Source organism: Mesoplodon densirostris, chromosome 11 (assembly GCF_025265405.1).
Source record: "Mesoplodon densirostris isolate mMesDen1 chromosome 11, mMesDen1 primary haplotype, whole genome shotgun sequence".
NCBI lineage: Eukaryota > Metazoa > Chordata > Mammalia > Artiodactyla > Ziphiidae > Mesoplodon > Mesoplodon densirostris.
Window position 1 is genome coordinate 59,166,003 of NC_082671.1, and position 114,448 is coordinate 59,280,450.

The window sequence follows — 114,448 nt, forward strand, 5'->3', positions numbered from 1 at the left end:
TAGTATAGTCATTTTCACAATGTTGATTATTCCAATCCGAGAACATGGTATATCTCTCCATCTGTTTGTATCATCTTTAATTTCTTTCATCAGTGTCTTATAGTTTTCTGCATATAGGTCTTTTGTCTCCTTAGGTAGGTTTATTCCTAGGTATGTTATTGTTTTTGTTGCAATGGTAAACTGGAGTGTTTCATTAATTTCTCCTTCAGATTTTTCATCATTAGTGTATAGGAATGCAAGCGATTTCTGTGCATTAATTTTGTGTCCTGCTATTTTACTAAATTCATTGATTAGCTCTAGTAGTTTTCTGGTGGCATCTTTAGGATTCTCTATGTATAGTATCATGTCATCTGCAAACAGTGAGCTTTACTTTTTCTTTTCTTATTTGGATTCCTTTTTTTTTTTTTTTTTTTGCAGTACACAGGCCTCTCACTGTTATGGCCTCTCCCGTTGTGGAGCACAGACTCCGGACATGCAGGCTCAGCAGCCATGGCTCACAGGCCCAGCCACTCTGCAGCATGTGGGATTTTCCTGGACCGGGGCATGAACCCGTGTCCCCTGCATCAGCAGGTGGACTCTGAACAACTGCACCACCAGGGAAGCCCTGGATTACTTTTATTTCTTTTTGTTCTCTGATTGCTGTGGCTAAAACTTCCAAAACAATGTTGAATAATAGTGGTGAGGGTGGGCAAACTTGTCTTGTTCCTGATGTTGGTGGAAATGGTTTCAGTTTTTCACCATTGAGGATGATGTGGGCTGTGGCTTTGTCATATATGTTCTTTATTATGTTGAGGTAAGTTCCCTCTATGCCCTTTCTGGAGGGTTGTTATCATAAATGGGTGATGAATTTTGTCAAAAGCTTTTTCTGCATCTATTGAGATGATCATATGGTTTTTATTCTTCAGTTTGCTAATATGGTGTATCACATTGATTAATTTGCATACACTGAAGAATCCTTGTATTCCTGGGATAAACCCTTTTATGGTTTGATTATGATTATGATGTATGATCCTTCTAATGTGCTGTTGGATTCTGTTTGCTAGTATTTTGTTGAGGATTTTTGCATCTATGTTCATCAGTGAAATTAGCCTGTAGTTTTCTTTCTTTGTGACATCTTTGCCTGGTTTTGGTGTCAGGGTGATGGTGACCTCGTAGAATGAGTTTGGGAGTGTTCCTCCCTCTTCTATATTTTGGAAGAGTTTGAGAAGGATAGGTGTTATCTCTTCTCTAAATGTTTGATAGAATTCACCTGTGAATCCATCTGGTCCTGAGCTTTTGTTTGTTGGAAGATTTTTAATCACAGTTTCAATTTCAGTGCTTGTGATTGTTCTCTTTATATTTTCTATTTCTTCATGGTTCAGTCTTGGAAGGTTGTGCTTTTCTAAAAATTTGTCCATTTCTTCCAGGTTGTCCATTTTATTGGCATGTAGTTGCTTGCAGTAATCTCTCTTTATCCTTTTTATTTCTGCAGTGTCAGTTGTTACTTCTCTGTTTCATTTCCAATTCTGTTGATTTGAGTCTTATCCCTTATTTTCTTGATAAGTCTGGCTAATGGTTTATCAATTTTTTTATCTTCTCAAAGAACCAGCTTTTAGTTTTATTGATCCTTGCTATCATTTCCTTCATTTGCTCTTCATTTACTTCTGATTTGATTATTATGATTTCTTTGCTTCTGCTAACTTGGGTTTTTGTTGTTGTTGTTGTTGTTCTTTTTCTGTAATTGCTTTAGGTGTAATGTTAGGTTGTTCAGTTGAGACGTTTCTTGTGTCTTGAGGTAGGATTGTATTGCTATAAACTTTTGTCTTATAACTGCTTTTGTTGCATCCCATAGGTTTTGGGCCATCATGTTTTCATTGTCATTTGTTTCTAGGTATGTTTTGATTTCCTCTTTGATTTCTTCAATGATCTCTTGGTTATTAAGTATTGTACTGTGTAGCCTCCATGTGTTTATATTTTTTACAGATTTTTTCCTGTAATTGATATCTAGCCTCATAGAGTTGTGGTTGGAAAAGATACTTGATATGATTTCAATTTTCGTAAATTTACCAAGGCTTGGTTTTTGACCAAGATATGTTCTATCCTGGATACTGTTCCATGAGCACTTGAGAAGAAAGGGTAATCTGCTGTTTTTGTATGGAATGTCTTATAAATATCAATTAAGTCCATCTTGTTTAATGTATCACATAAAGCTTGTGATTCCTTATTTATTTTTATTTTGGATGATCTGTCCATTGGTGAAAGTGGGGTGTTAAAGTCCCCTACTATGATTGTGTTACTGTCGATTTCCCTTTTACGGCTCTTAGCATTTGCCTTATGTATTGAGGTGCTCCTATGTTGGGTGCGTAAATATTTACAATTGTTATAACTTCTTCTTGGCTTGATCCCTTGATCATTATGTAATGTCCTTCTTTGTCTCTTGTAATAGTCTTTATTTTAAAGTCTATTTTGTCTGTTATGAGAATTGCTACTCCAGCTTTCTTTTGATTTCCATTTGCATGGAGTATCTTTTTCCATCCCCTCACTTTCAATCTGTATGTGTCCCTAGGTCTGAAGTGGGTCTCTTGTAGACAACATATATACAAGTCTTGTTTTTGTATCCATTCAGGCAGTTTATGTCTTTGCTTGGAGCATTTAATCCATTTACATTTAAGGTAGTTACTGATATATATGTTCCTATTACCATTTTCTTAATTGTTTTGAGTTTGTTATTTTAAGTCTTTACCTTCTCTTGTGTTTCCTGCCTAGAGAAGTTCCTTTAGGTTTTGTTGTAGAGCTGGTTTTGTGGTGCTGAATTCTCTTAGCTTTTGTTTATCTGTAAATGTTTTAATTTCTCCATCAAATCTGAATGAGATCCTTGCTGGTTAGAGTAATCTTGGTTGTAGGTTTTTCCCTTTCATCACTTTAAATATGTCCTGCCATTCCTTTCTTGCTTGCAGAATTTCTGCTGAAAGTTCACCTGTTAACCTTATGGGGATTCCCTTGTATGTTATTTGTTGCTTTTCCTTGCTGCTTCTTAATATTTTTTCTTTGTATTTAATTTTTAATAGTTTGATTAATATGTTTCTTGGAGTGTTTCTCCTTGGATTTATCCTGCATGGGACTCAGTGCTTTTTCCTGGACTTGATTATTTCCTTACCCATATTAGGGAAGTTTTCAAGTATAATCTCTTCAAATATTTTCTCAGTTACATTTTTTTTTTCTCTCCTTTTCTGGGACCCCTATAATTTGAATGTTGGTGTGTTTAATGTGGTCCCAGAGGTCTCTGAAATTGTCCTCAATTCTTTTCATTCTTTTGTCTTTATTCTGCTCTGCAGTAGTTATTTCCACTATTTTATCTTCCAGGTCACTTATCTTTTCTTCTGCCTCAGTTATTCTGCTATTGATTCCTTCTAGAGAATTTTTTATTTCATTTATTGTGTTGTTCGTCATTGCTTGCTTGCTCTTTAGTTCTTCTAGGTGCTTGTTAAACATTTCTTGTATTTTCTTCATTGTATTTCCAAAATTTGTAGCATCTTTTCTATCATTACTCTAAATTCTTTTCCAGGTAGACTGCCTATTTCCTCTCCATTTGTTAGGTCTGGTGGGTTTTTACCTTGCTCCTTCATCTGCTGCATATTTCTCTGTCTTATGTTGCTTAACTTACTGTGTTTGGGGTCTCCATTTTGGTGGCTGCAGGTTTGTAATTCCCACTGTTTTTGGTGTCTTCTCCAGTGGATAAGTTTGGTTCCATGGGTTGTGTAGGCTTCCTGGTGGAAGGGACTAGTGCCTGTGTTCTGGTGGATGAGGCTGTATCTTGTCTTTCTGGTGGGCCAGACCACGTCTGGTGGTGAGTTTTGGGGTGTCTGTGAACTTAGTATGATTTTAGGCAGCCTCTCTGCTAATGGGTGGGTTTGTGTTCCTGTCTTGCTAGTTGTTTGCCATAGGGTGTCCAGCACTGTAGCTTGTGGTCATTGAGTGGAGCTGGGTCTTAGTGTTGAGATGGAGATCACTGGGATAGCTTTTGCTGTTTGATATTACATGGGGCCGGGAGGTCTCCAGTGGACCAATGTGCTGAACTCGGCTCTCCTATCTCAGCAACTCAGGCCTGACACCTGGTCAGAGCACCAAGATCCTGTCAGCCAAACAGCTCAGAAGAAAAGGGAGAAAAAGAAAGAAAAAAATATATAAAATGAAATTATTAAAATTGAAAAAAATTACTAAAACTAAAAAAGTATTTAAAAAATGAAAGAACGAAAGAAGAGAGCAACCAAACCAAGAAACAAATCCTCCAATGATAGGAAGCACTAAAAACTATACTAAAAAACAAAAACAAAAAATTGACAGTCAAAACCCTAGGACAAATGGGAAAGGAAAAGCTATATAGACAAAATCACACAAAGAAGCATACACATACACCCTCACAAAAAGAGAAAAATGGGAAAACAGAAAAAAATATATATATATAAAATTAAAAAAGGAAGAGAGCAACCAGATCAATAAACAAATCTACCAATGATAATAAGCTCTAAATACTAAAGTATGATAAACATACCAGAAACAAATTAGATGCAGAAAGCAAACCCCAAGTCTACAGTTGTTCCCAAAGTCCACTGCCTCAATTTTGGGATGATTCATTGTCTATTCAGGTATTTCAGTGATTCAAGTTGATTGTGGAGATTTAATCCACTGCTCCTGAGGCTGCTGGGAGAAATTTCCCTTTCTTTTCTTTTTTTCACACAGCTCCTGGTGTTCAGCTTTGGATTTGGCCCTGCTCCTGCATGTATGTTGCCTGAGGGCATCTGTTCCACGCCAGACAGGATGGGGTTAGTGTAGCAGCTTATTAAGGGTCTCTGGGTCACTCAAGCTGGGGGGAGGGATGGCTACGGAATGCAGGGTGAGGCTACAGGTGGCAGAAGCCGGTGTGATGTTGAAACAACCTGAGGTGCACTGTGTGTTCTCCTGGGGAAGTTATCCCTGGATCACGGGATCCTGGCAGTGGTGGGATACACAGGCTCCTGGGAGGGGAGGTGTGGATAATGACCTGTGCTTGTACGCAGGCTTTTTCATGGCTGCAATAGCAGTCTTAGTGTTTCATGCCCGTCTCTGGTGTCCGCGCTGATAGCCACAGCTTGCGCCCGTCTCTGGAGCTCATTTAGGCAGTGCTCTGAATCCCCTCTCCTTGCACACCCCGAATTATGATCCGTTGCCTCTTAGGCAGGTCCAGACTTTTTCCTGGACTCCCTCCCAGCTAGTGGTGGTGCACTAGCCCCCTTCAGGCTGTGTTCATGCAGCCAACCCCAGTCCTCTCCCTGGGATCTGACCTCTGAAGCCTGAGCCTCAGCTCCCTGCCCCCACCCACTCCAGCAGGTGAGCAGATAAGCCTCTCAGGCTGATGAGTCCTGGTCAGCACTGGTCCTCTGTGCAGGAATGTCTCCACTTAGCCCTCTGCACCCGTTGCTGTGCTCTCCAACGTGGCTCCAAATCTTTCCCCCACCCACCTCCCATTTCCAGCAGTGAAGGGGCTTCCTAGTGTGTGGAAAGTTTTCCTCCTTCACAGCTCCCTCTCTGAGGTGCAGTCCCATCCCTATTCTTTTGTCCCTGTTTTTCCTTTTTTCTTTTGCCCTACCCAGGTACATGGGGAGTTTCTTGCCTTTTGAGAAGTCTGAGGTCTTCTGCCAGCGTTCAGTAAGTGTTCTGTAGAGTTGTTCCACATGTAGATGTATTTTTGATGTATTTGTGGGGAAGAAGATGATCTCCACGTCTCACTCCTCCAACATATTGAAGGTGCCCCCTCAAGGTGATTTCGGTCAATTAATTTTTAATTTATTTTTATTTTAGGTTGAGTTGGGTCTTCATTGCTGTATGCGGGCTTTCTCTGGTTGCGGGGAGCATTGCAGTGTATGGGCTTCTCATTGCAGTGGCTTCTTTTGTTGTGGAGCATGGGCTCTAGGCACGCGGCTTCACTAGTTGTGGCCCACGTGCTCTAGAGTGCAGGCTCAATAGTTGTGGTGCATGTGCTTAGTTGCTCCATGTCATGTGGGATCTTTCCAGGCCAGGGCTCAAACCCGTGTCCTCTGCATTTGTAGGCAGATTCTTACACACTGCACCACCAGGGAAGCCTCTTGGTCAGGTAATTTTTGACAAGGTTGTAAAGTCAATTCAACAGGGGAAAATTGTCTTTTGAAAAAATTCTACTGGAGCAATTGAATGTCTATCTATATACAAACAACAACAACAAAACTCTTACAACATTACCTTATACCAAAAAATTTAGCTGGCAATGAATTATAAATGTAAATGTCAGAACTTAAAATATAAAACTTCTAGAAATAAACACAGAAGAGAACTTTAGTGACAATTTTTCGATTTTTTGAAAAAGATAAATTAGATTTTATTAAAATTTAAAACGTTTGTTCTTCAAAAGACACCATTAAGAAAATATAAAGACCCTTCTGTCTGGGGGAAAATAGAGTCAGTTTTGCTACAACAATTGTTTTGAGAAGGCAAATTTGTTCCCATATGATATATTAGGGGACAGTTTGAGAATGACATGAATTTCTTTTTTTTTTCTTCCAGTTTTATGGAGATATAACTGACATACAGCACTACATAAGTTTAAGGAGTACAGCATATGATAAGACTTACAGGCCTCATGAAATGATTAACACAGTAAGTTTAGTGAACACCCATCATCTCATATAGAGACAAAATTAAAGAAATAGAAAAAATTTTCCATGTGATGAAAGCTCTTTGGATTTACTCTCTTAACTTTCATATGTAACATAAAACAGTGTTAATTATATTTATCATGTTGTATGTTATATCCCTGTTACTTTTTTATAATTGGAGGTTTGTACATTTTAACTGCCTTTATCCAAGTCCTCCTCCCCGCAACCCCAGTCTCTGGTAGCCATAAAGCTGATCTCCTTTCTATGAGTTTGTTTGTTTCTTGTTACATAACATAATGATTTAATATTCCTATATATTTCAAGATGATCATCATGATAAGTCAAATTACAGTAGGTCACCATACAAAGATATTACATACTTATTGAATCTTCCCCATCTGTACATTTCATACATATGACTCATATTTTGTACCTGGAATTTTCTACCTGTTAATCTCCATCACTTGTTTCTCTCCTCCCTGCACCCACTTCCCTTCTGGCAATCATATGTTTCTTCTCTTCTGTTTTGTTACATTTGTTTTTTAGATTCCACATACAAATGAAATCATACATTATTTGTCTTTCTCTGTCTGACTTATTTCACTTAGCATAATATGCTCCAGGTCCATCTATGCTGTCACAAATGGTGAGATTTCATTCTTTTTTATGTCTGGTAATATTCCATTGTATGTATATATCACATCTTCTATATAGATCCATCTATTGATGGGCACTAAGTTTGCTTTCATATCTTGGCTATTGTAAGTAATGCTGCAAAGAACATAGATGTACATACATCTTTTCTAATTAGTGTTCTCATTTTCTTCAGCTAAATACCCAGGAGTGAAATGGCTAGATTGTATCGTAGCTCTATTTTTAATTTTTTTGAGGAATCTCCATACTATTTTCCAGAGTGGCTGCACAATTTACAGTCCCATTAATAGTGCACAGGTGTTCCCTTTTTTTCCCTACATTTTTCCAATGCTTGCTGTTTATTATCTCCTTTATAATAGCCATTATGGCATGTTTGAGGAGATAACACGTTGTTTTCATTTGCATTTCCAGGATGATTAGTGATGTCAATCATCTTTTTCAAAAATTTATTTTATTGAAGTATAGTTGATTTACAATGTGTTAATTTCTACTGGGCATCAAAGTGATTCAGTTATACATACATATATATGTATATATATGTATATATATTCTTTTTCATATTTTTTCCATTATAATTTATCACAGGATACTGAATTCCCGGTGCTATACAGTAGCACCTTGTTGTTCATCCATTCTTTATATAGTAGGTTGCATCTGTTAATCCCAAACTTCCAATCCACCCCTTCTTCACCCCTCCACCCCTTTGGCAACAAGAAGTCTGTTCTCTATGTCTGTGAGTCTGTTTCCTTTTCATAGATAAGTTCATTTGTGTCATATTTTAGATGCTACATATAAGTGATATCATATGGCATTTGTCTCTCTCTTACTTCACTTAATATGATAATCTCTAGGTCCATTTATGTTGCTGCAAATGGCATTATTTCATTCTTTTTTATGGCTGAGTAGTATTCCATTGTATATATGTACCATATCTTCTTTATCCATTCATCTGTCTATGGATATTTAGGTTGTTTCCATGTCTTGGCTATTGTAAATAGTGCTGCAATGAACATTGGGAGGCATGTATATTTTTGAATTATAGTTTTATAGTTTTCTTGGGATATATGCTGAGGAGTGGGATTGCTGGATCATATGGCAACTATATTTTTAGTTTTTTGAGGAACATCCATACTGTTTTCCATAGTGGCTACACCAATTTACACTCCCAGCAACTGTGTAGGAGGGTTCCCTTTACTCTACACCCTCTCCAGCATTTATTGTTTGCAGATTTTTTGATGATGGCCATTCTGGATGTCAGGATCTTTTAATGTGTTTGTTGGTCATCTGTATGTTTCCCTTGAAAAAAATGTCTTCAGGTGCTTTGTCCATTTTTAAGTTATTTTTTTCAAATAACTGTTAGGCAAATGACAGTTTAAATTTTATTTTTTTATTGAGGTATAGGTGATTTATAATATTTTGTTAGTTTCAAGAGTATAACATAGTGATTCAAAATTTTTATAGATTACACTCCATTCATAGTTTATATATTATAAAATATTGGCTACATTCCCTGTGCTATACAATGTATCCTTGCAGTTTATTTATTTTATACATGGTAGTTTATACCTCTTAATCCCCTGTCCCATCTTGCCCCTCCCTCCTTCGCTCTCCCTACTAGCAACCACTAGTTTATTCTCTATATCTGAGAGTCTGTTTCTTTTTTGTTATATTCATTCATTTTACTTTTTAGATTCCACATATAAAATATATACAGTATTTGTCTTTATCTGACTTATTTCACTAAGCATAATACCCTCCAGGTCCATCCATGTTGTTGCAAATGGCAAATTTTCATTCTTTCTTATGGCTGAGTAGTATTCCATTGTATTGGGATGTATATCTATATCTATCTATATATCTATATCTATCTATATATCTATATCTATCTATCTATCTATCTCACATCTTCTTTACCCATTCATCTGTTGATGGATACTTAGGTTGCATCCATTTCTTGGCTGTTGTAAATAATGCTTCTATGAACATTGGGATGCATATATCTTTTCAAATTAATGTTTTCGTTTTCTTCAGATATATACCCAGGAGTGAAATTGCTGGATCATACGGTAGTTCTAAGTTTTTTGAGGAACCCCCCTACTATTTTTCCACAGTGGCTGCACCAAATTTACATTCCCACCAACAGTGTATAAGGGTTCCTTTTTCTCCACATCCTCTCCAACATTTGTTATTTGTAGACTTTCTGATGATCGCCATTCTGACAGATGTGAGGTGATATCTCATGTGATTTTGATTTGCAATGTTGAGCATCTTTTCACATACCTGTTGGATATCTGTATGTCTTCTTTGCAGAAATGTATATTCAGGTCTCCTTCCCATTTTTTTGATAGTGTTGTTTGTTTTTTTCAATATTGAGTTGCATAAGTTATTTTTATACTTTAGATATAATGCCTTGTCAGTCACAACATCTGCCAATATTTACTCCCACTCCATAGGTTGTCTTTTTGTTTTGTGGATAGTTTCCTTTGCTGCTCAAAAGCTTTTAAGTTTGATTAGGTCCCATTTGTTTATTTTTGCTTTTACTTCTTTTGCCGTGGGAGACCGATCTAAGAAAATACTGCTACGATTTATGTCAGAGAATATTTTGCTTATGTTCCCTTCTAGAAATTTTGTGGTGTCATGTCTCATATTTAGGTCTTTAAGCCACATTTAGTTTTTTTTATGCATATTGTGCGAAGTTTTCTAATTTCATTGATTGACATGTAGCTTTCCAGCTTTCTGAGAACAACTTGTTAAAGAGACTGTCTTATCCATTGTATATTCTCGCCTACTTTGTTGTAGATTAATTGAGCATAGGTGCATGGATTTATCTCTGGGCTCTGTATTCTACTTCATTGATCCATATGTCTGTCTTTGTGCCAATACCATGCTGCTTTGATTACTGAAGCTTTGTAGTATTGTCTGAAGTCTGGGAGGGTTATGCCTCCAGCTTTGTTCTTTTTCTCAGGATTGCTTTGGCAATTCTGGGTCTTTTGCAGTTCCATATAAATTTTAGGATTATTTGCCCTAGTTCTGTGAAAAATGTCATACGGATGACATTAAATCTGTAGATTGCTTTGGGTAGTATGGCCATTTTAACAATATTCATTCTTCCAATCCAAGAGAACAGGATATCTTTCCATTTCTTTTAATTATCTTCAGTTTCCTTTATCAATGTTATATAGTGCTTAGTGTATAGGACTTTCACCTCTCTGGTTAAATTACTCCTAGGTATTTAATTTTTATTTTTTTGATGGGATTTTAAATGGAATTATTCTTTACTTTCTCTTTTTGATATTTTATTGTTAGTGAAAATAAATGGAACAGATTTATTTATATTAATCTTGTATCCTGCTACTTTGATGAATTGATTTATTTGTTTTTGTGTCGAGACTTTAGGGTTCTCTATATAGAGTACCATGTCAACTGCAAAGAGTGACAGTTTTACCCCTTCCCTTCCAATTTAGGAAACATTTTATTTCTTTTTCTTGTTAGGCTGCTGTGGATAGGACTTCCAATACTATGTTGAATAGAAATGGTGACAGTGGACATCTTAGTCTTGCTACTGAATTTAGTAGGAAGGCTATCAGCTTTTCACCATTATGATGTTTGCTGTGGATTGTTGTAGATGGCTTTTATTATGTTGAGATATGTCCCCTATATACCCACTTTGGTGAGAATTTTTATCATAAATGGATGTTGAATTTTATCAAAAATTTTTTTCTGAGTCTATTGAGATGATCATGTTTTTGTTAAGGTGGTGTATCACATTGATTTTTTTTATGTCAAACCATTCTTGTGACCCTGGAATGAATCCAACTTAGCCATGGTGTATGATCTTTTTTTAAGTATTCTTGGATTTGGTTTGCTAATATTTTGTTAAGAATTTTTCATCTATATTCATCAAAGATGTTGGCCTATAATTTTTTTTTTGGCAGTGTCTTTTTCTGGTTTTAGTATCAGGGTGATGGTGGCTTCATAAAATGAATTTGGGACTGTTCTCTCCTCTTCGATTTTTTGGAATTGTTTGAGCAAAATAGGCATAAGTTATTTGTATGCTTGGTATTCCCCAGCTCTTAGCTTCATTGATCTTTTCTATTTTTTTAGTCTCTACTTATTTCTGCTCTGATATTTATGATTTCTTTCCTTCTACTAACTTTAGGTTTCACTTGTTCTTGTTTTTCTAGTTCCTTTGGGTATAAAGTTAGGTTTTCTATTTGAGGTTTTTTGTTTCTTGAGGTAGGCTTTTATCACTATAAATTTCCCCCTTAGAAACACCTTTGCTGTGTCCCATAGATTTTGGACCATTGTGTTTTCATTTTCATATGTCTCCCATATTTTATTTCTTTTTTCATTTCTTCAGTGATCCACTGGTTTAGTAGCTTATTGTTTAGCCTCCACATGTTGGTATTTTTTGCAGTTTTTTTCTTGTAGTTGATTTCTAGTCTCATAGTGTTGTGGTTAGAAAAGTTGCTTGATATTGTCTCAATTTTCTTAAATTTACTGAGAGTGATTTTGTGGTCTAGCATGTGATATATCCTGGAGAATTTTCAACGTGGACATGAAAAGATTGTGTAATCTGCTGCTTTTGGATGGAATGTTCTATCTATATCCATAATCTACCTATCTATCTATTAAATTCATCTGGTCTTAATGGGTCATTTAAGGCCAGTGCTTCCTTGTTGATTTTCTGTCTAGATGATCTGTCTGTTGACGTAAGTGGGCTGTTAAAGTCCCTTACTATTATTGTGTTACTGTCAATTTCTCTCTTTATGTCTGTTAATATTTGCTTTATGTATTTAGGTGGTCCTGCGTTGGATGCATATATATTTGCAATTGTTATATCTTCTTCTTGGATCGATCCCTTTATCATTATGCAATGTCCTTCTTTGTCTCTTGTTACAGTCTTTGTTTTAAAGTCTATTTTGTCGATATAAATACTGATGCACCAGCTTTCTTTTGATTTCCATTTTCCTGGAATATCTTTTTCCATCCTTTCACTTTCAGTCTGTGTGTAGCTTTAGATCTAAAGTCAGTCTCTTATAAGCAGCATATATATGGGTCTTGTTTTTGTATCCATTTGGCCAGTCTGTATCTTGGGATTTGAGCATATTGTTCATGTAAATTTATAGTAATTATTGATATGTACTGATTGCCATTTTGTTAATTGTTTTGGGGTTGTTTTTGTAGTTATTTTTTGTTCTTTTGTTCTTTTGCTCTCTTCCTTTATGATTAGATGGCAATCTTTAGTGTTATGTTTGGATTCCTTTCTATTTTGTGTGTATTTATCATTATAGATTTTTGGTTTGTAACTGTCATGAGGTATACATTATTATTTTAAGTTGCTGATCTCTCAAGTTCAAATGAATTTTAACAACACTGTATTTTTATCATCCCACATTTATTGTTTTTGACCTCATATTTTACATCTTTTTCTTTTGTGTATAGCTTAGTTATTGTGGATATATATTTTTCTTTTTTTTTTAAGATGTTGGGGGTAGGAGTTTATTAATTAATTTATTTATTTTTGCTGTGTTGGGTCTTCGTTTCTGTGCGAGGGCTTTCTCTGGTTGTGGCAAGCGGGGGCCACTCTTCATCGCGGTGCGCGGGCCTCTCACTATCGTGGCCTCTCCTATTGCAGAGCACAGGCTCCAGACGCGCAGGCTCAGTAGCTGTGGCTCACGGGTCTAGTCGCTCTGCGGCATGTGGGATCCTCCCAGAGCAGGGCTCGAACCTGTGTCCCCTGCATTAGCAGGCAGACTCTCAACCACTGCGCCACCAGGGAAGCCCTGTGGATATATATTTGATTTGACTACATTTGTCTTTTAACCTTACTAGCTTGTATGTGGTTGACTTACTGCCTTTACTATACATTGCCTTTACCAATGAGATTTTTTCTTTTGTAATTTTCCTGTTTCTAGTTGTGGCCTTTTCTTTTTCACTTAGAGAAGTCCCTTTAACATTTGTTGTAAAACTGGTTTGGTGGTGCCAAACTCTTTTAGCTTTTGCTTGTCCATGAAACTCTTTACCTCTCTATCAAATCTGAATGAAAGCCTTGCTGGGTGTGTATTCTTGGTTGTAGCTCTTTGCCTTTCATCTCATTAAATATATTGCACCAGTCCTTTCTCACCTGAAGAATTTCTGCTTAAAAGTCAGCAGATAGATTTATGAGTTTCCTTTTCTGTAACTTGTTGCTTTTCTCTTGCTGCTTTTTAATACTCCCTCTTTAATTTCTGACATTTTAACTGCAATGTGTCTTGGTCTGGTACTCTTTGGCATGATCCTGTATGGGACACTCTGTGCTTTCTTAACCTGGATGTTTGTTTTCTCTTCCAGTTTAGGGACATTTTCATCTTTTATGTCTTCAAATATGTCCTCTGCCCCTACTCTCTCTCTTCTCCTTCTGAGACTGCCCTATAATGTGAATGGTAGTAAACTGTCCTCATTTCTTTTTATTTTTTTCTGTTCAACTTCAGACATTTCCACTATTCTGTCTTCCAGCTCACTGATCTGTTCCTCTGTATCATCTAATGTACTATTTGTTCCTTCTAGTGTATTTTGAAATTTCAGTTATTATCTTCTTCACCTCTGTTTGGTTCTTCTTTGTATTTTTCTTTGTTGGAGATTTCTAACTTCTTATTCTGTTCATCCAATGTTCTCCTGAGTTTTTGCACATCTTTACAGTCACTCCCTTGAACCCTTTATTGGGTAGATTGCATATCTCCACTTCACTTAGTTTCCCTTCTGGGTTTTACCTTGTTCCTTTTTTTTTTTTTCTTTTTGGAACTTATTTCTCTGTCACCTCATTTTGCCTAATTTGCTGTTTCTATATCAATGTATTAGGGGGTTGGTTACACTTTCCAATCTTGGAGAAGGGACCTTTTGTAGGAGATGTTCTATGCTTCCCAGCAGTGCACTCCCATCTGGTTACCAGAGCTATATGCTCTGGGGTGCCCCCTATGTAGGCTGCATGTGTCCTTCTGTGGTGGTGGACTGACTACTATGGACTATCTAGCAGTTGTGGTTGGTTCCTGGTCCAGTTGGTGGCCAGAACCTGTCTTGTGCAGAGGCTGCTGGCCACTGGTGAGTGGGGCCAGGTCATGACATGGCTGGCTGTGGAGCCTCAGGGGGCTCCAGGGCTAGTGTTGACCTATTGGTAGGTGGAGTCAAGTTCTGGGGTGGGTGGTTGTTAAGCTGGGGTTCCTGGATTTAGTATCAAACTGATGGTAGGAGGGACTGGTTCCTGACATGGCTGGCTTCAGGGTCCAGGGTATCCTAAAGCTGGTGTCAGCTCACTTGTGATTGGGGCTGGATCCTGGTGTGGATTGCTGAGGGTTCCAAGGTGTCTTGGAGCTGGTGTCAACCTGCTGGTAGGCAGGCCAGGGCCCAGGATGTCCTGGGAGTAGTGCTGGCCCATGGATGGGTGGACCCAGGACATTAGGTGAATGCACAAAAGTGCACTCATTTGAACTGAACCATATAGGTATACACAAAATGAACACACATCCATTAAAAACTTAGCAGTTACCTTAATTCACTGTTATCTTTTAAGTTTTCATATTTGTGGATATCTATATAAACAGACAGATATCAACACTCAAAACAGGTCTAAATATCTTGATTCAAAAAGGCCAAGCAGTGCATGTAAAAGTAAAGCTTTAAGTATTAAAGAGAAGTTTGAAATAATAGTAATTTTAAAGCAATGAGAGAACATGTGGTAGCTCCTCAGCAACAGGCATAAAGGAATATACATTGCAGGCCACCAGAGAAAACACTGAAAAGATAAATAAAGTCCATCACTGGAACAACTTCAAGTGTTGCAAAGTCAATAAGAAGAGGACCTAAAAAAATAGAAGCAGTGGAAAAATTGTGCATATGGGTTAAAAACCAAACAGTGAAAAAATTAGAAACTTTTTCCACAAAGAGAAATCACTACCTGTATTCAAAGAGCTTAAATATAAACTGCTGTAGCCTACAAAATTGGGTCCTTCGTGCTAGTATTGGCTAGTATGGTGGTGTCAAATAGTGCTAGATCTGTAGGGCTGGAAACACAATTCTAGAGTGACTTGTTATTTTTCTATCAGGATTTGGATGGTATTTTTACAGCCTCTTGGCATTCATTATTGCTTTTAAAAAATAACCTAACAGTGCTGTCGTCCTTCTAGGAAGGTCATTTTCTCTCCAGTTGCTTTCAACATCTTGTCTTTGAGGTTTGCCATTTCACTATGCTGGGTCTAGCCATGGATGTCACATTAGTTATACTACTTGGAATCTGTTGGCCTCCTTGAATTGTGGATTAATGTGACTGATGAATTCTGGAAAATTCTCAGCCATTATCTCTTCAAAATCCTATTTCTCTCCTCTGCTATTGATACTTCAATTAAACATATGTTGGAGTTTCTCATTATATCCTTGTTACTGTTTAACTCTCTTTCATATTTTCTATTTCTTTTTCTCTTCTGCATCTGGATAATTATGATGAATATTTCATTTCACTAATTCTCTCTTCACTTGTGTCTATATGCTTCTAGTCCCATTTACTGAGTTTTCAGCAGGTGGCAGAAATAGAAAACTGGTACAAGAGAATTGTAAAACCAGAAAATTATTGTTAACATTTGAGTGACACCAATAAAGACGATTCATTCAGCTATTTGTCATAGTCCCTAACTTGTCAGTATGGATTACCTCAGAAGCAAATCATAAGCCAAGAATTTAAGTGCATGTAGTATGTTTGGGGTGTGATCTCAAGAAACACTGGTATGGAATTGAAGAAGCGAGACAGGAAAAGAAGGAACAAAGGGCTTACTATCAAGCAAGTTACCATTGAAAGCAACTGAAGCATAATACTTCTGAGGAACTCTGGAAGAATAGTGTTTCTCCAACTTTAGAATGTATAAACATCACCTATTTAAGCACAGATTCTTTGGCCCCACTCCAAGAGATTTTGATACAGTAATTTTGGAGTGGATTCTAAGAATTTGCATTTCTAACCAACTCTCAAGCAATGGTGATGTTATTGTTACAAGTCAGTGGATCACACTTTAAGCAGTGGTGTAGAACACACTTCTGAGGACATTATCCTCCTCAAGAGGCAAGAGAACTGGGGTGTTTATTCACCATCTACCATCAGTCATTGCTCTAAAAAGACTGCTTTCAGACAGTATTAATACCCTGGTACTTCCTGCCTGCCTGCACATAGGCCATACAGGTATCTGCTGCCAGGAGAACCCCCTCAGGGAATGAGTCAAATGTGCTGGCAATTGGAAATCAGGTTGGCATGTACTGAAATGGAAAGTGCCAAGGTAATGTGAACAGAGTACTGACATTTGCCATACTGCCATATATGGTGTCATGGGGAAAATAAACATTAAACAAGAAATTACACAAATAACTTACAATTATGATGTGCTGTAAAGGTAAATTACATGAGACTACCCCTAAATATAGCTTCATATTATTTCAGGTGGCAACTTTTCACAAACTGTTAAACACAAACTCCAGATTGATATTATATACAATAGCCATTATTGGATGTACAGTATTTTATTTGAAGTCACTGTGATTGACAGTTTATATTGCAAATGTGTGCAGAATCATTGTTTTCCATTTTGTTTCATTTGGATAAAACTTAGCTAGGATTACTTTGTTCTATAAACCTTAAATTGCAAATATGGAAGAAAGCTATGTTTACCTCAGTTATTTTATTTTATTTTATTTTTTTGCGGTACGCAGGCCTCTCACTGTTGTGGCCTCTCCCATTGCGCAGCACAGGCTCCGGACACGCAGGCTCAGTGGCCATGGCTCACGGGCCCAGCCGCTCCATGGCATGTGGGATCCTCCCAGACCAAGGCACAAACCCATGTCCCCCTCATCGGCAGGTGGACTCCCAACCACTAAAACACCAGGGAAGGCCCTCAGTTAATTTTTTTCATTAAATTGTTTCACCAAGAAAAACTCTAAACTAGTATTTTGAGAAGTATGTTATAATCTATTCTGTTATATAAGATATGTCCTCTTTATTTTGTAAATCTTACTCACTTTCCTATCCAAATATATTTATTTCCCTAAAGAGTTAGCAACTACAATGTTAGGGAACAGTCCATAAAAATTCAGGGGTTCCAAGAGCACCTTCAGATTTGATAATTTGTTGGAAGGACTCAGAACTCACTGAAAGCTGTTATATTCACAGTTAATAGTTTATTACAAGGAAAGGAGACATTAAAATCAGCCCAGGTAAGAGGCACTTAGTACAGAGTCTAAGAAAGTAATACAGAGCTTCCAGTCTTCTACAAGTCATGGACAGTGTTATTTTCCTGGTATCAATGTGTGACAACACACAGTACTCCCAACCAGGGAAGCTCACCTGAGCCTTGGTGTCCAGAGCCTTTACTCTGGCTCTATCACAGTGGCATGACTGACAGCCCATATGGCTGATTTCAGTTTCTAGCCCCTTAGGAAGTTGAGCTGATATTGCTTGACCCAAAGTCCCATCCTAAATCACACTGTTAACCATCTGGCTTGGCCCAAGGTCCCAAGGCAAACAAAGACACTTCTATCAGCCATGACACTCCAAGAGCTTAGAGATTACCTCACAAAAGCCAAGGGTAAAAAACCAGATCTCTTTTGGGGCAAGTTTAAATTCTTTACTACACTGAACCTTACCCTGCTATCATTGTGTGCAGTCATTACACTAAATAGCCCCTATATTTTTCTTTACCTTACTAATCTTAACTGCCACATTATGATATTGATAAAAATGTAACTAGGTGTGAACTTCTGTAATGAATGTGCTTTTAATAACTGCTAGACTTTGATTTGTATTTGGGGAAAAAATCAGTTTACATGATATTTGAAACAACCCAAGATTCAAAGCTCAATCATGTTCTAGTATCACCAGTATTATCTTCTTTTCCATATATAGGTCTTCATTACTACAATATGTCATATTTTACAAAACAATGCTCAGGATAATCAATCCACTATGGAATACTTTTTTTTTTTTTTTTTTTTGTGGTATGCGGGCCTCTCTCTGTTGTGGCCTCTCCCATTGTGGAGCACAGGCTCCGGACGCGCAGGCTCAGTGGCCATGGCTCACGGGCCCAGCTGCTCCGCGGCACGTGGGATCTTCCCGGACCAGGGCACGAACCCATGTCCCTTGCATCGGCAGGTGGACTCTCAACAACTGCACCACCAGGGAAGCCCTGGAATACTTTTTATTGAATATCAGAATGAAAATTTTGCCTTTTGAAAGACTATCAGTGTACATCAGATAATTATATTACCCTTTCATGAGATGATTACCCTACTTTAAGAAAATTATTTTAGAGTTCATTGTGCTCTGAGGCAGCAAAGAGAGCTTCCTAAAACTAGCTAAAAACCTAAAGATTGCTACTGTTTAAATATTAGCTATTGGTATTTCTAAATTGTTATGTTTCAGATCACCTCTGTAAAACAAACTATTGAGTGATATGTGTACATGTAAAAATGTAGCATCTAATCATCCTTTAACAGAAAGTCCTAACAATTTTATTTTTGTTACAGTTAGATATCAGAATGCCCCCTGCTGGTCACTTTGTAATATATCCATACAAATGTCCATTTTCTAAAATGACTAGTGTGAACATTTAAAATCTTGACAGAAAAAAATAAGTGTTATGTTGGAAACAAAGCCTATATTTTACAAATGAGAAATTCTGATGCATTATTTATGAAAATATTATGTAATATTAAAATTAGTAAACAAATTAGTTTCCAATGTTGATCAATTCTTTTACAAAAGCATTAAAACATTTTTTAATCTTGAAGAGAAAAAACATTCCTCTGAATTAATATAATAAGCACCAACAAAAAGTGTTCTCCAAATTAGAAAAAAATACTTTATCTAAAAATTAATGCCAGAATTTTTAATGATGGTATAATAGTTAAGTAGCTAAGAAAATTCTTATAACTAAGTTATAAAACATATTTAGTATTACTTAGTATTATTTTCCGTCTTAAGCTCTTGGGAGAGAACATTTTTGCCAAAAGATGCAATAGCACTAAATTTTAACATAAATGCAACAAAGAAGTAATTAAACATATTTTTAATCCATAAACAGCAGCATATCATAATGTAATGAATAATCACCATAAGAATGATAGACAGTAAATTTACATATATATTACTTTCTAAAAAACTTTGACATACTAAAGCTATTAAAAATACTTATGGGAAATTAAAGCATAAATTAATATTATTAAATTTAAAAATATATCTTCTGAATACTTCCACTTAGTTGCTTAGCTACAAAAATATTTTCATTCTTTATTATGTTTATAAAATTCTAAACATTAAACCAAATGCAAAATCTCAGGCTGAGGTTTTAGAATATTAGTTGTTTTTAAGGATTTCCTGCCCTCCAGTGGTATCTGCCTTAATATTTTCATTGCCCCTTTCAACATTACAAGAAGACACATCTTTTCTACACTTACATTTTGAAATTATATCACATTGTATGGCAGCATCTAATTTTTCTTCCATTACAGGTTCACTCTCCGTTTGTATCCATGCATCACACCTTGCAACCTGTAGAATGCAGTTATTATTGGTTACGTTTTGCAATATATGTACTGAATTACACTGAGACTGTGGAAACTGATCTATATTACTATTCATTGAGAACTGGTTAAAATCCTCATTTTGTTTATGAAATTTGGCATTGTTTTTAATAATCCTATCACATGGAAGTTTCTCCATGCTTTCTAAATATAAATTATTAGTTGTTTCTTTGGTTTGATGGATCTCCTATTTGAACCTTCAATTTGATCTTCATCTTCAGATGGCTAAAAGAAATTTAGTAATTTTGCTGTTAATGATGCTTAAATTAAAAAAAAATCATTTAATCACCTCAAAGCAGACATTCTTAAAATTCACATTATAGAAAATTGCAAAAAAAGAGACTTTGGCAGGTGGCAAATCAACCTAGATTTTTAATTTTTTTAAATCAAGGTTATGGATTTTAAAATAGCATGAAACAATAATAATAATCCTTATATTAAAGATGCAAAAGCACAAAAAAGAGAAGATTTTTGTCATTTATTAGTCTTCATACTCATAGGTGACATCACCCTACTACCTTTTCACAGAAAGGAAATGAAATACAACATATACTCTTCAACTACTTAAAAAGAGTGAAGTAGAAGTATAACTTTGAAAGAAAAAGCTAACACATACAGTTTGTTTTAATATTCACTCATTGAGTCATTAAGTCAAAAATATCTAGATTGTATCTTTCACGGGCTCAGTCTCAAAAAAGACTCATTAAGAATGGTATCAGCTAACAGGAAATCAAATAGACAAAGAAAGGTTAAACAGCAATAAATATCAAAACTGTTATATAAAAAATCAAATTTTAAGAACTTTTAATAGGTCTAGATTTCAATTTAGTAGTTTGAATTTTTCAACTTCAAGAAAAATTTATCTTTTAATTACTGAACTAACCAAAATACTGTTTTAATAAAAATCTTATATGAAAGTATTGATTATTCTAGCTAAAAATAAAAAGCAAAGTTAACATAAAAAAACCTAAAATGAGATATAGGCCTCAGCTGACTGGCACTAAAATAGGAAAAGTAAGCCCAAGAAACAGCATTAAAACTGGCAGGGCATAAATTAGATAAAATAGGATCAGTACATTTATTTATTCAAGAAATAAATACTCAGCACCTGCAATGTGAGTGAAGCAGACATATTTGCTGCTCTCTACAGCACACACTCTTATGGGTGGAAATGACGTTAATCAAATAATTACACACAAGCATATGTAATTACAAGTTGAAAAAAGCATTATGAAGAGCAAGCATGAAGCACTTCAAGAGCATAACTAAGGGGCCTAATTTAGATTGAAAAGCCAAGGAGGGGCTTTCAAAAGAAGTGACATATTTAAGCTGTGACCTAAAGGATGAATAACAGTAAGGTAAGAAACAGAATATATAAATGTGCTGAAGCAGAAAAGAGACTTAATAAGCTAAGGAAGTGGAATGTCAGTATGTGTGAAGTGTGGTGAGAGAGGAATACTAGAAGTTGGAGATGTAGCCAGGGGCTAGATCACACATGGCCTGTCACTACTGAAAGCAGTTTAGATTCTAAAGTAAAACAGGAATCCATTGAATAAACATAGAAGTAACATCATTCAGTTTAAGTCTTCAAAAGCCCATGATGACTGTTAACTAGAGAAAAAGTGGGGCAAGAGTGGAAGTAGAGAGATCTCTTGGGCAACAACCATAATAGTTCAAGAACAAGATGATGGTACCTTAGATTAGGGTACTGACACCTAGTACCCTAGGTGAGAAGTAGATAAATATGCAATTTATTTTGGAGGTAAGAATGGATTGGATCAAGTGATGAAATGAATATGGTTAAGGAAGGCAGATGAGACAGAAAGAAATGCCAAACTAAAGTTTCTGGCATGAACAACCAAGTGGATAGAAAAGGTATCTACTAATATGGGAACTATCAGAAAAACTGATATGGGGAGATCAGAAGTGTTCAGTTTTTTTGTGAAATATCCAAGAAGATATCCAATAAGAAATTGGACACCTAATTAAGGATCTAAGCTAAAGTCATAAAGTTGAGAATTGTCATCAACCAGGTAATAGTATAAAAAATCAATGGAGTATGTAACATCATCTAGAGTTTGGAGTGTAGGTTAAGAGAAGAATAGGCTCCTGAAGCAAACCCTAAACATTACAACATTTATATACAGGGAAAGGTGGAAGAGAAGTGGGCAAAGGCATAAAGTAGCATTCAGAGAGGTATGCAGGAAACTAAGATAGTGTGTATCACAAAAGCAAAGAGATGAAAATATTTCAAGAAAAGAAAATAATAATTTCTACTAATATTGTTAGAAATTCTTGTACAATAAAAACTGAAAATTGTCCAATGAATTTGGCATCGTTAGAGGTCATTGGTGTCCTTCCTCAGCAAGAGCAGTTTGGACAGCGAGCTAGAGACAAAAGGTAGATGAAACGAAGATGGAAGAATTAGTGGAGAATTCCATTTAAACGTGATTTGTGAGAAACTCACTCAGAATATAATGCCATTCCAATTATTCAGATTACAGTTCCCACTCAGCATTAAACATGTCACTCCAATTATTCAGATTCTAGTATTTTATAGTTTTCTTCACATAAGTCTTGAGACTTTCTTTTTGTGTGTATTATTGGTTGTTTTAGGTTTTCAATTATTGTGAATGGGTTCTTTTAAAAACTCTTTTAAAAGAAGAATGCATTTATCATATACACACACATACATCTCAGTAAGAGTGGGTTTTGTAAATAACAATGAACACATTCATCACCTCATAAGCATGAATGAATGATGCTCACTTACATTTTAATTTACATTCTTCTTACATTTTTAATATTTTCACATTTTTGTTTACATTTATTTTCACTATTATCTCAACTATTTTTTTTCAGAATGAAAAAGTAAACTATGAGAAATACAAATCATTCTAAATTAGTATAGCATATATTAACAAGCAAAAAAAAAAAAGAGTATAACTTACCATCTCTGAACTAGAACTGAAACAACTATCTGCTGGCCTTGGGGAGCAACTGGTAGACTGACTACTCTGTGAAGAATCAAGATCTGAAAATAAAAATTTAATTTGTGAAGAATGGTACCTATTAATATGTACATAGGCAGAAGATAGCTGCTGGTAAATAAGTTTAGCTAACATACTATAGAGCATTTTAAAAGTTAAAATTTTGGATATGTGGCAGCTTGCATTTTTGACAGGGTATTATGGATTTATTCTACATGTAAAAGATGTGTATCTACAAGTAAAATGAGGGTACCTAACGTAAGGGAAGAAAGGAGAACAGAGGAAATTGAATTGATTTTTTCCAATACAATGAACCATTTTTTTATGAGCAAATAATTTAAAGTGTCAATCTGTAGGAAGGAGAAATAAGCCAAGTTAAGGTACCAGATATTTGCTAATTGAGTAAATGAAGTTCTATCACACAATCAAAACTATATTTAACCTTTAATATGATTTCATAACTATAGAATTTTAAAGCCAGTTATGAATTCAAAATAATATAAGAAGATATATAATCTATTGAAATTTGATGGTGACTGTGACACTGTTAAATTTATTTTTTAAAAAGCTGTATGTAAAAAAACTCAACTCAAAGCAACCAGTATGTTATTCTTTCATTATCTGCCTAATGTGTTCTCTTATGATTACAAGTAAAGTTTAAAAATGGGCCTGGGGCCTCCCTGGTGGCGCAGTGGTTAAGAGTCCGCCTGCCGATGCAGGGGATACGGGTTCGTGCCCCGGTCTGGGAGGATCCCATATGCCGCGGAGCGGCTGGGCCCGTGAGCCATGGCCGCTGGGCCTGCGCGTCCGGAGCCTGTGCTCCGCAACGGGAGAGGCCACAACAGTGAGAGGCCCACATACCGCAAAAAGAAAAAAAAAAAAAAATGGGCCTGAAAAGTAGGTCATGACTCCCTAGAATGCATAAATACTATAGATCAACAGTAGCTTCAACCATTCCTCTTCCTTTTTGTGAAAATGAATTTGCTATCCAAAAAAAAAAAAAAGAAAAAGAAAAAGGTAATGGAATGTGGTGCAACAACACATATTAAATCACATGTCCTCCCATACACAACAGACCATGACTACTATTCATACCTCAGATCAGATCTGATGCCTTCTGTAACAGAATCTAACTGTCAGTCAGCTGAGAGGTAGAGAGAACTTAGGTAAATTCAGTTACCCTTAGTTAATCATTCTAGAATGAATTTATACCCTACCAAAGCAGGTTCTCCTCAACAGTGGAAAGCAGAGAAAAGAAAAGTGAACAGTAAGATTTTACTAACAACATGATCTAAGGGCATTCCCCCACAACAAGGTTCATTCAGTTCATAAGTATAGTAAACCCATAGTTATTAGTAGAGAAGACAAATGTCTGTTAAATGAATGTCTTACCTCTAACAGTGTAAGAAAGGATATGTAGATTAAAATGTAAATTAAATACTTATTGAGTAATTACCTTATGTAAGTCACTTAGTAGTTTTTAGGAATATGTGGCCATAATGCTCAAAGTATTCAGACTCTTGAGATGGAGAAAAAGACATTTACTTTTAAAAAACAGTCACAAAATTAAGCCCAACAATCGAAGTCATAGAAGGTACAAAAGTGGTAGAGACCTAAGTGTGATGAGCTCTAGGGAAAAAAGGTTTAGTGAAGAGTAATAGAGAAAGCACAAGATAAAGAATGGGTTTTGGAAGATGAATAAACAATTTCCCAAAAGACAAGATGAAAAATAGCATATGGGATGGGGGAAAAGAAAGTGTAGAGGTGCACTTTAATACAAAATTAATTTTAGACTATCTACCAAGGCAGCTAATTGGGGATTAACTAAAGAAGGGTGAAACTATATGAAAGCAGATTGTTAGGAGATTAACTCAATAATCAAGTTATGAAGTGATGAGGATCTGCAATAAAACAGTGGCACTGTGTTGAAGAGGCAAGTGATTCAAATTTCAAGAAAGCTTTCAAATAGCCTCAATTTTTATGTGTATGAACTTAGAAAATTTTTTGTGAATCTGACATAACACTAATTACAAAATCTGAGAAAGATTAAACATGTACATACACACACACATACATATTATAGGCCAATCTCACTTATAGGATCAATGCAAAAATTGTATATAAATATTAAAACATTTAAATTTAAAATTAAAGAACAAAAAATTTTTAAATTAAATAGAATAGCAAACTTAATCATAATTCATCATGACTTGGTGGGATTTATTTTAGGAATGCTAGAATGGTCCATATCACAAAATCCATTAGCAAAATTCACCATTTTAAAAGATCTACACCACAATGAGATATCACCTCACACCCATTAAGATGGCTACCTATTGAAAAAAAAAACAGAAAATAATGTGTTGGCACTGATTTGGAGGAGTTGGAACCCTGGTGCACTATTTGTGGGAATGTAGAATGTTGTAGCTGATATGAAAAACAGTATGAATTGTTCTTCAAAAATTTAAAAACAGAACTTCCATATGATCCAGCAATCCCATTTCTAGGGATATATCCAAAAGAATTGAAAACAGAATCTTGAAGAGATATTTGCACACCCATGTTCACTGCAGAATTATAATAGCCAAGAGGTGGAAGCAACCTAAATGTCTATCGACAAAAGAATGGATACAGAAAATGTGGTTTACACATACTATGGAATATTATTCAGCATTATAAAAGAAGGAAATCCTGTTGTATGCTACAACATGGATGAACCTTGAAAACATTATGCTAAGTGAAATGTCACAAAAAGATAAATATTGTATGATTACATACAATATTTGTATATTGTATGATTACACTTATATTCAAACTCATAGAAACAGAATAGTGGTTGTCAGAGGCTGCGGGGAAGGAGAGGTATACTGTACCCTTTGAAATTGTTGGAAGGGTGAATTTTATGTTATGTGTTTTGGGGTACAAAAAAAGATATATGAGGGAAAGATAATAATCATTTCTACAGATGCCAATAATCACTCTTCCCCAAATTACTAATTGCCTCAAAATCACCTCTAAAAAAACTCTCAATAAAACAATCAACACACACGTGCCTAAGTCCAAAATCCAGACTCTTACTTAATGTAGAAACATGTGGTGTACATTCACACTAAAGTAGCAACAAAAACAACGAAAAGTACCTACAGCTAAATCTAATAAAGAACATGCAGAATCTGCTTGAGGAAAACGTTACAGTGCATAAAGGCATTTTAAACAACTATTAAAGATATAAAATTAGACTGAATTAATAAAAAGGCATCCTTATTCTTATATAGGGCTACTCAACATCATTAGGGTGACAATTCACACTTAATTAATGTATACATTTAGTACTTTCCCAATAAAAATTGAAACGTTTCCTTGGCGGGACTTCCCCAGTGGTCCAGTGGTTAAGACTCCACACTTCCACTGTAGGGGGCACAGGTTTGATCCCTGGTTGGGGAACTAAGATCCCACATGCCAAGCACTGCACTACCCCCACCAAAAAAAAAAACCATTTCCTTGAAGTTACACAAGTTGACTTTAAAGTTTACATGTAAAATTAATCAAAAATAGCCAGAAAAATTCTTTAAAAAGTGCAAAGGGAGGTGTAACTCTTAGAAATTAAACATAGTATAAAGTAATCATAATAAAAATAATGTGATATTAGCACATGAAGATTAGGAAAGATCAATGGAATGATAAAGAAAGCCCCAGAACAGACGGAAGTATATATGGGGAGTTGATACATAAAAAGGTAGTATTACAAATACCTAGGGAAAAGATGCATTTTTAAAAACTCAAATCAGGATAAACTCCTAAAACAGGATAAACTCTAAGTACAAAAATATAAAATCATACTAATACTAGAAGAAAATATAAGTGAATTCATTTGCAACCAGGGAGTGTAAACAGTCTTCCTAATTAAATCCAAAGGTATAAAAGATTGATAATATTAGCTACATTAAAAATGTTAAGACTTTTGCAAAGCAGGAGACACCATAAGCAAAGTAAAAACAGACAAAATAAATCAAAAATTAATAAACTAGCAGAAAGTATTTGTGACACACTACAGAGAACTAAATCTCTTTAATATTAATATATAAAGAGCTCTTAAATATCAAGAAAAAGATGTAAAATCTCAATGGGCCTAAGAACATGAATGGAGAGTTCACAGGAAAAAAATCACAAATAGCCATTACACATTTTTAAAAGATGCTCAACTGCACTCATAGAAAAAGAAGTGCAAACTGAAACTTCTATCTATATATCTTTATAAGATTCACAAAAATTCCTAAGTTTGACCACAATCCCTGTTGGTGAGGCTGTGGAATAAAAAGCACATTTCCGGTAGGATTACAAAATGATGCAATGGGGAATTTGGAAATTTCTATCAAAATCAAATTTTGGCAATAACTATCAAAAAAACACCCCACAATGTATCTCTTTGATTCAGCAATCCCACTTCTAGAAATTATCCTGAAAATGTACCTCCACAGTTAAGAAATATGTGCTCAAAGTTGTTCACTGCACATTGTTTGTAAGAAAGATACTTGAAACAACCTAAATGTCCACCAACAGGGCACTGACTGAGTAAACTATAGATCATCCACAATGGGCATAAATAAAGGATGAATAAATGTCCAGTACTAATATGAGGAAATCTACAGAAAATTTATTAAATAAATCCATTTAATTCATCTATAAAATATACTGTATTAAATAAAATATCCTAGGTTACATTTAGAGTGCAAAGGGCAGGGAACTAAGACACAAATATATGTGCATTTATACACATCAGGCTTTATTTAGAAAAAAAGTCCACTGGAATGATAAACAGTAAACCAACAAAAAATAGCTACTCACATGAGGCAGAAGGAAATAGGGCAGATAGGAGAGGGATAGAAACCAAATTAATGCTTTACATATTAAAAAAATTAAATTAAGTAAAAAAGGAAAAAATCCATACAGATTTCTAGGTATCCCAATAGACTAGATATGCTGAAGAATCATTCCACTGCAAAATATCTAAAAAGTGCCAGAAAGTGCTGTCAATAAAAAGACAATATAGAATAAAAAGACCACTCAAATATGAAATATCTGCTACTCAAATATGAAATATCTGCTACACAGGAGTCTACAAGCAATCTGAATCTAGGATATATAAAAGTTATAAAGGACTAAGATATACAAAAGACACATCCCATAAAGAAAGCCAAACTTCCTAAAAGAAACATGGACAATAGACATGAAAGACATTTCACAGATGAAATATGGGTGGCCAATGAGCCTAATCAATAATGGGAAATATAAATTGAAATTGCAATGAGATATCACATTGCCAACAATGATAAAAAGCTGACCCAGTGTTAGTAAGAATATGTAACAGCTAAGATTCTTTACCTATTGCTAGTGGGAGTTTAAACTGGCACATCTACTTTGGAAAACAATTTTGTATTACCTAGAAGAGTGCATATCATATGAACTAGCCAATTCTACTTCTAGAATTATATCCTAGAAGAAACTTTTATACATGTGTGCCAGGAGAAATGTCAAAAATTGTCAAAGTAGCATTGTTTATCATAGCAAAATATTAAAAACAACTCAAATAATCTTTGTCAGAAGATGCATACATAGATCGTGCTACATTCACACAATAGAAGGCTATATAGGTGAAAACAAATGATGAACTGTATTAGAGTCACAAGTGTCAGGGTGATTGAACCTCAAAACATATTACTGGGTGAACAAAAAGTAAGTTGCGGAAAAATGTATAGAGTTTGCCTCAATTTGTTGCAGAAAGCTCAAAAGCAAGCAATTGGAAAAGTCTATATGTGCTATCACAAAAAACAAATTCGGGAAAAGAGTTACCACTAGGGGGCAGGATAGGAAATGCAATTGAGAAGATATTCAAAAGTACTGATTATGTATTATTTCTTAAACTACTATACAAACTAAGTACAAAGGTAACTGTTTATTATTCAGTAAGTTGTACATATATATAATATATCCTCATCATGTATAATTTTATAGAAGATAACATTAATTTTAAAGAGCCTATTGCATTATTAATATATTCTAAGATACTTATAAAATATATTTGCTGGCAAAACTCTAAAAAAACCTTAAAATTTAACTAATTTCTGTTAAAATGTTGTTTTTTAAAAGAATAAAATTCATTTATAGTTATACTGACAGGTTTTCTTAGTAGATGTTATCTCGCCTTTTAAAGAACACATTCCTCCTTCTTCCATCAGAATCTAGAAGAAAAACAAAATTTTAACAACTCCAAATAACATAAAATAATACCTAGTTATAGTTTCTTTTTAACCACACCAATTCATTTTATAGCATTCTTCTTTCATATTACTTTAATTCAACTAAGATGATTTTAAAATCGCAAAGAAAAAATTGCCTGTGATGAACAATAAAATGAAATAAAATATAAATTGGTTTAGAAGCAGCAAGCAACAGAATAGACATTTACCAAGAAATAAATTATTGACAAAAAGGAAAGGCTTCAGGTAACCTTAGCAAATGTAGTTGAAAAAAGACAAAGATATTAAAGCAATTTGAAGATCTATTCTGTTATTCTCTTTCTAATTTCTTAAGTTGGATATCAGTTCATTTACTTTCAGGTTTTCTAAATAATAAAAGCTCTTAGAGGTAAAATTTTTCTTTATAACACACCACTGGCTTTGATTTTCATCAATTTCTATGTAATTTGCATTTTTTTTGACTTTTTCTTTTTTTTTTCTTTTTCATTGTTAAACCCATAGTGTTTCTTAATTTCCAAGAAGGTAAGGGAGGTTAAACACCTTTTGCTGTTGCTGTTGATTACTACTTTAATGATTTTTTACTAGAGAATGTGGCTATAAATCTCTCCATAGATAAATATCTTAGAGTTTCTTTATGGCTTATTATTATATATGAATTATGTTTATAAATGTACCATGGAGTCATAGAAAATAAATATTCTCTGTTGGTGGGATACAGTTTTTTAGATAGATAGTTAGTATAAAAGAGAAACTGGCTGCTCAATCAAACATGTTTCCCTTTCCTCTTAGTCATACAGCTACACTACATTTCCTAGCCTCCCTTGCAGTTGGTTTGAACAAATGATTTAAGTTCTGGTCATTGGCAAATATGGTGCAGAACACTACCAGTCTTGGTCTATAAAAATTTTCTCCATAATCCCGCACTTCCTTTTCCCTCTGATTCAACATACAGTGTAAACATGGAAAGCTACCAGATAAAAGACAGCAGAGTCCATAGCAGCTAGAGGTCCTGAATAACTTTGTAGAGCAGAACCTTTTCTCTAACCCCATTATTCAACCATTTAAAAAGTATTGTATTTTCAGAGGACAGACAGCAGAAGCAAGAAGAAGTACAATCCTGCAGCCTGTGGAAAAAAACCCACATTCATGGAAAGACAGAAAAGATGAAAAGGCAGAGGGCTATGTACCAGATGAAGGAACAAGATAAAACCCCAGAAAAACAACTAAATGAAGGTGAGATAGGCAACCTTACAGAAAAAGAATTCAGAATAATGATAGTGAAGATGATCCACAAGCTCGGAAAAAGAATGGAGGCAAAGATCAAGAAGATGCAAGAAATGTTTAACAAAGATCTAGATGAATTAAAGAAAAAACAGACAGAGAAGAACAATACAATAACTGAAAAGAAAAATACACTAGAAGGAATCAAAAGCAGAATAACTGAGGCAGAAGAAGGGATAAGTGACCTGGAAGACAGAATGGTGGAATTCACTGCTGCAGAACAGAATAAAGAAAAAAGAATGAAAAGAAATGAGGACAGTCTAAGAGAACTCTGGGACAACATTAAACTCAACAACATCTGCATTATAGGGGTCCCAGAAGGAGAAGAGGGAAAGGACCCGAGAAAATATTTGAAGAGATTATAGTCGAAAACTTCCCTAACATGGGAAAGGAAATAGCCAGCCAAGTCCAGGAAGTGCAGAGAGTCCCATACAGGAAAAACCCAAGGAGAAACACACTGAGACACATAGTAATCAAATTGGCAAAAATTAAAGACAAAGAAAAAGTACTGAAAGCAGTAAGGGAAAATGGACAGATAACATACAAGGGAGCTCCCATAAGGTTAACAGCAGATTTCTCAGCAGAAACTCTACAAGCCAGAGGGAGAGGCATCATATACTTAAAGTGAGGAAAGGGAAGAACCTACAACCAAGACTACTCTACCCAGCAAGCACCTCATTCAGATTCGATGGAGAAATCAAAAGCTTTATAGACAAGCAAAAGCTAAGAGAATTCAGCAACACCAAACCAGCTCTACAACAAATGCTAAAGGAATTTCTCTAAGTGGAAAACACAAGAGAAGAAAAGGACCTACAAAAACAAACCCAAAACAATTAAGAAAATGGTAATAGGAACATATATATTGATAATTACCTTAAACGTGAATGGATTAAATGCTCCAACCAAAAGACACAGCCTTGCTGAATGGATACAAATACAAGAGCCATATATATGCTGTCTAAAAGAGACCCACTTCAGACCTAGGGACACATTCAGACTGAAAGTGAGAGGATGGAAAAAGATATTCCCTGCAAATGGAAATCAAAAGAAAGCGGGAGTAGCAATACTCATATCAGACAAAATAGACTTTAAAATAAAGAATGTTACAAGAGACAAGGAAGTCACTACATAAGGATCAAGGGATCCATCCAAGAAGAAGATATAACAATTATAAATATATAGGCACCCAACATGGGAGCACCTCAATACATAAGGCAACTGCTAATAGCTATGAAAGATGAAATCGACAGTAACACAATAATAGTGGGGGACTTTAACACCGCACTTACACCAATGGACAGATCATTCAAAGAGAAAATTAAAAAGGAAATACAAGCTTTACATGACACAATAGACCAGATGGATTTAATTGATATTTCTAGGACATTCCATCCCAAAACAGCAGATTACACTTTCTTCTCAAGTGCGCACAGAACATTCTCCAGGATAGATCACATCTTGGGTCACAAATCAAGGCTCAGTAAATTTAAGAAAATTGAAATCATATCAAGTATCTTTTCTGACCACAGTGCTATGAGATTAGAAATCAGTTACAGGGAAAAAAACCATAAAAAACACAAACACATGGAGGCTAAACAATACGTTACTAAATAACCAAGAGATCACTGAAGAAGTCAAAGAGGAAATCAAAAAATACCTAAAGACAAATGACAATGGAAACACGATGATCCAAAACCCATGGGATGCAGCAAAAGCAGTTCTAAGGGGGAAGTTTATAGCTATACAAGCTTACCTCAAGAAACAAGAAAGGTCTCAAATAAACAATCTAACCTTACACCTAAAGGAACTAGAGAAAGAAGAACAATCAAAACCCAAAGTTAGCAGAAGGAAAGAAATCATGAAGATCAGAGCAGAAATAAATGAAATAGAAACAAAGAAAACAATAGCAAAGATCAATAAAATTAAAAAGTGGTTCTTTGAGAAGATAAATTTGATAAACCATTAGCCAGACTCATCAAGAAAAAGAGGGAGAGGACTCAAATCAATAAAATTAGAAATGAAAAAGGAGAAGTTAGAACAGACACCACAGAAATACAAAGCATCCTGAGAGACTACTACAAGCAACCCTATGCCAATAAAATGGACAACCTGATAGAAATGGACAAATTCTTAGAAAGGTATAACCTTCCAAGACTGAACCAAGAAATAGAAAATATGAACAGACCAATTACAAATGATAAAATTGAAATGGTGATTAAAAATCTTCCAACAGGGGCCTCCCTGGTGGCGCAAGTGGTTGAGAGTCCGCCTGCCGATGCAGGGGATACGGGTTCGTGCCCCGGTCTGGGAGGATCCCATATGCCGCGGAGCGGCTGGGCCCGTGAGCCATGGCCGCTGAGCCTGCGCGTCCGGAGCCTGCGCGTCCGGAGCCTGTGCTCCACAACGGGGGAGGCCACAACAGTGAGAGGCCCGCATACCGCAAAAAAAAAAAAAATCTTCCAACAAACAAAAGCCCAGGACTAGATGGCTTCACAGGTGAATTCTGTCAAACATTTAGAGATGAGCTAACAAACATCCATCTCAAACAATTCCAAAATTTTGCAGAGGAAGGAACAGTCCCAAACTCATTCTATGAGGCCACCATCACCCTGATAACAAAAGCAGACAAAGACACTACAAAAAAAAGAAAATTACAGACCAATATCACTGATGAATACAGATGCAAAAATCTTCAGAAAATACTAGCAAACAGAATCCAACAACATATTAAAAGGATCATGCACCATGATCAAGTGGGATTTATCCCAGGGATTCAAGAATTCTTCAATATATGCAAATCAATCAATGTGATATACCTTATTAACAAATTGAAGAATAAAAACCATATGATCATCTCAGTAGATGCAGAAAAAGCTTTTGACAAAATTCAATACCCATTTATGATAAAAAACTCCCCAGAAAGTGGGCCTAGAGGTAACCTACATCAACATAATAAAGGCCATATATGACAAACTCACAGCCAACATTGTTCTCAATGGTGAAAACCTGAAACCATTTCTTCTAAGATCAGGAACAAGACAAGGTTGCCCACTCTCACCACTATTATTCAACATAGTTTTGGAAGTTTTAGCCACAGCACTCAGAGATGAAAAAGAAAGAAAAAGAATCCAAATCAGAAAACAAACCCACAGCAAACATCATTCTCAACTGTGAAAAACTGAAAGCATTTCCTCTAAGATCAGGAACAAGACAAGGATGTCCACTCTCACCACTATTCAATATAGTTTTGTAAGTCCTAGCCACGGCAATCAGAGAAGAAAAAGAAATAAAAAGGAATACAAATTGGAAAAGAAGTAAAGCTGTCACTATTTGCAGATGACATGATACTATACATAGAGAATCCTAAAGATGCCACCAGAAAATTACTAGAGCTAATCAATGAATTTGGTAAAGTTGCAGGATACAAAATTAATGCACATAAATCTCTTGCACTAATGATGAAATATCTCAAAGAGAAATTAAGGAAACACTCCCATTTACCATTTCAACAAAAAGAATAAAATACCTAGGAATAAACCTACCTAGGGAGACAAAAGACCTGTATGCAGAATACTATATGACACTGCTGAAAGAAATTAAAGATGATACCAACAGATGGAGAGATATACCATGTTCTTGGATTAGAAGAATCAATATTGTGAAAGTGACTATACTACCCAAAACAATCTAGATTCAATGCAATCCTTATCAAATTAACAATGGCATTTTTCACAGAAGTAGAACCAAATATCTTAACATTTGTATGGAGACACAAAAGACCCCGAATAGCCAAAGAGGTCTTGAGGGAAAAAAACGGAGCTGGAGGAATCAGACTCCCTGACTTCAGACTATACTACAAAGCTACAGTAATCAAGAGAGTATGGTACCAGCACAAAAACAGAAATATAGATCAATGGAACAGGATAGAAAGCCCAGAGATAAACCCTCCCACCTATGATCAATTAATCTATGACAAAGGAGGCAAGGATATACAATGAAGAAAAGAGAGTCTCTTCAATAAGTGGTACTGGGAAAACTGGACAGCTACATGTAAATGAATGAAATTAGAACACTCCCTAACACCATACATAAAAATAAACTCAAAATGGATTTGAGACCTAAATGTAAGACCCGACAGTATAAAACTCTTAGAGGAAAACATAGGAAGAACACTCTGACATAAATCACAGCAAGATCTTGATCCACCTCCTAGAGTAATGGAAATAAAAATAAAAATAAACAAATGGGACCTAATTAAACTTAAAAGCTTTTGCAAAGCAAAGGAAACTACAAACAAGACGAAAAGACAACCATCAGAATGGGAGAAAATATTTGCAAACAAATCAACAGACAAAGGATTAATCTCCAAAATATACAAACAGCTCATGCAGCTCAATATTAAAAAAACAAACAACCCAATCCAAAAATGGGCAGAAGACCTAAATAGACATTTCTCCAAAGAAGACATACAGATGGCCAAGAAGCACATGAAAAGCTGCTCAACATCACTAATTATTAGAGAAATGCAAATCAAAGCTACAGTGAGGTATCACCTCACACCAGTTAGAATGGGCATCATCAGAAAATCCACAAACAACAAATGCTGGAGAGGGTGTGGAGAAAAGGGAACCCTCTTGCACTGTTGTTGGGAATGTAAATTGATATAGCCACTATGGAGAACAGTATGGAGGTTGCTTATGAAACTAAAAAGAGAACTACCATATGACCCAGCAATCTTACTACTGGGCATATACCCTGAGAAAACCATCACTCAAAAAGACACGTGCACCCCAGTGTTTACTGCAGCACTATTTACAATAGCCAGGTCATGGAAGCAGCCTAAATGCCCATCGACAAACGAATGGATAAAGAAGATGTGGTACATATATACAATGGAATATTAGCCATAAAAAGGAACGAAATTGGGTCATTTGTAAAGATGTGGATGAATCTAGAGACTGTCATACAGAGTGAAGTAAGTCAGAAAGAGAAAAACAAATATTGTATATTAACGCATATATGTGCAACCTAGAAAAATGGTACAGATGAACCAGTTTGCAGGGCAGAAATTTAGACACAGATGTAGAGAACAAATGTATGGACACCAAGAGGGAAAAGCGGCGGGGGGTGGTGGTGGTGGCGTGATGAATTGGGAGAATGGGATTGACATGTATACACTGATGTGTATAAAATAGATGAATAATAAGAAGCTGCTGTATAAAAAAAAAGTATTGTAGGCTCAATCCTTAAAACATTCAAGTCTCAAACTTGTACCAGGAACCCACAAGCTGAGAAAGCTACACAGACCCCAAGGTAGACATATACTCCAATGCCAACTTCAGATCTTTTGATAGAGAAAAACAGAAAAAGAGCAGCCCAAATAGAAAAAAAAAAAAACAAAACAAAACTGAATTATTCAAGGAATTTCCCCCATTCTCTAGGTTCAGCAAGTCTTCACAATGCCTGCTCAGCAGGATTTCATAATTGGTATGGATCAGTAACTTTCTAAATCCTCTTCTTCTCTTCTCTAAATGGGCATTTATTGCATTTATACTGCCCTTAATACTATATATTTTCTTTATATACATATCTTTTGCTATCTTTTTATTTTCAACCTTTATTATTATGTTCTACATGTTTCTTGAAAAATATGTAGAGATATTCGTCTCCTCAATTTGATATTCCTCTAATCTTGATAAGAAACACCAGCCCTCTAATAAAATTTAATATATTGCTAAGCGGGATTCATTCCTTACATTTTACATTTATTGTTTATGTAGAAGTGTTCTCATTTTTTCCCACCTTGATCAGGTTTCCTACTGTGACATCCCCACTGTTTTGCACTCTGAAGTTCTTTTATGTGTCTCCATTTCTCTAGTGATTATCCTCCCATTTTAAACAATCATATTTAAACTGTATTCCTCTACTATTTTAAAAGTAAATAAGTTGCAGTTAAAGATGGCAATGTAGAGGTATCCTGAACTCACCTTCTCCCGTGGACACACTGAATCTACAGCTACACGCAGAACTATTTCTTCTAAAAGAACCTCCCCTCCCCCCAAAAAACCCCAACTAGCCAAGAGCCTCCCACACATTGGCCAAATTAGAAAAAAACCTACATTGAAGCAGGTAGGACAGGCTGAGACTCAATCTCAGATTATGCTGAGACACCATAAACCCCACTCCAGGTGCAGCAACCCACAATCAGGAAGGAACTTACTACAAGTTTCTCCATGAAGAACTAATGGTTCGAACCTCATATTTGGTTCCTGAACTTCTAAGACCTGCAACGGAGAGATGAGCCTCCCAAACATCAAGATTTGAAAGCCAGTGAAGCCTTTGTCCATGAGATCCACAAGACTATAGCAAACTGACAAACAGTTCTCAAAGTGTTTGCACAAGCTCCACAAGACTACTACCCAGGGCCTAGAGCAGAGGTAGCCCACTGACATACCCAATCTTTCTGTGAAAGAAGCCTATTAGTTTATCTTCATAGATGTGACCTGAACAGAAGGCTTCTAATTAAACTCATATCTAAGAGCAGACTGTAATCCTCTCCAGAGACCTCAGAGTCTAGGCACTATCTTCATGCTCTCCCTCTGCCTTGCTCCCAGAGATGAGCCTGTACACACATCTGTGCCCCAGTTTTTGCAGTTTCCACCCCTTGTCTGCCTTGCTCTGGTAGCCAATGGGTCTTACATTTGTAGGTCCTATAGCACTGTAACAAATGGAGAAAGAATTCTTAACCAGTTATTCCCCCAGGGCACAGCACAGAGGTAGCAGACTGAAACATACACTGAATGTTTCCGTGAGAGAGGCTTATTTGCTTATCTTAAATCTTCAGCCTCGGGAATAGGCTTCTTATTTGACACACATTTAGAGACAGAATGAAATACTTTTCAAAGACCACAGAGACGAGCAGGTGCCATCTTTACGCTTTCCCTCTGCCTTATTCTAGGTTGTCACAAAGAATATCACTTGTTAAATCAGTAAACAAAGGATGTTGCAGCCATCAAGCCGTCAGCTACTGCAGCCTCCCCAACCCCCTGCACCCACAGGTGCACCCTGAGCGATTCAGGATAGAGAAAACAGGATACTGGACCTAGACAGTTAAGGTACATATCAAAGGAATTATTTCAATGAGCCCAGACACTTGCATCTTCCCACACATAGAAAAGTGCTATATTATTAACTTGAGATGTCTGTTCTTTCTTTAATTAACAGTAATCCTTTGATGTTCTGACTATGTTTGTTTGTTGTTTGTTTTTCCAAAAACTCCTATGTATCCTGGCTCTTCCCTTACCTCTAAAGAACAGTTCCTCAGAGCTATCTGAGAGGCTGTCCCCTGGGCTTAAGTCCTCAGTATGCCTGCTGTATAAAACATAATTCTCAGTTTTTAGGTTGTGCATTTTTTTCAGTTGACATTGGTATCTCCCAGAAAAGAGTTTGTGCACACATCTGAGATCCTGACTTTTGAGGCTGCTGCCCAAAGGACACATCCCTTGATAGCCTGGCTCTGGTGGTCAGCAGCGCTTGTTTTCACAGGTTCAATGGGATGGTAGCAAACAAAGAAACAGTTCTCAACTGGCTATCACAACAGGTCTCAGAGCAGAGGGAGCAGAAAGAAATTGCCATCTTAAAGTTTTTTCATGGAAGAGGCATATTTGTGTACTTTAAAAGCTGTTGGCAGAGGGTCTGGCTTCCAATCAGACTAAATCTATGTTTTGACTGAGATCTTCCCCTTTAGGAACCTGGTGGTTTTGGCACACCCTCAACTGGGAGCCACTAAAAATGAACTAGGTTGCTTGGACAATCACAAAGGTTTGAGAGACAACAAAGACCTAGGGTGAGGTTGAAACATAGTGATCATCCCCTGCATGTGGCCACTCTTTCAAGACTAGAAGAGGTAGCTGTTTTCTCTAATGCATAAAAACCAACAAAGAGTGTCAGGGAAAATGAAGAAACAGAAGAATATTTTCCAGATGAAAGAAAAAGATAAAGCCTCAGAAGAAGACCTTAACGAAATGGAGATAAGCAATTTAGCTTATACCTTACAAAATAACAGCCATAAAACTGCTCACTGAGGTCAGGAGATCAGCACATGAGCTAAGTGAGAATTTCAACAAAGAAACAGAAAATACAAGAAAATACCAAACAGAAATCAGAGCTGAAGAATACAATAACTGAACCGAAAAATACAACAGAAAGGTTCAACAGAAGACCAGATTAAGCTGAAGAAGTGATCAGAAGATTCAAAATAAGGCAAAGGAATTCATCAAATCAGAGTAGCAAAAAAGATAAAGGAATGAAAAAAAGTGAAAATAGCGTAAGGGACTTATGGGACAATATCAAGTGGACCAATATTCACATTATAGGGGTCCAAAAATGAAAAGAAGAAGAAAAAAGGGCAGAAAACTGGTTTGAAAAAATTATGGCCAATAAATTCCCTAACGTGGGGAAGGAAACATACCTCTAGATCCAAGAAGACAATAAAGTTCCAAATAAGATGAATCCAAAGAGACTCTCACCAGGACACATTATAATTAACTTATCAAAAGTTAAAAACAAGGAGACAGTCTTAAAAGCAAGAGAAAAACAACTTGTTAAGTATAAGGGAAACCTCATAAGACTATCAGCAGGTTTTTCAGCATAAACTTTGCAGTCCAGAAAGGAGTGGCACAATATATTCAAATTGCAGGAAGAAAAAAAAAAAACTACCAACCAACAATACTCTACCTGGAAAATTTGTTCTTCAGATTAGAAGAAGAGATAAAGAGTTTTCCAGAAAGGCAAAAACTAAAGGAGTTTTTCAGCACTAGACTGGCCTTAAAAGAAATGTTAAAAGAACTTCTTTAAGACAAAATAACAGTAATTAGTAACACGAAAATATGTGAAAGTATAAATCTCACTGGTAAAGGTAAATATGTAAAATTTAGAATAATCTAATGCTGTAAGGATGGTTAATCGCTTATAAAACTAGTATGAAAGTTAAAAGACAAAAGTAGTGAAAATAACAACTACAGTAACTTGTTAATAGATACACAAGATAAGAAGAAGTAAGATGTGACATCGAAAACAAAATGGGGGAGGGAAATAAAAATGTAGAGCTTTTATCTTGAGGTCAAGATGGTGAAGTAGAAGAATGTGGACTCATCCCTTCTTACAGAAACACCAAAATCACAACTAATTGCTGAACAACCATGGACTGAAAAATGCTAGAACCTACCAAAAAAGATACCCTACAGCCTAAGACAAAGAAGAAGCCACAATGAGACGTTAGGAGGGGCACAATCACGATAAGATCAAACACACCAGCCAGGTGGGTGACCCATGGACTGGAGAGCAATTGTGCCACAGAGGCCCTTTTGCAGGAGTGAAAGTCCTGAGCCCCATGTCAGTCTTCCCAGCCTGGGGGTCCAGCAATGGAGGAGGAGCCCCCAGGGAATCTGGCTTTGAAAGCCTGTGGGGTTTGATCACAGAAAATCCATGGAACTGGAGGAAACAGAGACTCCACTCTTGAAGGGGGCACAGAAGGTTCTGTGTGGAACAGAACCCAGGGGAAAAAAGCTGTGACCTCATAAAAGATACGGCCAGATCTACCTGCTAATATTGGAGGGTATCCTGCAGAGGCAGGGAGTGGTTATGCTCACTGTGGGGACAAAGACACTGGCAGTGGAAGTTCTGGGGAGTATTCTTTTAGTGAATACTCCCAGAGGCTGCCATTAGCCCCAATCAAAAGTGTTGGGTGCCCCAGGCCAAACAACAAACAGGGCAGGAACACAGCCCCACCCATCAGCAGACAGGCTGCTTAAAGGTTTCTTGAGCATGGCCCTGCCCACCAGAGGGACAAGACCAAGCTCCACTCACCAGTGGAGACAGACAGAAGCAAGAACTACAATCCTGCAGCCTGTGGAACAGAAACCACAATCACAGAAAGTTAGACAAAATGAGAAGGCAGAGGAATACCTCCCAGATGAAGGAACAAGATAAAACCCCAGAAGAACAACTAAGAGAAGTGGAGATAGGCAATCTGCTAGAAAAAGAATTCAGAATACTGATAGTGAAGATGATCCAAGATGCTGGAAAAAGAATGGAGGCAAGGATTGAGAAGGTTCAAGAAATGTTTAACAAAGACTTAGAAGAATTAAGAACAAACAGAGATGAACAATACAATAACTGAAGTGAAAAATAGACTAGAAGGAATCAATAGCAGAATAACTGAGGCAGAAGAACGAATAAGTGACGTGGAAGACAGAATGGTGGAAATCAGTGCTGCAGTGCAGAACAGAATAAAGAAAAAAGAATGAAAAGAAATGAAGACTGCCAAAGAGATCTCTGGGACAACATTAAATGCACCAACATTTGCATTACAGGGGTTCCAGAAAGAGAAGAGAGAGAGAAAGGACTCGAGAAAATATTTGAAGAGATTATAGTCGAAAACTTCCTTAACATGGGAAAGGAAATAGCCACCCAAGTCCAGGAAGCACAGAGAGTCCTGGGCAGGATAAACCCAAGGAGAAACATGCCGAGACACACAGTAATCAAACTGACAAAAATTAAAGATAAAGAAAAAATACTAAAAGCAACAAGGGAAAAGCAACAAATAACATAGAAGGGAACTCCCATAAGGTTAACAGCTGATATCTCAGCAGAAACTCTGCAGGCGAGAAGGAGTGGCACAATATATTAAAATGATGAAAGGGAAAAACCTACAACCAAGAATACTCTACTGAGCAAGGCTTTAATTCAGATTCAATGGAGAAATCAAAAGCTTTACAGAGAAGCAAAAACTAAGAGAATTCAGCACCACGAGACGAGCTTTGCAACAAATGCTAAAGGAACTTCTCTAAGCAGAAAAGAATAAGCCACAACTAAAAATGGGAAAATTACTAATGGAAAAGCTCACTGGTAAAGGCAAACAAACAGTAAATGTAGGAAATCATCTGTACAAAATATGGTATCAAAACCAGAAATTGTGAGAAGAGGAGAGCACAAATGCAGGATATTGGAAAGGCATTTGAAATGAAAAGACAAGCAACTTAAAACAATCTTGCTTATATATAGACTGCTATATCAAAGCCTCATGGTAACTGCAAACTGAAAATCTACAATACATACACACATAAAGCAGAATAAGCAATGCAAACACAACACTAAAGTTAGCCATCAAATCACAAGAAAAGAGAACAAAAGAGGAAGGGAAGAAAAAGACCAATAAAAACAAACACAAAACAATTAACAAAATAGCAATAAATACATATATATCAATAATTACTTAAATGTAAACAGATTAATTGCTCCATCCAAAAGACAGAGACTGGCTGAACGGATACAAATACAAGACCCATATATCTTCTGTCTACAAGAGACCCACTTCAGATCTAGGGACACATACAGACTGAAAATTAGGGGATGGAAAAAGTGTTCCATGCAAATGAAAATCAAAAGAATCACAATACTCCTATTGGACAAAATACACTTTAAAATAAAGACTTTACAAGAGACCAAGAAAGACATTACATAATGATCAAGGGAACAATCCAAGAAGAAGATATAACAATTGTAAATATATATGCACCCAAATAAGAGCACCTCAATATATAAGACAAATATTAACAGCCATAAAGGGAGAAATCGACAGGAACACAATATTAGTGGGGGACTTTAACACCCCAATTTCATCAGTGGACAGATCATTCAGACAGAAAATCAATAAGGAAACACAGGCCTTAAATGACACATTAGACCAGGTGGACTTAACTGATATTTACAGAGCATCCCATCCAAAAGCAGAAGAATACACATTCCTCTCAAGTGCACATGAAACATTCTCCAGGATTGATCACTGGGCCACAAAGTGAGCCTCAGGAAATTTAAGAAAACTGAAATTGTATCAAGCATCTTTTCTGACCACAGCACTATGAGATTAGAAATCAACAAAAAGAAAAAAACTGTAAAAAAACACAAACACATAGAAGTTAAACAATATCCTACTAAACAACCAATGGAAAGAGGAAATCAGAAAAATACGTAGAGGCAGTTTAAAGGGTCTGGAGGAAAAAGAAGTTTGGCCGTCACAGAGAGGGGGTCTGGGAAGCACCTGGCAAGCAGCTCTCCAGATTAAAGAACTTGACTGAAGTTAAGGAACTTCTGGACAGAGAGGCTTAAAATGTGGATGCATATCATTTCTCTAAAAGGATCTTGGTTCACGAGCCAGGAGTTGGGCTGAAGCTCCTGTGATGGGAGCTCTGAGTCCAAACCACGGGACTAACAGAGAACCTCAGACCCCAGGGAATATTCATTGGAGTGAAGTCTCCCAGAGGTCCTCATCCCTGAACCAAGACTTAGCTCTACTCAACAGCTTACAAACTCCACTGTTGGAAGCCTCAGGCCAAACAACCACTAAGATAGGAACACAATCCCACCCATAAAGAAAAAAAAAAATGAGACAGCAAAAAAAATATGTCACAGATGAAGGAGCAAGGTAAAAACTTACAGGACCAATAAATGAAGAGAAAATAGGGAATCTACCTGAAAAAGAATTCAAAGTAATGATAGTAAAGATGATCCAGAATCTCAGAAATAGAATGGAGGCATGGATTGACAAAACACAAGAAATGTTTAACAAAGATCTAGAAGAACTAAAGAACAAATGAACAGAGATGAGCAACACAATAACTGAAATGAAAAATACACTGGAAGGAATGAATAACCAAGGCAGAAGAACAAATAAGTGAGCTGGAAGACAAAATGGTGGAAATAACTGCCAAGAGCAGAAAAACGAAAAAAGAATGAAAAGAATTGAAGACAATCTCAGAGACCTCTGGGGCAACACTGAACGCACCAACATTTGAATTATAGGGGTCCCAGAAGAAGAAGAGAAAAACAAAGGGTCTGAGAAAATATTTGAAGAGATTATGGTGGAAAACTTCCCTAATATGGGAAAGCAAATAGTCACCCAAGTCCAGGAAGCACAGAGAGTCCCATAAAGGATACACCCTAGGGCAAACACACCAAGACACATATTAATCAATCTAACAAAAATTAAATTCAAAGAAAAAAATATTAAAAGCAGCAAGGGAAAAACAAAAAAATACATACAAAGGAGTCCCCATAAGGTTATCAGCTGATTTTTCAGCAGAAACTCTGCAGTCTAGAGGGAGTGGCAGGATATACTTAAAGTGATGAGAAAGAAAAACCTACAACCAAGATTAATCTACCCAGCAAGGATCTCATTCAGATTCAATGGAGAAGTCAAAAGCTTTTCAGACAAGAAAAAGCTAATAGAATTCAGCACCACCAAACCAGCTTTACAACAAATGTTAAAGAAACTTCTCTAGGTGGGAAACACAAGAGAAAAAAAAGACCCACAAAAACAAATCCAAAATAATCAAGAAAATGGTAATAGGAACATACATATCAATAATAACCTTGAATGTAAATGGATTAAATGTCCCAACCAAAATATACAGACTGGCTGAATGGATACAAAAACAAGACCCATATATATACTGTCTTCACTTCAGAACAAGGGACACATACTGACTGAAAATGAAGGGATGGAAATAGATATTCCATGCAAATGGAAATCAAAAGAAAGCTGGAGTAGCAATACTCCAGAATAGCATATCAGATAACATAGCCTTTAAAATAAAGACTGTTACAAGAGATAAGGAAGAACATTACCTAATGATCAAGAGATCAATCCAAGAAAAAGATATAACAATTATAAATGTTTATGTACCCAACAAAGGAGCACCACAATACATAAGGCAAATGCTAACAACCATGAAAGGGGAAATCGACAGTAATACAATAATAGTAGGGGACATTAACACCCCACTTACACCAATGGACAGATCATCCAAAGAGAAAATAAATATGGAAACACAAGGTTTAAATGCCACAATAAACCAGATAGGTTTAATTATTATTTATAGAACATTCCACCCAAAAGTGGTAAAATACACTTTCTTCTCAAGTGCAAACAGAACATTCTCAGAATAGATCGTATCTTGGGTCACAAATCAAGCCTCAGAAAATTTAAGAAAATTGAAATTGTATCAAGCATCTTTTCTGACCACAATGCTATGAGACTGGAAATCAATTACAGGAAAAAGACTATAAAAAACACAAATACATGGAGGCTAAACAGTGCAGTATGAAATAACCAAGATATCACTGAAAAATCAAAGAAGAAATTAAAAAATACACAGAAACAAATGAAAACGAAAACATGCCCCCTAAAACCTCTGAAATGCAGCAAAAGCATTTCTGAGAGGGAAGTTTATAGCAATTCAATTTCACCTCAAGAAACAATAAAAATCTCAAATAAACAATCTACCCTATACCTAAAGCAACTAGAGAAAGAAGAACAAAGAAAACCCAAGACAGTAGAAGGAAAGAAATCATAAAGATCAGAGCAGAAATAAATGAAATAGAAACGAAGAAAACATCAGCAAAGATCAATAAAACTAAAGCTGGTTCTTTGAGAAGATAAACAAAATTGAACCCTTGGCCAGACTCATCAAGAGAAAAAGGGAGAGGTCGCAAATCAATAAAATTAGAAATGAAAAAGGAGAAATCACAACCGACACAACAAAACTACAAAGGATTATAAGAGACTACTACAAACAACTATATGACAATAAAATGGACAGTCACAAAGAAATGGACAAATTCTTGGAAAACTACAAGTTTCCAAGACTGAACATGGAAGAATTAAAAAGTATAAACAGACCTATCACAAGTAATGAAATTGAAACTAATTAAAAATCTTCCAACAAACAGAAGTCCAGGACCAGATGGCTTCACAGGCAAATTCTATCAAACATTTAGAGAAAACATAACACCTATCCTTCTCAAACTCTTCCAAAATACTGCAGAGGGAGGAACACCCCCAAATTCATTCTATGAAGCCACCATCACCCTGATACCAAAATCAGAAAAAGATATCACAGGGCTTCCCTGGTGGCGCAGTGGTTGAGAATCCTCCTGCTGATGCAGGGGACACGGGTGCGTGCTCCAGTCCAGGAAGATCCCACATGCCACGGAGAGGCTAGGCCCGTGAGCCATGGCTGCTGAGCCTGCGCATCCAGAGCCTGTGCTCTGTAATGGGAGAGGCCACAACAGTGAGAGGCCCGTGTACCACAAAAAAAAAAAAACAAAAAAGAAAGAAAAAGAAAAAGGTATCACACACAAAAAATTATAGACCAATATTACTGATGAACATACATGCAAAAATCATGAGCAAAATACTAGCAAACAGAATCCAACAACATATTAAAAGGGTCATACACCATGATCAAGTGGGATTTATCCCAGGGATGCAAGGATTCTTCAATATATGCAAATCAACAAGTGTGATACACCATATTAACAAATTAAAAAAAAACATATGATCATCTCAATAGATGCAGAAAAATCTTTTGACAAAATTCAACACCAAGTTATGATAAAAACTCTCCAGAAAGTGGGCATAGACAGAACCTACCTCAACATAATACAGGCCATACATGACAAACACACAGCAAACATCATACTCAATGGTAAACAACTGAAAGTGTTTCCACTAAGATCAGGAACAAGACAAGGATGTCCAATCTCACCATTCTTATTCAACATAGTTTTGGAAGACCTAGCCATGGCAATCAGAGAAGAAAAAGAAATTAAAGGAATACAAATTGGAAAAGAAGAAGTAAAACTTTCACTGTTTGCAGATGATAAGATACTATACATAGAAAATCCTAAAGATGCCACCAGAAAACTACTAGAACTAATCAATGAATTTGGTAAGGTTGCAGGATACAAAATAAATAAACAGAAATCTCTTGCTTTCCTATACACTAACAATGAAAAATCAGAAAGAGAAATTAAGGAAACAATCCCACTTAACATTGCACCAAAAAGAATCAAATACCTAGGAATAAACCTACCTAAGGGAGACTTCCCTGGTGGTACAGTGGTTAAGAATCCACCTGCCAATGCAGGGACATAGGTTCGAGCCCTGCTCTGGGAAGATCCTACATGCTGCAGAGCAACAAAACCTGTGAGACACAACTACTGAAGCCTGTGCACCTATAGCCCATGCTCCACAACAAGAGAAGCCACCATAATGAGAAGCCTGCGCACCTCAATGAAGAGTAGCCCTTGCTCTCCACAACTAGAGAAAGCCCACACACAGCAACGAAGACCAAATGCATCCCAAAATCAATCAATAAATTTATTAAATAAGAAAAACATAAAACCCACATAAGGAGGTGAAAGACTTAGAAAACTATAAAAAACTATACTCAGAAAACTATAAAACACTGATGAAAAAAATCAAAGATGACATAAACAGATGAGAGAAATATACCATGTTCTTGGATTGGAAGACTCAATATTGTGAAAATGACTATACTACTCAAAGCAACCTACAGATTCAATGCAATCCCTATCAAATTATCAATGGCATTCTTCACAGAATTAGAACAAAAAAATTTACAACTCATGTGGAAACACAAAAGACGCTGAATATTCAAAGCAATCTTGAGAAAGAAAAACAAAGCTGGAGGAATTTGGCTCCCTGACTTCAAACTATACTACAAAGCTTCAGTAATCAAGACAATATGGTACTGGCACAAAAACAGAAATATAGATCAATGGCAAAGGAAAGACCAGAGATAAACCCATGCACATATAGTCACCTAATTTATGACAAAGGAGGCAAGAACATACAATGGAGAAAAGACAGCCTCTTCAGTTAGTTGTGTTGGGAAAACTGGACAGCTACATGTAAAAGAATGAAATTAGAACACTCCCTAACACCATACACAAAAATAAACTCAAAACAGATTAAAGACCTAAATGTAAGACTGGACACTATAAAATTCTTAGAGGAAAAACGATCTTTGACATAAATCACAGCAAGATCTTTTTTGACCCACCTCCTAGGGCAATGAAAATAAAAATAAAAATAAACAAATGGGACCTAATTAAACTTAAAAGCTTTTGCACAGCAAAGGAAACCATAAACAAGACAAAATGACAACCCTCAGAATGGGAGTAAATATTTGCAAATGAAACAACAGACAAATGATTAACCTCCAAAATATACAAACAGCTCATGGAGCTCAATATCAAAAAACAAACAAGTCTCAAATTCTTTTTAAAGACTGAAATAATTTCAAGCATGTTTTCCAACTACAATGGTATTAAACTAGAAATCAATTACAAGAGCAAAACTGGAAAATTCAAATATTTGGAGATTAAACAAAATGTTCCTGAACAAACACGGGTTAAAGAAGAAATCAAAAGAGAAAAAAATATCTTGAGACAAATGAAACTGGAAATAACAACATAACAAGACTTAAGGGATGTAGCAAAAACAGTTCTAAAAGGGAAATTCATGGTGATAAATGCCTACATCAATAAACAAAAGATCTCAAATAAACAAAGGAACTTTACACTTCAAGGAACTAGAATGAGAACAAACTGAGCCTACAGATAGTAGATGAAATAAAAAAACAAATTTTAGAGCAGAAATAAATAAAATAGAAAATAAAAAGATAACAGAAAAGATTAATAAAACTAAGAACTGCTTTCTTGAAAAGATAAAACAAAATTAACAAACTTATTTAGACCCAACAACAAAAACAAAAGAGAGGACTCAAATAATAAAATCATAAATGAAAGAGGAGACACTACAACTGATACCACAGAAATACGAGTGATCATAAGACAGTACTCTGAAAACCAGCAAAGTGGACAACCTAGAATTTAGGGAAAATTCCTAGAAACTACAACCTACAAGACTAATCCATGAAGATATAGAAAATATGAACAGACTGATAATTGGTAAGAAGATCAAATCAGTAATCAAATACTCCCTAACAAAGAAGTCTAGGACCAATGACTTCACTGATGAATTCTACCAAATATTTAAAGAAAGTTAATATAAATCCTTCTCAAACTCTTCCAAAAAACAGAAGATGAGGAAACACTTCAAAACTCCTTTTATATAACCAGCATTACCTTGATACAAAAACCAGACAAGAACACAACAAGAAAAGAAAATTACAGGCCAATAACCCTGATGAACATAGATTCAAAAATCCTCAAGAAAATATTAACAAACTGAATTCAACAATACATTAAAAGAATCATACAGCATGATCCAGTAGGATTTATTCCAAGGATAAGGATGGTTCAACATAACACAAATCAGTCAATGAGATATACCATATTAACAAAATGAAGGGTAAAAATCACATAATCATTGATATGAATGCAGAAAAAGCATTTGCAAAAATTCACATCCATCTATGTCTATAATTTTTTAACAAAAGGGTATAAAGAGAATGCACCTCAACATAATAAAGGCCATGTATGACAAGCTTACAGCTAATATCACATTCAATGATGAAAAGCTGAAAGCTTTTTCTCCAAGATCAGGAACAAGGGAAAGATACCCACTCTCACCACTTTTATTCAACATAATATTGGTAATATTTGCTAGAGTCAATGGACAAAAAAAAAGAAAAGCAAAAGAAATAAAAAGCATTCAAAACTGAAAGGAACTATTAAAATTGTCTTTATCTGCTTATAACACAATATTTTATACAGAAAATGCTAAAAATTCCACTGTTGCCAAAAAAAACTGTACAATAAATACATTCGGGTAAAGGATACATAACCACACACAAAAGTAAGTTGCATTTCTATACACTAAAAATGAACTATCAGAATAAGAAATTAAGGAGACAACCTTGGGCTTCCCTGGTGGCGCAGTGGTTGAGAGTATGCCTGCTGATGCAGGGGAGGTGGGTTCGTGCCCCGGTCCAGGAAGATCCCACATGCCGCGGAGCAGCTGGGCCCGTGAGCCATGGCTGCTGAGCCTGCGTGTCCGGAGCCTGTGCTCCACAACAGGAGAGGCCACAGCGGTAAGAGGCCCACGTACCACAAAAAAAAAAAAAAAAAAAAGGAGACAACCTTATTTACAATTGTATCAAAAAGAATAAAATACCTAGAAATAAGTTTAACCAAAGAGGTGAAATACCTGTACACTAAAAACTATAGAACATTAATAAAAGAAATTGAAGACACAAATAAATGGGAAGATAGTCCATGATAATGGAATGGAATAATTAATATTGTTAAAATGCCCATTCTAGTCAGAGTCATCCGCATATTCAATGCAATCCCTGTGAAAATTCCAATGATATTTTTCACAGAAATAGAAAAAAAAATCATAAAATTGGTATGGAAGCACAACAAAACCCGAATGGCGAAGACAATATTGAGAAAAAAGAACAGAGCTGGAGGCATCATATTTCATAATCTCAAACAATATTAAAGATATAGTAATCAAAACAGTAGGATATTGACATAAAAACAGACACATAGGCCAATGGAACAGAAAAGAAAGCCCAGAAATAAACCCATACATATTTGGTGAATTAATTTATAACAAAGGAGCCAGGAATATACAATGGAGAAAGGACAGTCTTTTCAATAAATGGTGCTGGGAAAACTGAACAGCCACACACAAAAGAATGAAAAATGGACCCCTATCTTATATCATACATAAAAATTAACTCAAAATGGATGAAAGACTTGAATATAAGACCTGAAACCAAAAAACCACTAGAAAAATACACAAGTGGCAAAATCTTTGACATACATCTTGGCAATGACTTTTTGAATTTGACACCAAAAGCAAAGGCAACTAAAGCAAATATAAACAAGTGGGACTACATCGAACCGAAAAGCTTTTCACAGAAGAGGAAGCCATCAAAAAATTGAAAAACTAACCTATTGAATGGAAGAAAATATTTGTAAATCATGTATCTGATAAGGGGTTAATAGCCAAAATATATAAACAACTCATATAACTCAAAGTGAAAAAACAACAATCCCACTAAAAAATGGGCAGACAACCTGAACAGACATTTTTCCAAAGAAGATCTACAGGCAGCTAACAGGTACAGAAAAAGATGCTTAACAAAATGAATCATCAAGGAAATTCAAATCAAAACCACATCTGTGAGAATAGCTAGCATCAAAAACATAAGCAAAAACAAGCCTTGGCAAGGATGTGGAGAAAAGGGAACCCGGGTGCACTATTGGTGGGAATGTAAATTGTTCAGCTGCTACCGAAAAATAGAATGGGGTTTCCTCAAAAAAATTAAAAATAGGGTAAATCCTGAGTTCTCATCACAAGGAATTTTTTTCTATTTCTTTAATTTTGTATCTATATGAGATGATGGACGTTCACTGTACTTACTATGCTAATCATTTCATGATGTATGTAAGTCAAATCATTATGATGTATACCTTAAACTCATACATGCTGTATGTCAATTATATCTTAATAAAACTGGAAGAAAAAATTAAAAGTAGAACTACCATATGATCCAGCAATTCCACTTCTGGTATTTTTCCAAGGAAAAGAAGACACTAACTCAAAAAGATTATCCTCACCACCATGTTCACTGAAGCATTATTTACAATAGCCAAGACATAGAAACAACCTACATGTCCATCAATGGATGAATAAAGAAGATGTAGTATATATATATCTGTATATACACACACAATGGAATACTATTCAGCCATAAAAAGTAAGGAAATCCTGCCAACTGCAACAACATGGATGGACCTTGAGGGCATCATGTTAAGTGAAATAAGTCAGGCAGAGAAAGAAAAATACCATATGATTTCACTTATACATGTAATCTGAAAAAAAATCATAGAATAGATTAGTGGTTGCTAGTGTTCGGGGGTGGGGTATGGGCAAAATTAGGGAAGGTGGTAAAAATGTAGAAACTTCCAATTATAAAATAAATAAGTCCTGGGGATGTAATGTACAGGATGGTGACTATAGTTAATAATACTGTATTTTATATTTGAAAGTTCCTAGAGAGTATATCTTAAAATTTCTCATCCAAAGAAAAAGAATTGGTAACTGTGTAGTGATCCATGTTAACTAGACTTATTGTGGCGATCTTTTCACAGTGGGTACATATATCAAATCACTATGTTGTACACTTTAAATAACTGTTATATGTCAATTATACCTCCATAAAAATAATAAAGTAGTTTCCTTTTCGAGGGTGGCAGCGAGCACGGATAGAGCACCATGAAGGCCTCGGGCACACTTCCAGAGTACAAGGTAGTGGGGCGCTGCCTGTTGACCTCCAAATGCGGCATGTCTCCCCTCTACTGCATGCACATCTTTGCACTTAATCATGTTGCCAAGTCCTGTTTCTGGTACTTTGTGTCTCAGCTGAAGAAGATGAGAGAGTATTCAGGGGAAATTGTCTACTGTAGACACGTGTTGGAGAAATCTCCCCTGCGGGTGAAGAACTTTGGCTTCTCGCTGCACTATGACTTCCGCAGCAGTGAGAGTACCGGGACCTGACCACAGCCAGTGCAGCCACCCAGTGCTACCGAGACGTGGGCGCCTGGCACCGCGCCTGGGCCCACTCGATCCAGATCACAAAAGCAGAAGAGATTGCAGCCAGCAAGTGCTGTCGACCAGCAGTCAAGCAGTTCCACGACTCCAAGATCAAGTTCCCACTGCCCTACTGGGTTCTCTGTTGCCAGCACAAGCCACAGCTCACCACTAAGAGGCCCAACACCTTCTTTTAGATGCAGGCCCTCCCTGTCCCCAGGTCTGCCCAAATAAAACTCACTGGGAAAACTGGGAAAAAAAATTATTATATCCTCCAAGATGTTCTGCTTTCCTATTCCATTCCACATAAAACAAAAGGATCTTGGAACACCCCTAATTACCCGTACCCTACTATCTGCCATCCAAGAGGAGTCTTTGTTTGGTTTGATTTTTGGTTTTGGTTTGCTTGTTTGCTATCTCTTCATTAATTCTGCCTCAGTAGGAATTACCTGTCCCGAAGTTTCCCAACCAGTAGGCAGGTATAGCTCAGTTCCTCTACTGCTCCAATCCCTTTCTTCCTCTCTTATTATGACTCCTGCCTTGGTCTCTCTTGTAAAATTTAAGATTTTAGCCAGGGTTCCACTATGCCTTTAGCCCTGTCTAGGCATCAAAAATTAAAAGCTGATACCTGCTCTACCTAAAGAACTCATAGCACCTGATACCCTTCAGGTTCTACCAGTGAGCTTATTTTCTTTTCTGACTTGCTCTAGACACATTCAAGCTGCCATAGATGTAGAGATAGTTTTTTAAGGAATCTGACCTGCTCATGATTCATTCTTTAAGAGGATATATCTATATTATTCTTATTTAGGAAATATGAGTTATTTAAAGGAGTAACAGGATAGCATCTAATATTACTGACCACATTCCCTTCCTTGAAAATCTCTCCCATTTTTCTTTCCTATGATACCATTGAGTACTCCCAAATCTCTCTAGCAGCTCATTCTCTCTCTCTTTTTTGATGGTAAACAATATTTATTTTCACTGACTAGCAAACAAAAGGAAAATTAATACATAATTCAGTTTTGTTTATTCCGATTTTATTTACTGTATTAATTACTGAAATCTAACAGAATCTTGGAAAGCAACTTTTAATGGAAATATAGTTGATTTACAATATTATTTAGTTTAGGTGTACAGCATAGTAATTCAGTATTTTTGCAGATTATACTCCGTTATAAGTTATTACAAGATAATGGTGCTAATTACCTGTGCTATACAATACATCCTTGTTGCTTATCTATTTTATACTTAGTCGTTTGTATCTCTTAACCCCACACCCCTAATTTGTTCCTCCCTGCTTTCCTATCCCCACTGGTAACCACAAGTTTGTTTGCTATATCTGTGAGTCTATTTCTGTTTTGCATATGCGTTCATATGTATTATGTTTTAGATTCTACATATAAATGATATCATACACTATTTTTCTTTCTCTGCCTGACTTATTTCAGTAAGCATAATATCCTCTAGGGCCATAGGGTCATCAACATTGCTGCAAATGGCTAATATTCCATTGTGTGTGTGTGTGTGTGTGTGTGTGTGTATATCTCCCACATCTTCTTTATTCATTACTTTGTTGATGGGCACTAGGGTTGCTTCCATGTCTTGGCTAGTATAAATAGTGCTGCTATAAATTTTGGGGCACATGTAACTTTGCAAATTAGTGTCTCCTTTTTTTCCTGATATATATACTAAAGTGGGATTGCTGGATCATATGTTAACTCTATTTTTAGTTTTTTAAGGCACTTCCATAGTGTTTTCCATAGTGGCTGCACCAATTTACATTCTCACCAACAGTGTACAAGTGTCCCCTTTTCTCCACATCCTAACATTTGTTATTTGTAGAATTTTTGATGATAGCCATTCTGACAGTTGTGAGGTGATATCTCATTGCTGTTTTGATTTGCATTTCTCTAATAATTAGTGATGTTGAGCATCTTTTCATGGGCCTGTTGGCCATCTGTATGTCTTCTTTGAAAAAAAAAGTCTGTTCAGGTCTTTGATCATTTTTTGATTGGTTATTTGGGTTTTTTGATATTGAGTTGTATGAGCTGTTTACGTATTTTTTGATATTAATCCCTTGTTGATTGCATCATTTCTAAATATTTTCTCCCATTCTGCTGGTTGGCTTTTCATTTTGCCAATGGTTTTATTTGCTGTGGAAAAGCTTTTAAATTTAATTAGGTCCCATTTATTTATTGTTGATTTTATTTCTTTTGCCTTAGGAGACAAAGCCCCCAAAATATTGTTACAAGTTATGTCAAAGGGTATTCTGCCTATGTTCTCTTCTAGTTTTTTTGTTTCATGTCTTATAGTTAGGTCTTAAACCATTTTGGGTTTATTTTTGAATATGGTGTGAGGAAATGTTCTAATCTCATTATTTTATGTCTAGTTTGGCCAGCACCACTTGTTGAAGAGACTCTGTTTTCTCCATTGTATATTCTTGCCTCTTCTGTCATAGATTAATTTACCATGGTTCTGTGGGTTTCTTTTTGGGCTCTCTATTCTGTTCCATTTATCTATGTGTCTGTTTTTGTGCCAGTACCATGCTGTTTTGAATACTTCAGTTTTATTGTATTCTCTGAAGTCTGAGAGGGTAATTCCTCTGGCTTTGTTCTTTTTCTCAAGATTGCTTTGGCAACTCAGGGTCTTCTGTGGTTCCATATAAATTTTAGGATTATTTGGTCTAGTCCTGTGAAAAATATCATGAGTGTTTGATAGGGATTATATGAAATCTGTAGATTGCTTTGGGTGGTATGGCCATTTTAACAATATTAATTCTTCAAAGCCACAAATGTGATATCTTTCCATTTCTTTGTATCATGTTCAATTTCCTTCATCAATGTTTTATAGCTTTCAGAGTATAGGTCTCTCATCTTCTTAAGTTTATTCCTAGGTATTTTATTTTTTTGGTGTGATTTTTAAATGGGATTTTTAAAAACTTTCTCTTGTATCCCACCACCTTGCTGCATTCATTTATTAGTTCTAGTAGTTTTTGTGTGAGACTTTAGGGTTCTCTATATAAAGTATCGTGTCATCTGCAACTAATGACCATTTTACCACTTTCCTTCCAATTTGGATAACTTTCATTTCTTTTTCTTGCCTGATTTCTGTGGCTAGGGCTTCCAGTACTACGGTAAATCAAAGCAGCAAGAGTGAATACCCCTATCTTGTTCCTGAATTTAGTGAGATGGCTTTCAGTTTTTCACCACTGAGTATGACACTGGCCATAGATCTGTCACAAATAGGCTTTATTATGTTGAAATATTTTCCCTCTATACCCACTTTGATGAGCGTTTTTACCATGAATGGATGTTGAATTTTATCAAATGCTTTTTCTGCATATATTAAGATCATGTGATTTTTATCTTTCCTTTTACTAATGTGATATACCACATTGGTTGATTTGCAAATGTTGAACCATCCTTTTGACCCTGGAATGAATCCAATTTGATTATGGTGTATGATCCTGTTTATATATTGTTGGATTTGGCTTGCTAATGTTGTGTTGAGGATTCTGCCATCTATATTCATCAAAAGTATTTGGCCTGTAATTTTCTTTTTTGTACCGTCTTTGTCTGGTTTTGTCATCAGTGTAATGGTGGCCTTGTAGAATGAATTTGGGAGTGTTACCTACTCTTCCATTTTTTGGAGTAGTTTGAGAAGGATAGGTATTAGTTCTTCTTTATATGTTTGGTAAAATTCCCCTGTGAAGCCATCTTGCCCTGGACTTTTATTTGTAGGGAGTTTTTCAAGTTACAGATTTTATTTCACTCCTAGTGATTGGTCTGTTAAAGTTGTTTCTTCTGGACTCAGTCTTGGCAGGCTGTATGTTTCTAGAAATTTGTCCTTTGAGGTTGTCCAATTTGTTGGCATATAACTGTTCAGAGAATTCTAATTTCTTTGTATCTCTGTGGTATCAGTTTTTATTTCTCCTGTTTCATTTCTTTATTTCAGTCTTCTCTCTTTTCTTGGTGAACCCAGCTAAATGTTTATCAATTTTGTTTATCTTTTCAGAAAACAGCTCTTAATTGATCTTTTCCATTGCTTTTTAATCTCTATTTTCTCTCTGATCTTTATTATTTCCTTCCTTCTGCTGACTTTGATCTCTGTTTTTCTTTTTCTAATTCTTTTAGGTGATAGGTTGTTTGAGATTTTTCTTGTTTCCTGAGGAAGTCCTATATCGCTATAAACTTCCTTCTTAGAACTGACTTTGCAATAGCCCATGTATTTTGAAAAGTTTTGTTTCCATTCTTATTTGTCTCAAGGTACTTTCTGATTTCCTCTTTGATTTCATTGTTGATCCATTTGCTTTTCAGTAGCATGTCATTTAGTCTTCACGTGTTTGTTCTTTTCACATTTTTCTTTCTGTAGTTGATTTCTAGTTTCATACAGTTGTGTTCTGAAAAAAATGCTTGATGCAATTTTTATCCTCTTAAATTTGTTGAAGTTTGTTTTGTGGTCTAGTATGTGATCTACCCTGGAGAATGTTCTGTGTTCAATTGAAAGGAATGTGTATTCTGTTGTTTTTGAATGTATTGTCCCATAGATATCTACTAAGTTTAACTGGTCTAGTGTGTCCTTAAGACCACTCTTCCTTTATTGATTTTCTGTATGGATAATCTGTCCATTGATGTCAGTTAGGTGTTAAAGTCCCCTACTATTATTATTTTATTGTCCCTTTCTTCCTTTAAGTGTTAGTATTTGATTTATATATTTAGGTGCTCCTGTTTTGGGTACAAATATGTTAACAAGTATAATATCCTCTTCTTGCTTGATTCCTTTATCATTATATCTTTCTTTGTCTTTTGTTATATCCTTTGTTGTGAAGTCTCTTTTGTCTGATATGAGTATTGCTACTCCCACTTTCTTGTTGTTTTCATTTGCATGCAATATCATTTTCCATCCCACTTTTATTCTGTACATGTCTTTTGCCCTAAAGTGAGTCTCCTGTAAGCAGCTGTAAGCAGCATATTGAGGGTCTTGGTTTTTACCCAATCAGCCACCCTATGTCTTTTGATCAAACTCTGACATTTAAAGTAATTATTGATAGGTATGTACTTATTGCCACTTTATCACTTGTTTTCCAGTTGTTTCTGTAGTTCTTCTCTGTTCATTTTTTCTTTTTGTTTCTACCATTGTGGTTTCATGAGTTTCTTTAGTAATTCCTTGGTTTCCTTGCTATTTGCTTTTTGTGTAGCTATTATAGACTTTTGACTTGTGGTTTCCATGAGGATCATATATGTTGACCCATAATTATATCTACAGTAGGTCCCCTACAGACGAATGAGTTCTGTTCTCAGAGTGCATTCGTAAGTCCAATTTGTTTGTAAGTCCAACAAAGTTAGCCTGGGTACCCAATTAACACAGTCAGCTATATAGTGCTGTACTGTAATAGGTTTATAATAGTTTTCACACAAATAATACATAAAAAGCAAGCAAACACAAAAGAAAATATTTTTAATCTTACAGTACAGTACCTTGAAAAGTACAGTAGCACAGTACAACAGCTGGCATACAGGGGCTGTCATCGAGTGAACAGGCAAGAAGAATTACTGACTGGAGGAGGGAGAGGAGGTGGGAGATGGTGGAGCTGAAGGATCATCAGCAATGAGAGATGGAGGGCAAGCTGCAATTTTACACACGCCTGACATTGATGACAAAAGTTCTGGTTCCTTGCCGGATTCAATTCTATCTACCCTCTTGAACAAAAGATCCACTGATGTCTGGGGGGTAGTAGCTATTTTTTTCTCATCATAGATGACACAGTAGCACTGGATTGCATTCTGAACGGCTGCTGCAACTTTCATGTACTAAGTTCGGGTCCTGTGCCTCAAAAACTAACAGTGCCTCCTCAAATAAAGAAAATCCCCTTACCAAATTTCCTGCATTGTGAATCTCTTTGGTTCTTTAGTTACTTCTTCTTCCTCTTTTCTCTCTTCATCCTTTCTCTGGGCTTTCAAGTCTATTGTTATCAATTGGTGCTTCTTAGCAGTACCAGCTACATCACCACTGCTTTTACACTTGCTTCCAGACATCCTGGGCTTGAAATAAAGACACTGTACTACTATACTCTATACCGTACACACGTAAAGTACACAAAAGCACAACCACTTTTAGAAGACGCATGCGACAATGTATGCCAGACACATGTATTAATTTATGTGATTGGACATGTGAATGCATATTTGCATATTCAAAAGTTCTCAACTTGAAGGTTTGTATGTAGGGGACTTACTGTACTTGTTTTAAACTGATAGTCATTTAATTTTAAACACATTTTAAAATATCTACATTTTTTACTCCCTTCTCTTAGATTTTGTGGGGGTTTTATATTTTACATCTTTGTGCTTATTCCTTAACTGTTTATTGTTTTGTGTCCTAGTATGTGGCCTATCCTAGAGAATGTCCCATGTGCTCTTGAAAATAATGTATATTGTTTTTTGAATGACTGAATCATACACCCTTATTATGAGCAGGGATTACAACTTAGGTAACCAATGTTTATATATGTTTTAGTATTCTTAAATATATAACTATTTTCACCCATAACACAATTAAACCTAAAGAAATTTCATCTTGGAATAAATTTTATAGGACTTACAGAAAGAACTTTAAATGCATCTATATTGGTTTGACTAAAATAAGGCACATTACAGTTTCTGAAATGTTGTTAATTTTATTTCTCAATCTAAGCTATAATTTCCCCAGAGTAAAAAAGTATATTTTAAAAAAGTTACCCTAAAAAGAAAATCTTCAGAAAGAGCTAACCTTAAATCAAAGTAAATTTCAAGTACTAAAATAAGACATGATAATACAACTTACTTAATTGGAAAGATAATGTAAGATGTACTTTACCTCACCAATTCCAAAGTCCCATGATTGCTTAGAACACAATTCTTCCAAAGGGATATTACCCCTAAGGGTTTTAAATAAGAAAGTATTAGAGTGTGTTTATTCCCTCTGAAAATTATTGTTCTAAATTATGATTCCCAAAGTTGGTTAAAGATCAGAATTATAAGAGAAGTTTTTTAAAAGATAAGGATTCATAAGCTCTATCTTAAGGAGCCTATTTATTTTGTGTAGGTCAAACGTGACATTTTGTATTTTAAAATCACCTCTTGGGCTTCCCTGGTGGTGCAGTGGTTAAGAATCCACCTGCCAATGCAGGGGACATGGGTTCGATCCCTGGTCCAGGAAGATCCCACGTGCCACAGAGCAACTAAGCCCATGCGCCACAACTACTAAGCTTGCGCTTTAGAGCCCACAAGCCACAACTACTGAAGCCCTCATGCCTAGAGCCCAGGCTCTGCAACAAGAGAAGCCACCACAATGAGAAGCCTGCGCACTGCAATGAAGAGAAGCCCCTGCTCACCGCAACTAGAGAAAGCCCACATGCAGCAATGAAGACCCAATGCAGCCAAAAATAAATAAATAAATAAATAAATTTATTAGGAAAAAATAAAATCCTCAAGTGATGAGGATCTTCACACAGGTTTGGAAGCCATGTTCTAAATCACTTTCATAAAATATGTTTTAAAATTCAAGTTTTTTTTTTTTTTTTTTTTTTTTTTTGCGATATGCGGGCCTCTCACTGTTGTGGCCTCCCCCGTCGTGGAGCACAGGCTCCGGACACGCAGGCTCCGGACGCGCAGGCTCAGCGGTCATGGCTCACGGGCCCAGCCGCTCCGCGGCATATGGGATCCCCCCAGACCGGGGCACGAACCCGTATCCCCTGCATTGGCAGGCGGACTCTCAACCACTTGCGCCACCAGGGAGGCCCAAAATTCAACTTTTAACATCCTGTTTTTCATTCATAAGTTTCTGAATATTTGGAGGTTTGACAACAAAGAACCTAAGTTGTTGATTTTATTAAATAAGTGGTGAATCTATTTTTTAATTAATTTGTTGTTCCAATGCCATAAAAATGGCATCGAATAATTCTTTGTATTAATAGATATTTTACATATTTCCATAAGAAAGTACTTCCAAAATAAAAATCTATTCTAATTCATGATTTTCAATTATGAAGATTTGATTAAATCATAATTATTACTGAGAAAGTTAGGCATATTCTGAAACTACAAGTTTTCTTTAATTTCCTATAATGTCAGTCCCATAAATTGTTGATATGCTTGTTTACGCCATTAACATTTGAATTCTATTACTCCCTTGTTCTGATTCTATATTAACCAATCAACCTTCCCATGGCAAGCTGCCAAAAGGTAGAAAATATTCAGTAAGAAAATTATGCCAGTAAGCATTCCTATATATGTCACCTTTCTATTTCTTACTGTAAATTAATAAATTGACATTCTGGTGGGTAAATAAATTTCCTGAACACGTAAGTCAGTTTTCTCAAATCTAATTAACACTATGATTCAGATAAGAAGATATTTTTGCACTGCTGAATATGAGGACCAAACTCTCAACTAGGGTGATATTACCAAGGTCTGACAATTGATTTTTGTGGCCAGTCTGTCCACCCTCAGACAGCATTATGCCTACCTCACTTTGCATCAGTTTAACCCCTAAACATGCATTACATTAGATCCCAATTTGCATTCCCCAAATTTACCTAAAAACTTACATATGGTTCACTGAATATTTCTGTTTTTTTTTCTGGGATGTCTTCTCTTGGTAATCACTTTCAAATTTTCCTTTAAAAATAAAAGTATACATTGAAATAAAACTTTAGCATAGACGATTTCTATTTTTTAATTTGAAGCTTATTATCATGACCCATATAGAGGGATGCCACTGGTTCACACTGTCATATAATAGAATGTCACTCTATTTTTAATTTCATGTTCCTCCAAACACACACACACACGGATATTCATTAAAACTGAAAACAAACAAAAAGCCCCAATAGATTATTACACTTTCCATCTATAATACCAACCTTTTTTATCAGAGCTGGCTGGGTAAAAATCCTTCTCAAAAGGTGTACTAAAGTTCTTTCTTTCATTATTGTTGCACTCTTTCTGACAATTCTTGTTTGGTCGACACTTTTCTGGAAAACTTGATTTATTAAAAGTAGAATTACTAGAAGTCAACTCTGGATCTGTAAAAATACTTCTAATGCATCTATCAGTGAAATGGTTTTTAACAGAACTAATGACTGCACTGTCATAACCACACTTGTCAAAGGTTTTCTTTATCTTCTGTTGATCTATGTTTAATAAGTTGATCATATTTTCACTAATAAAAGAGTCACAATTATCTGATAGAAGGCTTGGGGTTTGCTGGTTCATATCTTCATTAGAAAACATTTTTCTATTTTCTCCCCAAATATTTTGTAATGAATTTTTTTCAGTAATGAAGTCTGACTGTCTTCTTTCATCCATGCTTCCACAATATTCACCTACAACTATAGCAGGTCTCCTAGTAAGGAAATTTCTATTTTCTGGACTTTAGGATAGATAAAAACATATTTAGCAAGAAAAGCATAGAGCATTCTTATTTAGAAACAGGTGAAGTTAAATTCTTACAGAACATATTGAGTAGCTGCTAACATTTCAGTAGACCATGTTTATTTTTAAAATTTAAATAAATAATACTGCTTTGGGTGGAAATTTGTCTAATATCCTCTTCTAATACCTTAGTGAGTATAAATATAATCTACACTTAGTTTAGTACTGCAACATGAAAAATTAGTATGTGGTTCAATTTACTGTTTTATTAACAAAACAAAATATGACCAATCTATAGTGTCTTCCGTAATAACGTCTAGAGAATTACCTAGGCAAACACTGTACATAAATGCCACTCCATTTAACCAGAGAAAGACACTTTGAAGACTGTTCAGAGAAAATAATTACTCTTAGTGTTAAAATGCCAAATAAAATTGTTATGAGAACATTAAATCAGATATTTCTCAACCTAACAAGGAACTCAACCTAACAAACTGTCTCTGAAGTTACCAAGGAATAGCAATATAACTACAAATGCATACGTAAGTAATAAAGCCAAGAGATAAGATGTATTAGATGAAAATGTTAGACAAGATAGCTTGCAAATTCCCTTCTAATGCATAATTATTATAAATTATTATAAATCATAATTCTAAGTTATGTCCAACTTGTATTAAAGAATCAAAGTTATCATGGAAAGTAATTAGAAATCAAGGTATTATGAATTTTGTTGCCTCTGACTATCTACAAATTTACTTGGGGTTGGTTTTGTTCCAGAGATGGGAGGTACCAAAGAAATTTAGAAAAAACATAGACTGCTGAAACTCTGATTGAGTTCCAATTTTATTTATAATTAATTTATTAAATATTTAATAAGTGAGTACACCTACTCTGTTCTAGGCAGTGCACCATGTGTTGTGGACAGAGAGATAAAATATTTCAGTTTGGTATTAAGGAGAGAGAGATGTTTTATCCATGAATGCACACAGATCATGATCCTACATTATTTCTCAATACGGGTTTTATTGGTATTTTGGGCAGAAAAATGCTACTCTGTTATTACCAAAAGGCATAACCTATAGTATGCAATAATATACACTATTAACACCAGAGAAATTTCTATTACACTAAATGAGAAAATAAATTTAAAAGCACTTAGTAAGTTAGAAAACATACTACAAAATGTAAATCATCATTTTAAAGGGGTATATTAAGCATTCAGACTCAGGATAATCACTAACTCAAAAGATGTGGGCAATACAGAAGTGTATAGTGCACAGTCATTGCTCACAAGAAATAGTCTAGAAGAGGCAAGAAAAAATTAGAAAGTGAAAAGTGCTATCCTACAGTAAATTGTTACTATAGTACATAGAAAGAAGAAATTCTTTTGATTGAGAAAAATCAGGCAGGTAGCATTTGAGTTGGGGACCAAATGTTGGGAAGAATTGTTACTTGTACAAATGACAGAGGGAAATTATGCTAAAAATTTTAAAGTCTTATTAAGATAAATCCATCCAGTTTCTTTAACAATTTAATTTTTCCTATAGATAAATATAAAATTCATGAAAATTATGTACCAAAATAGGGATAAATTTATTATCTAAATAAAGAGTATTCAATAGATATTTAATGTATGCCTACTATGTGGTAAGGAGACAATACAGCTTATATTCTAGAGAACAAATATATTAAACAAATAAGATAATTAACCATGAATAAGTACAATGAATAAAAGAAATAAAGACTTAAACAAATAAAGATAATTATAGTGCCTTTACAACTGCTACAAAATCACGTGATGGAATAACATGTTGGAGGTCCTGTTTCAGATAGTTTGGTCAGGAAAGTCCCTAATAAGGAAGTGATAAATAAGCTAAAAGTACAGAATGGTTAGACATGTGAAGAAAGGAGTAAGCACACCCTGGGGAATGGAATAATAACAAATGCAAGGTCTGCAGTATGTTTGGGAAATGAAAAGAAGAGGAATAAAAGCTAGATTAGAATCAGTAAAAGAAAACTTATGACTTAAGGCTTAAAAGGTACAAAAGGGCCAAAAATCATGCAAAGCTTTATTTCTGAAAAGAGCAATAAGAAACATTCAAAGGTTCCAAGTACAAAAGTAAAATCAACTGCTTTCTGCCTTGGAAAATATCCGTCTGGTTGCTGGGTGCATATGAATTTCAGGTCTTCTGACTACCCAAATGAAGTGAAAAGGATCAGATTTATCCTCCCAACTGACCAAATTAAAGAACTAGACAAAAATACATAAGACAATGATTTTCAGACATGGTCCATCAGGTAGCACAGGATAATGATCCCTGAGAGAGAGAAAACAAATCAAATGAACCCTATAACTGCTCCTAGCTTAATACCTTGAGAGTGTATCTAAGCCACAGAATACTTGAATACTTGTAGGGGAAACCTAGTCAGAGCCCACAGATTACCCTTCTTGAGGAAATAGGGCTGGGGGTTCAGGGAGACTACAGAAAATAGAGTTCACAGGGCAGAGTACCATGAAGGAGGGTGTTTCAAAAAGAGGAAGCTCCAGGGGCTTCCCTGGTGGCACAGTGGTTGGGAGTCCGCCTGCTGATGCAGGGGATGTGGGTTCGTGCCCCGGTCCGGGAGGATCCAACATGTCACGGAGCGGCTGGGCCCATGAGCCATGGCCACTGAGCCTGAGCGTCTGGAGCCTGTGCTCCACAGTGGGAGAGGTCACAGCAGTGAGAGGCCTGCGTACCACAAAAAAAAAAAAAAAAAAAAAAGAGGAAGCCCCAGAGATCTACAGAGAGTTCTCAAATCTTTAACCAAGTACTGACCAGCACATACATATGAAGCAATTAGTCAAGGCTGGGAAAAGAACCACCCAACATGAGAACATGGAACAATTCCAGGAACTCACACAAGGATGGGAAAATTTTGTGTTCTCATCAACCAGAGTGGAAAACCTTGTAATTCAAAGGAAATTGGAGAGGACTCAGAGGAGTATAGCCTCAGCAGAGGGCAAATTAACCATAGACTGAAGGTGTATCTGGTCCTGCTTAACAAAGTTTAAAGCAACCCTCAATAAAATCATACTACTTCCAAGTAACTAAACTGTATCCCAGAACAAAGCTTAAGATGATCTATAGGATTACAAGATTTCCAGAAACCAAAAAGATAATTCACAATGTATAGAATCTAAACAAAATTCTCAAGAATGCAAAGAAGCAGAAAGTTACAATCTGTAATGAGGAGGAAAATCAGTTATTAGAAATAGACTAAGAAATGACACAAAATGATATAATTTATAGACAAAGACATTAAAAGAGTTATCCTAACTATATTCCCTATATCAAGAAGCTAAAGGAAAGATTGAACATATTGAATAGATACAAGGAAAATAAAGAGTTAAATCAAACTTCTAGAGATGAAAAATACACTGAATAAATTTACAAGTATTAGATACCAAAGAAGATACAATTAGTGAATTTGAAGATCTAACAATATATATAAAATGAAAGGAGAGGAAAAAAATGGAAAATAAACAGAGCATCAGCAAACTGTTACAAAACTTCAGTTGGACTACTTTACATATTATTTGGGATCCCAAAGAAGAGAGGAGAGGCATCAGAAAAAATATTTGAAAAATTAATGACTGAACTTTTTCCAAATTTTGTAAAAACAATAAGTCCACAGATCCAAGAAGCTCAACACAGCCCAAACACAAGAAATAGGAAACAAACATCCTAATCCTAATGGGGAGAAATCCACAGTAGAAAATCTGTAGTAGAGAATCCATGATGAAAAATCTTAAAAACAGAGAAAATTGTATATTATATATACACAGATATTAAGATAAAAATGACAGCAAACTTCTAGTTGGAAACAATGGTACTCAAAGACATTTTTCAAAAAGAAGAGAACAATAAAGACTTAAAAATATACAAGAGATGAATTAATCACCAGCAGACCCACACTATAAAAAATGTTGGGCTTCTCTGGTGGCACAGTGGTTGAGAGTCTGCCTGCCGATGCAGGGGATGCAGGTTCATGCTCCGGTCCGGGAGGATCCCACATGCCGCGCAGCGGCTAGACCTGTGAGCCATGGCCACTGGGCCTGCGCATCCAGAGCCTGTGCTCCGCAGCAGGAGAGCCCATGACAGTGGGAGGCCCGTATACCACCAAAAAAAAAAAAAAAAAAGTTAAAGAAAGTCTTTTAAACAGAAGGAAAATGTCACCAGATGTAAATCTAGATCTGCACAAAATAATGAAGACCACAAAAATGATAAATTTGAACTAAATATAAAAAATTGTTTTCTTATTTTTTAACTCTCTCTAAAACAAAAAGAATAATGGATTTATAACATATATATATATATGTAAAATGTATGAATACAACAACACAAAGGCTAAAGGAAAGAAATAGAAGCATACCATTATAAGTCTCATATTATATTTGAATTGGCATAATATAACCTGAAGACAGTCCATGATAAATTAAATATATACTATAAAATCTAAAGCAATCACTGAAAAACAAAAAGCAGAGTTATATCTAATAAGCCAACAAAAGGGATAAATTAAGTCATAGAAAATACTCAAAAGGCAGAAAAAGAAGGAAGGGGAACAAAATTATATGGGACAAATAAAAAACAAATAGCAAGAGAACAGACTTAAACCCAACCATATCAATTGTCACATTAAATGTAAACGATATTCTTAACAGTAATACATCTCAATAAATTTGAAAGGATTCAAATCACATAAAGCATCTTCCTTGTCCACAATATACTTAATTTAGAAAGATAACAGAAAAGCCTTGAGGTTTCTAGGAACCAAACAACAAACTTCTAAATAATTCATGGATTGTAAATGAAATCAAAAGGAAAATTAGAATTATTTTTAACTGAATGAAAATTAAAATAAAACATATCAAACTTGTAGGATATAGCAAAAGCAGTGGTTAATGGGAAATTGATATCACTAAACACACACACACACACACACACACACAGAAAAGAAAAAATGGTCTCAAATCAATGACCTCAGCTTTCACCTTAAGAAACCAGAAAATAAAAGAGTAAATTAAATCCAAATTAAATAGACAAATGGAAATAAAAGCCGAATTCAATGAATACTAGAAAAATAAGAAATATGTGAAATTGAAAGTTAATTTGTTTAGAAGATAAGTAAAATTGGTAAGTCCCTAATCAGAATCATCAGGAGAAAAAAGGGAGAAGATGTTATCAATAAGAGAAAAGACATCACTACAGATGTTAAAGATGTTAAATGCATTATAAGGGGATATTATGAATAACTTGAAGTCAATAAATTCTACAACAGATTAAATGAATACCTTTTTTATTCAATACAAATTATCAAATCTCACTAAAAATAATCTGACTAGCCTGTATCTAGTAAGAAATGAAATTTATAGTAAAAAATAAACATTCCCACAAAAAGAACTCCTCAGTAATGAACATAAGATGTAAGGTCTTATGCCCAGGAGGAAGTCTTATTAGCTCAAGATGTTTAAACACAACCTCCAACTAATCATTGGTTGACCTCTAAGCACTGCTTTACAGCTTTAAATGTCTATATTAGAAGAGAAGAAAAATATCAAATCAATAATTAAGCTTACACCTTAAGAAACTAGAAAAAAAAGGAGGCCAAACTAAATCCAAAGTAAGTAGAAAAAGAAAATCATAAACATTAGGGCAGAAATCAATAGAATAGAGAAAATTGATAAAACTCAGCAAATAAAATTAGCAAATATTTAGTTATACTGACCAAGAAAAAAAGTAGAAAAGACACAGGTCTGGAATTAAACAGGTTAAACAAGGATAACAACACTTACCTTATAGAAATTAAAAGGACTTCAAGGGAATACTATGAACAACTTTATGCAAACAAATTACATGCTAACAAATTATACAACACACAGTAACACAAGGTACTCAAGAAGAAATTTTAAAGTACTCAAGAAGAAATTTTAAAATCTGATTAGACCTATAACAACTAAAAATAAAAAGAATTATTAGTTAAAAGTCTTCCCACTAAGAAAAGCCCAGGTGCAAAAATACTTAAAGAAGAAATAACCAATCCTCCACAAATTCTTCCATTAAATAGAGGAGGAAATGCTTTCCAACTTGTTCTATGAACTCAGGAGTATTACTCTGTTACCAAAGCCAGACAAAGATATCACAAGAAAAGAAAAATTCAGACCAATATTTCACATGAATATAGATATAAAAACCATTAAAAAAATTAGCAAAATAAATCCAGCATTTTATGAAATGGGTTATGTAACATAATTAAGTAGCCTTTATCACAGGAAGGCAAGGTGGTTTAACACTTGAAAATAAGGTAATATATCATATATATTAATAAAGAAAAAAAACTACATGATAATCTCAAGGGACACAGAATGAGCATTTGGCAAAAATCCATGATAAAAACTTTCAATAAACTAGGAATAGAGGGCAACCTGACAAAGGGCACCTATGAAAAACCTAAAACTAATATCATTCTTTTTTTTTTTTTTCGGTACACGGGCTTCTCACTGTTGTGGCCTCCCCCATTGCAGAGTACAGGCTCCGGATGTGCAGGCTCAGCGGCCATGGCCCAAGGGCCCAGCCGCTCCGCGGCATGTGGGATCCTCCTGGACCAGGGCACAAACCGTGTCCCCTGCATCGGCAGGCGGACTCTCAACCACTGTGCCACCAGGGAAGCCCTAATATCATTCTTAATAGTGAAAGGCTAAATGTTTTTTCCCTAAGACTTGGAACAATGTAAACATGCTCACTCTTGCCACTGCTATTCAGCACTGTATTAGAGGTTCAAGTCACTGCAGTCAGGCAACAAAAAGAAGCAAAAGGCATTCAGATTGAAAGGGGAAAGGCAAAAATATCTATATTTATAGACAGCATAATCCAATATGGTGAAAATCCTAAAGAACTCATAAAACTACTAGTAGAACTAATAATACAGCAAGGTCAAAGGATACAATTTCAATATACAAAATTGTATAACTATATACTAGCAATAAATAATCCAAAAATAATATTAACAAAATAATTGCAAAGATATTGGCCTGTAATTTTCTTTTTTGGCAGTGTCTTTGTCTGGTTTTGGTATCAGAGTGATGGTGATGGCTTCATAGAATGTCTTTGGGAATGTTCCTTCCTCTTCAATCTTTTGGAAGAGTTTGAGAAGGATCAGTATAAGTTCTTCTTTGTATGTTTGGTAGAATTCACCTGTAAAGCCAACAGGTCCTGGACTTATGTTTGTAGGGAGCTGTTTCTTGTTTTTGTTTTTTTAATTACAGATTCTATTTCATTTCTAGTGATTGGTCTGTTCAAGTTATCTTTTTCTTCTTGACTCAGTCTTGGCAAGCTGTATGTTTCTAGAAAGTTGTCCATTTCTTCTAGGTTGTCAAATTTGTTGGCATATAATTGTTCATAGTAATCTCTTATGGATTTTTGTATTTCTGTGGTATCAGTTATGATTTCTCCTTTCATTTCTTATTTTCGTTATTTGGGTCTTCTCTCTTTTCTTTGTGAGCCTGGCCAGAGGTTTGTCAATTTTGTTTACCCTTTCAAAGAAGCAACTGTTGATTATACTGATTTTTTTCTATTGTTTTTAATCTCTATTTTATTTATCTCCTCTCTGATTTTTATTATCTGCTTCCTTCTGCTAACTTTAGGTTTTGTTTGTTCTTCTTTTTCTAACTCTTTTAGGTGGTGGGTTAGGTTGTTTATTTGACATTTGTCTTGTTTCTTAAAGAAGACCTGTACTGCTATGAACTTCCCTTTAAGAACTGCTTTTACTGCATCCCATAGATTTTGTTTGGTTGTGTTTTCATTGTGACTTGCCTCAAGGCATTTTAAAATTTCTTCCTTGATTTCATCTTTGACCCACTGGTATTTTAGTAAAAAGAAAATTACAGGCCAATATCTTTGATGACTATAGATGCAAAAAGTTTCAACAAAATATTAGCAAACCAAATCCAACAACACATAAAAAGATCATACACCATGACCTAGTTGGATTCATCCCAGGGTCACAAGGATGGTTAAACATATGCAAATTAATCAATGTGATACACCACATCAACCAAAGAAAAGATAAAAACCACATGATCATCTCAATAGATTCAGAAGAAGAATCTGATAAAATTCAACACCCATTAATGATAAAAACCCTTATGAAAGTGGGTATAGAGGGAACATATCTCAACATAATAAAAGCTTCTTATGACAAACCCACAGCCAATATAATACTCAATGGTGAAAAGCTGAAAGCCTTCCTGCTAAAATGTGGAACAAGACAAGGATGCTCACACTCATCACTTCTCTTCAACATAGTATTGGAAGACCTAGCCACAGCAATCAGAAAAGAAAAAGAAATAAAAGGTATTCAAATTGGTAGGGAAGAGGTAAAATTGTCCTTATATGCAGATGACATGATATTATATATAGAAAACCCTAAAGACTCATACAAAAACCACCAGAATTGACAAATAAATTCAGCAAGGTAGCAGGATACAAGATTAACATACAGAAATCAGTTGGACTTCTTTATACTAACAATGAAATATCAGAAAGGGAATGTAAAAAAATCAATACCTTTTAAAATCACATTAAAAAAACCCAAAACTTAGGAATCAACCTCACCAAGGAGGTGAAAGACATATGTTGAGAACTACAAAACATTAATAAAGGAAATCTTGAAAATAATGCAAAGAAATGGAAAGATACCCCATGTTCTTGGAATGGAAGAACACTGTTAAAATGGCCACACTACCCAAAGCAATCTACAGATTTAATGTGATCCCTATCAAATTACCCATGACATTTTTCACAGAACTAGAACAAATAATCCTAAAATTTATATGGAACCATGGGAGACCCAGAATTGCCAAAACAATCCTGAGAAAAAAAAACAGAGCAGGAGACATGACCCTCCCAGACTTCAGACAATATTACAAAGCTACAGTAATCAAAACAGTGTGGTATTGGCACAAAAACAGACATACGGATCAATGGAACATAATAGAGAGCCCAGAAATAAACTCACAAACTTACGGACAATTAGTCTTTGACAAAGGAGGAAAGAATACACAATAAAAGACAGTCTCTTCAGCAAGTGGTTTTGGGGAATTTGGACAGCCACATGTAAATAAATGAAGTTAGAACACACCCTCACACCATACACACAAATAAACTCAAAATGGTTTAAAGAGTTAAATATAAGACAAGACACCGTAAAACTCTGAGTAGAGAACATAGTTAAAACATTCTCTGACATAAATTGTACCAGCGTTTTCTTAGGTCAGTCTCCCAAGGCAATAGAAATAAAGGCAAAAATAAACAAATGGGACCTAATCAAACTTGTAAGCTTTTGCACAGCAAAGGAAACCATAAGCAAAACAAAAAGACAACCTATGGATTAGGAGAAAATATTTGCAAATGATACAACTGACAAGGGCTTAATTTCCAAAATATACAAACAGCTCCTACAATTCAGTAACAACAACAACAAAATAACCCAATCAAAAAATGGGCAGAAGACCTAAATAGACAATTCTCCAAAGAAGACACACATATGGCTGATAGGCACACGAAAATATGCTCAACATTGCTAATTCTTAGTGAAATGCAAATCAAAACTACAATGAAGTATAACCTCACACCATTCAGAATGCCCATCATTAAAAAGGCTACAAATAAATGCTGGAGAGGTTGTGGAGAAAAGGAAACCCTCCTACGCTATTGGTAGGAATGTAATTTGGTACAGCCACTCTGGAAAACAGTATGGAGGTTCCTCAAAAAACCTAAAAATATAGTTGCCATATGATCTAGCAATCCCACTCCCGGGCATATACCCAGAAAAAAATATACTTCAGAAAGATACCTGCACCCCTATATTCAGAGCAGCACTATTTACAATAGCCAAGACATGGAAACAACTTAAATGTCCACTGATGGATGAATGGATTAAGATATATATATATATATATAATGGAATATCAGTCAGCCATAAAAAAGAATAAAATAATGCCACTTGGAACAACAAGGATGGACCTAGAGATTATCACACTAAGTAAAGTAAGTCAGAAAGAGACATACCATATGATATCACTTATATGTGGAATCTAAAATATGACACAAATGAACATATCTATGAAACAGAAACAGATTCACAGACATAGAGAACAGACTGGTGGTTGCCAAAGGGGCGCTGGGGTGTGGAAAGGATTAGGAGTTTGGGATTAGTAGATGCAAACTATTATATATAGGATGGATAAACAACAAGGTCCTACTGTACAGAACAGGGCACTATATTCAATATCCTGTGATAAACCATAATGGAAAAGAATATGAAAAAGAATATATATGTGTGTGTGTGTATATATATATATATATATATATATGTATGTAGGTATATACACATATATATGTGTGTGTGTATAACTGAGTCACTTTGCTGTACAGCAGAAATTAACACAGTATAAATCAACTATACTTCAATAAAACTTAAAAAAAGGAAATAATTCCAATCACAACAGCATAAAAAGAATTAAATATGTAGGAATAAATTTAACAATGTAACCATGAGGCTTATACATTGAAAACTACTGTAAATTACTGAGAAAAATTAAAGAAGATTAAATAAAATGGAATATTATTCAGCCATAAAAAGAAAATCCTGGGCTTCCCTGGTGGCACAGTGGTTGAGAGTCCTCCTGCCGATGCAGGGGACACAGGTTCGTGCCCTGGTCCGGGAAGATCCCACATGCCACGGAGCAGCTGGGCCCATAAGCCATGGCTGCTGAGCCTGCGCGTCCGGAGCCTGTGCTCCACAACAGGAGAGGCCACAGCAGTGAGAGGCCCGTATACTGCAAAAAAAAAAATCCTTCTATTTGTGACAACATGAAAGAACATGGAGGATATTTTGCTAAGTGAAAAGTCAGACACAGAAAGACAAATACTGTATGATCTTACTTATATGTAGGCTCTAAAAAGCCAAACTCAAAAATGCAGAGAGTAGAATGGTGGTTGCCAGGGGCTGGGAAGTGAGAGAAATGGGAAATATTGGTCAAAGGGTACAAATTTCTAGTTATAAGATGAATAAATTCTGGGGATCTAGTGTACAGCATGGTGACTATAGTTCTTAATACTATATTTACACTGGAAATTTGTTAACAGAGTAGATCTTAAGTGGTCTTTCCACACATACATATAATGGTAACTATGTGAGGTGATGGATGTGTTAATTAGCTTGATTGTGGTAATCATTTCAAAATGTGTATGTATATTAAATCATCACAGTGAATACTTTAAATATACATAATTTTTAATTGTCAGTTATGTCATTAAAGCTGGAGAGAAAGAAAAACACTCTTCAAACACACTGGAAGGCTCTCTCATGTCCCTCCAAGTCCATACCTCTGAAAAGTAACCACCATTCTGATTACTGTTGCTATACATTATTTTAGCCTGTCTTTGAGCTTCATTTAAATTGAATTACACAATGGTTCTCTTTTTGTGTTGAGACTTATTCATGTTCTTGCTTGCTATTACATATATTAGCAGTCCATTCTTTTTCTTTTCCGTGTAGTATTCCATTATATGAATATTATATAATATTCTATTCTTAATGGACTTCTGGGTTAGTTGAAATTTGGGGCTATTAAGAAGAAAGCTCCTATGACATACAAAAAATCGATTAGGAGGAACGTTTCATGCTCATGGATTGGAAGAATCACTTTGTTAAAATTGTTAAATTTTATTGTTAAAATGTTAAAATTTCTCCCAAATTGATCTATAGATTCAACACAATCCCTATAAAAATCCAATTAAACTTTTTTTTCCCAAGAAACTGACCGGCTGATCCTAAAACTTATATGAAAATGCAAAGGGACATTTTTGAAAAAGAAGAACAAATTGGAGGACTAATACAAGTCCCAATTTCAAAACTTATACTAAAGCTTTAGTATACAGTGTGACAAACAAAGATAGACATGATTGATAAATAAAACAGAATTGAGATTACAGGGGAAAAAAACATATTTTTGGTCAATTAATTTTCAACAAAAGTCTCAAAGCACTCAGTGGGGAAAGTTATTCTTCTCTTTCCACAAATGCAAATGATGAAATTATATCCTTACCTCACACCATACATAAAAATTAACTAAAAAATATTAGATTGAAAACTACAAGACAGAAGAAAACATAAGAGACAATCTTCCTGGCCTTGTCTTAGGCAAAGATTTGTTAACTTTGACACCATATGCATGATTCATAAATAAAAAAATGAATAAATTTGATTTCATCAAAATTAAAACCTGTATAAAAAAGTTTGGTGTCAAAAAGACACCATTAAGAAAATGAAAAGGGTAAGCATTTCACCAAAGATACATAAATGGCTAGTAAGCACATGAAAAGATGCCAACATCATTAGTTATTAGGGAAATGCAAAATTAAAACCCCAATGAGACACCATTACATGTTGACTAGAATGATATAAATTAAAAAAAACTGATTGTACCAAGTGTTGTCAAGTATGTGTTGCAAATGGAACTCTCACTCATTGCTCACGGGAATGTAAAAATGACACAAATCACTTGGGAAAACAGTCTGTCAGTTTCTTGAAAAGTTAAACATACACCTACCATATGACCCAGCTATTCCACTTGTAGATATTTACCCAAAATAAATGAAAGCGTATGTCCAAATGAAGATTTCAGCATCAATGTTCATAGTAGCTTTATTTGGAATAGCCAAAACTGGGAGAAAAACACCCAAATGTCCATCAACAGAAGAATAAATTATGCTATGTCCATACAATGGAATACTACTCAGCAATAAAAAGAAACAGACTTATTGATACATACAATAAACAATATAGATGAATCTCAAAATAATTATGCTGAGTGAAAAAAGCTAAATGAAAAAAAGGGAGAACATATTGTGTGATGCCACTTAAAGACTAATCAATAGTGACAGAAAGCAGATCAGTAGTTGTCTTGGGACGAGAGTAAGGGATGTGAAGTGACCAGAAGAAGCGATTACAAAGGTGCCCAATAAACTACTGGAGATGATAAATAAGTTCATTATTTTTAACACAGGTCAAAACTTATTGAAGTGCACATTTCAGATAAGTTCACTTTGTTGTATGTTGATTATACGTTAATAAAGTTGTAAAAAAAATTAATCTCAGGACAAAGAGAAAACAAAAAGAACTGTTTTGTAGCTATTACAATTCTCCAGGCAAGAAGCAGTGGTTGCTTAGACTGGGATGGAACCCTTTGAGATGAAAATGTTAGTAAATAATTTTAAAGTTTATTAGAATACAGAAATGACAATACTTTGTTGGTGAAGTGTATATTGGAAGATGAAGAAAAGGAAGGAATCAAGGACAACTTTTATTTTGGCTTAAGCAGCTGAGTGAATAGTGTTGCCTTTTACTAACATGAAGAAGACTGGGGTAGGATTACAGAGTCAAGGTTTCTCACCACAATTACCAAGAGTAATTCAAACTGTTTTAACAAGTTCAATGGATTTAAAACAAATAACTAGGGTTTATATACAGACATCTAGAAAATAAAAATAAGACACTGATCAACTATCATAAATATGAAAAAGAAATTAATATGATTACGGCACAGCAAAAGAAACAAGTAATTCATGGAGATTATAAAACAGGTACAAAACACTTTGGCCCCAAATATGTTTTAAAATAAATAAATGAAAGGTAAATGTGCACATTAGAAAATAATTACTTATAAGTGTTTTAGTGAAATGGTACATTTTACTGATAGTGTTTTTTTTCTAGAAGTAATATTTAGGTCTGCTTACATTTCTAACAAAAAATATTTGTATCTATTAAAAGTTAAATTAATAATTCAAGGAAAGAATGCTAGAGATTCTTTATTACATTCAACATCTTTGCTTACCTGTTGAATCTTTCAAGTAATGGTCCAAATTGTGCTGTTGCATATGATGGACTGAAAGTATCTTGACTTTCATTTAATTTAGAAACCAAGGAATTAGAATAATTAACATTACTGAGCTGCAAAAAGAAAGGAAGAGCCTGTCAAAGTGGTAAATGTACATATATACAAGTTAAATTATTTATCACAAATGCCATTTAAGTGAACATATATATACGAAAATGTATTATTTTAGTCTAAAAGAAAGTAACTGTGTCCTAATTGAAAACAAAATAAATACTGTTATAACAATGAAAGCAATATCAGTATTTGAGTAATTATTGAAATAACAGGGTTGATACTATGGTGAGCTAAACATTTTCTCAGAGATTAAAAAAAAAGATTTAAAAAATACCCAGGGGCCTCCCTGGTGGCGCAAGTGGTTGAGAGTCCGCCTGCCGATGCAGGGGATACGGGTTCGTGCCCCGGTCTGGGAGGATCCCATATGCCGCGGAGCGGCTGGGCCCGTGGGCCATGGCCGCTGAGCCTGCGCGTCCGGAGCCTGCGCGTCCGGAGCCTGTGCTCCGCAACGGGGGAGGCCACAACAGTGAGAGGCCCGCATACCGCAAAAAAAAAAAAAAAAAATACCCAGTACACCAGGATCTTGAGTAAGTAAAAGTTAAATTTCTCTGACAAAAAATACATTATTTCTCCCAAGAAAACAGCTGTACTTATCTGTTTTTCCATTTACTGAGTAATTTTATACTGCTACTTTAATATTTCCAAATATCAATATCATTGAATACAAAATGGGGAAAGTGTTGGAAGACTATTGTGAAAAGCAGTTGAGATAATCCATTTATTAATGTGGAAAGTACCATATAAATATATTATATTGGCTCAGCACTAATCTATCCAGCAATAATAGTTTATATCTGTGGTATATATTTATCTACAAGTCATCAAACATAGAAATGACGAGTCCAAAGACAATCAGTGACAGAAATAGGAAAAAAAGAGGGGGAGACAAAAAGAGATACTGAAAGTCTTAAAAAAAAAAAGGACTGAAGTGAGGGAGAGCTGAAAATAAAGTCTGATAATACTTCTCACATCTCAGCCTCAGAGAGACAGTGACAGAGATGCAGAGACAAAGGTGCATCCCTTGAACTCAGAAACAAATCAAAAGAGAAGGGAATATTATATATGGGCTCAAATACTACTTCTCTAGGGAAGTGAGAAGTGAGCCCCAGACCACTTTTTTTTCTAACATGTTTTTTCAACTCATTTTCTTTTGTATCATATAATTTCATTTTAATTCTTCTCACTTTTCTTGAAATCCCTCCAAATAAACTATTAAATACTTCATTAAAAGGTCATAATGTGACAATATGCCTTGGACAGGACATTAAACTCTCTTTTTCTCTTCTGTCATATTAAGAATAACATTATTTACCCCTCTGATTATCTAATCACTAATCTGCAGTCTATAAGTAGGAGATTACAGAGCATTTCATTCTCTAGCCTATAAACTATTTCACAGAATAACGATGAGTTATAAGCTGATCTAGGATGCAAGTTTTAGTCTTATAAAATACAAACTGAATGGGTACTTGGATGTTTTTCACTGCATCTTTCAAAAATTATTGGGTGCTCAAATTAAAAAGGCTAACACATATCACTGAAACATAATACTTCATTTTCTCTCTTCTGAAAAACAGAAAACATACTTTAATAAAATTGAATCATGTTATATATTATATATAACTATAATATAGCATGATATATAACTATAATTTATAAATTTATAATTATAAATTAATTTAAAAATAACTACATAAACATGGCATAAAACTACTGCATGCTAAAAATGGGAGAAATTCAAAACTAAATATTCCTGTTAATAAGACAGTGTTTATATAACCATTTTCCTATCATTATACATTAGTAATCTTTAATAATTTTATTTTTAAACTCTATATAAATTTAATAAAAAATTATTTCTTGGTATGTTCTATGGCAGATATATTTCAGAATTTTAAATTTTGGACATTTTCGTATTTTTACTTTAGAGCACAATGATTGAACAATATTTTAGCACTATACATCTTTATATAAATATATTTGTATAATTATAATTGAAGTGCATATAACCAGTTGTCATCTGACAAATCATAAAAAGAATCAAGCCATCACAACTCATACTTTAACAGGCTACTATGATATCACTGAGATTATGTACTGTTATTCACAAGAGCCTTTCCATAACATGTCTACCGGGCCACCATGACATCACCAACTAGCTGTTTACTGTGATTACAATGATACTACTATATAACACACTGAACGATTTTCAATTTCACTATCAATTTTATAAAAAATGATGTTTTTCAAAGATTTTTAAAGAACACTCCAGTTTTTCATAATCTTCTACAGTGCAGAGAATTAAGTTTTTGACATTTGAGGAACTATTACACTTAATTTATATGTTATTTTAGCTATATCTATAGCAATTCACAACTAATATTTTTAAATCTATAAAAAGAGAAAGGAATATATCATAAAAATATAATAATATCAAAATGCTAAGAACTCGTGATCCAAAGATACCTGCTTCTCTTCATATGCAACTTTCTGAAGACTAGGTGCTATTCTGGGAATTAAACTTAGTTTTGTAATATTTCTATTGGAAGATAATTCAGCTGAAAAAGATGGTAGAATGAAACTGCAGTTTTCTGTTCTGTTGAATTGAGGTTCAAACATTCTATATGAGCCCATGACTTGTGATGACTATTTGAAAGAAGATACAATCATTTGATTTGCCAAAATGTAAAAACCAGAGAAGATGAAAGTGAAAATAGAAGTGCAAAAAGATCATGGGTTGCAGAAAAAGTCCCAAGGAAAGGCAAGCCCATCAGTAATGGACAAGACTTATTAAGACAAGAGAGGTTATCAATTAAGATTATACTTAAGAGCTCCTTTTCATTTGCCTTTATCACACTTGGTCCCCTCCATCCTCAAGCCCCATTCTCCTACATGCCATCTCCTAAAGACGGGAAACCTGAGTTTCATTAACCCACATTACAAGTGAAAAGATTTTCAAGAGATTTTAGTATCACTGTTGTTACCTTTCTCTAGCATAATTTTAGCAATTCAAAGGAAAGAAAGGGTAATTAATAATATAGCCTTAGACCTTAATATTTCAAGCTTTAATCACAATCTGTGCATTTTCTAATTCATTAAAATTTTATTTGCTAAAAGTAGTTCTAAGAGGGAAGTTTATAGTGATACAAGCTTACCTCAGGAAACAAGAAAAACCTCGAACAACCTAACCTTACACCTGAAGCAACTACAGAGAGAAGAACAAACAAAACCCAAAGTTAGTAGAAGGAAAAAAAATCATAAAGATCAGAGCAGAAATAAATGGGATAGAGACCAAGAAAACAATAGAAAAGATCAATGAAATTAAAAGCTGATCCTTTGAAAAGATAAACAAAATTGATAAACCTTTAGCCAGACTCATAAAGAAAAAGGGGAGAGCACCCAAAGCAATAAGATTAGCAATGAAAAAGAAGTTACAACCAACACCACAGAAATACAGAGGACCATAAGAGACTGCTACAAACAACTATATGCCAAGAAAATGGACAACCTAGAAGGAATGTACAAATTCTTAGACAGGTACAATCTTCCAAGACTGAGCCAAGAAGAAACAGAAAATATGACAGACCAATCATAAGTACTGAAATTGAATCTGTGATTTAAAAACTCCCAACAAACAAAAGTCCAGGACCAGATGACTTAACAGGAGAATCCTGCCAAATATTTAAAGACGGGTTAACATCTACCCTTCCACAACTATTCCAAAAAATTGCAAAGAAAGGAACACTTCGAACTCATTCTATGAGGCCACCATCACCCTGATACAGAAACCAGACAAAGATACCTCCAAAAAAGAAAATTACAGGCCAATATCACTGATGAACTTAGATACAAAAATCCTCAACAAAATATTGGCAAATCGAATCCAACAATACATTAAAAGGATCATACACCATGATCAAGCAGGATTTATACCAGGGATGCAAGGATTTTTCAATATCCACAAATTAATCAGTGTGATACACCACATTAACAAACTGAAGAATAAAAACCATATGATCATCTCAATAAATACAGAAAAAGGTTTTGATAAAATTCAACATCCCTTTATGATAAAAAACTCTCCAGAAAGTGGTCATAGAGGGAACATACTTCAACATAATAATGGCCATATATGACAAACCCACAGATAACATCATACTCAACAGTGAAAAGCTGAAAGCATTTCCTCTAAGATCAGGAACAAGACAAGAATGTCCACTCTTGTGGACACAGTTTCTGTCTTTTTTTTTTAAGTTCCAAACATAAGCTATATCATATGATATTTATTCAACACAGTTTTAGAAGTCCTAGCCATGGCAATCAGAGAAGAAAAAGAAATAAAAAGGAATCCAAACTGGAAAACAGGAAATAAAACTGTCACTGCACATGACATGACACTATACATAGAAAATCCTAAAGATGCTACCAGAAAACTACTAGAGCTCATCAGTGAATTCAGTAAAGTTGCAGGATACAAAATTAATACATAGAAATCTGTTCCATTTCTGTAGGCTAACAATGAAAGATCAGAAAGAAAAATTAAGGAAATAATCCCATTTACCATCGCATTACAAAGATTAAAATATCTAGGAATAAACCTACCTAAGGAGACCTGTACTCTGAAAACTGTAAGACACTGATGAAGGAAACTCAAGGTGACACAAACAGTTGGGAAGAAACACCATGTTCCTGGATTGGAAAAATTAATGTTGTTAAAATGACTGCACTGTCCAAGGCAATCTACAGATTCAATGCCATCCTTACCAAATTACCAATGGAATTTTTCACAGAATTAGAACAAAATTTTTTAAAATTTGTATGGAAACACAAAAGACCCCAAACAGCCAAAGCAATCTTGAGAAAGGAAAACAGAGCTGGAGTAATCAGGCTCCCTGACTTCAGACTACAAAGCTACAGTAATCAAAACATATGGTACTGGCACAAAAACAGACATATAGATCAATGGAACAGGATAGAAAGCCCAGGCACCTATGGCTAATTAATCTATGACAAAGGAGGCAAGAATATACAATGGAGAAAAGGCAGTCTCTTCAATAAGTGGTGCTGGGGAACCTGGACAGCTACATGTAAAAGAATGAAATTACAACATTCTCTAATACAATGTAAAAAATAAACTCAAAATGGATTAAAGACCTAAATGTAAGATTGGATACTGTAAAACTCCTAGAGGAAAACATAGGCAGAACACTCTTTGACATAAATCACACCAATATCTTTTTGGAGCCATCTCTTGGAATAATGGAAATAAAACCAAAAATAAACAAATTGGATCTAATTAAACTTAAATGCTTTTGCAGCAAAGGAAACCATAAAAAAATCAAAAGACAACCTACAGAATGGGAGAAAATATTTGCAAGTGATGCAACTGATGAGTGATTAATTTCCAAAATATACAAACAGCTCATACAACTCAACAGCAAAAAAAACCAAATAACCTATCAAAAACTGGGTAGTAGATCTAAATAGACATTTCTCCAAAGACATACAGGTAGACAAAAGACACATGAAAAGATGCTCAACATTGCTAATTATTTGAGAAATGAAAATCAAAACTACAATGAGGCATCACCCCAGCACTGGTCAGAATGGCCATTAAAAAGTCTACAAACAATAAATGCTGGAGAGGGTGTGGAGAAAAGGGAACCCTCCTACACACTGTTGGTAGGAATGTAAATTGATACAGCCACTTTGGAGAACAGTATGAAGGTTGCTTAAAAACTAAAAATAGAGCTACCCTATGATACTGCAATCCTACTCCTGGGCATATATCTGCGGAAAACCATAATTCGAAAAGATACATGCACCCAAATGTTCTTTGCAGCACTATTTACAATAGCTGAGATGTGGAAGCAACCTAAATGTCTACCAATAGATGAATGGATAAAGAAGATGTGGTTTATAGTTACAATGGAATATTACTCAGCCATAAAAAAAGAATGAAATAATGTATTTTGCAGCCACATGGATAGACCTAGAGATTAACAGACTAAGTGAAGTCAGACAGAGAGACAAATATCGTATGATATAGCTTATATGTGGAATTTTTAAAAAAAGATACAAATGAACTTATCTACAAAACAGAAATAGACCCACAGACATAGAAAACAAACTTACAGTTACCAAAGTGGAAAGGAAGGGGGGGATAAATTAAGAAGTTGGAATTAATGTATACATACTAGTATATACAGAATGGATAATCAACAAGTCCTACTGTAGAGCACAGAAAAATACACTCAATATTTTGTAATAACCTATAAGGGAAAAGAATCTGAAAGAGAATATATATATATACACATACATACATATATATATATATAACTAAATCACTGTGTTGTACACCTGAAACTAACATGACATGCAAATCAACTATACTTCAATTTAAAAAAATAAAAATGTTTAAATTAAAAATTATTTGCTAAAAAATAATCATTTGCAATATTTTAAAAAATAATCTTAGGAACAATGTGAATATTGAAAATCACAATTTGATGTAAAATAAAATAATCTGATCACTATGTTTGAAGAGATGAATTGCTCGATGATCACATGAACCCAAAGTAGGAATCTCCAAATGAATTATCCTTTGCAGTCTGTCAGTAACAAGCAGAATCAAATATTATGCACACGTAGGCCTAGTCTACCTTACCAGAACTCCAAATTGTTTCTCATAAGCAATCAGTTAAAATATTCTTAATGTATAGGTTCCTTACATTAAAAACTTTTAAAAGAATAATTTTAAGGACTATAATTTTCTCCAGTATTTGAAAAATTTGTATCATTTGGTGGCATGTCACAATTGTCAAAATAATTAATAAAATTAAAAAAAAACTCACCTGAACTGGATCAAATTCTTCCTTGGTGCTTAGTCTTTGATAGTATATAGTAACAAAAATAAAATTTTAAGGTTAAAAATATAGCTGGCAATAAAATTGACCATCTTTTTATATCTACTTAAAATTCATACTATTCTACACAAATACTTGAAAACATATGGAACTCTAAGTAACTCTCTTCATTCCAGGGTTATGATATTACTGAGTTTTCTAAAAATTATATTATTACAAGAGAGACATTTTTATGATAAAGAAAGTGAAACTGTGTACAAAAAACTCAGCGTGGACATCTGGTCATCTGATAAAGGTCTTAATAGTTTAATAATATTATAACAGCCAAACAAATAAAAACTGAAGCTTAGAAGGATAAATTCTTTGTACATTTTCCAATGAATAAAAAGAGTGTAAATAATGACCCAGTTAAATACCTAATAATATACAACTTAGCTAAAACCTACTTGTTTTCTACATCATCAATGCAGAGGTTAGATGGTACAGAGGGAGGCGACATTGGAAGTTCTATATCATGCTTTCTTAGGGGCATTTTTATGTCTCTATTCATATTCACGTGGATTGGTTTTCTCACAGTTTCTATAATGAAAATAATTACAATTACAATTTATAAAAATTTATAAGAATAATAAAATCTTTTAAAAGCATTGTTTGATATACTATGTTCATTAAATAAATGTACATTTTAGAAATTTACTGAAACCACCTATATTCTATTGATATATATGCTAGAAGTCATTACAATACTATCAGTAAGTCAAATCATCTCTTTTTCTTCATCATCTTATATATTCCTCCTGAAAGAGGCTCTACTCACTTCTACTTTTTTCTTCCTCCAAGACTTCCCTGACCCCCAGACTATATCAGATGTTGTCTGATACATTCCCATAGCGCTATATAAGTTCTCTATTATAGCACTTACTATAGTTTGTAGTACTTGATTAACTCTATTTCCCTCACTAGATTTTTAAACTTTATAGAGCAGAATCCTTGTCTCTCTTTATAGAAGAAGTCTCTATTTTGTCTGTTCAGTACTTTTGACAACTCTTCTTTTCTGTGAAATGCTTTTACACATGCACCAACTATGTAGTTCTAGTGGAGACTTTTTATGTTATAAAACCCTGCCTTTCTGGAAAAAATAATGGGTACTCATCTGACCCAAGAAGAATTAATAATTGTTCCCTCTGGTTATAAGTAATTCCTCCATGGCAGCGTGGATGGGACGGGAGCCTGGGGGAGAATGGATACATGTATATGTAGGTTTGAGTCGCTTTGCTGTTCACCTGAAACTGTCACAACATTGTTAACCGGCTACACTCCAGTATAAAATAAAAAGTTAAAAAAATAAGTAATTGTTCCAGTGCTGGGCCCTGGCACCAGTAGGGCAAGGCAACATCCCTCCAGTGGAATTTTTTAAAGTTCAGAACTAGAGAAACAAATCTCAGTATTTCCCTGGTAGCAAAACTAGGAGAGATGAGCAATATTAGTTTTTTAAGGTAATGGGTTTTTTTTGTTTGTTTTGTTTTTTTTGCAGTACACGGGCCTCTCACTGCTGTGGCCTCTCCCGTTGCGGAGCACAGGCTCCGGACACACAGGCTCAGCGGCCATGGCTCACGGGCCCAGCCGCTCCGCGGCATGTGGGATCCTCCCAGACCGGGGCACAAACCCGTTTCACCTGCATCGGCAGGCAGACTCTCAACCACTGCACCACCGGGGAAGCCCCTAAGGTAATGTTTTAAGCCTCAATGATGAAGACAGTCTGAGAGAATGAAGCTAATATCTGAAGTGAGAAAGAATCTTGGCTGTATTCAAGTCCCTGATTCAAGCAGTCTCTGAGGCCCGGCTGCACCACAGCCCTTCCTTTTAGTTAAGTGCCTTGGTCCATTCAAGGCTGCTGTAACAGAATACCATAGTCTGGGTGGATTATAAACAACAGAAATTTATTTCTCAGTCTGGAGGCTGTGAAGTCCAAGATCAAGGCGCTGGCAGATGTGGTGTCTGGTGAGGGCCTGCTTCCTGTTTCACAGACAGCCATCTTCTCACTGTGCCTTCAGATGGTAGAAAGGGAGAGAGAGCTCTCTGGGGTCTCTTTAATAAGGGTATGATGCTATCCATGAGGGCTCCACCCTCATGACATTATCACCTCCTAAATGTCCCTCCTGAACCATCACATTAGGGATTAAGATTTCAACATATGAGTTTGGAGGGGGGGGGACACAAACATTCAGTTCACAACATTAAATAAGTATATATTTTTAAATGTCTGTTGTTTGCAGCCATGAGTCCTCACTAATAAAGTCTTGCTTTTGTAGGAGAGTAAAAATATCTCTATCCTCTACCTTTCTAAACTCCCAGCTGGGGCCCCTGTAACAAAACAGGGATTAACAAGAGGAAAGCATACAAATTTACTTAATATAGGTTTTACATAGCAAACTTCAAAAGAAAATGAAGATCCAAAGAAGTGTTTAAACCTGAGCATTTTAATGCTAGGTTTGATGAACAATGGAAAGTCATGAAGAATGTGATAGGACAAAAAAAGGGTATGAGCAAAGTGTAGTAAACTGGGGAAAACAGCAGTCCTGTTCATTTAGATTCCTCTCAGTGCTCCTCTGTCTGGAGATAAAGATGTTCCTTTCCTCCAGGTATAGGGTACCTCTCACATGAGAATCCTTCCTGCACATGCTGCTTCTCAAATTCCTTCAGCTTAAAATATTCAAAATGCCAAGGTGCCATATTTTGGGGTATCGTGTCCCAACCTTGTCACTTTCTATTCTATTCCCAGCATCCAACACAATACTTATGGTAGGTATTCAGTAAACATATGTTGAATGCATAAGTGAAAAGAAAGTAAGGGAGAAAGAAAATACATAAAGATGAATTCATCATCGGACAGCGCATGCAAGAGAACAAAACTGGAACCTTATCTTACACCGTACACAAAAATCAACTCAAAATGGATTAAAGCCTTAATTATAAGACCTGAGGGACTTCCCTGGCGTTCCAGTAGTTAAGACTCTGCACTCCCAGTGCAGGGGGTAAGGGTTCGATCCCTGGTCTGGGAACTAAGATCCCGCATGCCACACAGCATGGCCAAAAAAAAAAAAAAAAAAAGTAAAAATTATAAGACTCGAAACCATAAAACTCCTAGAAGAAAACATAAAGGTTAAGCTCCTTGACATCCATCTTGGCAATGAGTTTTTGGATTTGACAGCAAAACAAAGGCAACTAAAGCAAATATAAACAAGTGAGACTACATTAAACTAAAAAGCTACTGCACAGCAAAAGAAACCATCAACAAAATGAAAAGGCAACCTATGGAATGGGAGAAAATATTTGCAAATCATGTATCTAATAAGGGGTTAATATCCACCGTATATAAAGAACTCACATAACTCATTAGCAAAAAAATAAACAATCTAATTCAAAAATGGGCAGAGGACCTGAATAGACATTTTTCCAAAGACATATAAATGGCCAACAGATGCTCAACATCACTAATCATCAGCAAAATGCAAATCAAAACCACAATAAGATATCTTCTCATACCTGTCAGAAGGACTATTATCAAAAAGAGAAGAGATAACAAGTGTTGACAAGAATGTGGAGAAAAGGGAACCCTTGTGCACTGTAGAATCTTAAAAAAAAAATGTAGAATCACTTACATGTAGAATCTTAAAAAAAAAATGTCAAACTCATAGAAACACAGAGTAGAAAAGTGGTTTCCAGGGGCTGGGGACTGGAGAGTAGGGGAAATAGGGAGAGGCTGGTAAAAGGGCACAAACTTTGAGCTGTATGATGATTAAGGTCTGAAGATCTAGTGTAAAATGTGGTGACTATAGTTGATAACACTGTATTATATAAGTGAAGAAAATAAAAGGTAAATTCAACAAACAGATTTACAACAAAAGCTTTTATTCCCAAAGTCCATGAATAATGTATTTACTTTTACTACAGTAAAAGTTTTTTACTTGTGTAAACTGCCATCTGTGGAGGGAGAAACAAAAATGGCAGAGAAAGGAAAAGAGGGGATACTAAGAACAGTATGATCAATTTCTATCCATCATTTATGAACTCTCTTACTTCTTTAAGCTCTCATTTTAGCATTTATTTTAAAAATTAAATATCAGACACAAGTTCCCTTCAGAGAGAAAAAACATAATCTGATTAAACTTTTTATTTACTTAAAGAATCAAAGTGCATGCAAAAAGGAATTTTATTTTGAAGTATTAGACTACCATAGTTAATACCCCAGGAATGCCTACGAAATTATTCAGATTGCGAGATAGGAAACTGATCATTGAGACAAAAATCCTTTCAGCTCTTCCTTTCAAACAAATTCTCTAAATAGTATAAGATAGTAAATACATTTATTTCCTTCTCTTTGGCTAAACTTTGATAACTATCTGCTTAGACAGAATAATGTAATAACTGAAACAGCTGCACTGTAATAAGTCTAGCCATACCTTAAAAAATTAATTTTATATAACACTTAACCTAAAAATAAAAGTAAATGGATTAAACAACAACAGATTTTAAGCAAAAATTAACAAATCTTGTTTAACCAGGCAACCAAGTTTTAAAATTAGTTTACTTTCCACATCCTTTGAGTTCTAAAATTACACTTATTAGAGAACTAAATCTTATAATCACATCAGAATCAAAACAAAATGGTATTAGAAAAACTTACTTACCAGGTGTTTTCTTCTGGCAAGATATCTGATTTACCATATACAGATTAAGGAGGTCTAAACTGACAGTAGAATTTTTGACAGGGGATGAAACTCCCAGTAATTCCATTTTTGATTTTAACCTTTTCTTTTCAAAATATTCCTAAAGGAATTATAAAAAGTTATTGCAGCAACTATATGGTTTCAGGCAGAATCATAAATAATAAAAAGCAATAATACAATCAAGTAATTGACTTGATTTTTTTTTTTTTTTTTTTTTTTTGCGGTATGTTGTGGCCTCTCCCGTTGCGGAGCACAGGCTCCGGACGCGCAGGCTCAGCGGCCATGGCCCACGGGCCCAGCCGCTCTGTGGCATGTGGGATCTTCCCGGACCGGGGCACGAACCTGTGTCCCCCACATCGGCAGGCGGACTCTCAACCACTGCGCCACCAGGGAAGCCCTTGACTTGATATTTTTATATTCTTGTGACACACACTTTATATGTTTACAAATTAAAATCAGTCATGATAACTTGCAGTTTGCCTAAAGAGTCTAAATTTCACAGCCTCTTATAATCTTTCTTTTGTTAAATGTAATACTTTTAAAACAGAACTTTACAGGTATCAAAATTATCTGAATGTAGAAAGCTTTTAAAAATCTGATAAAACAAATCTGACAGGCTACAAATTTGTTTTTCTACAAAGTGTGCTATTCTATAGATATAAAAATCCTTAAAGATATTCTCAGCTGGGTGCCATTAAAAGTCAGCTGAGATGAGAAGGGGGGGAATCAGCTATGTGAGAAATAATCTGCAACCAAAGCCAATTTAATTCCCTTTGTTATACCTCCATGACTATAATTTTTTTTAAACCAGACTTGTACATAATTATCTTTTATCATCCAGCATTTATTCTCTTCTTGGTTGTCTGAACTTAATTATTCTTCCTTATCTTCATTCCTTTCTTTCAGATTATATCCTTAATTTACCAAGTTCAAAGGGATTTATTTGTTTAAAACTTATTTATTGAGCAACTACTATGTATTAACACTATAACAAATTGTGAAAACATCTTCTCTTCCATTAATAATTCATAATACACTGCCATAAACATGATTATGTGAGATATCAAAAATGAGGAAGGTCCAAGATGGCAAAAAAACTAAAGAGGAAGTATCGCTTTTCCAAGAAATTAAAGCTCTTTCACATTAACCTTTCAGAATATCATTAATTATAATAGACTTTCATACTGTAGACTTAGACTTAAGATTGTAAAAAACTTGTAAGAATTGTAAGAAACTTACCAGTTCTCAAGCAACAAAGTAAATGTCATGTTGTTATGCAAAATTAACTGTAGATAAACATATCTGTTTATAATTTGTTTCAGTGATTTGCAATCCCAAATTGGACTTAAATGTCTTAGAAAAGATCACACTATGGTTCAGCGATGAAATGACAGTACCTTTAGGATGTAAATATTTTTTCCCTTGAAAAAACTGACTATGGATCTTACAATTAATGATATCTTAGAATTAAGATGTTATTTCTTAAGGCAGTATACTTTGTGATGAATAAGACTATGGTGAGAGAGACAGTGACACAAATAATTACAACACAATGTAATAGGAGATTTTATAGGATCTACCCCAAAAGGGTAGTCAACCTGTGGGTAGGTGGTGGGAGGTCAGGCAGAGGAGGAGAGGGAAGGTTTCTTATGAAATTATTTCTAAGGTAGATGGATGAGTCAAGAGTAAGCCAGAGGACAGAAATATAAGGTTCTAGGAATAAGGAAGAACAGTACAACAACTATCTACAAAGCAAGTAAGTCTTTATTTCAGGGGACACGGTGCTGAAGAGAATGGATCCTCATACTCTAGATATCATGATAGCCTCTAATCTTTGTGTTCCCAGAAAGAACAAAGGCATGTGACTAACTGATTTACCTGACAAGGTTAGGCTCAATTTTTCTATCAAGTTTCATTCGGTAGACCCAAATAGAAAATTATTATAAGATAATTAGAAAACCTCAGGAAATAATCAATTTTTAACTTGATAATAGCCATTTAAAAGAAGCAGCTAGAGAGACAGGAATAGAATCTGGAGAATGTGTTAAAGAAAGCAAGGTAAGAGCTTGTTTCAAGATAAAGGGAGTGTGCAGTTCTCCAAATGGAGACTGTCCACTTTATGAAGTGTTGAATGGTTTGTTTATATCTCACACACCTACAAAAAGAAAAGATGGAGGTAATGGTAAACTGCAGGAGATAATGACATATTAAAGTAAGTTGGACTGAAAAATATCCTTTGAATTGAACAACATGAAGTTCAATTTCAGCATTAGCAAGAGCTGTATAGTGGAGTGTTCTGAGAAGTGAACGGGAGGTAAGTGGGAAGGGGCATAGCAGAAAAGGGAAAGGATCCAGAGAGAGCTTTTACTTGTTTCAACAGGAGAGAACTGAGTATGTATGATATTGATGCAAAACCTCCAGTTGACCCAGAATGGTTGAAGATACAAGAAAGGGGTGAAGTAACTGATGCAGTGAGGTCCCTGAGAAAGCAGAAGTAAATGGAATCCAGATCACAGATAGAGAGACCTTGACAAAAGGAAACTACTTCCTTAGTTACAGGAAGGAAAGAGAAGATGGGTGAAGATATAAGATGGTTTATAGAACTGGTGATAGGAATTTCAGATAATTCTCATCTGATAGCTTCTATCTCCTTTGAAATATGAGACACGGTCATCTAATGAGTATGAAGTGATAAAGAACAGGGTTGGGGAAGAGAGGCTTGAGGAGACAAAGGAAGGTATGACATTTTCAAAGAATAAGAAAGTGACATGACTAGAGATTAATACTTTGGGAAAGGGCCATGAGTCTTTTTCTTTCTTATAAATATTCAAAAGAATGATCCAAATAGAGTTAGATTATTTTTTGAAAAATAGTCTGGGGACAGATTACATTCATAGATTATTTAGTTATTGAGTGCCTATGTTACACACAATTCTAGGCACAGGAGATACAGAATGAATAAAAGTGATAAGATCCTTTTTTTATGAATATATGTTAACAGGGGGTGGGGGAAGAGAACAGAATCAACCAATTTATAAGAAAATACCAGACTTTGAAAAGAGTGATGAATAAGAGAGAGTACTGAAGAGAGAGTAACTGGAGGGTGGGGAGCTATTTAGATATAGTGATCAGAGAAAGCCAGTCTAAGAGATACTTCAGCTGAGACCCAAGATTGATAAGCCAGACATAAAACTATCTCAAGGGAGAATATTCCAGAGAAAGGGAAGAAGAGTGGCAGAAGGAGGCTCAGTGTGGTTGAAATACAATGAACAATAGGGCGAGTAGTAAAAAATAAGGTCAGAGAAGCAGGCAGCATGCAGAACCTTCAGGTCCTCTTAGATATGTTTAAATCAGATTTATTCTAAAAGCAATGAAAAGTAATTGAGGCTTTTAAGCAGGGAAATGATAAATTCTGGCTTGTGTTTAAAAAACATACTAACTGCTGTGTGAAGAATAGAATACAAAAGAGTAAAAAAAAAAGCAAAAAAAAAATTTTGATAAATTCAATGACATTAAAAGTAAGAACTTTCCTTCAAAGATATCATTAAGAAAGTAAAAATAAAAGCTATGGAGTACACATATAACTGACAAAGAATTCCTAAATGTATAAAGACACAGTAAGAAAAAGACAAAGAACCCAAGGAAAAAAATTTTTAAATACTTGGAAAAGCACCTCATTAAACAGAAAACCTGGAGACACAAGAGGGAAGAGACATGGGGATATATGTATATGTATAGCTGATTCACTTTGTTATAAAACAGAAACTAATACACCATTGTAAAGCAATTATACTCCAATAAAGATGTTAAAAAAAAACCCAAAACAGAAAACCTGAATGAAAAGATAGTCAGCTTCATTAGTAATCAAGAAAATACAAGTTAAACTTACAATAAGGTATCATTTCACTGAGTTAACAAATATCCTGCTTACATCATAATCACTCCCTTGCTTTTCTTTAAATTTTACTACCTTTGAACATATTTTTACTGTTTTGGAACTTTTTGTAAATGGAATCTCACTGCTGGTATTCTTCTGTGAGTTGCTTCCCTTGCTCAACGTTCTGTTTCTGAGATTCATCTACATTAATTACATTCACATGATACATTTCATGGCTATACCATTACTTGGGTAGGCCACAATTTGCTTAACCATTCTACTGATCCTGAAGGTTTGGGCGCTCCCTTTTCTCTCCCCTGTACCCTGTCCTTCTTCTTCCTCTCTTTCTCCTTCTCTCTTTCTTTCTTTCTTTCTTTTTTTTTTTTTTGTTTGCTACTTAACAACAACAATTCAAACAAGCATGTACATAAAGTGCACTTGTGGAAGTTTCTCTGGGATATATACTGCTCAGTTGCAAGGCATATACATGCTCAACTTTACTATGTAATACAATCAGTGTAATAATTTTAAAAAAACACTAAAAAATGTAGGAAATAGGTTATAAGGTCATTATAGTTCTCTGGGCAATAAATGATAATGATGTGGATCAAGGGGCTAACAGTACAGTTAGTGAGAAGTGATCAGACTTGGGATATATTGGAACTAGATGACAACAAGAATCAACATGATCCTTAACTCTCTGCCTGAGCAAAATGGGTAGCTAATTAAGCTATCTACAAGAAGGAAGAAGACTAAAGAAAGATGGTCTTCCAGTTTCACTCAGGTGAATTTATCAACCTTGGAAAACTGTTCCAAAAGATTACTGTTCTCATAAGGCTATGAGACACAATAAAAATATTTTTTCTTTACCTTTTGCTTTCTCCTTTCCTGCTTGATCAGAACTCTGGTCCTGAAAAGGGAAGCATGATAAAACATATAATGATTAAAGAAACAGTCTCTAAAACAATTGCCATTTTAGCTGAATTGAAGACTTGGAATTAAAATCTAAAAGTTTAGTGACAACTGTGAAAATGTTCTTAAATTATTTGTAAAGTATATATACTGCTTCACAAAATTTTCCCAGATAGAAAATCCAAGAACTAATAAAAAAGGCTCTAGACCTATGATGAATAATTAAGCATAAAATAAACCTGTTATAAAAAAACAAAATAAGTAGAGAAATAAATACACTGGAAAGAATGTATCATTGAAACATTCTCATCTGATAGCAATATTCTTGGTCAACACTGCTATTTTCTTCACCTTGTATTTCAATATTCTACTGAAATCAACATGGAATAGAGAGAAGATCAAAATCTATATAGGATCTAAGGAAATGTTAAGTTTATTATTAGAGCAACTTCAGTTACATTAATATATCAGCTATGTGTACCTGAAACCTCACAACTTCTTTATTTTATTTATTTATTATTATTATTATTATTTTTTGGTGGTAGGCGGGCCTCTCACTGCTGTGGCCTCTCCCGTTGTGGAACACAGGCTCCGGACGCGCAGGCTCCGTGGCCATGGCTCACGGGCCCAGCTGCTCCGCGGCATGTGGGATCTTCCCAGACCGGGGCACGAACCCGTGTCCCCTGCATTGGCAGGCGGACTCTCAACCGCTGCGCCACCAGGGAAGCCCACAACTTCTTTAAAAAACAGCTATTCATTATGGATGTGCTTCAAACCACATAATCTTTGTGCCAAAACTGCACTGAATCCCAATGGTAATGCAGTATTTAACAGTTATAAAATATTTGCTCTATTAATAATAGCAGAACACTATAAAACATTGATAATATAGTCAGATCTACACAATATATCTTTTGGATATACATGAAAGTATGCTCTCAAATTCAAGATTTGTGCAAGAATTGTAAGTAAAATAACAAAATGTATTTTAGCTATATGAAATTATGTAATAATAACATGAAAATAAAATTGCTAATAATGAGTACCATAAATCTTGTACCATTCTAGATACTCCAGAATCTTTACATGTATAAACTCATTTAATCTTCATAGCAACTCTGTAAGGTAAGTTCTATTTTTATCCCCATTTTACTGATGAAGAAATAAGACACAGAGAAGTTAAGTAATTTGCCCAAGGTCATACTGCTAATAAGTGGTAGAACCAGGATTCAAAGCCAAGAAATCTAGCTTTAAAATTTCTAACCAGTGCCTTTTACTGCCTGCCAAGTATGCCAACTGTGAATATACAAAGCTGTTCATTTTTCCAAATGATTTTCATAAACTACATGAATGACAGTTACTGAATATCCCCAGACTCTGCCACTTTATTTTTTTTTAATAAATTTATTTATTTTTGGCTGTGTTGGGTCTTCGTTGCTGTGCACAGGCTTTTCTCTATTTGCAGTGAGCGGGGGCTACTCTGCATTGTGGTGTGCAGGCTTCTCATTGTGGTGGCTTTCCTTGCTGCAGAGCATGGGCTCTAGGGTGGGTGGGCTTCAGTAGTTGTGGCACATGGGCTCAGTAGTTGTTGCTCACGGCTCTAGAGTGCAAGCTCAGTAGTTGTGGTGTATGGGCTTAGTTGCTCTGTTGCACGTGGGATCTTCCTGCACCAGGATCATACCTGTGTCCCCTGCATTGGCAGGTGGATTCTTAACCACTGCACCACCAGGGAAGTCCTCTGCCGCTTACTGAACTTGTTCTTTAATATATTTCCCAATAGTGTGTCTTAAATTGACCATTTTGAGGTCACTGAACAATAAATCCAATCTATTCTGCTCCATGCAGCATAAGTGCACTGTTGGCATTCAAACTTTAGAAAAGGAAAAGGAAACAAATTACACTTCATTAACTCATTAAATGCTAAGGCTAGAGAGGACCTTTGGGATTAGTTTATTCTCCACCATTTCAAAACTTAAAAAACTTTGGCACAGAGAGAAAAGTGACTTTTCAAAGTCAGAAATGTAAGAAGTATGATAGAGTCTGCAATAACACTAAACAATCCAGATTATAAAGAGAAAAAAGAAATATCAATTGTATAAGCAGTTCCCACATTATAAACATCAATAGAATTAGGGATAAGTCAAAGTCTAAATACAGTCTTAATATATGCATAAACCAACTGAATTTATTCCAGGCTGATTTTCCATTATCCAGGACATTATCTTATGACTTTCACTAAATTCTATGTACTACATGAACCCTGTTCCTATTTGCCTAAGAAAAAATTAATTAGGAATTCAAGACCAATTGCTAGATCAGCTTACTAATCACTAAACGACAGTGAAAGTAAAAAAGGATCCTTATGTATAAGTCAAAGGTAATTTCTTAAACAGAACTTTTTAGACTATTATTAAGGTACCCAATGCTAGTAAACAGTAAGTACTCTATGTCTAAATGTTTTACTGGATATAGTCACTTTCAATTACCTATATTAAAGAAGAATATTGCATCAGTTAGGATTCTTAGTTAAAAGAAATGAAAGCATCTTTGGTTAATTTAAACAGAAAATAAATTAAAAGGAAATTGGATAAAACTACAATGAGATATTATCTCACACCGGTCAGAATGGCCATCATCAAAAAATCTACAAACAATAAATGCTGGAGAGGGTGTGGAGAAAAGGGAACCTTGTTGCACTCTTGGTGGGAATGTAAATTGATACAGCCACTATGGAGTACAGTATGAAGGTTCCTTAAAAAACTAAAAATAGAACTACCATACAACCCAGCAATCCTGCTACTGGGCATATACCCTGAGAAAACAATTATTCAAAAAGAGTCATATACCACAATGTTCATTGCAGCTCTATTTACAATAACCAGGACAGGGAAGCAACCTAAGTGTCCATCAACAGATGAATGGAAAAAGAAGATGTGGCACATATATACAATGGAATATTACTCAGCCATAAAAGGAAACGAAATTGAGTTATTTGTAGTGAGGTGGATAGACCTAGAAACTGTCATACATAGTGAAGTAAGTCAGAAAGAGAAAAACAAATACCTTATGCTAACACTATATATGGAATCTTAAAAAAAAAAAAAAAAGGTCATGAAGAACCTAGGGGTAAGATGGGAATAAAGATGCAGACCTACTAGAGAATGGACTTGAGGACACGGGGAGGGGGAAGGGTAAGCTGGGACAAAGTGAGAGAGTGGCATGGACATATATACACTACCAAATGTAAAATAGCTAGCTAGTGGGAAGCAGCCGCATAGCACAGAGAGATCAGCTCGGTGCTTTGTGACCACCTAGAGGGGTGGGATAGGGAGGGTGGCAGGGAGGGAGACACCAAAGGGAAGAGATATGGAGATATATGTATATGTATAACTGATTCACTTTGTTATAAAGCAGAAACTAACACACCATTGTAAAACAATTATACTCCAATAAAGATGTTAAAAAAATAAAAATAAAAAATAAATAAATTCTCTTTGAGTATTGATATAAAAATAGAAAGGGAAAGTGGATAGCTAATAGACCTGCCAAGAGGGCTGAGGAAGCCGATTTGGCAACTGGCAAGAACAAGGAAGTCGAGGCAGCTGTGGGGTCACAGTCAAAATTATGCCATGATTAGTCTCATAAAGACACCACTGCTGGCACTGGTGAACACTGGACACCACTGACTACACCATTTCTACACCTGGAAAATGAACAACAACCTCTTCTGGCATCACTGGCATTACTAACCCTCAAAACTCAATGCTGTTGCAGATCCTACAACTGCCTGCAACTACAATAGCTGCCCTGTGGGTCTTATTTCTTTGGGTCACTAACCTCTGATTCAAGGTACAGGACAAGTACATCAAAGTCTGAGCTTAGATCATATGCCCATTCACTAGCAGCAAAACAGGCTGAAACAGTTATCTGGGTTTTTTTTTTTTCCAGATTCTATAGAGGTAGGTGGGCTGTGCCTATCATCAAAATTCATAAAGTGAGAAATACCTAAGGCATAGACAAGGTGCTCAGATGTTGGGCTGTCAAAGGGTACAAAGTCCACTGAAGAGATGTTGTACAATAAAGTTAAAATAGTTGACAATCAAAAAGTGATTTTTTATTTGGCTATGTCAGGTATGCATTTGTATGTATATATGTATGTGTGTGCATGTTGGAGATATATATATATATATATATATATATATTCCTAATAGTTGCTTCTAATGGTTTTGCTTAGATTAACATTAAAATAAGAGAGCAAAGTTGGTTTCTGCCCCCAAGGGTTAACCAAGATTGTGTCAGAGAAGAAGAAATTTTCCTCTGCCCTTCCAGGGACTTATAACTGGTCTAAGAATTAAATTGACATGAGACACTTTAACAGGAGAAAACCAAACAAAAGTTTAATAACATGTATACATGAGAGAGATCCAGGAAAACTGAGTAATTCACCAAAATGGCTGAAGTCCTCACCCTTTTTTTTTTTTTTTTTGCGGTACGCAGACCTCTCACTGTGTGGCCTCTCCCATTGCGGAGCACATGCTCCGGACACACAGGCTCAGCGGCCCTGGCTCACAGGCCCAGCCGCTCCACAGCATGTGGGATCTTCCCAGACTGGGGCACAAACCCGTGTCCCCTGCATCAGCAGGCAGACTCTCAACCACTGTGCCACCAGGGAAGCCCCGAAGTCCTCACCTTTAATACCATCTTCAGCTAAAGACAAAAGAGAATGTTGGGAATAGTGGTTTGGGACTTCAAAGGGGAGAAAGGTAATTCATATGGAGATGGAAAAGCAAATGTTTGGTACATAAATGTTTGCTGGGCCATGCAGACAATGGGACACAGAGTGGACTCTGATTTGTAGGCCCTGGCAATTTTCCCACACCACATCTAGGCTATATTTGCAGATATCTCTGATGATAGCTCTGTTCTGGGAACAGGCTGTCTATCCAAAATCTCTTAGGCAATTAGGAGGAAGGTCAATGTTTCTTCCTGAGTCTTTTGGGCCTAGAATGTTTTCAGCTTGAAATAATCTGCATGACAAAGAGACATTTTGGGGCGGAAGGTTTTGTTCCCTTACAGTGGCAATATAAGAGGTTCCTAAGCTTCCCTCTTTGCACAGGCACACCCAATGTACAGCTACACTTGGAGCATCCCCTATGAAAGAGATCCAGAAACTAGGTGAGTGACTCCTGCACATTGGACAAATGATAAAATTTCCACATTAAAATGAATAGAAAAGGCTGAGACACACTGTTACCATAAACCCTACCCTAGCACAATGCCATACAGTTGGGAGAGAACTCCCAACTCCTAGCTTCTCCCTGAGGAGCAAAGGGTTTGGACTCTATATCTACCACTCCAACCCACAGCTAATATTCAATGGTGAAACACTAAAACCTTTTCCTTTAAGATCAGGAACAAGGGTGCCCAAACTCACCACTTTCATTCAACACAGTAAGGAAATCCTAGCCAGAGCAGTTGGGCAAGAAAAAGAAACAAAAGGCATCCAAAATAGAAAGGAACAAGTAAAACTGTCTTTATTTGCAGATAACATGATATTATAGATAGAAAACCCTAAAGATTCCACCAAAAACTGTTACAACAAAAAAATTCAGTAATGTTTCAGGATACAATATCAATGTACAAAAATCACTTGTATTTCTATGCATTAACAACGATCTACCAGAAAGAGAAATTAAGAAAACAATCCCATTTACAATGGCAGCAAAGAGAATAAAATACTTAATAAATTTAACCAAGGAGATGAAACATCTGTATACTAAAAACTATTAGACACTGATGACAGAAATTGCAGAAAATACAGCTAAATAGGAAGATATTCAGTGCTCATGGATTAAAATAATTAATATCATTTAAATGTCTATACTACTCAAAGTGATCTGCAGATTCAATGCAATCCCCGTCAAAATTCCAATGAAAGATTTTACAGAAATGGAACTAATAATCCTAAAATTTGTATGGAACCACAAAAGACCCCAAATAGCCAAGGCAATCTTGAGAAAGAACAAAGCTGGAGGCATTACACTGCTTGATTTCAAACAACATTACAAAGCTATGGTAATCAAACAGTATGGTACTGGCATAAAAACAGGCACAGAGATAAACGTACATACACATGGTCAATTAATTTATGACAATCAAGAATATACAATAAGGAAAGGATAATCTCTTCAATAAATGGTGTTGGGAAAACTGCACAGCCATGTGCAAAAGAATAAAATTAAACTACTATCTTACACCATACACAAAAATTAACTCAAAATGAATTAAACACTGGAAAGTGAGACCTGAAACCATAAGATTCCTAGAAGAAAACAGAGTAAAAAAAACTCCTTGATATTGGTGTTGGTAGTGATTTTTTGGATATGGCACCAAAAGGATAAGGAAAAAAAGAAAAAATCAGTAAGTAAGACTTCATCAAACTAGAAAGCTTCTGTGCAGTAAAGGAAAGCATCAATAAAATGAAAAGGCAACCTATGGAATGGGAAGATATATTTGCAAATCTTATATCTGATAAGGGGTCAATATCTAAAATATGTAAGGAGCTTATACTACTCAATAGCAAAAACCCAAATAACCCAACTTAAAAATTGGCAAAGGACCTAAATAGACATTTTTCCAAAGAAGACATACAAATGGCCAACAGGTACATGAAAGAGTGCTCAATATCACCAATTATCAAGAAAATGCAAATCAAAACCACAATGATTTATCACCACACACCACTTAGGATTACTTTTATTAAAAATAAAAAAGATAAATGCTGGGGAGGATGTGGAGAAAAAGGAACCCCTGCAAACTGTTGGTAGGAATGTAAATTGATGCAGCCACTATGGAAAACAGTATGGAGTTTCCTCAAGAAATTAAATAGAACTACCACATGATCCAGCAATACCACTTCTGGGTATGTATCCAAAGAGAAATCCATATCTCAACGTGATAGCTCTAGTCACATGTTCATAGCAGCATTATTAACTATAGCCAAGATACAAAAACAACCTAAGTGTTCATCAATGAAAGAATGGATCAAGAAAATGTGGTATATATATATACACAATGGAAAGTCATTCAGCCTTTAAAAAGAATGAAATCATGTCATTTGCAATAATATGGATGAACTTGGAGAGCATTAGCATAAGTAAAATAATCCAGAGAAAGACAAATACCACATGGTAACACTTATATGTGGAATCTAAACAAAAATGTCAAACACAGAAACAGAGAATAGAAAAGTGGTTGCTGAAGGGTGGGGGAAATAGGGAAAGCTCTGTAAAAATGGTACAGATTTTCAGTTACAAGATGACTACAGTCTGAGGATCTAATGTATACTATGGTAACTATAGTTGATGACATTGAACTGTATAACTGAAATTTGCTAAGAGAGGAGAACTTAAATGCTTTCACCAAAAAAAAACAAAAACAAAGAGAGATTGGTTCAAGATGGTAGATTAGGACATGTGCTCACTCTTCTTGCGAGAACACCAGAAGAACAACTAACTGCTGAACAATCATCAACAGGAAGACACTGGAAATCACCAAAAAAGATACCTCACATCCAAAGACAAAGAAGAAGCTGCAATAAGATGGTAGGAGGGGCGCAATCACAATAAAATCAAATCCCATAATTGCTGGGTGGGTGACTCACAAACTGGAGGACATGTATATCACAGAAGTTCACCAACTGGAATGAAGGTTCTGAGCTGCATGTCAGGCTTCCCAACCTGGGGATCCAGCAATGGGAGGAGGAATTCCTAGAGAATCAGACTTTGAAGGCTAGTGGGATTTGATTGTATGACTTCGACAGGACTGGGGGAAACAGAGATTCCACTCTTGGAGGGCACACACAAAGTAGTGTGCGCATCGGGACCCAGGAGCAGGAACAGTGACCCCATAGGAGACTGAACCAGACCTACTTGTTAGTGTAGGAGTGTCTCCTGCAGAGGCGGGGGGTGACTGTGGCTCACTGTGGGGACAAGGACACTGGAAGCAGAAGTTCTGGGAAGTACTCCTTACCATGAGCCCTCCCAGAGTCTGCAATTAACCCCACCAAAGAGCCAGTAGGCTCCATTGCTGGGTTGCCTCAGGCCAAACAACCAACAGGGAAGGAACCCAACCCCACCCATCAGCAGACAAGCAGATTAAAGTTTTACTGAGCTCTTCCCACCAGAGCAACACCCAGCTCTACCCACCACCAGTCCCTCCCATCAGGAAGCTTGCACAAGCCTCTTACATAGCCTCATCCACCAGAGGGCAGATAGCAGAAGAAAGAAGAACTACAATTCTGCAGGCTGTGGAAGGAAAACCACATTCACAGAAAGATAGAAAAAATGAAAATGCGGAGGACTATGTACCAAATAAAGGAACAAGACAAAACCCCAGAAAAAGAACTAAAGAAGTGGAGATAGGCACCCTTCCAGAAAAAGAATTCAGAATAATGATCATGAAGATGATCCAGGACCTCGGAAAAAGAATGGAGGCAAAGATTGAGAAGATGCAAGAAATGTTTAACAAAGACCTAGAAGAATTAAAGAACAAACACCTAGAGGAATTAAAGAATTAACAAACAGAAATGAACAATACAATAATTAAAATGAAAAATACATGAGAAAGAATCAATGGCAGAATAACTGAGGCAGAAGAACAGATAAGTGACCTGGAAGACAGAATGGTGAAATTCACTACCACAGAACAGAATAAAAAAAAAAAAAGAAGGAAAAGAAATGAAGACAGCCTAAGAGACCACAGGGACAACATTAAACACAACAACATTCACATTACAGAGGTCCCAGAAAGAGAAGAGAGAGAGAAAGGACCCGAGAAAATATTTAAAAAGATTATAGTTGAAAACTTCCCAAACATGGGAAAGGAAAGAGCCAACTAAGTACAGGAAGTGCAGAGAGTCCCAGGCAGGATAAACCCAGGAAAAACATGCTGAGACACATAGTAATCAAATTGACAAAAATTAACAACAAAGAAAAATTATTGAAAGGAACAAGGGGAAAAGGACAAATAACATACAAGGGAACCCCCAGAAGGTTAACAGCTGATTTCTCAGCAGAAAGTCTACAAGTCAGAAGGGAGTGGCATGATACATTTAAAGTGATGAAAGGGAAGAACCTACAACCAAGAATACCCTACCCTGCAAGGATCTCATTAAGATTCGATGGAGAAATCAAAAGCTTTACAGACAAGCAAAAGCTAAGAGAATTCAGCACCACAAAACCAGCTCTAAAACAAATGCAAAAGGAACTTCTATAAGCAGGAAACACAAGAGAGGAAAAGGACCTACAAAAACGAACCCCCCAAAATTAAGAAAATGGTAATAGGAACATACATATCAATAATTACCTTAAACGTGAATGGATTAAATGCTCCAACCAAAAGACACAGGCTCATTGAATGGATACTAAAACAAGACCGATATATATGCTGTCTAAAAGAGATCCACTTCAGACGTAGGGACACATAGAGACTGAAAATGAGGGGATGGAAAAAGATATTCCATGCAAATGGAAATCAAAAGAAATCTGGAGTAGCAATACTCGTATCAGATAAAATAGACTTTAAAATAAAGAATGTTACAAGAGACAAGGAAGGACACTACATAATGATCAAGGGATCAACCCAAGAAGAAGATAAAACAATTATAAACATATATGCACCCAACATAGGAGCACCTCAATACATAAAGCAAATGCTAACAAATGCTAACAGCTATAAAAGAGAAAATCGACAGTAACACAATAATAGTAGGGGACTATAACACCTCGTTTACACCAATGGACAGATCATCCAGACAGAAACTTAATACTGAAACACAAGCTTTAAATCACACAATAGACCAGATAGCTTTAATTGATATTTATAGGACATTCCATCCGAACACAGCAGATTACACTTTCTTCTCAAGTGCACACAGAACATTCTCCAGGATAGATCAAATCTTGGGTCACAAATCAAACCTCGGTAAATCTAAGAAATTTGAAATCATATCAAGCATCTTTTCTGACCACAACGCTATGAGATTAGAAATCAATTACAGGGAAAAAACCGTAAAAAGCACAAACACATGGAGGCTAAACAATACATTACTAAATAACCAAGAGATCACTGAAGAAATCAAAGAAGACATCAGAAAATACCTAGAGATAAATTACAACAGAAATATGATGATCCAAAACCTATGGGATGCAGCAAAAGCAGTCCTAAGAGGGAAGTTTATAGCAATAAAAGTCTACTTCAAGAAACAAGAAAAATCTAAAGTAAACAATCTAACCTTACACCTAAAGGAACTAGAGAAAGAACAAACAAAACCCAAAGTTAGGAGAAGGAAAGAAATCATAAAGATCAGATCAGAAATAAATGAAATAGAAACAAAGTAAACAATAGCAAAGATCAATAAAACTAAAAGCTGGTTCTTTGAGAAGATAAATAAACTTGATATACCTTTAGCCAGACCCATCAAGAAAAAGAGGGAGAGGACTCAAATCAATAAAATTAGAAATGAAAAAGGAGAAGTTACAATGGACACCGCACAAATACAAAGCATCGTAAGAGACTACTACAAGCAACTCTATGCCAATAAAATGGACAACATGGAAGAAATGGGCAAGTTCTTAGAAAGGTATATCCTTCCAAGACTGAACCAGGAAGAAACAGAAAATGTGAAGAGACCAATAACAAATAATGAAAGTGAAACTCTGATTACAAATCTTCCAACAAAGAAAAGTCCAGGACCAGGTGGCTTCAAATGTGAATTCTATCAAACTTTTAGAGAATAGGTAACACCCATGCTTCTCAAACTCTTCCAAAAATTGCAGAGGAAGGAATGCTCCCAAACTCATTCTATGAGGCCACCATCACCCTAACACCAAAACCAGACAGAGATAATACAAAAAAAGAAAATTACAGACCAATATCACTGATGTATATAGATGCAAAAATCTGCAACAAAATACTAGCAAATAATACAACAACTCATTAAAAGGATCATACACCATGATCAAGTGGGATTTATCACAGGGATGCAAGGACTCTTAAACATATGCAAATCAATCAATGTGATACACCATATTAACAAATTGAAGAATAAAACCAGTATGATCATCTCAATAGATGCAGAAAAAGCTTCTGACATAATTCAACACCCGTTTATGATAATACTCTACAGAAAGTGGGCAGAGAGGGAACCTACCTCAACATAATAAAGGTCTTATACCACAAACCAACAGCAAACATTGTTCTCAAAGGTGAAGAACTGGGGCTTCCCTGGTGGCGCAATGGCTGAGAGTCCGCCTGCCAATGCAGGGGACACGGGTTCATGCCCCGGTCTGGGAAGATCCCACATGCCGCGGAGCAGCTAGGCCCTTGTGCCATGGCCGCTGAGCCTGTGCATCCGGAGACTGTGCTCTGCAACAGGAGAGGCCAAAACAGTGAGAGTCCCGCATACCACAAAAAAAAGTGGGGGGGGGGGACTGTAAGCATTTCCACTAAGATCTGGAACAAGACAAGGATGTCCACTATTATTCAACATAGTTTTGGAAGTCTTAGCCATGGCAGTCAGAGAAGAAAAAGAAATAAAAGGAATACAAATTAGAAAAGAAGTAAAACTGTCACTGTTTGCACATGACATGATTCTATACATAGGGAATCCTGAAGATGTCATCAGAAAACTTCTAGAGCTAATCAATGAATTTGGTAAATTTGCAGGGTACAAAATTAATGCACAGAAATCATTTGAATTCCTGTACACTAACAATGAAAGATCAGAAAGAGAAATTAAGGAAACAATCCCATTCACCATTGCAACAAAAAGAATAAAATACCTAGGAATAAACCTGCCTAAGGAGGTAAAAGACCTGTATTCAGAAAACTATAAGACACTAATGAAAAAATCAAAGATGACACAAACAGATGGAGAGATATACCATGTTCTTGGATTGGAAGAATCAATATTGTGAAAATGACTATACTACGAAAGCAATCTACAAATTCAATGCAATCCCTATCAAATTTCCAGTGGCATTTTTTACAGAACCGGAACAAAAAATCTTAAAATTTGTATGGAGACACAAAAGACCCCAAATAGCCAATGAAGTCTTGAGGGAAAAAAACTGAGCTGGAGAAATCAGACTCCCTGATTCAGACTATACTACAAAGCTACAGTAATCAGGCCAATATTGTACTGGCACAAAAGAAGAAATATAGATCAATGGAACAGGATAGAAAGCCCAGAGGTAAACCCACACACCTATGGTCAACTAATCTATGACAAAGGAGGTAAGGATATACAAGGGAGAAAAGACATCCTCTTCAATAAGTGGTGCTGGGAAAACTGGACAGCTACATGTAAAAGAATGAAATTAGAACACTCCCTAACACCATACACAAAAATAAACTCAAAATTGCTTAAAGACCTAAATGTAAGACTGGACACTATAAAACTCTTAGAGGAAAACATAGGAAGAACACTCTTTGACATAAATCACAGCAACATGTTTTTTGATCCACCTCCTAGAGTAATGGAAATAAAAACAAAAATAAACAAATGGGACCTAATTAAACTTCAAAGCTATTGCAAAGCAAAGGAAACTACAAGCAATATGAAAAGACAACCCTCAGAATGGGAGAAAATATTTGCAAATGAAGCAACGGACAAAGAATTAATCTCCAAAATATATAAATAGCTCATGCAGCTCAATATAAAAAAAGAAACAACCCAATCAAAAAATGGGCAGAAGACCTAAACAGATATTTTTCCAAAGAAGACATACAGATGGCCAACTGGCACATGAAAAGCTACTCAACATCACTAATTATTAAAGAAATGCAAATCAAAACTACAATGAGGAATCACGTCACACCAGTTAGAATGGGCATCATCAGAAAATCTACAAACAACAAATGCTGGAGAGGGTGTGGAGAAAAGGGAACCCTCTTGCACTGCTGGTGGGAATATAAGTTGATACAGCCACTATGGAGAACAGTATGGAGTTTCCTTAAAAAACTAAAAATAGAACTACCATATGACCCAGCGATCCCACTACTGGGCATATACCCAATAAAAACCATAATTCAGAAATACACATGCACCAAATGTTCACTGCAGCACTATTTACAATAGTCAGGTCATGGAAACAATCTAAATGCCCACTGACAGATGAATGGATAAAGAAGATGTGGAACATATATACAATGGAATATTAGTCAACCATAAAAAGGAACAAAATTGGGTCATTTGTAGAGACGTGGATAGATCTAGAGACTGTCATACAGAATGAATTAAGGCAAAAATATAAAAAACAAATATCATGTATTAATGCATATATGTGGAACATAGAAAAATGGTACAGATGAACCGGTTTGCAGGGCAGAAATAGATACACAGATGTAGAGAACAAACGTATGGACACCAAGGGGAGAAGGTGGTGGTGGGGGGTTGGTGGTAGTGGGATGAATTGGGAGATTGAGATTGATGATTGACATATACACACTAACATGTACAAAATAAGATAACTAATAAGAACCTGCTGTATAAAAAATAAATATAATAAAATTCAAAATATTTCTGTGAGGTGATGGATATAGTTATTAACTTGATGAGGGGATTACTTTCACAATGTACACATATATGAAATCATCATGTACACCTTAAATATCTTATATTTTTATTTGTCAATTATTAACTTAATAAAGCTAGAGAAAAATAAAGATGGAAAAAAAGGGAGAACAATACCCTTAAATAATGGGGGAAACTATGTGGAATTTTATATCTAAGAAAAAGTCCACATAATTAAAACACCTTGCCATATACAAAATATGAATCCCCAGAAGTCAGTAGCTACTTTGACTACTGCAATATTAAATATGTACCTAACTACCAGATTTATATTTTAAAGTCTCCTGGATTTTATGCAAATATTCTCCAATATATTTTACTATAATGGTAAGCACAATAAAATGCAGCACTGATTATTACTTAGGGACAGGACTTCCATAGCCTGTCCATCACTTAGATTTCAACCTTGTTTTCCATTCTTCCACTTCATGTATTCCAACACCCAACCAAATTAAGATATATGCTTCTCTAAGTCAGAAAGGGAAAAACAAATGCTGTATGCTAACACATATATATGGAATCTAAAAAAAAAAAATGGTTCTGAAGAAACTAGGGGCAAGACGGAATAAAGACACAGATGCATAGAATGGACTTGAGGACTCAGCAGGGAAGGGTAAGCTCGGACGAAGTGAGAGAGTAGCACTGACACATATACACTACCAAATGTAAAACAGATAGCTAGTGGGAAGCAGCTGCATAGCACAGGGAGATCAGCTTGGTGCTTTGTGACCACCTAGAGGGGTGGGATAGAGAGGGTAGGAGGGAGAAGCAAGAGGGAGGGGATATGGGGATATACGTATATATATAGCTGATTCACTTTGTTATACAGCAGAAACTAACACACTGTAAAGTAATTATACTCCAGTAAAGATTTTTAAAAAATAAAATATATGCTACTCTTCTTCATATATAGATACTTCTTCCACCACATTTTTTTATTCAGAACTTTCAGTACCTTCAAGATCCCATTCAAAAGCCAGTTTCTTCATGAAATTTTTATGTACTTTATAAAAAATAACTTTAAGAGTTTTTCTAATATTGCCTTGAAATTTTAACTACCAGAGAATTGGGAGTGGGGAAATGGGAATGAGGCTCATCCTTTTAACAATTATTATTTCATTCTACGAAATGGATTTTTAAAGTCACATACTGCAACCATCTGTTTCAATAAAAGTCTGAATGAACACTATTAGTTGCCATTATAGCTACATACTAAAAAGAAAATCAGTAGGTCATAACCTCTTCATAAAACACTACAAGTTATCAATTATATGAAGACAGAATATAGATATTTGTTACATTATTTTTTGTTAAGCAAAAAGAATAAAGTAAAACAGAGAGGTGTAAAAATGGTTAATTGAGGGAAGGTAGGGAAAAAAGGGGAAAATAGTAAGGGAGAGAGTGAGGGAGGGGCAGAGAGAGACAGATACAGAAAGAAATAAAACCATGCTGGGAGGGACCTTCAAGATGGCAGAGGAGTAAGACATGGAGATCAGCTTCCTCCCCACAAATACCTCAGAAATACATCTACACGTGGAACAACTCCTACAGAACATCTACTGAACGCTGGCAGAAGACCTCAGACTTCCCAAAAGGCAAGAAACTCCCCCACATACCTGGGTAGGGAAAAGAAAAAAGAATAAACAGAGACAAAAGGATAGGGACGAGACCTGCACTAGTGGGAGGGAGGTGTGAAGGAAGAAAGGTTTCCACACACTAGGAAGCCCCTTCGTGGGCGGAGACTGTGGGTGGCGGAGGGTGGGAACTTCGGAGCCGCGGAGGAGAGCGCAGCAATAAGGGTGCGGAGGGCAAAAAGGAGAGATTCCCGCACAGAAGATCGATGCCGACCAGCACTCACCAGCCCAAGAGGTTTGTCTGCTCACCTGCCAGGGTGTGTGGGGCTGGGAGATAAGGCTCGGGCTTTGAAGGTCAGATCCCAGGGAAAGGACTGGGGTTGGCTGCGTGAACACAGCCTGAAGGGGGCTAGTGTGCCACAGCTAGCCAGGAGGGAATCCCGGGAAAAAATCTGGACCTGCCTAAGAGGCAAGAGACCATTGTTTCAGGGTGCGCAAGGAGGAGGGATTCAGAGAACGACCTAAACAAGCTCCTGAGACAGGCGTGAGGCATGGTTATCAGCACAGACACCAGGGACAGGCATGAAACACTAACGGTACTGCTGTAGCCACCAAGAAGCCTGTGTGCAAGCACAGGTAACTATCCACACCTCCCCTCCCGGGAGCCTGTGTGGCCCGCCACTGCCAGGGTCCTGTTATTCAGGGACAACATCCTCGGGAGAACACACGGCATGCCTCAGGCTGTTGCAATGTTACGCAGGCCTCTGCCGCCGCAGGCTCACCCTGTATTCCGTACCCCACCCTTTCCCCAGCCTGAGTGAGCCAGAGCCCCCTAATCAGCTGCTACTTTAACCCCGTCCTGTCTGGGCAGGGAACAGATGCCCTCAGGCAACCTACACACAGAGGCGGGGCCAAATCCAAAGCTGAACCCCAAGAGCTGTGAGAACAAAGAAGAGAAAGGGAAATTTCTCCCAGCATCCTCAGTAGCAGTGGATTAAATCTCCACAATCAACCTGATGTACCCTGCATCTGTGGAATACCTGAATGCATAACGAATCATCCCAAAATTGAGGCGGTGAACTTTGGAAGCAACTGTAGACTTGGGGTTTGCTTTCTGCATCTAATTAGTTTCTGGTTTTATATTTATCTTAATTTAGTATTTAGAGCTTATCATTGGTAGATTCATTTATTGATTTGGTTGCTCTCTTCCCTTTTTCTTTAATATATATAAATATATATATATATTTTTTTCCTTTTCCTCTTTTTGTGAGTGTGTATGTGTATGCTTCTTTGTGTGATTTTTGTCTGTATAGCTTTGCTTTTACCATTTGTTCTATGATTCTGTCTATTCGTTTTTGGGTTTTTTTTAGTATACTTTTTAGCATGTTATCATTGGTGGACTTGTTTTTTGGTTTGGTTGCTCTCTTCTTTTTTCTTTCTTTTTTTAAATTACTTTTCTATTTCTTTTAATCTTCAATAACATATATTTTTAATTATGTTATATTATTTATTTTTTTCTTTCTTTTTTTTTTCTCCTTTTTCTTCAGAGCTGTGCGGCGGACAGGGTCTTGGTGCTCTGGCCGGGTGTCAGGCCTGAGCCTCTGAGGTGGGAGACCCAAGTTCAGGACATTGGTCCACCAGAGACCTCCCAGTCCCACATAATATCAAATGGCAAAAGCTCTCCTAGAGATCTCCATCTCAATGCTAAGACCCAGCTCTACTCAATGACCAGCAAGCTACAGTGCTGGACACCCTATGTCAAACAACTAGCAAGACAGGAACACAACCCCACCCAGTAGCAGAGAGGCTACCTAAAATCATAGTAAGTTCACAAACACCCCATAACACACCACCGGACGTGGTCCTGCCCACCAGAAAGACAAGATCCAGCCTTATCCACCAGAACACAGGCACCAGTCCCCTCCACCAGGAAGCCTACAAAACACAATGAAAAAACCTTGCCCACTGGAGGCAGACACCAAAAATAACGGGAACTATGAACCTTCAGCCTGTGAAAAGGAGACCCCAAACACAGTAAGTTAAGCAAAATGAGAAAACAGAGAAATACACAGTAGATGAAGAAGCAAGGTAATAACCCACCAGAACAAACAAATGAAGAGGAAATAGACAGTCTACCTGAAAAAGAATTCAGAGTAATGACAGTAAAGATGATCCAAAATCCTGGAAATAGAATGGAGAAAATACAAGAAACATTTAACAAGGACCGAGAAGAACTAAAGAGCAAACAAACAATGATGAACAACATGATAAATGAAATAAAAAATTCTGTAGAAGGAATCAATAGAGGAATAACTGAGGCAGAGGAATGTATAAGTGACCTAGAAGATAAAATAGTAGAAATAACAGCTGCAGAGCAGAATAAAGAAAAAAGAATGAAAAGAATTGAGGACAGTCTCAGAGACCTCTGGGACAACATTAAACATACCAACATTCAAATTATAGGGGTCCCAGAAGAAGAAGAGAAAAAAAAGGGACTGAGAAAATATTTGAAGAGATTATAGTTGAAAACTTCCCTAATACGGGAAAAGTAATTGTCAATCAAGTCAGGAAGTGCAGAGAGTCCCAAACAGGATAAATCCAGGGAGAAACATGCCAAGAAACATTTTAATCAAACTATCAAAAATTAAAACAAAGAAAAAATATTAAAAGCAGTAGGGGAAAAGCAACAAATAATATACAAGGGAGTCCCCATAAGGCTAACAGCTGATCTTCCAGCAGAAACTCTGCAAGCCAGAAGGGAGTGGCAGGACATATTTAAAGTGATGAAAGAGGAAAACCTACAACCAACATTACTCTACCCAGCAAGGATCTCATTCAGATTCGAAGGGGAAATTACAGACAAGCAAAACCTCAGAGAATTCAGCACCACCAAACCAGCTTTACAACAAATGCTAAAGGAGCTTCTCTACGCAGGAAACACAAGAGAAGGAAAAGAACTACAAAAACAAACCCAAAACAATTAAGAAAATGGTAATAGGAACATACATATCGGTAACTACCTTAAATGTAAATGGATTAAATGCTCAAACCAAAAGACATAGACTGGTAGAATGAATACAAAAACAAAACCCATATGTATGCTGTGTACAACAGACCCACTTCAGACCTAGGGACACAGACAGACTGAAAGTGAGAGAATGGAAAGATATATTCCATGCAAATGGAAATCAAAAGAAAGCTGGAGTAGCAATTCTCATATCAGACAAAATAGAGTTTAAAATAAAGCCTATTAAAAGAGGTGGGATGGGGAGGGTGGGAGGGAGACACAAGAGGGAGGAGATATGGGGATATATGTATATGTAGAGCTGATTCACTGTGTTATAAAGCAGAAACTAACACACCATTGTAAAGCAATTATATTCCAATATAGATTTTTTTTTTAATAAAATTTAAAAAAGAAAAGAAGACTATTACAAGAGACAAAGAAGGACACCACATAATGATCAAGGGATCAATCTAAGAAGAAGATATAACAATTTTAAATATTTATGCACCCAACATAGGAGCACCTCAATACATAAGGCAAATGCTAACAGCCATAAAACAGGAAATCAACAGTAACACAATAATAGTAGGGGACTTTGACACCCCACTTTCACCTACGGACAGATCATCCAAAATGAAAATAAATAAGGAAACACAAGCTTTAAATGACAGATTAAAAAAGATGGACTTAATTGATATTTACAGGACATTCCATCCAAAAACAACAGAATACACTTTATTCTCAAGGGCTCATGGAACTTTCTCCAGGATAGATCATATCCTGGGCGACAAATCTAACCTTGGTAAATTTAGGAAAATTGAAATCGTATCAAGTATCTTTTCCGACCACAACACTATGAGAGTAGATATCAATTACAGGAAAAAGACAGTAAAAAATACAAACACATGGAGGCTAAATAATACACTACTAAATAACCAAGTGATCACTGAAGAAATCAAAGAGGAAATCAAAAAATACCTAGAAACAAATGACAATGAAACCACGATGGCTCAAAAACTATGGGATGCAGCAAAAGCAGTTCTAAGAGAAAGGTTTATAGCAATACAATCCTACCTCAAGAAACAAGAAACATCTCAAATAAACAACCTAACTTTACACCTAAAGCAATTAGAGAAAAAAGAACAAAAAAACCCCAAAGTTAGCAGAAGGAAACAAATCATAAAAATCAGATCAGAAATAAATGAAAAAGAAATGAAGGAAACAATAGTAAAGATCAATAAAACTAAAAGCTGGATCGTGAAGAAGATAAAATTGATAAACCATAGCCAGACTCATCAAGATAAAAAGGGATAAGACTCAAATCAACAGAATTGGAAATCAAAAAGGAGAATTAACAACTGACACTTCAGAAATACAAAGGATCATGAGAGATTACTATAAGCAACTATATGCCAATAAAATGGACAACCTGGAAAAAAGGGAGAAATTCTTAGAAAAGCACAACCTGAATCAGGAAAAATACAAACTATAAACAGACCAATCACAAGTAATATAATTGAAACTGTGATTAAAGATCTTCCAACGAACAAAAGCCCAGGACCAGATAGATGGGTTCACAGGCAAGTTCTATCAAACACTTACAAAAGAGCTAACACTGATCCATCTCAAAACTCTTCCAAAATACAGCAGAGGGAGGAACACTCCCCAACTCATTCTATGAGGGCATCTCACCCTGATACCAAAACCAGACAAAGATGTCACATAAAAAGAAAACTACAGTATCACTGATAAACACATATGCAAAGTTTCTCAAGCAAATACTAGCAAACAGAATCCAACAGCACATTAAAAGGATCACACACCATGATCAAGTGGGGTTTATCCCAGGAATGCAATGATTCTTCAGTATACACAAATCAATCAATGTGATAAACCATATTAACAGACTGAAGGAGAAAAACCATATGATCATCTCAGTAGATGCAGAAAAAGCTTTCGACAGTATTCAACACCCATTTATGATAAAAACCCTCCAGAACGTAGGCATAAGGGAACTTACCTCAAGGTAATAAAGGCCATATATGACAAACCCACAGCCAACATCATTCTCAATGGTGAAAAACTGAAACCATTTCCACTAAGATCAGGAACAAGACAAGGTTGGCCACTCTCACCACTATTATTCAACATAGTTTTGGAAGTGTTAGCCACAGCAGTCAGAGAAGAAAAAGAAATAAAAGAAATCCAAATCAGAAAAGAAGTAAAACTGTCACTGTTTTCAGATGACATGATACTCTACATAGAGAATCCTAATGATACTACCAGAAAACTACTAGTACTAATCAGTGAATTTGGTAAAGTAGCAGGATACAAAATTAATGCACAGAAATCTCTCACATTCCTATACACTCATGATGAAAAATCCAAAAGAGAAATTAAGGAAACACTCCCATTTACCATTGCAACAAAAAGAATAAAATACCTAGGAATAAACCTAGCTAAGGAGACAAAAGACCTGTATGCAGAAAACTATGACACTGATGAAAAAAATTAAAGATGATACAAAAGATGGAGAGATATACCATGTTCTTGGATTGGAAGAATCAAGACTGTGAAAATGACTATACTACCCAAAGCAATCTACAGATTCAATGCAATCCATCTCAAACTACCAATGGCATTTTTCACAGAACTAGAACAAAAAATTTCACAATTTGTATGGAAACACAAAAGATCCCCAATAGCGAAAGCAATCTTGAGAAAGAAAAACAGAGCTGGAAAAATCATACTCCCTGACTTCAGACAATACTACAAAGCTACAGTAATCAAGACAGTATGCTACTGGCACAAAAAAAGAAATACAGATCAGTGGAACAGGATAGAAAGCCCAGAGATAAACACACGCACATATGGTCACCTTATTTTTGATAAAGGAGGCAAGAATATACAAAGGAGAAAAGACAGCCTCTTCAATAAGTGCTGCTGGGAAAACTAGACAGCTACACATAAAAGAATGAAATTAGAACACTCCCTAAAACGATACACAGAAATAAACTCAAAATGGATTAAAGACCTAAATGTAAGGCCAGACACTATAAAACTCTTAGTGGAAAACATAGGCAGAACACTCTATGACGTAAATCAATCACAGCAAGATCCTTTTTGACCCACCTCCTAGAGAAATGGAAATAAAAATAAAAATAAACAAATGGAACCTAATGAAACTTAAAAGCTTTTGCACAGCAAAGGAAACCATAAGATGAAAAGACAACCCTCAGAATGGGAGAAAATATTTGCAAATGAAGCAACTGACAAAGGATTAATCTCCTAAATTTACAATCAGCTCATGCAGCTCAGTATCAAAAAAAGAAGCAACCCAATCCAAAAATGGGCAGAAGACCTAAATAGACATTTCTCCAAAGAAGATATACAGATTGCCAACAAACACATGAAGGATGTTCAACATCACTAATCATTAGAGAAATACAAATCAAAACCGCAATGAGGTATCAACTCACACCAGTCAGAATGGCCATCAACAAAAAATCCACAAACAACAAATGCTGGAGAGGGTGTGGAGAAAATGGAACCCTCTTGCACTGTTGGTGAGAATGTAAATTGATACAACCACTATGGAGAACAGTATGGAGGTTTCTTAAAGATCTAAAAATAGAACTACCATACTACCCAGCAATCCCACTACTAGGCATACACCCTGAGAAAACTATAATTCAAAAAGTGTCATGTACCTCAATATTCATTGTAGCTCTATTTTTAATAGCTAGGACATGGAAGCAACCTAAGTGTCCATCGACAGATGAATGGATAAAGAAGTTGTGGCACATATATACAATGGAATATTACTCAGCCATAAAAAGAAACAAAATTGAGTTATTTGTAGTAAGGTGGATGGACCTAGAGACTGTCATACAGAGTGAAGTCAGAAAGAGAAAAAATAGTACCACATGCTGACACATATGTATAGAATGTAAGAAAAAAAAAGTTTCTGCAGAACCTAGGGGCAGGACAGGAATAAAGACGCAGACACAGAGAATGGACTTGAGAACATAGGGAGGGAGAAGGGTAAGATGGGACGAAGTGAGAGAGTGGCATGGACATATATACACTACCAAATGTAAAACAGAAAGCTAGTGGGAAGCAGTTGCATAGCACAGGGAGGGGTGGGATAGGGAGGGTGGGAGGGAGAGGCAAGAGGGAGGAGCTATGGGGATATATATATATGTGTAGCTGATTCACTTTGTTATACAGCAGAAACTAACATACCATTGTAAAGCAATTATACCCCAATAAAAATGTTAAAAAAAAAATGAACCATGCTGACTACAGAAATGTATCAAGGCATTCTGTCCCTTGCTATTCTTTCTAATAGAAAAAGCTTTAAAGGAAATGTTAAAGAAATACTTTCTTTAAAAAAAAAAAAAGGTGAAAGTAATAAGGTTGTCAAAGTAATATCAAAAAGAATATTTTAGTACATTTTACATGGAATATGCAGGATATATTGAAACTACATTAGGGATTAAAAACTATGGGTGT

General features: G+C 35.7%; 1 protein-coding gene and 1 pseudogene across 1 annotated transcript; one reads left to right on the plus strand and one right to left on the minus strand.

Moving 5' to 3' along the window:
* Positions 1-19,668: 19,668 nt before the first annotated feature.
* REDIC1 (regulator of DNA class I crossover intermediates 1) lies at positions 19,669-91,707 on the minus strand. The gene is given in 13 exon segments (XM_060114200.1): positions 19,669-20,072; positions 20,075-20,120; positions 22,847-22,929; positions 29,061-29,124; positions 58,718-58,778; positions 60,450-60,519; positions 60,765-61,273; positions 75,215-75,330; positions 77,798-77,977; positions 82,186-82,234; positions 82,644-82,776; positions 86,889-87,027; positions 91,675-91,707. Coding segments are annotated over 12 exon segments (1,821 nt in total). The 5' UTR covers positions 86,995-87,027; positions 91,675-91,707.
* Positions 51,545-52,056, plus strand: LOC132499337 (large ribosomal subunit protein eL20-like; annotated as a pseudogene).
* Positions 91,708-114,448: the final 22,741 nt, after the last annotated feature.